Consider the following 144179-nt stretch of genomic DNA (forward strand, 5'->3'; position numbering starts at 1 on the left):
GTCGATTAGAAAGGCCTGCTCGCTGAAGTGTTTCAGGGAGTGTTTGACAGTGATGAGTGGAGGTCGTTTGACCGCTGACCCATTACGGATGCAGGCAGTGAGGCAGTGATCGCTGAGATCTTGGTTGAAAACAGCAGAGGTGTATTTAGAGGGCAAGTTGGTTAGGATGATATCTATGAGGGTGCCCGTGTTTACGGCTTTGGGGTGGTACCTGGTAGGTTCATTGATAATTTGTGTGAGATTGAGGGCATCAAGCTTAGATTGTAGGATTGCTGGGGTGTTAAGCATGTCCCAGTTTAGATCACCTAGCAGCATGAGCTCTGAAGATAGATGGGGGGGCAATCAGTTCACATATGGTGTCCAGAGCACAGCTGGGGGCAGAGGGTGGTCTATAGTAGGCGGCAACGGTGAGAGACTTGTTTTTAGAGAGGTGGATTTTTAAAAGTAGAAGTTCAAATTGTAGCCTTCCCTGTGGCTCAGTTGGTAGAGCATGGTGTGTGCAACGCCAGGGTTGTGGGTTTGATTCCCACGGGGGCCAGTACAACAACAAAAAATAGCATGAAATGATAATGAAATTGATGTATTCACTACTGTAAGTCGCTCTGGATAAGAGCATCTGCTAAATGACTAAAATGTAAGTGGAAAAATGTTTGGGTACAGACCTGGATAGTAGGACAGAACTCTGCAGGCTATCTCTGCAGTAGATTGCAACACTACCCCCTTTGGCCGTTCTATCTTGTCTGAAAATGTTGTCGTTAGGGATGAAGATTTCATAGTTTTTGGTGGTCTTCCTAAGCCAGGATTCAGACACTGCTAGGACATCCGGGTTGGCAGAGTGTGCTAAAGCAGTGAATAAAACAAACTTAGGGAGGAGGCTTCTAATGTTAACATGCATGAAACCAAGGCTATTACGGTTACAGAGGTCATCAAAAGAGAGCGCCTGGGGAATAGGAGTGGAGCTAGGCACTGTAGGGCCTGGATTCACCTCTACATCACCAGAGGAACAGAGGAGTAGTAGGATAAGGGTATGGCTAAAAGCTATGAGAATTGGTCGTCTATGACGTCCGGAATAGAGAGTAAAAGGAGCAGGTTTCTGGGGGCGATAAAATAGCTTCAAGGTATAATGTACAGACAAAGGTATGGTAGGATGTGAATACAGTGGAGGTAAACCTAGGCATTGAGTGATGATGAGAGAGATATTGTCTCTACAAACATTATTGAAACCAGGTGATGTCATAGCATGTGTGGGTGGTGGAACTGAAAGGTTGGATAAGGTATAATGAGCAGGGCTAGAGGCTATACAGTGAAATAAGCCAAAAAACACTAACCAGAACAGCAATGGACAAGGCATATTGACATTAAGGAGAGGCATGCTTAGCCGAGTGATCATAAGGGTCCAGTGAGATTCAGACAGCTAGCCGGGCCATAGGTAGCAAGCTGGCAGAAGATGGAGGGAGGTCTGTTTTTAGCCACCTCGTGCGTTTCCGTCTGTAGATTAGTGGGGTTCCGTGTGGTAGAGGGGACCAATCCAATTGGCAAAATAGTTATAGTTATAGTGGCCCAAGAAAATAGTCCGATAGACCTATTCAGATAGCAGCCAATAAGACAGCTAACGATTAGCTGGCCGCAGATGGGCGTTCAGGTTACGTTGCGACGGAGGGGCCAGTTTGATAACTCCATGAAAGTCTACCAACGGTATCTATTTTCAGTATAAACACTTTAGTAGTGAATTACATTTTCTGTGTGTATGTTGCTAGCAGAGTAGAGGCTCTTCCCTTCTGGCGTATGTAGAGGTGTCAGTGGCATGTGTTCTGGTTACATACTGCTCTTTAAAGGGCTCTGCTTAGCACCACTGATACCCTCTGAGTTACATCCTGACTGGGACAGCCCTCTCTGGGCACCAGCCTCTGGTGTTTGGGAGTTAGCACCTAGGCTTACACTCTGACTAATGCAACACAGAACAGTCCCACTCAAACCCTCACACATTTAGAGTCACTGGCACATCCCTCCTTCAATCTCTCCCTCTCTGTCGCTTCTGGCCAGTGCAGGCAGCCCGGGCAGCTGGCTGGCCATTTGGTGAACACTTGTCCTCTGAATGTGATCTCATCACATCCCTGTAGCTCAGTATGGAGGGGCTTGTCATCTCTCCAGCTGGCAGGGCATCACACACACACACACGCACACACACACACACACACACACACACACACACACACACACACACACACACACACACACACACACACACACACACACACACACACACACACACACAGGGATTGTATTAGTGTTCTGGGTGTTATTAATGGTAACCAATATGTAAGTGACACAAACGTTATTTTTCTGTGTTAATAGAGACTGAATTTGGAAACACATTCTTGATCCCCAGGCTTAGAGGAACACATAGCTCATTCTCTCGCATACACTTACAACGTTTTCCTGTATGAAACCTGCACTATGAAACGAACACTTCTTCATTCAGTGACAGTGACTCTGTGTGAAGTGGGTATAAGTGTGTTAGTGCTAACAACTGTGGAAGACTGCAAACAGGCCCTCAGGTCTGCACTCCCGCTGCTAAGAGAACTCCCAGTGCCCAAATATTTAATGAGTCCTTCAACTCCACTGCTCTCTCTTCTCTTTTCTCTCTCTCTGCTTTGGCAAGGGTGTTTTTCACGTTCCAATTGGATGAGCTGTCTATGTCAGATGGCTTTTGAGCACCATATGTGTCTATTTGTAAAGTTGATGCACATGTGTATTCTCTCTACTTAGAGAAACTGACACTTTAAGAGACTGGAGGTGCACATCTGTTTCAGTTTCTGTCACTATGTCCAGCATAAAATACCCCTCCACCGTGTGTGTGCGCGTACATGTGTCCGTGTGTGACAAAGAGAGTGCTGGGGGGGGGGGGATTAGTGAATGATGGTGTGAAAGAGTGTTGCCCTGTGGGACCAGGAGTCCTCCAGTAAATAATGGAGCGGTTTGTTGAGCCCAGAGGGGGGCTGCTTTCATCTAAAGGTCACAGGAGGACAAAGGTGGGCTTTGTGTTCACCACAGGATGCTATTAAACTAAAGCCAAACAGAGAGCCTTGTGGGTAAAGGTGCTGCTATCATCTGGTCCCCTGGGCCCAGCATTTCTACAGAAATGACCCTGCAACACACGAGGAGAGAGAGCAGAGAAAATGGGACAATAGAATGTTACCTGGCTTATCGCACTACTTCTGCCACTCTCTAGTTTCCATTGTCCAACAAGAAGACTGTTTCAGTGATGTCCAGTGAGGAAGCAGTGTTTGTGGTTATTGACCAGTCAGTTGTTGTTGCAGTGAGGAGAAGTGGCACCGGTACAGGGACTACGGGGAGATGAGACACCGAGAGAAGAAAGACAGAGACAAAGAGGGGAGACATGCAGTCTCACGCAGGTACAACACACACACTCCTACACACATTGTTGAGGTAGACAGTGTAAGCAACCAGTGATTGTCTGCGTCTGTTAACAGTAGCAGCAGGAGGAGGCATGAGAGTAAGGATGGGGACAGCCAACCTATCTGAGCCCACAGTGACTCTCACCAGCCAATAGAGGCCCCGGTGTGACCCTCATGCATTCTGTTTAACCTGTCAGAGACTGGACGGCTTCCCTTGATATTAATATGTTTTAGTTTACATTGAAGGTGAAAAACCAAATAATTGTTTTGTTTACGTTGAATACAACCTGTATATTTTGTCTCACCTGAGAGAGGTTTTGTTTTGTTGTATTTAAGAGATAGGTTTGGATAAAGGAGCTGACTGGACCTCAGCTGAATAGTTAGTATTTCAGTGAGCTGTGCTAAATAATATCTTATCCCAGGTTATTTAATGTGAACCCAAACCCCCAACCCTTGCCAAAGCGCTCAGACAAGTGTCCTTTTCCAATGACTTTATTGATTATTTTACCAAAGGTACCATCAGATATACTACGCAGGCCGAAGCATGTGACAGAACCGCGTTAAATGGCCCTAGACCAGACACATCCACGGAAACACAGAAACCAAGTCAGGTTTTTTTTTCTTTTCAAAAGTAGGAAAATCAGTAAGGCCTCCACGATGTCACCTTAATATTACTTTTAACAGATTATGAACACATTTTTACTTAATTGTTTTTACTATACTTTTGCCAGTGGTTTGATAATTTAGCAACAGCTTCTGAAAACATCTCAACACAAATGACTACTTGGCAATGTGTCTTCAGTCCAACAGATGAAGATGATAACCACTGTTAGTACAAACGTAATAAAGCCTATACTGAAAGGCCATCAAACAAACATTGAAAGAAATAGAAACATAGTACAATTGCTTGAATCAGTATTATTTTAGATAGCCAACATTTACAATAAAGAAATGTGAGTCCAATTAAATGCATACTCTAACATAGAACCAATGGAATTGGCAACTTGTGTCCCCTCCCAACCACCCACCCCCCTCATTGGATGCGTTGTCATCGAACAAGCCTCTCCTCCAATCAGATTGCTCTGAGCATCCCAGGGGTAGGGCCACAGATCCAGCTCCTCCCAGCTCAGTGTCTCTGGGGGGTTTGGTCAAATTCCAGTCACATGGATGGTTGGCCTCCTCTGAACTCCTGGCAAAGTCTCAGCTGTCCATCAGGAGTCCGGGTTCTTAAGGCCCGCCTTCCATAGCTACATCACTAGTGAAAGCCCATCCCATACGGTTGGGCTCAGTGTTGTAATCCAGTTAAAAGCTCCGCCCACATTCCTGGGTCAGTGTTGGCCCCTCCCTGTGGCTGCAGCGGGGCTACAGCAGGCTTCCGGGCCAGGACACGATGGTCAGGGTGATTCTGCCCCGCAGCTCCTTCAGCAGACGCACCAGGGCTGTGTGGGTCATCCCCCACGTACTCTTGCCATTCACCTCCAGCAGAATGTCCCCACATCTACACACACAGAAATGGGGGGGTTAATGCAGGGTTTAACAACCATAGAGATGGACTCAGTATAGTAAAGGAGGCCCATATAGCAATGCTAGCAGTGTGTAAATACAAGACTACTGTAACGATTAGGTAAATACTGGATATAATTTGTCACAGAAAAATAGAAAATTCAGCAGACATGCAGTGATATAGGTCCTCTGGCCAGTGTGTGAGATATAGGTTAGTAGTCTGTACCGTATCCTGCCGTCGTTGTAGGCTGGTGTGCCCTCCACGATGGAACGGATGAAGAAGGACTGATTGCAGTTGACCTCCTCCTGCCCCCCCACGATGCTGAAGCCCAGGCTGCCTGAGGTGCTCCGGCGCAGCACAATGTCTTTGCAGCAGTACAGGTGCCTGCAAGGGACAAAAAGGGGGATTAGGAAATCTCTAGACTGCTGCCAGCATTCAAATGTGTGCCCATCCTGTACTGTTTGCACATATGCAGCAGTGAGATTGCAGAGTCCCGTGGCAGTCTGTCATAAAAAAACAACGGCTTGGCTGTCATTCAATGAGAATGGAGACATGACTTTTCCCCCCAGCTGAGGCAGAGCTGTGAAAATACAGTGCTGAGAAGGGAGGGATTTCAATATCAGTCTCTCACACTGCCCGGGGGTGAGGGAAAATTGCATTCAAATCCTGTTGGAACTGTTGCCCATTTGGACTGAATTCCCATGGTGATTCACTAGTTGGTTTTCACTTTTCTAATCAATTTTGCTGGTTGGGGAGAAATTGAGTTTCTATTTTACTCCAGTAGTTAAATAAATAATTACAGTAAGGGCAGGTTTTTTACCAGCAGTGGCAGATCTATAGAGAAATGGACATACCCAGGGATGCAAACTAAGAATAAAAGTTTGGGGGGGGGGGGGGGGCTTTGGTTCACTCTGGCTGTAAACGAGTGATGCGCATTTGTAAGCGAACGAATGATGCGTGTTTGGTTGTAAGTGAACGAGTGATGCGCGTTTGGAGCAATACTGGCTGTATCCAAGGCTCAGCCAATCGTTCACTTAACAACAGAATGCAGCACGCGACTGAAGAAAGAAGAGACAACCAATTTGCTAGTTACAGAATCTGCGTACGCTCTGGAAAGACAGCAGTAGGGTGCCAAGGCAGTTTGCCAGTTACAGCAGTGCATCCCTGAACAATAACGAAGAGGTAGGTGAGAAGCCTGACCACAGAGACAGGTGAGAAGGTGATGAAGTGTGCTTCATGAGCTGTAACCGAAAAACCACTGGCATTTGAAAAGTTTAAGGTGAGGGAGAAAGTGTGGTGGAACAATTAATGTTAGCATTGTTAAGTATCTTGCTATAGTAGCTGGGTTGAATTCTCTGTTAGCTAGCCAGAGAAATGTTGAGCAACATTAGCCAACTTAGCTGATCAAATAATTGAGTTTATTGTTTGAAAATTAGCTGGCTAATAAAGTCAGACAGCTAGCTAGCTAACGTTACAACATCAGATGAGCTAACGTTAGTAACCCCACCAATACGCTATAATATTAACTGGCATACGACTCCTTGCCGTTCGTAAAGTTATAACACGTTAGTTGCTTACTGGGCCCTGGCAATCTGTGTGAAATGTTAACTAGTTAACTAGCTAACGAATTAACTACCATCTGTGAACTAATGTTTTCCCTCTACAGTATGTGGTTAATTTTCAGAATGAGAGAATTTGGTAAAAATGAGGTGTTGCTTGTTAAACAAGTGGATTCAGGGATCAAGTGTATCTGGAGCTGGGCCTGGCTTATGCTGGATGCCAATAGAGGTGAAAGAAACGCCACACACTTTCCCTCTTTCAATACAGTGGATAAAAAGGGGTATGCCAGGTGTACTCTCTGCCTGAAAGAGATCAATTATGCCAAAAAAAGGTATCATGCTCTGCTGGCACATTGTAGAACAGATGTCCACAGGCATAAAGTGAACAATGTAATAACGTGCAGTGTAGCCCAAAGATATTGCTTTTGTTGTGTTGAACTTGACAGTAACACTTGTGTCAGTGAGGGGGGATTATTACATTTTTTACTCAGTGAACGTTATTTTTGCACACATGTAGCCTTGATCGATGTCTACTGTAGTGGCCACTATAATAGAGCAAAAATAGAATGCCTGTTTATTCTATTCTACTTTTTTCCCAAGTGCAATATTTAGATGTGTGTGGTCACAAGCATTCTATTATAAAGGCTGTCATGGCTAACTGCAATATTAGTGTATTGTTTTTTCTCAAGACTTGAGTGTCATTTGCAGTAAAGTCTTGGCAACAAATAACAGTGGATTGCTTTCTTTACATTTTTTAGCTCTGTTAGGTTCACATTAACCACTTTTTATTTTACACACAGAGACTGATCATGTAGATCATATTCTTTGTTGTTTAATTAGTTAAACCTGCATTTCTCCCTAGCAGGGATTTTTTTGCATGTTTCAGTGCAAAAAAAAGTATCACCTTTTTGGGCCCTCACCAGTTTGCATCCCTGGGCATACCCCTCGCTCTGCCATAATCTGAACTCTATCCAAACGAGAGACATGGAAGGGGTTTAATCCCTCAATCCAACACCTCTGCCACACATCACACCCCAGGAGATGGGAAGACTTGTCTGATGAGCAAATCAACTTTAAAGATGGCAAGGTGAGCCATTTAAAAGAGAGTGATGGAGAGTGTCAGAGCGTGTCCACATGGGATGGAGAGTGTCAGAGTGACCACTTTCTGAGACTGGGATGTGAGGAAGAGGATGAGCAAGAGACTGAAGGCCATGGCGAGAAGGCCAGACGCTGTATACACTAGTCTATTCATCATTATAAACTGGGTGGTTCGAGCTCTGAATGATGATTGGCTGACAGCCGTGTTATATCAGACCGTATACCACGGGTATGACAGAACATTTTATTTTTACTGCTCTAATTACATTGGTAACCAGTTTATAATAGCAATAAGGCACCTCAGGGTTTGTGGTATATGGCCAATATACCACGGCTAAGGGCTGTATCCAGGCACTCCACATTGCATTGTGTGTAAGAAGATCCCTTAGCAGTGGTATACTGGCTATGTACCACACCCCTCGTGCCTTATTGCTTAATCCTGTCATCACCCTCCTTCTCCCCTTCCCTCTGTCCTATAATGGCCTTGTAATGTAGCCTGTTACCTCTTTAGGTCTCTCTGTACCCTCCAATATCTGTTGGCTAGTGCTTTTCATTAAGGGCCTTCACTTCAAGTAGCAAGCCAACACCTAACTATGTTCATCAACTCATTAAGTACATTGTTCTGTCAAAGGGGGCTTAAAAATATGCCAAACAGAGGCTATTGGTGTCTGGGCAACAGTATGGTTAAGACTGCGTCCTAAACGTTGTGAGTGTAGTGTATATAATTATCATTCCTCCTCTCCCATCTGGCCCGGTCAAACACTGAGCTGGTCAGGGCAGAAGAGACTGAGATTGGAGAAGAGAACATTTGTGCATTTGACATTTTAGTCATTTAGCAGACACTCTTATCCAGAGCGACTTACAGTTAGTAGATTCATCTTAAGATAGCTAGATGAGACAACATATCACAGTCATGGTACATTTTTCTTCAATAAAGAAGTTATCAGCAAAGATGGTGCTAGTAGAACAAGACAAGTGCAAGGTTTCTGAGATATAGAATAAGAAGGCTAGCTGAGGGGTACTGCTACTCACCTGGGCAGCTGCAACCATGACACCCACAGTGGGGAGTAGTCATCGGTGTGTGGCAGCGTGGCGAGGCTCTGCTTGGTGCTGTCGGTGGGCGAGGGTGAGAGGCAGGGTGGCGAGGGGAACTCTGGCTGGCTCTCCTCCGGAGGCCTCATCTCCAGGACCTTGAGCACCACGGGGGATGTGGTGTTCTTCAGGTTGGCCACAGCCTCGCCCCGCGTCACCCCCGTCAGGTCCAGCCCGTTAACGTTCAGCAGGATGTCACCTGCAGGCAGAGGGGAGGACAGAACACAGCACCACTCAGCACAGTGTTGTTGCCATGACCACTGTCTGATTCTGATGCCTTTCAAAAGCAAAAGTTCCCAGAGACAAGGACTCGTCTCGTCTGCCTATTGAATATTCAATCTTCTCTCGCAGGAACACAAAGCAGTGGGACCAAATAATTTCCAGATAATCAAAGTGGGCTTAGACAGTGCTGTACACATATCACTGCACCGCAGCACACTGCACAGTCAGCTGGAGTGGAGGCTCGTTCAAAGGACAACATCCACCCCCTTTGATTAGGATGCACTATGCAAATACACACACATGCTAGGGTACAATCTGGTTCATTATTATGTAGACAGCTGTATACACAAACATATGCATGTTACTGATACACACAGGAATACACACTCAGAATTATGCTTTTGATAAAGGCTAGGGGAATAACACTAAATATCATACACACATTCTCTCTCTCTCTCACACACACACACGTAGAGTATTGTGTATTCAGAAGAACAGACAGGTGGTACACCCTGGCCTGGTCTCTCTGTACTGTGGTTATCTGAGGCGGATCCCTAGGATGAGTAGTTCTGGGTTTAAATGCCTCCACTGCCCTTTGATGTCTGGCCCAGCACAGAGAGCTCCCTCAGATGTTCTGACATCCCACACCCAGACACCCAGACACCCACACACCCAGACACCCACACACCCACACACCCACACACACACACACACACACACCCACACACACACACACACAGCAGTATATAGCCGTAACAGGCCTGCCACAAGTGTATCCAATCATTTCGGGAGTCTGTTTGTGTTTGGTCTATTTCAGAGTTGACTGATTTTGTATAATGAGCTGATAAAATGCAGCCTGTCATTTCCTCTGGAACCTACTTAACAAAATCTGAGTTTGGTGTGTGTGTGTGTGTGTGTGTGTGTGTGTGTGTGTGTGTGTGTGTGTGTGTGTGTTATACTTAATTTGGCGAGCCCTGAACAGTAACCACCCTTGCGTTTCCTGTTGAATAAATAAGCTTGGTAATGTTTCTTCTCAATCACCCTGTCTGTTCTACACAAGGGACATGTCACACACACACACACACACATGACGCCTGTCTGCAGTACCAGCTCTGGCATCATGAAGACCAGCAGGGACTGCATGGAACAGAGAAACTATCAAAGTCAATATTGGAGCAAATCAGGTAAATGTTAGCTAAATTCCCTGCCAGAACATTGGATTTGATTTACTGTATGACTGAGTGAGAGTGTAAGAGAGAGAGAGACTGTGCGTGAGTGTTTATAATTATGAGTGTGTGGAACGGTGTGAGTGTGAGACTGTGATGTTTAAGGTTTATCACCAGGCTGGTACCTTTGCGGATGGATCCCTCCTGTCCCACCACTCCGTTGGGGTCCACGTTAGTGACGTAGACAGGGAGGTCCCAGCCGCGGGAGGACATGCCCCCTGCCACTGTCATCCCCAGGGAGTCATGGGGCTCCTTGGCCAGCGTCACCGTCTTCTCATAACATGCCGGCTTCTCACATGAGTCCTGCAGAGGGGACAAGACAGAGGGGAGGGGTGCAATGTGAGAAATGTTAAGGGTTAAACTGTAATAGATGTGTTTATAATAGAGTGCTTCTCGGTGAACTTCTTATGGATCATTGAGACGCTAGCGTCCCACCTCGACAACATCTGGTGAAATTGCAGAAAGCGAAATTCAAATGACAGAAATCGTAATATTAAACGTTCATGAAAATACAAGTGTCATATATCATTTAAAATCTTAACTTCTTGTTAATCCAGCTGTGTTGTCAGATTTCAAAAAGGCTTTACGGCGAAAGCACACTATGCGATTATCTGAGGACAGCGCCCTGCACACAAAAGCATTACATACATTTTCCAACCAAGGAGAGGCTTCACGAAAGTCAGAAATAGCGATAAAATAAATCACTTACCTTTGAAGATCTACATCTGGTTGCAATCACAAGGGTCCCAGCTACATAACAAATGGTCATTTTGTTCGATAAAGTCCTTCTTTATATCCCAAAAAAAGTATGTTTCATTGGCGCGCTAGACTCAGTAATCCACCGGTTTCCCTCGTTCAAAATGCATACAAATTAATCCTGTAAGTTATCAATATTCTTCCAAACATATCAAACAATGTTCCTAATCAATCCTCAGGTACCCTGATATGTAAATAAAGGATACAATTTAAGACGGAGACCATTACCGGAGATAAATAACGAAATACGCGCACTCACCGGAACGCGCAACAAACACTACAGCCAAAATGGGAGCCACTTACTAAAACCACAAATTCTAGCTAATTTTTCAAAAAACAAGCCTGAAACTCTTTCTAAAGACTGTTGACATTTAGTGGATCCCTAGGAACTGCAATCTGGGAGGTATTCCGTTCATATTCCCAATGACAGCCATAGTAATCAAGGGTGAGCTGAAAAAAATAATGTATGGATGGGCCTGAGTAACAGGCAGTTTACTTTGGGCACCTCATGCATCCAAACTTCCGAATACTGCCCCCTAGCTCAAATAAGTTAAGGGTTAAACTGTAATAGATGTGTGTTTACAATAGAGTGTTTATCGGTGTTGTTTGTTTGCGTCCAATGTGTTTTCTTGTGTTGTGTGTGAGAATGAGTGTTTAAGGCTAAGTATGTGATGTTCAGTATGGTTTAGAATGTGCGTGTGTGTGTGTGCGTGCGTGCGTGTGCGTGTGTGTGTGTGTGTATTTTTGTGTCTCTAATTGTATCTCTGTGCCTGTGTTCAAATTAAAGGATTGTACAGTACGGTCCTGTTTTTCTTCCAGTAAAACAAGGATTGCTGACGGCCATGGAGTTCCTTCCAAGGCTTGGCCTGGTTTCCCTCCAACAGACACAAACACAACCACTAGAAGCCAACTTCATTAAGACCAATATTAAAACACAATATGAAGCCAACTTCATTAAGGGGGCAGTGTAGTTAAACACATGATTTCCAGTTTTTCTAATGATATTTCCACATTTTGAGGTCGAAATAACACTCTGAAATTGTGAAAACAATGATAATGACCTTTTTGTGTAAGAGCTGAGGCACGTTCAACAAGGGGAATAGTTTGCAAAAGTTTGCTAATGTTAACTTACGCTCGTGAACATAATAATAAAAAAATAAAAAACAGTTTGTGGCAAGCGTTCGCACACATAAGCTAAAAGCCCGAAGAGGTAGTGTGTGGTGAACAGAAAATTTACTGGGTTTAAGTAAATGTATATTATTTACATACTGTATGTATTGAATAACTACACGTTATAGACATATGAATCATGTATGATTTTTCTTCATTGCTTCTATTTGTTTTCACATTGTTTTTGTTTTGTTTTTCCATCTTATTTGACCCTCTTCTTGGCGAGGCGAGGAGATGCACAACAAGATTGTCGGGCTACTGATTTAAAGGTAGTTAGCCAGCCACGCCAACTTGTACAGTAGCCTAGCTACTATCACAAAATCATTATAGCAAGTGTGTCATTACTTAACTAGATACCCAAATGTTAATTTTCTTGTTGATCAAGAATTGGATATTGATGATGGAGAAAAGCCTAGGTGAGGATTAACGTTAGCTACATTATGCGATCTAACTAAGTTACCTAGCTAACGTAATAGTTTCCCCTTTCATCTGTGGTTAGGTGTTACACAATATTGTTGTCAAGTTATGAAGACTAGTTATCTATATCTGGATTTAACAAAGTAGCTATGAATTAGCTAACTCGATCACCTTGAGGCCCTTTTTATAGCCGCTATGCACTAGCCACATCAGTTTGTACTATGCTTTTGCATCTAAGATGTAACTTGGTCTCACATCTTGCGTGTGTTTTTACCCAGGTATAAGGCTATCCTCGACAGGCATACGAAAACCGCCCAAGGAGGTCTTGTTTCTTTGTTCACTGACACACATCCCAACACCTCCACCTACACACACCGACATATACCTGCAGACCACAAAATTCCTACTTACATCCACAAAAACTGCACACCCAACTCTTACCCTCCTCACACTGACACACACCCCAAAAACTCCACCCACACACAGCCACGGGCACATACAGCACTCAACCTTCACATTCCTCACACTGACACCCACACACAGCCATGAGAACCTAAAAAGGTCAACCAAGAAAAGCGTGACCACAAACATCGAGGCGAAAATGAAGGAAATGCTCAGCCTGCAGACATAGCACCCAGATTCAGCAAGACAGGAACTCTCTTGGAAAAGTTTACTCATGCTTTGCAGCGTATCGCTGAGCAGTGATTGTGAAAATTGAAGTAAATCGTTTTTTGTTGAATGAGCAGTGACAAACAGTTTGAGTGAGCAGTGTTTTTTAATTGAAGTAAATGTTTTTTTCAATGAGCAGTAATTGTTATTGAAGCAAATTAGTTTTGGAGTAAGCAATGAGTATGTTTTAAAGTCTAGCAAATTTTTATGTTTCAAAATTGTATATTCGTGTTATTCATGAATACAATATCATTAAAATAGTATTACGTTTTCTCTGTCAGTTATTTTTTTGTTCTCTATGCAAGTTCATTCTGGAATAAAGTTAGTCTATTACATTTTTATTTATTCCATCTAAACCATTAAAAGTGCCATTTCTTAAAAAAATGGACACCAGAACAATTTTCTACATTGTGCAACAACAATTATTTTATTGTTTAAAGCCGGCCCATTTTGTTGTCCCTCTTCTGGGCAGCCTGGTTACGTAGGGCCACTCTGTTGTCTGCAGGATTAGGGACTGGCTCGATGTTACGTGCCTGTGCCACAACATAGTCTTCATCCAAGTCCTGTGTGATGCCCTCGTGGATGAGGACCATTTTGTGGAGGGCACAAGCACTGGCGAGGACATCTGGAATCTTCTCCAGCAGCAGCATGTCAAGATGTTGGAGCCTCCTCCAAATGCACTTTAAGAGGCCAACGGATCTCTCGATTTGAACTCGGGTGGAGCTGTGGATTGCATTGAATCGCTTGTGCTCGTCCACTGGGTGACCATTGTCCCTGAATGGGACAATAAGATCCAGGCTTAGGGGATAAGAAGGTGGGCATCTAGGTGACGTCGCTGGTCCTGTACACCCTGCATCATGCACAGAACCAGCGTTCCCCCACGAATTCGGCTGTCTCATACAGCTTGCAGCTGGAAGCTGGGCTGGCCTTTTCGGTTAATGTAGGCATCCCGATGTTCGGAGGGCCCCCTGATGGTAATGTGGGTGCCATCTATGCACCCAATCACACCTGGGAACCCTCTGATACCCTGGAACCCAGCCTCCAGAACTGAAAACTGGGTGGGTGTGTAACGCTTGTCGTCTGTAGAAGAAGGGGACCAAAGCGCAGCGTGGTGAGTGTTCATATTAATGATTTAATAATAAGAAACACTTCAAACAAACAAGAAAATGAACGACAGCCAACAGTTCTGTCAGCTCACAAAATGTACAAAACAGAAAATAACTACCCACAAACCCCAAAGGAAAACAGGCTGCCTAAGTATGACTCCCAATCAGCGACAACAATGTACAGCTGTCCCTGATTGAGAGCCATACCAGGCCAAAAACAAAGAAATACAAAGCATAGAAAAAAGGACATAGAATGCCCACCCAAATCACACCCTGACCAAACCTAAATAGAGACATAAAAAAAGGCTCTCTCAGGTCAGGGTGTGACAGGGTGTTGGCCACTTGAGGTAGGTGGGCATCAGCTAGTTCTGGCCATCTACTATTTGGAGCAGTTGGCCAACAGCCACAGAGAGGCCAACACACAATCCTCCAGTCGTTCTCCTCTGTATGGAACCAGAGGGATGAGTTCCTCACACAATATCTGAAAAACAGCAAAATTGGATTTTGTCATCTTAGAGTTTTGTCCTGCCTTTGTTCTGTGTGTAAGACAGAGGCAAATAGCAATGATACAATGATGTATTATTCATTATAGGCTACAATGTACTTTTTTACATTGTACTTAATTCCCCTTTGTGCAACTGTCGATAGATAAGGGGCCGTATAAATAATATGCTTAATGTACAGCCGTCTGGTTGGTTGACTGTACACCCCACCCACACAGCTGTCTGGTTGGTCAATTAACTAAGACTCTGGGATGCATTAGTGCTTATAGATAACATTAGCTAGCTACATCATTGGAGATTTTTATGACACACATTTATTTAGGATAGTTTAATCAAAACACAGAGATCATCTACACATGCAAATTACCTGCAACGTTTCTCGGCTCATCATAAAATGAGATCGAAAGGCAAAGTCGTTGTATTGAGGGATGACTTCCTCCACATAACCCTTGACTCTTCCAATCGGATGCTCACTTTTTCTTATCAATACACACTAAAATAAGTAGCCACTACGTGACATCAGTACCAGGGTCTAAAGTAGAGGTCGACCGATTAATTAGGGCCGATTTCAAGTTTTCATAACATTTACATTTTACATTTACATTTTACATTTAAGTCATTTAGCAGACGCTCTTATCCAGAGCGACTTACAAATTGGTGCATTCACCTTATAATATCCAGTGGAACAACCACTTTACAATAGTGCATCTAAATCTTTTAAGGGGGGGTTAGAAGGATTACTTTATCCTATCCCAGGTATTCCTTAAAGAGGTGGGGTTTCAGGTGTCTCTGGAAGGTGGTGATTGACTCCGCTGTCCTGGCATCGTGAGGGAGCTTGTTCCACCATTGGGGTGCCAGAGCAGCGAACAGTTTTGACTGGGCTGAGCGGGAACTGTGCTTCCTCAGAGGTAGGGAGGCGAGCAGGCCAGAGGTGGATGAACGCAGTGCCCTTGTTTGGGTGTAGGGCCTGATCAGAGCCTGAAGGTACGGAGGTGCCGTTCCCCTCACAGCTCCATAGGCGAGCACCATGGTCTTGTAGCGGATGCGAGCTTCGACTGGAAGCCAGTGGAGAGAGCGGAGGAGCGGGGTGACGTGAGAGAACTTGGGAAGGTTGAACACCAGACGGGCTGCGGCGTTCTGGATGAGTTGTAGGGGTTTAATGGCACAAGCAGGGAGCCCATAACAATCAGTAATCGGTATTTTTGGACACCGATTTGCGGATTTATTTATTTACATTTTTTTACACACCTTTATTTAACTAGGCAAGTCAGTTAAGAACACATTCTTATTTTCAATGACGGCCTAGGAACGGTGGGTTAACTGCCTTGTTCAGGGGCAGAACGACAGATTTTTACCTTGTCAGCTCGGGGATTCAATCTTGCAACCTTACGGTTAACTAGTCCAACGCTCTAACCACCTGTTTTACATTGCACTCCACGAGGAGCCTGCCTGTTACGCGAATGCAGTAGGAAGCCAAGGTAAGTTGCTAGCTAGCATTAGCCTCTATGGGCTAGGCGGGACGAATTTGTCCCACCTACGTAACAGCCACTTGAAGCCTGTGGCGCGATTTTCAAAACCTTAAAAATCCTATTACTTCAATTTCTCAAACATATGACTATTTTACAGCTATTTAAAGACAAGACTCTCGTTAATCTAACCGCACTGTCCGATTTCAAAAAGGCTTTACAACGAAAGCAAAACATTAGATTATGTCAGCAGAGTACCAAGCCAGAAATAATCAGACACCCATTTTTCAAGCTAGCATATAATGTCACATAAACCCAGAAGACAGCTAAATGCAGTACTAACCTTTGATGATCTTCATCAGATGACAACCCTAGGACATTATGTTATACAATACATGCATGTTTTGTTCAATCAAGTTCATATTTATATCAAAAACCAGCTTTTTACATTAGCATGTGACGTTCAGAACTAGCATACCCCCCGCAAACCTCCGGAGGAATTCGCTAACATTTTACTAAATTACTCACGATAAACGTTCACAAAAAGCATAACAATTATTTTAAGAATTATAGGTACAGACCTCCTCTATGCACTCGATATGTCCGATTTTAAAATAGCTTTTTGGTGAAAGCACATTTTGCAATATTCTAAGTACATAGCCCAGGCATCACGGGCTAGCTATTTAGACACCCGGCAAGTTTAGCACTCACCATAATCATATTTACTATTATAAAAGTTTGATTACCTTTTGTTGTCTTCGTTAGAATGTACTCCCAGGACTGCTACTTCAATAACAAATGTTGGTTTGGTCCAAAATAATCCATCGTTATATCCGAATAGCGGCGTTTTGTTCGTGCGTCCCAGACACTATCTGAAATGGTAAATCAGGGTCGTGCGCATGGCGCAATTCGTGACAAAAAAAATCTAAATATTCCATTACCGTACTTCGAGGCATGTCAACCGCTGTTTAAAATCCATTTTTATGCCATTTTTCTCGTAAAAAAGCGATAATATTCCGACCGGGAATGTCCATTTACCTAAACTGAGGAAAGTAAACAAAGCTTTCAGTCGACGCGGGCACGCGCCTGAGTCTCACAGTACTGTAACCAGCCACTACCCAAACGCGCTACTTTGTTTCAGCCAGAGCCTGCAAAGCCACGATTCAGCTTTTTGCCGCCTTCTGAGACCCTATGGCAGCCATAGGAAGTGTCACGGGACAGCTAAGATCCTCACTCTTCAATAAACAGAGACAAGAAGAACGACACTTGTCAGACAGGCCACTTCCTGCCTGAAACCTTGTCAGGTTTTTGCCTGCCAAAGGAGTTCTGTTATACTCACAGACACCATTCAAACAGTTTTAGAAACTTTAGGGTGTTTTCTATCCATATGTAATAAGTATATGCATATTCTAGTTACTGGGTAGGAGTGGTAACCAGATTAAATCGGGTACGTTTTTTATCCAGCCGTGTCAATACTGCCCCCTATCCTAAACAGGTTAAACGTATCTTATAAAAAACAATCAATCAATCATAATCACTAGTTAACTACACATGGTTGATGATATTACTAGTTTATCTAGCCTGTCCTGCTTTGCATATAATCGATGCGGTGCGCATTCACGAAAAAGGACTGTCATTGCTCCAACGTGTACCTAACCATAAACATCAATGTCTTTCATAAAATCAATACACAAGTATATATTTTTAAACCTGCACATTTAGCTAAAAGAAATCCAGGTTAGCAGGCAATATTAACCAGGTGAAATTGTGTCACTTCTCTTGTGTTCATTGCACGCAGAGTCAGGGTATATGCAACAGTTTGAGCCGCCTGGCTCGTTGCGAACTAATTTGCCAGAATTTTACGTAATTATGACATAACATTGAAGGTTGTGCAATGTAACAGGAATATTTAGACTTAGGGATGCCACTCGTTAGATGAAATACGTAACGGTTCCGTATTTCACTGAAAGAAAAAACTTTGTTTTCGAGATGATAGTTTCCAGATTCGACCATATTATTGACCTAAGGCTCGTATTGCTGTGTGTTTATTATATTATAATTAAGTCTATGATTTGATAGAGCAGTCTGACTGAGCAGTGGTAGGCACCAGCAGGCTCATAAGCATTCTTTCAAACAGCACTTTCGTGCGTTTTGCCAGCAGCTCTTCGCAATGCTTCAAGCATTGCGCTGTTTATGACTACAAGCCTATCAACTCCCAAGATTAGGCTGGTGTAACCGATGTGAAATGGCTAGCTAGTTAGCGGGTGCGCGCTAATAGCATTTCAAACGTCACTCGCTCTGAGACTTGGAGTAGTTGTTCCCCTTGCTCTGCATGTGTAACGCTGCTTCGAGGGTGGCTGTTGTCGATGTGTTCCTGGTTCGAGCCCAGGTAGGAGCGAGGAGAGGGACGGAAGCTATACTGTTACACTGGCAATACTAAAGTGCCTATAAGAACATCCAATAGTCAAAGGTATATGAAATACAAATCGTATAGAGAGAAATAGTCCTATAATAATGTCACGGCTGTCGTTGAAGAGAGAAGGGGACCAAGGCGCAGCGGGTTGCGTGCTCATTATTTAATTTAATTTAATTAAAGTGAACACAAAAACAATAAACGACAGCTAACAGTTTTGCAGGCTCAACAAACAGCAGTGCAAATACAACTACCCACAAAGAGACAGGTGAAAACAAGCTCCCTAAGTATGACTCCCAATCAGGAACAACGATGTACAGCTGTTCCTGATTGAGAGCCACACCAGGCCAACAAAGAAATACAAAACCTAGAAAACCTAGAAACCCAAAACAAGAACATACACCAAAACCCCTGGAACACATAAATACAATACCCCTCTACATACACATAACCCCCCGAACCATATAAAACAAATACCCTCTGCCACATCCTGACCAAACTACCATAACCAATAACCCCTATACTGGTCAGGACGTGACAAATAACTACAACCTAAAACTTCTTACCTGGGAATATTGAAGACTCATGTTAAAAGGAACCACCAGCTTTCATATGTTCTCATGTTCTGAGCAAGGCACTTAAACGTTAGCTTTCTTACATGGCACATATTGCACTTTTACTTTCTTCTCCAACACTTTGTTTTTGCATTATTTAAACCAAATTGAACATGTTTCATTATTTATTTGAGGCTAAATTGATTTTATTGATGTATTATATTAAGTTAAAATAAGTGTTCATTCAGTATTGTTGTAATTGTCATTATTACAAATAAATGTAAAAAAAATAATAATACAAAAAAAATATATAATAATAATAATAATAATAAATAAAAAAATTGGACGATTAATCGGCATTGGCTTTTTTGGTCCTCCAATAACCGTTATCGGTATCGGCGTTGAAAAATCATAATCGGTCGACCTCTAGTCTAAAGAGTCATCGATTATTGCAGAAGCTGCAGCTAAAAATCAACATTTTACGTGTTCTATCCATTGTTTTACCAGAAAGAATCTGTTGAAAACAAACATAGTTCGCCATGAGCGTTCACAAACAGAAGTCTTGTTGAATGCACCTCTGTTTGGAAAAAAAATATATCTGGAATTTCAGCCTGTTCAGGTGGGATGGAACTTTTGTCCCACATCATGATGTCACAATGTGATCTGATTATAATAGACCATTGACTGACTGTTCATCTGGGTAAGGGGGTGGGCTCTAGACCATCCTATCGGTCTGAGCATTTCAAGGGCCAAAAAAGAACAATAAATACTGAGTGCACAAAACATTAGGAACACCTTCCTAATATTGAGTTGCACCCCTGTTTTCCCTCAGAACAGCCTCAATTCGCCAGGGCATGGACTCTACAAGGTATTGAAAGCATTCCATGTTGACTCCAATACTTCCCACAGTTGTGTCAAGTTGGCTGGATTTCCTTTGGGTGGTGGACCATTCTTGATACACACAGGGAACTGTTGAGCATGTTCTTGACACACTCAAACTGGTGCCTACTACCATACCCCGTTCAAAGGCACTTACATCTTTTATCTTGCCCATTTACTCTCTGAATTGCACACATACACAATCCATGTCTCAATAGTCTCAATGCTTAAAAATAACGATTTAACCTGTCTCCTCCCCTTTATCTATAGTGATTGAAGTGGATTTAACAGGTGACATCCATAAGGGATCATAGCTTTTACCTGGATTCACCTGGTCAGTCTATGTCATGGAAAGAGCAGGTGTTCCTAATGTTTTTTTCATTAAATAAACACAGACAGTGATTTCTTAGACATACAGTGATGATTTAAAATAAAATTACTAAGACTGCATGGGGGCTTTAAGACCAATATTACAACACAATATAAAGGTCTGGTTAGATTTAGTCTAAATATGATCTATAGTCCTGCTGAAGGTGGCTTAGCTTATCTCAGAACGATAATACCTTGTTATTGTTGCTACCTGCTATCTCTGCAGGGTTCTTTCTATTACAGCCTCATTCTCTCTCAACTGGCTTTGATGCCAAGGACTTTACCTGAAGAATACAGTACCACTCCACTCTGGCGTCACACATTCTAAAGTTTTAACAATGTGTCTGAGAGAATTAGCACCTGAAATAGAGAAAGTGAGAAGAAAGCGAGACGAGAGCTGTGAAGTTGATCATTATCAGAACAACGGAATTCGTCAGCTCCAATAATGAGTTGGAGAAAATCCTGTTTAAATGTGGAGGTGTGTTCATCCTGTCGATGTTTTCTTCATGGATAATAGTCTCAGAGAGAGAGAGGCAGCTGCTCTGGGCCACCGCACATGGCTCTCTGAGAGGAGCGGAACACTTTGGCACTGTCAGGGATGACATGCTCCTCTTTGATGGAGGAATAGTACGGCTCAGGATCATTTTCACATAAAAGGGAATATTTAACATAAGAAGAAGAGGCAGGAATACAAAGAGCTCTTTCAGTCTGTATCTCTGAAGCATTACAGATTGCGCAATATAAATGTTAAGGTAATTTCCGATTGAGCCGACATATGCAGCGTTTCCCGTAAATGCTGTCTCCGCTAATGCAGGAACATTGCCTTTACATTTCAATCACGCTGTAATGCTGAACTTCCGCAATACGGATTGAATAGAGCTCAAAGTCTGGGGTTTTAGTGTGTGTGTAACCTCAAGAAAAGCTCTTCAAACAAACCTGTGTCTGTGTTTTTGTGTTTGTGTGTGTGTGTGCCTATGCTTGTGCGTGCGTCATGCATTTTATGCATTGCTAACCAGTAGCGCAGGCGCCATGTCCACTGGGGAGTATGGAGGGGGGCCGTCCATTCCCCATGGAGCCTCCTGCAGGAGGTCAGGCGTGGGTAAACAGATCTGACGAGACACTATGAAGTGGACCTGCTCCTCACTCGCCTACAGGAGACAAACAGACAAACACAACCAAGCTCAGAACCAGACAGACACACATAGCAATTAAAAAAAGAATGACAAACTAAAAACAGTCACTTTGTAGAAGAATATCATGGTTGAGCCCCATAAATAAACATTGAATACAGCTTCACTGAAGTTGATCCAGATATCCAAACAAGCACTTAATAAAAACAACTTCACTGCCACATAACTAGACTGAGACACAGAAACTATAACAGCTCAAACAGGCCCATCTTGCTCATCCCAGATGCTGTATTGAGGGTAGAGTGTGAGCGGCAATTTCATGGAATTACGCTTTGACTCATTTCTTTCACTTTAAAATGTATGCCAAACAAAAAGCATTAATTTCAAAGTTTAACAAACCATACAACTCCATGCACAAGGACTATTTTTTAACAATTTAGACTAACATTTACAAACATTTATTTTGTGGAAGAACTGTGCAGAAGCAAACTTTGGTAACAGAATTATGGTAAAATCTCCCTTAGGTTTTAATGTGACCACGTCTGCAGAAATAATGTGGTGTAAGCTACTGTATGACATGGCACCTTGAGTTAGAAAAAAATATATTTTTGTTATTTTACGACAGTAAGTGAAGTGGACTTACACCCGGTAATGGATTTACAGAATTAAGGAATTACATCATGAATTGCATTCATTTCTGGTAGATGTTTTCTAAGACCCCGTTTGCATCTGTCTATTCAGAAATCAAAGCCTTTACTTATGCATATTTTTTCAGTTGGAATTTTATGTGTCAATGCCTTAATTTCTCCCTTTGCTTTCACTTGACACCCAATTTGATATAATCCTATGAACTTCACATGTTGGTGCTCATACATAGAAATGCCCTGAGGTAAACCTGTGGACATGTTCCATCTCCTCCTAACAACCCCTTAACACAGCTCAAGGGGAAAAAAAAAAAATCACCCACAGAGCTTGGCCAGGCAGTAAAATATGTAAAACTTTTATTACCCCTGAGAGGTTTACACAAATAATAAACATATGTGGTGTGCAAAACACTCACAAACACACATTTCAATTGCACCCTTTTACTTGCTTCAGGAAGCAGCCTGTTTAGTGTGACTCTCACCCCCATTTTCTCTTCTCTTCTCTCTCATAATACTGCAGTCTTTCTGCTGCCCTCACCCTCTCCCTATGACTTTTCCAACTTCAACTCAAAAACTCACCTTTAAACTTATTTTTCTAACAATCTGTATTTCTCACCTCTCTACAACCTTTCCTCTACCTTTCTTTTTCATGCTCTTTATTACTCTCTTTTGTCTCTTTTTCAGGTTGTATTTCCACCCACTCACACAGCGACTCACTCCCTCGTTCACTCGGATGAACATGCACACTCTCGCACACACACACACTCACTGGCACATGCACACACATTTGTGAGTACACACACACAGCTCTCCCTCCCGTGTTGCTCATTTGAGAGTGCCTGTGCTCTCTGTGCCGCAGAGCTGCCTCCTAAATTACCCAGTCCAGCTCGTTATCGCCTTAATTTGACTAATTTAATCGGTTTCCAGACAGTTCTTAATCTCTGACAACAACAGTCTGCTGTGTGCCATGTTGGGTCCTCAGAGAACCCCAAGAGCAAATCAGTCTCCTCAGACCCGAGAGCACAGCTACAGCTACATCCCACAGTCAACCAGAAACACACCACCGCAATTACCCAGCATCCACCAGGAAGCAGAGCCTCAGCCAAGCAATAGAGCAGCGCCCAGTCGACCACAGACACACGACAATTAACCACAATTAACCTCAATGGACAGGGACAAAGCCAGCCAACAGAGTGCAATGATCCAGAACCACACACCACTACTAGCCATAATATCACAGGACCCAGAGACAAGAAATACATACCATTACTAACCACTGTAAACCACAACCAACCAATGCTCCCTAACCTCTAACCCCTGCAGACTGACCTGGATGAGTAAAGCGGCGTGTTCTGGCGCGCCGTAGCGCAGGTCGTGTCCGTTGATGGCGAGGACGCGGTCGTTGACGCTGAGCTGCCCGTCGTGTGCCGCCAGGCCGCCCTCCAGCAGGTGGAAGATAAAGACTCCATGTTCCTCTGGTCGTCTCACCAGCTTGATGCCCAGCTGCTCCTCTGGGGTGCTCTTAGCCAGGACCACGTGGATGCTGTCATCCCTCAAGGGCTGGCCATGGGGGAGGCCATGAGGCGGATAGCCCCCGGCTGCGTCGTGGGGATGCCCGTGGTGCCCGGAGTGTGAGCGGTAACGGTGGCGCTGCTCTCTCAGCACTGTGAGTCGCAGAAGCTGGCAAGGCTTTTTGAGGGTGGCCAGGGCGTAGCAGTGGGGCACATTGCTGATGTCTATGCCGTTCACCTGAAGATGAGAGGGAGAGGTGGAGTTAAGTCTCAGATTATATGCTGTGATGAGAAATTCAAATACACAACACATACAGGGAAAGGGGATACGTAGTCAGTTGCACAACTGAATGCATTTGACCGAAATATGTCTTCCACATTTAACCCAACCCCTCTGAATCAAAGAGCTGCGGAGGCACCCGGGGAGCGGGGAGAATGGATTCGAACCAGCTACCGGCCCAACATTCTTCACCACTAGGCTACCTGCCGCCCCTCAGTCACATACATGGCGAATAGTACTCCACCTTACTTTGAACAAAAACTGACCTTGAGGATCATGTCTCCGGGCAGCAGGCGTCCGTCCCGGGCGATAACCCCCTCCCTGTAGATGTCCTGGATGAGGATACGCACCAGGGGGGTCTCGTTGCCCCCCACGATGCTGATGGCCAGTGGCTCCGAGGGCTCACGGTTGATCTTAATACTGGTGACCTCACCATCAGGGATCAGGTGATGGAGCTGGGGTAGAGCCAGCACTGAGAGTGAAGGAGGGAAATATACAGTACCAGTCAAAAGTTTGGACACACCCACTCATTCCAGGGTTTTTCTTTATTTGTATTAAATCTATGAAATAACACATATGGAATCATGTAGTAACCAAAAAAGGGTTAAACAAATCAAAATATATTTTAAATTTGAGATTCTTCGTAGTAGCCACCCTTTTCCTTAATGGCAGCTTTGTCTAGTACTGTATAAATAAATGATAAATGATACATACATACATACATACATACATACAGACATACATACATACACACACACATATATGCACACACACACATATATATACACACACACATATATGCACACACACACATATATGCACACACACACATATATGCACACACACACATATATGCACACACACACATATATGCACACACACACATATATGCACACACACACACACACACACACACACACACACACACACACACACACACACACACACACACACACACACACACACACACACACACACATATATATATATATAGAGAGAGAGAGATATGGAGGGAGGGAGTGAGAGAGGAGAGAAAAATAGAGAGTGAGAGAATGAGGGAGGGAGAGAAGTAGTGTGTTACTCTGATTTCAATGATGAAAAGGAACTCTCACAGAGGCAGAATGCAAGGCCAAGGAGAAAGCAAAAGAAACAGAGAGAGAGAGAGCTAGAAATAGACAGAGGGAGGAAGCCAAAGAGGCCGCGTAGAGAGGTTTAGCGTTGAAGCAGCTGTCTCTACTCCCCCAGGTTAGCAAAACAAGCCTAAGGGGAAAATCCACTTGGCTGATCATCCTTCCACATGTTTGTATCATTAGTCACATATATCTATATGTACCAAGTATGCTTGGGAAAACCCTCACATTGACTTTTCCACAAGGTTATTGCTTGGGTGGAGATAAAAATCACACACACACGTTTACACAGATACACACTGACTGTACTGACAGAGAACTGAGATATAAAGTTCTCACAAATACACAACCACATACTGTACACACTACTCCTGTGTTCCAATGGCACGTTGTGTTAGCTAATCCAAGTTTATCATTTTAAAAGGCTAATGTATCATTAGAAAACCCTTTTGCAATTATGTTAGTGTAACCGATGTGAAATGGCCAGTTAGTTAGCGGTGGTGCGCGCTAATAGTGTTTCAATCAGTGACGTCACTTGCTCTGAGACATGAAGTGGTTGTTCCCCTTGCGTTGCAAGGGACGCGGCTTTTGTGGCGCGATGGGTAATGATGCTTCGTGGGTGTCAGTTGTTGATGTGTGCAAGGGTCCCTGGTTCGAGCCCGGGTTGGGGCGAAGAGAGGGACGGAACCTACACTGTTACATTGCGCGCCACAAAAGCCGCGGCCCTTGCAACGCAAGGGGAACAACCACTTCAGGTCTCAGAGCAAGTGACGTCACTGATTGAAACACTATTAGCGCGCACCACCGCTAACTAACTAGCCATTTCACATCGGTTACATTAGCACAGCTGAAAATTGCTGTTCTGATTAAAGAAGCAATAAAACTGGCCTTCTTTAGACAAGTTATGTATCTGGTTATGTATCAGCATTTGTGGGTTCGATTACAGGCTCAAAATGGCCAGATACAATGCACTTTCTTCTGAAACTCGTCAGTCTATTCTTGTTCTGAGAAATGAAGGCTATTCCATGCGAGAAATTGCCAAGAAACTGAAGATCTCGTACAACGCTGTGTACTACTCCCTTCACAGAACAGCGCAAGCTGGCTCTAACCAGAATAGAAAGAGGAGTGGGAGGCCCGGTGCACAACTGAGCAAGAGGACAAGTACAGTAGCGTGTCTAGTTTGAGAAACAGACGCCTCACAAGTCCTCAACTGGCAGCTTCATTAAATAGTACCCACAAAACACCAGTCTCAATGTCAACAGTGAAGAGGCGACTCTGGGATGCTGGCCTTCTAGGCAGAGCTTCTCTGTCCAGTGTCTGTGTTCTTTTGCCCATCTTAATCTTTTCTTTTATTGGCCAGTCTGAGATATGGCTCTTTCTTTGCACCTCAACTCACAGGTGCACCTGTGTAATGATCATGCTGTTTAATCAGCTTCTTGATATACCACACCTGTCAGGTGGATGGATTTTCTTGCCAAAGGAGAAATGCTCACCAACAGGGACGTAAACAAATTTGCGCACAAAATCTGACAGTGTATGGAACATTTATGGGATTTTTATTTCAGCTCATGAAACATGGGACCAACACTTTACATGTTGCGTTCATATTTTTGTTCAGTGTAAATGATCCTAACATCTTCTTTGTGCTATTTTTTAATAATCGCACAAACTCAGTAACGTAATCTGATTACTTTCACTTACTTTCCCTTTAAGAGGCATTAGAACAGGGGTGTCAAACACATTCCATGGAGGGCCTAGTGTCTGCTGGTTTTAGTTTTTTCCTTTAAATTAAGACCTAGACAACCAGGTGACCTTAATTAATCAATCAAGTACAGCGGAGAAGCGAAAACTCGCAGACACAGAAAACTTCCCTCCGTGGAATAAGTTTGACACATGCATTAGAAGAAAGCTTAACCTGGCGTGACATTTTCATAACCGTGTAAATCTCTCAAGGACAAGATGACTTTTATCATTATATTTGCCTGTATTTACCCCCCCAAAATGACATTTTAATTAGCTGCTAATGCGGCTGTCATAAAGAACTACAAATGTCATGATGATCTGGAAGAGACTGCCGAATCCAGGCAAGGTTAGCTACATCTAATGTTAGCTACATCTAATGTTAGCTACATTAGTAATGTATAAATGGGCAAAATGTCTTTAAATTGACAGTTCTGTGAACTGCCTTGTGCTCTGTATCTATCAGCCGTTCTACAGAGCCTTCAGAAATGTCACTGGTTTACAAACAATACCCCATAATGTCAGAGTGGAATTATGATAGGAGAAAAAAATTGTTTAACAAGTCACATAATAAATTGCATGGACTCACACTGTGTGCAATAGTAGTGTTTAACATGATTTTTGAATGACTGCCTCATCTCTGTACCCTACACATAAAATGATCTGTGAGGTCCCCTAGTTCAGCAGTTAATTTCAAACACAGATTCAACCACAAAGACCAAGGAGGTTTTCCAATGCCTTGAGAAGAAGGGCACCTATTGGTAGGTAGGTAAAAATAGCAGGCATTGAATATCCCTTTGAACATGGTGAAGTTATTAATTACAATTTGGAATGTGTATCAATACACCCAGTCGCTACAAAGATACAGGTGTCCTTTCTAACTCAGTTGCTGGAGAAAATCTATGGCAAGACCTGAAACTGGTTGTCTAGCAATGAGAAACAACCAAGTTGACAGAGCTTGAAGAATTTTGAAAAGAATAATGGGCAAATGTTGCACAATCCAGGTGTGAAAAGCTCTTAGAGACATACCCAGAAAAACTCACAGCTTTAATTGCTGCCAAAGGTGCTCCCACAAACTATTGACTCAGTGGTGCGAATACATATGTAAGTTAGATATTTCTGTATTTAATTTTCAATACATTGACAAACATTCCTAAAAACATGTTTTCATGTTGTCATTATGGGATATTGTGGGTAGATGGGTGAGATAAAAACAAATATTTAATACATTTTGAATTCAGGTTGTAACACAACAAAATGTGAATAAGTCAAGTGGTATGAATACTTTCTGAAGGCACTGTATCTCTCAACCTCTCCCTCCCTGCTCATTCTCTCTTTCTTTCTCTCTGGCCCACTCTCCCCCATCTCTCTTGTTCCATAGCCTCAGTCCCTAGTTCTAATCGCGCTGCAGTTTCTCCGTTCCAAAGTCATTATGAGTGAACTAAACACAACCCCCACTGACGTCATAGTGAACTAAACACAACCCCCACTGACGTCATAGTGAACTAAACACAACCCCCACTGATATCATACTGAAATAAACACAAACCCCACTGTCATAATAGTGAACTAAACACAACCCCCACTGATGTCATACTGAAGTAAACACAACCCCCACTGACGTCATAGTGAACTAAAAACAACCCCCACTGACATAATGGTGAACTAAAGACAACCCTCACTGATATCATACTGAACTAAACACAAACCCCACTGACTTCATACTGAACTAAACACAACCCTCACTGACTTCATACTAAACTATACCCAACCCCTTCTGACTTCATCCTGAACTAAACACAACGCCACTGACTTCATACTGAACTAATCACAACCCCCACTGACATCATACTGAACTAAACACAAACCCCAATGACGTCATACTGAACTAAACACAACCCCACTGACGTCTTACTGAACTGAGCACAACCCCCAATGACGTCATACTGAACTGAGAACAACCCCCACTGACATCATGCTGAACTAAACACAACCCCCACGGACGTCATACTAAACTAAACACAACCCCAACCGACATCATACTGAACTAAACACAACCCCCACGGACATTATACTAAACTAAGCACAACCCCCACTGACATCATACTGAACTGAGCACAACCCCCACTGACGTCATACAGAACTAAACACAACCTCCACTGACGTCATACTGACCTAAACACAATCCCCACTGACTTCATACTGAACTAAACACAACCCCCACTGACATCATACTGAACTAAACACAACCCCCACTGATGTCATACTGAACTAAACACAACTCCATTGATTTCGTACTGAACTAAACAAAACCCCCAATGACATTATATTAAACTAAACCCAACCCCCACTGACATTATACTATACTAAACCCAACTCCACTCACTTCATACTGAACTAAACACAACCCCCAATGACATCATACTGAACAAAAAACAACCCCAACCGACGTCATACAGAACTAAACAAACCCCCACTGAAATCATACTGAACTAAACACAACCCCCACTGTCATCAGACTGAACAAAACACAACCCTCACTGACTTCATACAGAACTTAACACAACCCCCACTGACATCATACTGAATTGAACACAACCCCCACTGACATCATACTGAACGAAACACAAGCCCCACTGACTTCGTACTGAACTAAACACAACCCCCAATGACATTATACTAAACTAAACCCAACCCCACTGACTTCATACTGAACTAAACACAACCCTCACTGACTTCATAATAAACTATACCCAACCCCTTCTGACTTCATCCTGAACTAAACACAACGCCACTGACTTCATACTGAACTAAACACAAACCCCAATGACGTCATACTGAACTAAACACAACCCCACTGACGTCTTACTGAACTGAGCACAACCCCCAATGACGTCATACTGAACTGAGAACAACCCCCACTGACATCATGCTGAACTAAACACAACCCCCACGGACGTCATACTAAACTAAACACAACCCCAACCGACATCATACTGAACTAAACACAACCCCCACGGACATTATACTAAACTAAGCACAACCCCCACTGACATCATACTGAACTGAGCACAACCCCCACTGACGTCATACAGAACTAAACACAACCTCCACTGACGTCATACTGACCTAAACACAATCCCCACTGACTTCATACTGAACTAAACACAACCCCCACTGACATCATACTGAACTAAACACAACCCCCACTGATGTCATACTGAACTAAACACAACTCCATTGATTTCGTACTGAACTAAACACAACCCCCAATGACATTATATTAAACTAAACACAACCCCCACTGACATTATACTGAACAAAAAACAACCCCCACTGACATCATACTGAACTAAACACAACCCCCACTGACATCATACTGAACTAAACACAACCCCCACTGACATCATACTGAACAAAAAACAACCCCCACTGACATCATACTGAACAAAAAACAACCCCCACTGACGTCATACTGAACAAAAAACAACCCCCACTGACGTCATACTGAACTAAACACAACCCCCACTGACGTCAATAGTGAACTAAACACAAACCCCACTGACATAACAGTGAACTAAACACAACCCCCACTGACATCATACTGAACTAAACACAAACCCCACTGACATCATTCTGAACTAAACACAACCCCCACTGACATCATACTGAACTAAACACAAACCCCACTGACATCATTCTGAACTAAACACAACCCCCACTGACGTGATTCTGAACTAAACACAACCCCCAATGACTTCATACTGAACTAAACACAACCCCCATTGACGTCATACTGAACTAAACACAACCCTCGCTGACATCATGCTGAACTAAACACAACCCCCGCTGACATCATGCTGAACTAAACAGTACCTCCACTGATGTTATGTTCAACTAAACACAACCCCCACTGACATCAAACAAAACTAAACACAACCCTCTACTGACATCATTCTGAACCAAACACAAACCCCACTGACATCATTCTGAACTAAACACAACCCCCACTGATGTCATACTGAAGTAAACACAACCCCCACTGACGTCATAGTGAACTAAACACAACCCCCACGGACATTATACTAAACTAAGCACAACCCCCACTGACATCATACTGAACTGAGCACAACCCCCACTGACGTCATACAGAACTAAACACAACCTCCACTGACGTCATACTGACCTAAACACAATCCCCACTGACTTCATACTGAACTAAACACAACCCCCACTGACATCATACTGAACTAAACACAACCCCCACTGATGTCATACTGAACTAAACACAACTCCATTGATTTCGTACTGAACTAAACAAAACCCCCAATGACATTATATTAAACTAAACCCAACCCCCACTGACATTATACTATACTAAACCCAACTCCACTCACTTCATACTGAACTAAACACAACCCCCAATGACATCATACTGAACAAAAAACAACCCCAACCGACGTCATACAGAACTAAACAAACCCCCACTGAAATCATACTGAACTAAACACAACCCCCACTGTCATCAGACTGAACAAAACACAACCCTCACTGACTTCATACAGAACTTAACACAACCCCCACTGACATCATACTGAATTGAACACAACCCCCACTGACATCATACTGAACGAAACACAAGCCCCACTGACTTCGTACTGAACTAAACACAACCCCCAATGACATTATACTAAACTAAACCCAACCCCACTGACTTCATACTGAACTAAACACAACCCCCACAGACGTCATACTGAACTAAACACAACCCCCACTGACATCATACCGAACTAAACCCTACCCCACTGACATTATACTAAACTAAACACAACCCCCACTGACATCATACTGAACAATAAACACAACCCCCACTGACATCATACTGAACTAAACACAACCCCCACTGAAATCATACTGAACTAAACACAACCCCCACTGATGTCGTACTGAACTAAACACAACCCCCACTGACATCATACTGAACTAAACACAACCCCCACTGAAATCATACTGAACTAAACACAACCCCCACTGATGTCGTACTGAACTAAACACAACCCCCACTGACGTTGTACTGAACTAATCACAACCCCCACTGACATCATACTGAATTGAACACAACCCCCACTGACTTCATACTGAACTGAACACAACCCCCACTGACGTCAAACACAACCCTCATTGACATCGTACTGAACTAAACACAACTCCAATTGACATCATACTGAACTTTACACAACCCCCACTGACGTCATACTGAACTAAACACAACCCCCACTGACATTATACTAAAATAATCCCAACACAACTGACATCATGCTGAAATAAACACAACCCCCACTGATGTCATAGTGAACTAAAAACAACCCCCACTAACATAATGGTGAACTAAACACAACCCCCACTGATATCATACTGAAATAAACACAAACCCCACTGTCATAATAGTGAACTAAACACAACCCCCACTGACGTCATAGTGAACTAAACACAACCCCCACTGACGTCATAGTGAACTAAACACAACCCCCACTGATATCATACTGAAATAAACACAAACCCCACTGTCATAATAGTGAACTAAACACAACCCCCACTGATGTCATACTGAAGTAAACACAACCCCCACTGACGTCATAGTGAACTAAAAACAACCCCCACTGACATAATGGTGAACTAAAGACAACCCCCACTGATATCATACTGAACTAAACACAAACCCCACTGACTTCATACTGAACTAAACACAACCCTCACTGACTTCATACTGAACTAAACACAACCCCCACTGACATTATACTAAACTATACCCAACCCCTTCTGACTTCATCCTGAACTAAACACAACGCCACTGACTTCATACTGAACTAATCACAACCCCCACTGACATCATACTGAACTAAACACAAACCCCAATGACGTCATACTGAACTAAACACAACCCCACTGACGTCTTACTGAACTGAGCACAACCCCCAATGACGTCATACTGAACTGAGAACAACCCCCACTGACATCATGCTGAACTAAACACAACCCCAACCGACATCATACTGAACTAAACACAACCCCCACTGATGTCATACTGAACTAAACACAACTCCATTGATTTCGTACTGAACTAAACACAACCCCCAATGACATTATATTAAACTAAACACAACCCCCACTGACATTATACTGAACAAAAAACAACCCCCACTGACATCATACTGAACTAAACACAACCCCCACTGACATCATACTGAACTAAACACAACCCCCACTGACATCATACTGAACAAAAAACAACCCCCACTGACATCATACTGAACAAAAAACAACCCCCCACTGACGTCATACTGAACAAAAAACAACCCCCACTGACGTCATACTGAACTAAACACAACCCCCACTGACGTCAATAGTGAACTAAACACAAACCCCACTGACATAACAGTGAACTAAACACAACCCCCACTGACATCATACTGAACTAAACACAAACCCCACTGACATCATTCTGAACTAAACACAACCCCCACTGACATCATACTGAACTAAACACAAACCCCACTGACATCATTCTGAACTAAACACAACCCCCACTGACGTGATTCTGAACTAAACACAACCCCCACTGACGTGATTCTGAACTAAACACAACCCCCACTGACATCATACTGAACTTAACACAACCCCCAATGACTTCATACTGAACTAAACACAACCCCCATTGACGTCATACTGAACTAAACACAACCCTCGCTGACATCATGCTGAACTAAACACAACCCCCGCTGACATCATGCTGAACTAAACAGTACCTCCACTGATGTTATGTTCAACTAAACACAACCCCCACTGACATCAAACAAAACTAAACACAACCCTCTACTGACATCATTCTGAACTAAACACAAACCCCACTGACATCATTCTGAACTAAACACAACCCCCACTGATGTCATACTGAAGTAAACACAACCCCCACTGACGTCATAGTTAACTAAACACAACCCCCACTGACGTCATAGTGAACTAAACACAACCCCCACTGACGTCATAGTGAACTAAACACAACCCCCACTGATATCATACTGAAATAAACACAAACCCCACTGTCATAATAGTGAACTAAACACAACCGCCACTGATGTCATACTGAAGTAAACACAACCCTCACTGACTTCATACTGAACTTAACACAACCCTCACTGACTTCATACTGAACTAAACACAACCCCCACTGACATTATACTAAACTATACCCAACCCCTTCTGACTTCATCCTGAACTAAACACAACCCCCAATGACGTCATACTGAACTGAGAACAACCCCCACTGACATCATGCTGAACTAAACACAACCCCCACGGACGTCATACTAAACTAAACACAACCCCAACCGACATCATACTGAACTAAACACAACCCCCACGGACATTATACTAAACTAAGCACAACCCCCACTGACATCATACTGAACTGAGCACAACCCCCACTGACGTCATACAGAACTAAACACAACCTCCACTGACGTCATACTGACCTAAACACAATCCCCACTGACTTCATACTGAACTAAACACAACCCCCACTGACATCATACTGAACTAAACACAACCCCCACTGATGTCATACTGAACTAAACACAACTCCATTGATTTCGTACTGAACTAAACAAAACCCCCAATGACATTATATTAAACTAAACCCAACCCCCACTGACATTATACTATACTAAACCCAACTCCACTCACTTCATACTGAACTAAACACAACCCCCAATGACATCATACTGAACAAAAAACAACCCCAACCGACGTCATACAGAACTAAACAAACCCCCACTGAAATCATACTGAACTAAACACAACCCCCACTGTCATCAGACTGAACAAAACACAACCCTCACTGACTTCATACAGAACTTAACACAACCCCCACTGAAATCATACTGAACTAAACACAACCCCCACTGTCATCAGACTGAACAAAACACAACCCTCACTGACTTCATACAGAACTTAACACAACCCCCACTGACATCATACTGAATTGAACACAACCCCCACTGACATCATACTGAACGAAACACAAGCCCCACTGACTTCGTACTGAACTAAACACAACCCCCAATGACATTATACTAAACTAAACCCAACCCCACTGACTTCATACTGAACTAAACACAACCCTCACTGACTTCATAATAAACTATACCCAACCCCTTCTGACTTCATCCTGAACTAAACACAACGCCACTGACTTCATACTGAACTAAACACAAACCCCAATGACGTCATACTGAACTAAACACAACCCCACTGACGTCTTACTGAACTGAGCACAACCCCCAATGACGTCATACTGAACTGAGAACAACCCCCACTGACATCATGCTGAACTAAACACAAACCCCACGGACGTCATACTAAACTAAACACAACCCCAACCGACATCATACTGAACTAAACACAACCCCCACGGACATTATACTAAACTAAGCACAACCCCCACTGACATCATACTGAACTGAGCACAACCCCCACTGACGTCATACAGAACTAAACACAACCTCCACTGACGTCATACTGACCTAAACACAATCCCCACTGACTTCATACTGAACTAAACACAACCCCCACTGACATCATACTGAACTAAACACAACCCCCACTGATGTCATACTGAACTAAACACAACTCCATTGATTTCGTACTGAACTAAACACAACCCCCAATGACATTATATTAAACTAAACACAACCCCCACTGACATTATACTGAACAAAAAACAACCCCCACTGACATCATACTGAACTAAACACAACCCCCACTGACATCATACTGAACTAAACACAACCCCCACTGACATCATACTGAACAAAAAACAACCCCCACTGACATCATACTGAACAAAAAACAACCCCCACTGACGTCATACTGAACAAAAAACAACCCCCACTGACGTCATACTGAACTAAACACAACCCCCACTGACGTCAATAGTGAACTAAACACAAACCCCACTGACATAACAGTGAACTAAACACAACCCCCACTGACATCATACTGAACTAAACACAAACCCCACTGACATCATTCTGAACTAAACACAACCCCCACTGACATCATACTGAACTAAACACAAACCCCACTGACATCATTCTGAACTAAACACAACCCCCACTGACGTGATTCTGAACTAAACACAACCCCCACTGACATCATACTGAACTTAACACAACCCCCAATGACTTCATACTGAACTAAACACAACCCCCATTGACGTCATACTGAACTAAACACAACCCTCGCTGACATCATGCTGAACTAAACACAACCCCCGCTGACATCATGCTGAACTAAACAGTACCTCCACTGATGTTATGTTCAACTAAACACAACCCCCACTGACATCAAACAAAACTAAACACAACCCTCTACTGACATCATTCTGAACTAAACACAAACCCCACTGACATCATTCTGAACTAAACACAACCCCCACTGATGTCATACTGAAGTAAACACAACCCCCACTGACGTCATAGTGAACTAAACACAACCCCCACTGACGTCATAGTGAACTAAACACAACCCCCACTGACGTCATAGTGAACTAAACACAACCCCCACTGATATCATACTGAAATAAACACAAACCCCACTGTCATAATAGTGAACTAAACACAACCCCCACTGATGTCATACTGAAGTAAACACAACCCCCACTGACGTCATAGTGAACTAAAAACAACCCCCACTGACATAATGGTGAACTAAACACAACCCTCACTGACTTCATACTGAACTTAACACAACCCTCACTGACTTCATACTGAACTAAACACAAACCCCAATGACGTCATACTGAACAAAACACAACACCCACTGACATCATACTAAACTAAACAGTACCTCCACTGATGTTATGTTCAACTAAACACAACCCTCACTGACATCAAACAAAACTAAACACAACCCTGTACTGACATCATACTGAACTAAACACAACCCCCACTGATGTCGTACTGAACTAAACACAACCCCCACTGACATCATACTGAACTAAACACAACCCCCACTGAAATCATACTGAACTAAACACAACCCCCACTGATAACCCCCACTAACATAATGGTGAACTAAACACAACCCCCACTGATATCATACTGAAATAAACACAAACCCCACTGTCATAATAGTGAACTAAACACAACCCCCACTGACGTCATAGTGAACTAAACACAACCCCCACTGACGTCATAGTGAACTAAACACAACCCCCACTGATATCATACTGAAATAAACACAAACCCCACTGTCATAATAGTGAACTAAACACAACCCCCACTGATGTCATACTGAAGTAAACACAACCCCCACTGACGTCATAGTGAACTAAAAACAACCCCCACTGACATAATGGTGAACTAAAGACAACCCCCACTGATATCATACTGAACTAAACACAAACCCCACTGACTTCATACTGAACTAAACACAACCCTCACTGACTTCATACTGAACTAAACACAACCCCCACTGACATTATACTAAACTATACCCAACCCCTTCTGACTTCATCCTGAACTAAACACAACGCCACTGACTTCATACTGAACTAATCACAACCCCCACTGACATCATACTGAACTAAACACAAACCCCAATGACGTCATACTGAACTAAACACAACCCCACTGACGTCTTACTGAACTGAGCACAACCCCCAATGACGTCATACTGAACTGAGAACAACCCCCACTGACATCATGCTGAACTAAACACAACCCCAACCGACATCATACTGAACTAAACACAACCCCCACGGACATTATACTAAACTAAGCACAACCCCCACTGACATCATACTGAACTGAGCACAACCCCCACTGACTTCATACTGAACTAAACACAACCCCCACTGACATCATACTGAACTAAACACAACCCCCACTGATGTCATACTGAACTAAACACAACTCCATTGATTTCGTACTGAACTAAACACAACCCCCAATGACATTATATTAAACTAAACACAACCCCCACTGACATTATACTGAACAAAAAACAACCCCCACTGACATCATACTGAACTAAACACAACCCCCACTGACATCATACTGAACTAAACACAACCCCCACTGACATCATACTGAACAAAAAACAACCCCCACTGACATCATACTGAACAAAAAACAACCCCCACTGACGTCATACTGAACAAAAAACAACCCCCACTGACGTCATACTGAACTAAACACAACCCCCACTGACGTCAATAGTGAACTAAACACAAACCCCACTGACATAACAGTGAACTAAACACAACCCCCACTGACATCATACTGAACTAAACACAAACCCCACTGACATCATTCTGAACTAAACACAACCCCCACTGACATCATACTGAACTAAACACAAACCCCACTGACATCATTCTGAACTAAACACAACCCCCACTGACGTGATTCTGAACTAAACACAACCCCCACTGACATCATACTGAACTTAACACAACCCCCAATGACTTCATACTGAACTAAACACAACCCCCATTGACGTCATACTGAACTAAACACAACCCTCGCTGACATCATGCTGAACTAAACACAACCCCCGCTGACATCATGCTGAACTAAACAGTACCTCCACTGATGTTATGTTCAACTAAACACAACCCCCACTGACATCAAACAAAACTAAACACAACCCTCTACTGACATCATTCTGAACTAAACACAAACCCCACTGACATCATTCTGAACTAAACACAACCCCCACTGATGTCATACTGAAGTAAACACAACCCCCACTGACGTCATAGTTAACTAAACACAACCCCCACTGACGTCATAGTGAACTAAACACAACCCCCACTGACGTCATAGTGAACTAAACACAACCCCCACTGATATCATACTGAAATAAACACAAACCCCACTGTCATAATAGTGAACTAAACACAACCCCCACTGATGTCATACTGAAGTAAACACAACCCCCACTGACGTCATAGTGAACTAAAAACAACCCCCACTGACATAATGGTGAACTAAACACAACCCTCACTGACATCATACTGAACTTAACACAACCCTCACTGACTTCATACTGAACTAAACACAACCCCCACTGACATTATACTAAACTATACCCAACCCCTTCTGACTTCATCCTGAACTAAACACAAACCCCAATGACGTCATACTGAACAAAACACAACACCCACTGACATCATACTAAACTAAACAGTACCTCCACTGATGTTATGTTCAACTAAACACAACCCTCACTGACATCAAACAAAACTAAACACAACCCTGTACTGACATCATACTGAACTAAACACAACCCCCACTGATGTCATACTGAACTAAACACAACCCCCACTGACATCATAGTGAACTAAAAACAACCCCCACTGACATCACACTGAACTAAACACAACCCCCACTGATGTCATACTGAACTAAACACAACCCCCACTGTCATCATACTGAACTGAACCCAACCCCCACTGACGTCATACTGAACTAAACACAACCCCCACTGAAATCAATCTGAACTGAACACAACCCCCACTGACATCATCCTAAACTAAACACAACCCTCACTGACGTCATAGTGAACTAAACACAACCCTCACTGACGTCATAGTGAACTAAACACAACCCCCACTGACGTCATAGTGAACTAAACACAATTCCACTGACTTCGTACTGAACTAAATACAATCCCCACTGTCATTATACTAAACTAAACACAACCCCCACTGACGTCATACTGAACTAAACACAACCCCCACTGACGTCATACTGAACTAAACACAACCGCCGCTGACATCATACTGAACTAAACACAACCCCCACTGACGTCACACTGAACTAAACACAACCCCCACTGACGTCATACTGAACTAAACACAACCCCCACTGACGTCATACTGAACTAAACACAAACCCCACTGACATAATGGTGAACTAAACACAACCCTCACTGACTTCATACTGAACTAAACACAACCCTCACTGACTTCATACTGAACTAAACACAACCCCCACTGACATTATACTAAACTATACCCAACCCCTTCTGACTTCATCCTGAACTAAACACAAACCCCAATGATGTCATACTGAACAAAACACAACACCCACTGACATCATACTAAACTAAACAGTACCTCCACTGATGTTATGTTCAACTAAACACAACCCCCACTGACATCAAACAAAACTAAACACAACCCTGTACTGACATCATACTGAACTAAACACAACCCACACTGAAGTCATACTGAACTAAACACAACCCCCACTGACATCATACTGAACTAAACACAACCCCCACTGGCATCACACTGAACTAAACACAACCCCCACTGATGTCATACTGAACTAAACACAACCTCCACTGTCATCATACTGAACTGAACCCAACCCCCACTGACGTCATACTGAACTAAACACAACCCCCACTGAAATCAATCTGAACTGAACACAACCCCCACTGACATCATCCTGAACTAAACACAACCCCCACTGACGTCAATAGTGAACTAAACACAAACCCCACTGACATAACAGTGAACTAAACACAACCCCCACTGACATCATACTGAACTAAACACAAACCCCACTGACATCATACTGAACTAAACACAACCCCCACTGACATCATACGGAACTAAACACAAACCCCACTGACATCATTCTGAACTAAACACAACCCCCACTGACATCATACTGAACTTAACACAACCCTCGCTGACATCATGCTGAACTAAACACAACCCCCGCTGACATCATGCTGAACTAAACAGTACCTCCACTGATGTTATGTTCAACTAAACACAACCCCCACTGACATCAAACAAAACTAAACACAACCCTCTACTGACATCATTCTGAACTAAACACAAACCCCACTGACATCATTCTGAACTAAACACAACCCCCACTGATGTCATACTGAAGTAAACACAACCCCCACTGACGTCATAGTGAACTAAACACAATTCCACTGACTTCGTACTGAACTAAATACAATCCCCACTGTCATTATACTAAACTAAACACAACCCCCACTGACGTCATACTGAACTAAACACAACCCCCACTGACGTCATACTGAACTAAACACAACCGCCGCTGACATCATACTGAACTAAACACAACCCCCACTGACGTCACACTGAACTAAACACAACCCCCACTGACATCATACTGAACTAAACACAACCCCCACTGACATCATACTAAACTAAACACAAAAACCACTGACATAATACTAAACTAAAGACAACCCCGTACTGACATCATACTGAACTAAACACAACCCCCACTGACATCATACTAAACTAAACACAAAAACCACTGACATAATACTAAACTAAAGACAACCCCGTACTGACATCATACTGAACTAAACACAACCCCCCTTAAATCATACTGAACTAAACACAACCCCCCTTAAATCATACTGAACTAAACACAACCCCCACTGGCATCATACTGAACTAAACACAACCCCCACTGACATCATACTGAACTAAACACAACCCCCACTGACATCATACTGAACACAACACCCGCTGACATCATACTGAACTAAACACAACACCCACTGACATCATACTGAACTAAACACAACCCCCAATGACATCATACTGAAAGAAACACAACCCCCACTGACATCATACTGAACTAAACACAACCCCACTGACTTAATACTGAACTAAACACAACCCCCACTGACATCATACTGAACTAAACACAACCCCCAACTGACATCATACTGAACGAAACACAACCCCCACTGACATCATACTGAACTAAACACAACCCCCACTGACATCATACTGATCTTAACACAACCCCACTGACTTCATACCGAACTAAACACATACCCCACTGACATTCATACTGAACTAAACACATCCCCCACTGACATCATACTGAACTAAACACAACCCCCACTGACGTCATACTGAACAAAAGACAACTCCACTGACTTCGTACTGAACTAAACACAACCCCCACTGACATCATACTGAACTAAACAGTACCTCCACTTATGTTATGTTGAACTAAACACAACCCCCACTGACATCATACTGAACTAAACACAACCCCCACTGACGTCACACTGAACTAAACACAACCCCGTACTGACTTCATACTGAAATTAACACAACCCCCACTGACGTCACACTTAACTAAACACAACCCCCACTGATGTCATACTTAACTAAACACAACCCCCACTGATGTCATAGTGAACTAAAAACAAACCCCACTGATGTCATAGTGAACTAAACACAACCCCCACTGACATAATAGTGAACTAAACACAACCCAACTGAAATCATACTGAACTAAACACAACCCCCACTGACGTCATACTGAACTAATCACAACCCCCATTGACATCATACTGAACTAAACACAACCCCCACTGACGTCATTGTGAACTAAACACAACCACCTCTGACGTCATAGCGAACTAAACACAACCCTCATTGACATCATACAGAACTTAACACAACCCCAATTGACATCATACTGACCACAACCCCCACTGACGTCATACTGAACTAAACACAACCCCCACTGACATTATACTGTACTAAACCCAACCCCACTGACGTCATACTGAACTTAACCCAACCCCACTGACGTCATACTGAACTTAACCCAACCCCACTGACGTCATAGTGAACTAAACCCAACCCCCAAGGACGTCATACTGAACTGAGCACAACCCCCACTGACGTCATGCTGAATTAATCAAACCCCCCACTGACATCATACTGAACTAAACACAACCCTACTGACGTCTTACTGAACTGAGCACACCCCCAATGACGTCATACTGAACTGAGCACAACCCCCACTGACATCATACTGAACTAAACACAACCCCCACGGACGTCATACTAAACTAAACACAACCCCAACCGACATCATACTGAACTAAACACAACCCCCACGGACATTATACTAAACTAAGCACAACCCCCACTGACATCATACTGAACTAAACACAACCCCCACGGACGTCATACTAAACTAAACACAACCCCAACCGACATCATACTGAACTAAACACAACCCCCACTGACATCATACTGAACTAAACACAACCCCCACTGATTTCGTACTGGACTGAAACACAACCCCCAATGACATTATATTAAACTAAACCCAACACCACTGACATCATGCTGAACTAAACACAACCCCCACTGACATTATACTATACTAAACCCAACCCCACTCACTTCATACTGAACTAAACACAACCCCCAGTGACATCATACTGAACTAAACACAACCCCACTGACTTCGTACTGAACTAAACACAACCCCCAATGACATCATACTAAACTAAACACAACCCCCACTGACATCATACTGAACTAAACACAACCCCCACTGACATCGTACTGAACAAAACACAACCCCCACTGACATCATACTGAACTAAATACAACCCCCACTGATGTCAATAGTGAACTAAACACAACCCCCACTGACATCACAGTGAACTAAACACAACCCACACTGACATCATACTGAACTAAACACAACCCCCACTGACGTCATAGTGAACTAAACACAACCCCCACTGACATCATACTGAACTAAACACAACCCCCACTGACGTGATTCTGAACTAAACACAACCCCCAATGACTTCATACTGAACTAAACACAACCCCCACTGACGTGATTCTGAACTAAACACAACCCCCACTGACATCATACTGAACTAAACACAACCCCCAATGATAAAACACAGCATACACAAGTTTCATATGGTTCAGAAAAAGAACCACACAATCATTCACTCAAACAAACACACTCGTACCTTCCTGGGGCACACTGGCGTTCCTCGCATTGTCTCGTTCCTCTGCGGTCTCATTGGACACGGAGGTGCCGCTCTTGGTCCTCCGCAGGACACTGAATGCACGGTTCAACCGCCTGAAGGAGCGGCTCCTGACCGAGGTGCGGTCATAGTTTCGGACTGAGGGGACAGAGAGACAGGGGCACACTTTATAGAGCAACTCTGTTCTGACTGAACATGCCTGGACAAGTCTCTGAGCCTGCCTCACCACAGCCAATCAGATGCCTGAGATCTCTCGTTCCCTCTGCCTCTAAAAAAGCCATAACAACAGCTTGAACACATCTGTTTTAGAGAATCCAATCAAAATCATTCATGAATTCCCCAAACACTAATTTGTTTGTCATTATGTCAAAGCTGAGAAACAGGATGTAGGGGGCCTATAAACTCTGCAGGGGTGATGAGCTTCGTAAACTGCAGCAGTCATGTTTCATGTAATCAACAGATAAAACTTGGTGCAGTATAAATACACCAGTCTGACCCTACTATAGTCTACCGAGATTCTGACAGGGAGTGTGGCTCTACCAGAGTGGAGCAGGCTGCAGTGGAGTGTGAGCCCCAGCCTGGCTCCCCTGAAAGCGGGGCAGTGAGCCTCTGCAACGCCCCTCGCTCTGCGGGCCTGGAGAGTTGCATAGGCCTCCTGACAGCCACATTATTCTTTAAAAGCACCCAGCTCTTCTGCAGATGACAGCTTGTTCAGCAGCAGTGGCTCTGCATGGCGGTGGGTGCTCTGCTCGGCGGCCCGGGCCAAAAGTGCTGTTGCAGCGTTATTTGGTGTCCCCACCGGCAGCGCGTTCACATTGAGAAGGGGATGTGAGTGAGTACAACAGGTGTGAGTGGCTCCAGGGTTCACAGGTGGGATGAGTGGAGGGTGAGGGCCTATCACGTCATTCAATATTAATGGAACTGGGCTGTGTTAAATTCTCATTCCACCCACTCTCACTTCCTCTCTTTACATTCTTCTCTCTCTCTCTCTCTCTCTCTCTCTCTCTCTCTCTCTGTCTCTCTCTGTCTGTCTGTCTGTCTGTCTGTCTGTCTGTCTCTTCTCTCTCTCTCTCTCTCTCTGCATGCTGGGAGTGTTTGGTGCATGCTGGGAATTGTGTGAGTGGTGTGTAGAGTTAGATATCTTGGTTTTTCTTTTATGTTTCCCTTTCTTGGTGATATATTTTTTTCCCCCTTCCTATGCATGATTAAGGTTATCATTGTTTTTATTTAGTTGTTGTGGTAGAATTAAGTATATTGTTTTTTGTGTCGAAATGACCCTGGTTTTGGCGGGGATGGCGACCCACATGGGGACGCCGTCCCTGTCACTTCGGCACGGCTTTAGGTGTGTTACTGAAGCTACTGTCACTGTGGAGGAGTTTCTGGTCGTCGTAGGAGAGAAGGTAGGATATGAGAATGTTGCTTATGCATCACGGGTGAATAAAGCGGTGGTGGTTTTTCTTAAAGAAGAGCGCCTTGTTGATCGTATGGTTGAGCACGGCGTACTTCTTAAAGGAATGTTTATTCAAGTTACGCCGGGTAACGATTTCCAATGTACCGCCGTTTATTCCCAATGAGCTATTGGAGTGCGAGTTATTGTGATTTGGGAAGTTCGCAAGTTCAATTAAGATTGTCCTGTTGGGTTGCAAACACCCGGCTTTGAAACAGGTTATGTCGTTTCGGCGACAGGTGTTTATGTTTTTGGATTCACCAGAGCAGACTTTGAAGTTATCGTTTAAAGTCAAGTATGATGACAGACTGTATATGGCTTATGCTAGTACGGGTAGTCAATGGTGTTTTGAGTGTGGTGATGTTGGCCATAAGCGACATGCTTGCCCGAAAAGGGAGAAGGCAGAGGGAGGGGCGCAGGTGGTCCTCGTAACGCCTGGGCCCACTGATGTAGGGAGAGGTGGTCCTCGTAACGCCTGGGCCAACTGATGTAGGGAGAGGTGGTCCTCGTAACGCCTGGGCCCACTGATGTAGGGAGAGGTGGGCCTCGTAACGCCTGGGCCCACTGATGTAGGGAGAGGTGGGCCTCGTAACGCCTGGGCCCACTGATGTAGGGAGAGGTGGGCCTCGTAACGCCTGGGCCCACTGATGTAGGGAGAGGTGGTCCTCGTAACGCCTGGGCCCACTGATGTAGGGAGAGGTGGTCCTCGTAACGCCTGGGCCCACTGATGTAGGGAGAGGTGGTCCTCGTAACGCCTGGGCCCACTGATGTAGGGAGAGGTGGGCCGACAACGGTAGAGCAGCCACAAGCACCTGCTGCTGAGGAACAAGTTATCCATGTTGAGGACACGGAGTTGCAACTTGTGTTAGAGGGAAATGTTATGCAGCAGAAAAATATTGTTGTAGAAGGTAAGGATGGATCTGAAGAGCCATTTCCTCAGACTGGTAAGGAGTTGCCCAGTACGAGTGCTGGGGTACAGGAGGGGGTTCATGTGGAGCTAATCTCCCAGGTAGTGGAGGAGATGCCCACTATGAGTAATGATGTACAGGAGGGGGTTCAGGTGGGGCTAGTCTCCCAGGTAGTGGAGGAGATGCCTGGTATGAGTGATGGGGTGCAAGTGGGGAGTGTTGAGAGGGATGTGACAGAAGAGTCAGGGGTCTGTGGCCTCAGTTGAGGAGGATCAGGAGAAGGATATCTCTATTGATAAGAGAGTAGCTGGTGACGACTCAATTTACAGTCTAGAGGAGGTAAATGAGTTCCTGGATCAGACTTTTGGGAAATCTGTCAAATTGGCAGATTTTTTTGATGTTGATAAGTTTGTGAGGTCAGCTGTGATGTTACAGAAGACGGTGGGGTTAGACCAGTTGAGTGAGAAGAAGCGTTTTCGCTTGAGGAAATTTGTTACTGCTGTTACAGCAGCAAAAGGTAGTGGGAAACGTGGTCAGGGTAAGAGAAAATTAAAATAATGATGATGATCATCCCTCATAGGGTGTCTTCTTTTTTCTCTTTGGTTTCTCTGTGGTTTCTTCTGCTTTTCCTTTCTCTTTTCTATATGGAGGTACTAAGGGTAGGTTCTCTTAATATTATTGGGATAAGGGACAGGAATAAGAGGGCTTGGGTATTAGAAGTAATAAAACAGAAAAGACTTAATGTAGTTTTTCTACAGGAGACACATAGTGATGAGGAAAATAAGGTTGACTGGGGTATGTGGTGGGAGGGGCAGCGTATACTCAGTCATGGTACTAATTTCAGCGCTGGGGTGGCAATTTTGTTTTCCTCAGGCTTAGGGGTGACTGTGGTATCTACAACAGAGATTGTCAAGGGACGGGTTTTATTGGTCAAGGTGGATGTTATGTTTTTATTTTATGTTTCTGCTCTTAATGAGGGTACAGAGCGTATTGCTGTATTTGATCAAATAAAGGAAACCTTAAGACAGTGTGACCAAGAGGGGTGTTTGGTTTTTGAGGGGGACTGGAATTGTACAGTAGATTTTACTGTTGACCACACTGCTGAAGAATCTCATCTGCGGTCAGCCACTTGCCTGTCTGGTCTATTAACTGAGTTTGAGCTTTCTGATGTGTGGAGAGTCAGGAATGCAAAAGTTAGGCAGTACACATGGCTAAAAGTTAATGAAGGTGGTGTCAATGCAGCAAGGTTAGACAGGTTGTATGTATCTGATCAATACTGTAGTAGGGTTGGAAGGTTAGACAGGTTGTATGTATCTGATCACTACTGTAGTAGGGTTGGAAGGTTAGACAGGTTGTATGTATCTGATCACTACTGTAGTAGGGTTGGAAGGTTAGACAGGTTGTATGTATCTGATCACAACTGTAGTAGGGTCGGAAGGTTAGACAGGTTGTATGTATCTGATCACTACTGTAGTAGGGTCGGAAGGTTAGACAGGTTGTATGTATCTGATCACTACTGTAGTAGGGTTGGAAGGTTAGACAGGTTGTATGTATCTGATCACTACTGTAGTAGGGTTGGAAGGTGTGATATTACTCCTGTGGGTTTCTCACCATATTGTTACTGTTGATATTCACTTGTCCTGTCCACGAAGGTCATCACCTTACTGGTATTTTAATGTTAACTTGTTACATGATGTCATGTTTTGGGACGGTGTAGTGGAGAAAGGGTGTGCCAGAATGTCAAGGTGGAAATGGGTGATACCCCAGATGTCTTATAGGGGAAGGGTACTGGTAGCTAATAATCTTGCTGCCTCTACCCTGTGGCACAGACTAATGATTTTGCAGCCAATACAAGAGCTTCAGAGGACTGTTGTCAATTTCTTCTGGTCTGGACAACATTGGATTAAAGCTGCGGCCCTGTACCTGCCACTGCATGAGGATGGGCAAGACCTGGTGGACATTTCTTCCAGGATCATGGCTTTCCGGCTTCAAGCAGCCCAGAGACTGTTGTACAGTGACGGTTCTAGCTGGGTCGACACAGCCTACACAGTGATGAGGAGAGCAGGCTGTTTGGGCTTAGACAAATACCTTTTCCTCTTAAAGCTGGAGGGGGGTGATTTGTCTGGCCTGACTCCATTATATGAATCTGTTATGCAGGCTTGGAGAGTTCTTGTCAAGTCCCGTAAGGCCGGCACGCCACCAGGGATGTGGCTTTTTGAAGAGCCTCTTTTTCACAAACTGCCTATTGAAAAGAGGACAGCTGACCTCCAATGGAGGATAATACATGGAGCCATAGACACCAATTTGCATCTGGTACACCTGGATCCGACAGTTGGGGAGGGGTGTCCATTCTGTGCTGAGTCTGAAACTCTGGAACATCTGTTTTTACAGTGTCTCAGGTTGGTCAGGATGATTGACCTGATCACTTCTTGGTTCTCAGCTTTGGGAGAGGTTTTCTCTTCCCAACTGTTTATATTTGGGCTAAAGTACAGGTTATTCGGGGACAGCCTATTACAAACTGGTTAACAATATTGATCTGTTTATGAGTATATGGGGTATTCAAAGTCTGTTGTGTTTAGTTAGTGTGGAGGAGGATTTGGTGTTGTGTTTTTAATTGATGTGTAACTATGGTTTTGTATGAGTTTTTATTGTGTTGTGGGTTCCCAGACCTAATAAAGATGATTTAAAACTCAATCTCTCTCTCTCTGTCTGTCTGTCTGTCTGTCTGTCTGTCTGTCTGTCTGTCTGTCTGTCTGTCTGTCTGTCTGTCTGTCTGTCTGTCTGTCTGTCTGTCTGTCTGTCTGTCTGTCTGTCTGTCTGTCTGTCTGTCTGTCTGTCTGTCTGTCTGTCTGTCTGTCTGTCTGTCTGTCTGTCTGCCTCTCTCTCTCTCCCCCTTTCTCTCTCTCTGTCTCTCTCTCTCTGTCTCTCTCTGTGATAAAAGATTAGTGAAGAAGCAATGCTACAAAAGCTAATTTAAGAATAGGATTTCTGTCAAAAATCTTGAAGTAGTACAGATACTGTGTTTCAGTGAGCATGGGTTCTGGGATGTTTACCTGTGTGTGGGTATGATGTAAAATGTATGTTTAAATAGTGTTTACTGGTGGTATCTATGTGAGTGAGGGACTATGAAACTGTGACTAGAAAGCCTCCACTGGCTCCCTGCTTTCTATTGCTTTTCAATCAGTCACACTGACAAACAGTTCGATACGCACACACACACACTGCTTTATAGATCAGAGAAAGGTTACTTGGTGCAGAACTACACAATCACAAACACATCCGTATGTACGCACACTCACAATCACTTTTTTTGGTACTGCTGCGGGCTGCCAGGCTGGTGGTGCTGCCTGATTGGCTGTTGTCCTCCATGCTGGGGTCAAAGGCGGGGTTGATGAGGCCGGGATCATCTGATAGGAGGGCGACGGCAGCGGAGGTGGGGCCATCGCCGGGCAGGGTGGCAACGGTGAGTTCTGACGTGCTGTCAGTGCAGTCACCCTCCTGGGAACGCCGCTTCCTGTCTGCAGACAGGCCATAGTGAGACGCACCTTTACACCTGCAAATCCACACAGGGAGAGAAGGATGGTCAATCAGGGGGACACACCATAGGCCCAGCTGGATGAGGTGATGCATCAACAACAACATCCCAGCAAGAAAATATGGGATACTGGGACAGTGAGGTGTGTGGAACCTGTGATGGATAGAACCATTATTCTGCTTTCAATGACTCATCACCAATTACCATGTGTCATGAATTATGATGCACTGAACACACAACAGCCACTGAATCACGGAGCAAAATGGAGATAGCCATCAGTCAACAATGGCTGACAACATGTCAACCCGGTCTGAATCCTCCTGTACCCTCGGTGGATCAGTAGTGACAACGGTTAACAACACAGTCCAGTTAGAGACAATATGGACAGGGATTAAACCAGAGGGATAAAGGTTAAAGGTCACCACCATCTCAGGAGCATTAGTTAAAGTGTTGTGACCTCCAACCCATCACCCTCTGGCTGTGTCCATCTCCTCACCTCCACGTCCTGATCCTAGCTGCCCTGAGGCGACATCTATCTGACCTCACGACTGAGGTCATCATCTTGGTAAGTGATTCCTCCTCAGGCAACAACATCACATACCCAATACGCAACCTGCTAGTGTATAATTGCATATTTTCTTTCATACATCCCTGATCATTGTATTTGTATTTAATGGCTGTTCATCTGTAATAAAAAGTGGTTTGATAATGTCATACTGAGCCGCTGAGTCTCTGCTTCTTGTCATCCTTCCTGGCTTCTTTATTTTATTCATTCAGTGTATAATGATATGCATTATGCTGCTCTGTGAGTCGCTGTGGATAAGACCAGCTAACAGATTGAATAATGATGTGAGCAAACAAATGTATAGAACAGGTAACAGAAGAGACATCAGGAATACAAAACAACACGCAGGTCTTAAAGTCATATTCTCCCTCATGAAACTAATCGCATTCTCAAACTATTCTTCTTTCCCGTACCTACACTCAACATGCAACACAAAACATAACACTTGAAAGGCACAAACACACAAACACCCACGTGCACATGCACATACACAGGAACGTACGCACGCAAACACACACACACACACACACACACACACACACACACACACACACACACACACACACACACACACACACACACACACACACACACACACACACACACACACACACACACACACACACACACACACACACACACACACACACACACATACAAACACACACACAAATCCCTACAGTTGAAATCTTCACAAACTGATAATGTTGGGAATGTGTTTGCATATAGACAGCAAATAACGGTCTCTGTGTCTTCCTCTCCCATAGTAAAGGCTTTTGGTTGAAGCTCCAACAACGGAAGCTGAAATAACATTGTCCTGTCTCTGCATCTCTGTGGAGCCATAAAAACAAACTTTTACTGTGTTTTTATGGGCTGGATCAGACCCAGTTAGAGCTTCTACTCACACACAGACATACACAGCAAACTAGATCCATTTCTATATAAATCCTCATTACAGCAGCAGGTATTATTACTGTATATGGAGGACAGGATGCCATTAAGGCAAAATGGAGGACATAAAGCAATAGCTAAAATGGTGGCAGTCAGCCTCATGCTCCATTTGAGAGGATACAAATAGAGGAAATAGCATTAAATGGCGCTGAGTAATGGAAGCCCAGAAACAGGCTGTGTGGTGTCTGAGGGAGAGAGGCCATTGGCTCTCTGGGGGCTCCAGCGTTTTGTCTCAATCAGAGGTTTGTCTGAGCAGGTCATGCTCTGTGTCCATACATCACAGACAGAGACATTTAATCCTGAACTGGCCTCTATGTCTTACTTTTCCAGCCATTGGGCTTGACTCTCGCCAGTCAGCTCTAACACTCGGCTGACAGACACACAGAGAGTTTGGGGAGCAGTCGATTCAGTTTTGGTGTGGTGACTGACATTCAAAGAAGAGGATGAAGTTTCAGACAGTGGAGGCAAGCAGAGGCCCATTGATCATGATTTGTGGCCCAGTCAGAGCTCTGCTATGCAGGGATACTTGTGGTTACTAACTCCCCCTCCTCCACCTGTGTTCCACCAGGCTGTCAGAAGGAGGGAGGCGTGTCTGTGTGTGTGTGTCCGTCCAAGCATGCATGTGTGTGTGCATGTGTGTTTCTCTCTCTGCTGGAAACTCACCTTAATTCAGAGTTACTATATTGATTCGCATCAAGCGTGTCGAGTCAGCAATATACCACTTAAGCAAGGGAAGTGTTTGGATAGAAGAACACTATTTCAGTCAACAACACTGAGCCCTACACCAGTAGAGAGGAGCAGCAGCCTTTCACATGTCACTCAACATCCATTAGTGTAATTAAAGCTACATGCACATCAGACACAAAATACTGCTGTTACACCAGCATGTTACGTGCACGCTCGTATGCGCACACACACACACACACACACACACACACACACACACACACACACACACACACACACACACACACACACACACACACACACACACACACACACACACACACACACAACACACAAACAACACACAAACAACACACAAACAACACACAGACAAACAACACACACACAAACAACACACAGACAAACAACACACACACACACACACACACACACACATACAGACGCTGCGATACACCTACAGATGGCAAAGCCTGTAGTACAGTACATTGGGCCAAGCTGACAGTAAGCAATTAAATCCTTAGACAAAATTCCCATAATATTATTTCAACTTCGGCAGTGGAAAACCACAGTAAACATAGCTGTTCAGAGAGTGATGAAGAAGTTCCATTCAGATATGTAAATCTCAGAGACCACCCAACCAGCAATTTCCTTCTAATCCTGGTGCCATATTTGAATAACCATTAATAAAAACATATGTACCATTTGTTCAGGTCTGTCAAAGGCTACGTCTTATGTCTACCGGTGTCCTTGTCTCCCCGTCTCTTTATCTGTCTGCCTCCCCGTCTGTCTCCTGGTCCGTCTCCCTGTCCGTCTCCCCGTCTCTTTATCTGTCTGCCTCCCCGTCTGTCTCCTGGTCCGTCTCCCTGTCCGTCTCCCCGTCTCTTTATCTGTCTGCCTCCCCGTCTGTCTCCTGGTCCGTCTCCCTGTCCGTCTCCCCGTCTCTTTATCTGTCTGCCTCCCCGTCTGTCTCCTGGTCCGTCTCCCCTTCTGTTTGTCTCCCTGTTCGTTCGTCTCCCCGTCTGTCTCCCGGTCTCCATGTCTGTTTGTCTGTCCATCTCAGAGTCTGTCTCCCGGTCCATCTCCCTGTCTGTCCGTGTCCCTGTCCGTCTCCCCGTCGGTGTGTCTTTCCGTCTGTCTCCCTGTCTGTATAACCGTTTTTCTGTCCGTCTCCCTGTTCTTCTCCCCGTCTGTTTGTCTCACCGTCTGTTCATCTGTCCGTCTCTGAGTTTGTCCCCCAGTCCATCTCCCTGTCTGTCCGTCTCCCTGTCCTTCTCCTCCTCTGTTTGTCTCACCGTCTGTCTGTCTGTCCGTCTCCTGGTCTGTTTGTCTGTCCGTCTGTTCGTCTGTTCGTCTCCCTGTCTGTTCATCTGTGGGTGTACCTGTCTGTCTTCCTGTCTTCATCCTGCAAGTCACCAGACGAACTTGCTGGGTATGAAATAAGCTGTAGCGTCTGTACCATCAAATTGATTGTATATCCAAATATGATCCAAGTAATAAGCTCACACAAGGTGTGTGACCAGTGCATCACCCAGGTGGTTTGAAAATAACTAGAAGGCATTATCTATTCGAGCGGAAACTCACAGCACAATATGGTCTTCCCCTCAGAGATGACATGCTAGTCATTGTCTCGTGTGTGCCTTGTCATTAAGGGCTTTGGCTACCCTTAAATCAAATCCCCTTCCTTCTGGGCATCAGAGGCACAGTTCTGCCGTAGCCACTTAGGCATATCTCCACTGCTGCTAAGAGCTTTAATGGCTGTCTGGAGGAATTAAGGCCACAATCTCTCCAGTCTGAGGCCAGGAACAGGGAACCCAGACAACCGGCCCGAAGTCACAGAGGGACAGACAGGACCCCAGAGAAAGGATCCAATGTGCCTACAAAGTGTCCTATGAGTATACAAGCTAACAAAAAGACAAATCTTTTTGTCTGCCCTCCTATCTAATACACAAACACAACCTCCTCCTGTAGTGGAAGTTGTGTTTTTCTGCCCCCTCCTCTCCACTGTGAGGTTGGTGTATAGCATCCTCTCCTCTCTCAGATGGCTACTGAGTTACTGAGAGTCCTACAGGAACCAACCCAGTCCCCCGCCGGCCCTTCCCCCCTTCGGGCAGTGAAGAATCCAGCAGTGTTAATCCAGACTATAGGAGTACTGCAGTGCAATCCTCTCCCAGCTCACTACATGACAGCTCAGTTCTTAAAACACATTGGAATATAACTCTTGACATAAGAGTGGCTGAGAGAAAATAAACGTATCTATATCACTGTGAATGAGGGGGAATTTTTATGTGAAAGAGAATGTCGTTTGGGACCGACAATAGCTTTGCCCAGGCGGCCTATGTTGGTGTTATCCCATCATTCCTGAGCGTTTGTGTTAATCAACCTTCTTATCTTCTGAACTGAGGGGTATCCTCTTTCTAATCTCTATCTCTGCTTTATCACAAGATCAAACTGAAGCTCAGTGCCTCAGCAACAAAGCCTCTGGATTAAGAAACTCAAAATCTCACTAATCGTGAGAATAGAAGAGGGGAAAAAAACCTCTTCTCCTTCTCTCTCTCTGTGTCTGAGAATGACGGCATTCCTCTGGGCGTCTGCTGCAAAAGTAATTCACTGTCCCAAGGATTAAACTCTTGACAGGAAACTGTCTGCCTGTCTGGGAGAGCTTTTGGCTTGAACACGTCACACAGGAACACTTACTTTAAACTGTTTGAAAAAACAAAACCGTTCCATTCTTTCCCTCAGGAATCTGTGTGAAAGGAGCACCTAGGCCCTAGTTCCTCTCCTAGTGGGTGAGAGAACACAGGAGCACAGGGGAGCACCTGGGGCATGGACACACACACACACACACACACACACACACACACACACACACACACACACACACACACACACACGCGACATGGGGAGGGAGATTGTTCATTAATTAAATCCATAGTGACAAATGCCTGGAGAAAAGGAGAGAACATCTGTGTTCACTGGCTTCTTAATTAGATCAGTTTATCAATTACTAGTAGCTTTCTTTCTTTAGAGTAGACCATATAGAATATACAGAGAGAGGGAGGGAGGGAGATAATTGAAATTTCTTTATTCTTTTGAAACTTTTGTGAGAGTAATGTTTACTGTACATTTTGTTATAGTTTATTATCTATTTCACTTGCTTTGGCAATGTAAACATATGTTCCACAACTCCTACAGATCTGTCGCATGCTGGGTATGTACATAGTCAATGGTAGGCTTCGAGGGAACTCCTATGGTAGGTACACCTATAGATCATCTCTTGGTAGTAGTACTGCAGACTACTTTATCACTGACCTCAGCCCAGAGTCTCTCAGTGTTCACAGTCAGCCCACTGACACCCCTATCAGATTACAGTCTACTTCAAATCAAATCAAAGTTTATTTGTCACGTGCGCTGAATACAACAGGTGTAGACCTTACAGTGAAACGCTTACTTACAGGCTCTAACCAATAGTCCAAAAAAGGTATTAGGTGAACAATAGGTAAGTAAAGAAATAAAACAACAGTAAAAAGACAGACTATATACAGTAGTGAGGCTATAACAGTAGCGAGGCTATATACAGGCACCGGTTAGTCGGGCTGATTGAGGTAGTATGCACATGTAGATATGGTTAAAGTGACTATGCATATATGATGAACAGAGAGTAGCAGTAGCGTAAAAGAGGGGTTGGCGGGTGGTGGGTGGCGGGACACAATGCAGATAGCCCAGTTAGCCAATGTGCGGGAGCACTGGTTGGTTGGCTCAACTGAGGTAGTATGTACATGAATGTATAGTTAAAGTGACTATGCATATATGATAAACAGAGAGTAGCAGTAGCATAAAAGAGGGGTTGGGGGGGGGCACACAATTCAAATCGTCTGGGTAGCCATTTGATTACCTGTTCAGGAGTCTTATGGCTTGGGGGTAAAAACTGTTGGGAAGCCTTTTTGTCCTAGACTTGGCACTCCGGTACCGCTTGCCATGCGGTTGTAGAGAGAACAGTCTATGACTGGGATGGCTGGGGTCTTTGACAATTTTTAGGGCCTTCCTCTGACACCGCCTGGTGTAGATGTCCTGGATGGCAGGCAGCTTAGCCCCTTGCTGTCAGAGGCCGCACAATTGCCGTACCATGCATACAGAGCAATACTCAATCATGGGGCATCAAAGGCAAAGGAACTGAGTAATATTAAGAAATGCTATAGATGGAAGGAATGTAGTGTGGAAATCTACCAAAAAACTATTATGCAACAACAAATTAAATTCAATCCCTTTTAGACAACTTCCTGGACAAAACGTTCCACTGTAATAGTGAAGGTGTAAACGTGGCAGTAGAAAATCTAACAGTATATTTGACCTCCCTACTTCCCTATCACATCTAAAAATGTCAAACAGAAAACCCAAGAAAATGAACAACAATGACAAATGGTTTAACCACTTCTGGGAAAATTGGAAAACACTAAACAAACAACAACACGAAGAGCTATCTATCCAAAATGGAGATGTATAAGTAAACCACTTCTCCAATCATTTTGGCTCTATAACAAAGAACAAACAGCAACAACATATACATGATCAAATACAAATCTTAGAATCAACTATTAAAGACTACCAGAACACACTGGATTCTTCAGTTACATTGAATGAACGACAGGACAAAATACAAACCCTCCAACCCAAAAAGGCCTGTGGTGTTGATGGTATCATCAACGAAATGATAAAATATACAGACAAATTCCAATTGGCTATACTTAAACTCTTTAACATCATCCTTAGCTCTGGCATATTCCCCAATATTTGTAACCAAGGACTGATCACCCCAATCCACAAAAGTGGAGACAAATTTAACTCCAATAACTACTGTGGGATATGCGCCAACAGCAACCTTAGGAAAATCCTCTGCATTATCATTAACAGCAGACTTCTACATTTCCTCAGTGAAAACAATGAACTGTCAAATTGGCTTTTTACCAAATTATCGTACGACAGACTACATATTCACCCTGCACAGCCTAATTGACAACAAACAAACCAAAACAAAGGCAAAGTCTTCTCATGCTTTGATGATATCAAAAAAGCCTTCGACTCAATTTGGTATGAGGGTCTGCTATACAAATTGATGGAAAGTGGTGTTGGGGGGAAAACATACAACAATATATAATCCATGTACACAAACATCAAGTCTGCAGTTAAAATGGACAAAAAAACACATACATTTCTTTCCACAGGGCTGTGGGGTGAGACAGGGATGCAGCTTAAGCCCCACCCTCTTCAACATATATATTAACGAATTGGAGAGGGCACTAGAATGTTATGCAGCACCTGGCCTCTCCCTACTAGAATCTGAAGTCAAATGTCTACTGTTTACTGATGATCTGGTGCTTCTATCACCAACCAAGGAGGGCCTACAGCAGCACCTAGATCTTCTGCACAGATTCTGCCAGACCTGGCTCCTGACAGTAAATATCAGTAAGACCAAAATAATGGTGTTCCAAAAAAGGTCCAGTCACCAGGACCACAAATACAAATTCTATCTAGACACCATTTCCCTAGAGCACACAAAAAATTATACATACCTTGGCCTAAACATCAGCGCCACAGGTAACTTCCACAAAGCTGTGAACGATCTGAGAGACAAGGCAAGAAGGGCATTCTATGCCATCAAAATTAACATAAAATTCAACATACCAATTAGGATCTGGCTAAAAATACTTTAATCAGTTATAGAACCCATTGCCCTTTGTGGTTGTGAGGTCTGGGGTCCACTCACCAACCAAGAATTCACAAAATGGGACAAACATCAAATTGAGACTGCATGCAGAATTCAGCAAAAATATCCTCAGCGAACAACGTAAAACACCAAATAATGCATGCAGAGCAGAATTAGGCTGATACCCAACTAATTATCAAAATACAGAAAAGAGCTGTTAAATTCTACAACCACCTAAAAGAAGGCGATTCCCAAACCTTCCATAACAAAGCCATCACCTATAGAGAGATGGCAGATCTGGCTCTCAAGAGAAGACAGGCTAAGTGCACACTGCCCACAAAATGAGGTGGAAACTGAGCTGCACTTCCTAACCTCCTGCCAAATATATGACCATATTAGAGACACATATTTCCCTAAGATTACACAGATCCACAAAGAATTCGAAAAAACAAACACAATTTTGATAAACTCCCATATCTACTGGGTGAAATACCACAGTGTGCCATCACAGCAGAAAGATGTGTGACCTGTTGCCACAAGAAAAGGGCAACCAGTGGAGAACAAACACCATTGTAAATACAACCCATATTTATGTTTATTTATTTAACCGTTTGCACGTCGTTACAACACTGAATATATATATATATATATATATATTATATGACATTTGAAATGTCTTTATTCTTTTGGAACTTCTGTGAGTGTAATGTTTACTCAAATCAAAATCAAATCAAATGTATTTATATAGCCCTTCGTACATCAGCTGATATCTCAAAGTGCTGTACAGAAACCCAGCCTAAAACCCCAAACAGCAAGCAATGCATGTGAAAGAAGCACGGTGGCTAGGAAAAACTCCCTAGGAAAAACTCCCTAGAAAGGCCAAAAACCTAGGAAGAAACCTAGAGAGGAACCAGGCTATGAGGGGTGGCCAGTCCTCTTCTGGCTGTGCAGGGTGGATATTATAACAGAACATGGTCAAGATGTTAAAATGTTCATAAATGACCAGCATGGTCAAATAATAATAATCATAGTAGTTGTCGAGGGTGCAACAAGCACTGTTCAGTTTTATTGTTTATTTCACTTTTGTTTATTATCTACTGAACTTGCTTTAGCAATGTTAACATATGCTTCCCATGCCAATAAAGCCACTTGAATTGAATTGAGAGAGAGAGGCAGAGAGAGAGAGAGAGAGAGAGAGAGAGAGAGAGAGAGAGAGAGAGAGAGAGAGAGAGAGAGAGAGAGAGGCAGAGAGAGATGGGAGGGAGGGAGGGAAAGACAGAGTGGGAGGGATAGAGGGAGGGAGAGAGGGAGGGAGAGAGGGAGGGAGGGAAGAAAGGGGGAGAGAATTAATGATGAATTGAAAGAGCATTCATCAGTAGGCGTGCTGGTGTGTTGATTGGATTCTGCTGCTTTTGCTCAGAGGAAATGTCAGCTGTATGATGAAGCGTCAGCTGAAATCTTCAATGACTGAATAGGGTTGAATCTCAGCTATATGGTGTGACTTAACAACAAAGCCTGTCAGGCCCGAGACGAACACGTGCAGAGCCCATATCACAGACACCCACAAACACAAAAACAGGTGGCTCCGCTGTGCTGGCAACCATAAGTCTGGCTGATCTCATTTGGCAGGGTTGGTTTACCAACCCTGGGGTGGCAGGTAGCCTAGCAGTTAAGAGCGTTGGGCCAGAAACCAAAAAGTCACTGGTTCGAATCCTCGAGCCAACTATTTGAAAAATCTGTTGACGTGAGCAAGGCACTTAACCCTAATTGCTCCTGTAAATTGCTCTGGATAAGAGCATCCGCTAAAAGATGTAAATGTAACGGTCTAAAATAAAACACCCCATCAGGGACACGGCCCAACCCTGAGTCAATGAGGTCATCAGCCACAGCTTTGAATCAGGATTTTTTTTCAATCAATATCCCATCATCAGCCAAATCCATGACCTCACATGACCAGCCAGGAACGCCGTATATGCACCAGTCATTTTATTAGTGTGGCATTTCAAAAAACAGTTTACCTCTCTGTACTCCTCTGTCCCTCATCTCCTTTTCCTCCATCCTGTGCTCTCTTTTGGACTCTCTCCACCCATCCTTTCTGCTCTCTCCTCCTCTCTCTCCCTCCAACTTGTAACTCTCTTTCTGTCAGAGGAGAACAGCACAGCGAGTACAGAGCTGATTTATTCTCTCCTCAGCTTGGGAGAGTAGCTGGCTCTGAGCTCGCTACAATAACAGTGATGTCTCCGCAATATAACAAAGGCTTTGCTGCAGGAGCACAGCACAATAGTGCATACAGTACCTAATGGTATCTTTCATGCAAATTCTGGAAATTGTCAGTGCTTCAATGTAAGTCTATAAGGCCCAATCCATGGCAGCTAAGAATGACTGCAGTGGGAATTGTGCTTGTATCATTCTTTCCAGCACTGTGAGAGTATTTGATGTGTTTGAGAGACACACTAAGGGTTATTAGGTACAGGATGTGGAGGTTTTTGTAAGTGTGTATGTGTGTGCACGCTTGTGAGCGTGAGCACCTTTCATGTTAAAAGGCAATCAGCCTCCAGAGGACCTGTGTGTGGATGATACAGTATCTTCTATTCACTGTGCCTTTAGAGGCCTGTGTGTGGATGATACAGAATCTTCTATTCACTATGCCTTTAGAGGCCTGTGTGTGGATGATACAGTATCTTCTATTCACTGTGTCTTTAGAGGCCTGTGTGTGGATGATACAGTATCTTCTATTCACTGTGCCTTTAGAGGCCTGTGTGTGGGTGATACAGTATCTTCTATTCACTGTGCCTTTAGAGGCCTGTGTGTGGATGATACAGTATCTTCTATTCACTGTGCCTTTAGAGGCCTGTGTGTGGGTGATACAGTATCTTCTATTCACTGTGCCTTTAGAGGCCTGTGTGTGGGTGATACAGTATCTTCTATTCACTATGCCTTTAGAGGCCTGTGTGTGGGTGATACAGTATCTTCTATTCACTGTGCCTTTAGAGGCCTGTGTGTGGGTGTGGCTGTATAGTTCTATGTACCTGAGTGTGCTAATATATGTATCTCTCTTCTAACCTCCTATTAACTTAGGCTTGTATTGTATTTCATTCAAGTGGTTAGCTTACTTTTCCCTAACATGCTACTCATATAGTGCCAGAGTAGCCGAGAGTGCAAAACATTTCATATATCTGGCATTCTGTCAGAATGTGCAATATTGTGTGTGTATGTGTGTTTGTGTCATGGGTATAGAACAACACTCCAATATCACCCCCTGCCAAAGCATCCCTTTCTGCTAGTATCTCACAGTGCTGGAGGTGCCACTCTGTATGCCTCTGCTCTCTATGGTCTCATTTCTCACATGGTCACATGGTCAGGGAGGGACGGGAGGGCCTTGTTGCCATGGGACACGTGCCTCCACCAGTCTTTCCAGCCCCCGTGGAAACAAGGTCACCACGGAAACTGTCCCTGCAACGCCTTACCATAGTTCCACTCGGCCCCGTTTGTTCCCACTATGTGCCACGGTCTCTAGATGACGTGTGGCCTGGGGTGTGGCCAGGGGCGTGGCACGAGGCAGCCAGGGCATCACATCACTGACATGACAGATTAGACTAGCTTCTGCTTTCCTCTCATCTCCTCTCCTCCCTCTCTCCTCTGTCTCACTCTCTCTCCCTTTCTCTCTCTGTCTCTGAGATAGCTGTGCTCCACTGTCTGTGCTGGCCACTCATAAGGAACGTGACCATTCTGTCGGGATAAGTCAGTCAGCAGAGGAGAGATATCCACCTTGTAGAACAGGCTGCAGCTCAATATACTGTACATACTGATGCAGGCAGACCAAAGGCCAACCTGAGGTTGGTATGAATGTCTTGTCATTCTTCGGTATGTGTAATTATTTTACGATACGGCTAGGAAGTAGAATACTACAGTACCACAGTGGACATGCACAAACAAACATATGTCCTGCAACATTCATACCCACCCAATCAACACAGTATATTTAATAGAACTCTGCCTTGCATACAAATTGCATCTCTCTAACCACCCAATCTTGATCGCCTCCGCTTGTCCTCCAAGCTGACCTAGTGACCTGCAGGCCATGCTCAACATGTCTGCATGAATACAATGACATTAGAGGAGAAGACTACCCCCTGCTCCCTTTCTTTCATGCATTCATTCTTTTCTGTAAATAATTCATCACTGCTTTTTGTGTGTGTGTATATGCATGGTCCATGTGATAATGTGTACCTCTGTGTGTGTGAGTGTGTGTGTATGTGTGTGTGTGTGTGTCTGTGTAAATGCAGTCTCTTTCTCTCTCTCTCTCTCTCTCTCTCTAAGTGTGTCCTAAACCAATCATATTGTTTAAGGCAAGCCAGCCCAGGCCCCAGAAATGAAGACGGATTCATAATTAACGCTCTATAGCACTGCAATGTGATTATCAGGGGAGTAGAGGGCATGTGTGCTGGGGGAGGGGTGAGACGTGTGTGTGTGTGTGTGTGTGTGTGTGGCAGTGCGTGTGTGTGTGTTATTGAAAAAATACAGTAGATTTTGTATATGTTTGCAATCAGTGGCCACTTTAAATAATGCCACTTTAAGTAATGCCAATTTAATAATGTTTACATACTTTACATTACTCATACCATATGTATATACTGTATTTTATACCATCTACTGCACCTTGCCTATGTCGCTCGGCCATCTCTCATCCATATATTTATATGTACATATTCTCATTCACCCCTTTAGATTTGTGTGTATAAGGTAGTTGTTGTGGAATTGTTAGATTACTTGTTAGATATTACCGCACTGTCGGAAATAGAAGCACAAGCATTTCACTACACTCACATTAACATCTGCTAACCATTTATCTGTGACCAATAACATTTGATTTGACTTGATTTTACACTCATGTTTGGGTGGAAGTGATATCACACATCACAGTTGTCTGTTCATCCATACATACTGTATGTTCCTACAGTATGTTAGAGTATAGCTACAGGAAGTGTGTTTTATGTCAGGTGGTCAGAATGGTCTCCAATGAGAACGTCGTTTGCGTGTCCAGTTGGATAAGATTTTGTCTGTTGTCCTGATTTAATCATAACCTCTATACTCTCCTCTGCTCCGCTCCTCTGACTCCAGCCTGACAGATGCGCTGAGACAGGGAGAGCCGCCTGACCGCAGAAAAAGGATTCATATTCAATCCAAACAAAAGTCTAATTAGTGAAGCCAGCCCTCCACCTAGCCGCGAGGCTGAGATGGGCCTGGGTTAGGATGGTAGTCGGGGTACGGTATGTCTTTCACAGCGGATGGGATGGACCTGGAATAAACAAACGCCTCTTATCGTTCAGATCACCTGCTCTGTGGCCGAGAGGCGGGCTAATCCTGTTAGGATGTGTCCATGCGGAAGGCTCTGGGAGCACTGGGAGTACGCCGCAGCTCTCTCCACGTCAGGCTTTAGGGGAGATCAAACACCTTGGAGATTCAGGTTGAAAGGACGGAAGCTAAACCAATCATAGTGTTTAAGGCAAGCCAGCCCAGGCCCCAGAAATGAAGACGGATTCATAATTAACGCTCTATAGCACTGCAATGTGATTATCAGGGGAGTAGAGGGCATGTGTGCTGGGGGAGGGGTGAGATGTGTGTGTGGCAGTGTGTGTGTGTGTTATGGAAAAATAGAGTGGATTATGTATATGTTTGCAAAAGGGGTGGTAAGTGGACGCAGCGCTCATGTCTTTTGTGTGATTGTTTTGTGTTTGTGCGGGTGTGTGTGTATAGTATGTACAGGGACACATGGAGAGAAACGTCATGTACAGTAGGTGCTCTTGTGTGTGTGCCAGTGCTGTGTTTGAATTGGTGCTGACAGAGGGCAATGGTGGTAACTTTATTAAAGATTTCAATACGTACCAAACAACACCTATTCTCTCTCTCTCTCCTCTCTCTCTCTCCTCTCTCTCTCTCTCTCTCTCTCTATCTCTCTCTCTCTACTGTATTCTGTGTGTGTATGTCTGTGCAGATAACATACAATACAATATCATTTCTCTCATAGAATAAAATCACTTTAGTGGTAAGCAGAGAAATGCAGGGCAGACAACTGAGAGAGAGGCAGAGAAAAGCGTAGTGAGAAAAGGAGAGAGCTATGAAATGCTGGAAGACTACTCCTGGCTGTCAGGGCTGTGGATAAAGATTAACGGTGTGCCATTGATCTCCAGCCAGCTCTCCAGCCAGCTCTCCAGCCTGCTTTCCAGCCTGCTTTCCAGCCAGCTTTCCAGCCAGCTCTCCAGCCAGCTTTCCAGCCAGCTTTCCAGCCAGCTTTCCAGACAGCTTTCCAGCCAGCTCTCCAGCAGCTCTCCAGCCAGCTTTCCAGCCAGCTCTCCAGCCAGCTTTCCAGCCAGCTTTCCAGACAGCTTTCCAGCCACCTTTCCAGACAGCTTTCCAGACAGCTTTCCAGCCACCTTTCCAGACAGCTTTCCAGACAGCTTTCCAGCCACCTTTCCAGACAGCTTTCCAGCCAGCTCTCCAGCCAGCTCTCCAGACAGCTTTCCAGCCAGCTCTCCAGCCAGCTTTCCAGCCAGCTTTCCAGCCACCTTTCCAGCCACCTTTCCAGACAGCTTTCCAGACAGCTTTCCAGCCAGCTCTCCAGACAGCTTTCCAGACAGCTTTCCAGCCAGCTCTCCAGCCAGCTTTCCAGCCAGCTTTCCAGCCACCTTTCCAGCCACCTTTCCAGACAGCTTTCCAGACAGCTTTCCAGACAGCTTTCCAGACAGCTTTCCAGCCAGCTCTCCAGCCAGCTTTCCAGCCAGCTTTCCAGCCACCTTTCCAGCCACCTTTCCAGACAGCTTTCCAGACAGCTTTCCAGACAGCTTTCCAGACAGCTTTCCAGACAGCTTTCCAGACAGCTTTCCAGACAGCTTTCCAGACAGCTTTCCAGCCAGCTCTCCAGCAGCTCTCCAGCCAGCCAGAAAAATACTATATCTGCATTTGTCTGCTCCCCTATCTATTGTGTCATAATCAACAAATGTCCCCTGTCACAGAGACAGCGATGCGCACAGACACATGGAAACACACACAGATACACACTCTAACACTCACAGAATTACGCACACACGAGGAGAGAAAGCGCTCATGGTATTTACAAACAATCCCTAATTGGAATGACCCACATGCTGAACGTGCTCCCAACGGGCCCCTCATGGTCCCATTGCTATGGCAGCCGTATGCATGGACAGATGGGATGCAGGGCCAGGAAGTGACCTTATCCTCTCCTGTCTCCTCTCATCTCCCCTTCTCTCTCTCTCTCCTCTCCTCTTTCCTCCTCTATACCCTTCTTTCTATTTCTAATCTATTCTCATTGCACCTCTTCTCTCCTCCTTTAACATCCTCTCCCTCCCCTCTTTCTCCTTTTCCCCTCACCTCCTCTCCCCTTTTGTTACCTCTCCCACCTGTTCTCTCCATTTCTTCCCTTTCTGTTCTTGCCAATACTTTCCCTGGTCTCCTCTCCTCTCCTCTCCTATTCTCTCCTCTCCTATCTCGCTCTTTCCCTCTCCTCTCCCCATCTTTCTAGGATTCATGGCTGTCCAACAGGGGATCTGAGTGTCTGCAGGAGCTAAAGCTCCACTCAATAGAGGATCCCCACAATGGAATTGGAGAATTTTTAAAGCGTTGCATTGTTCCCTGTATTCATGCAGCATAATGGGACATTTCCGTCAGACTGGGGACTGGCGAGGACAGAAGGATCCCAGCTTAGAGATCTGTGAGACCCAGGTTTCACGTGTCTGCTGAATATACCAATATCACTGAGAGAGACAGAAAGAATGCACTGAGGGCCAATATAGACTATTCCCGGAAAGACTCAGTCTATATGCATACAAAGAGAAGGAATGCCCACATGGTCAAGGACGAAGATGTGAATGAGCTGTGTGTGTGTGGATATGTTATGGTTGTTATTGTTGAATCAAACAGACACACTCACACAGGTATGGCCATGTATGTCCTCCACATCCATCTAAATAACTCATGAATAACTCAATAACGCACACATACAGAGACCATCAAAGAGTTTAGCAATAGCCGTACACAGGTTCACATTTTGGTACAAATAAATAGACCGCACGCACACACACAAAACAGGAAACACACACACAGAAACATCCCACAGTCCTGATGAGAGCGCTCCCATGCTGCAGTGCTGCTCTGGAGCATCCAAACAGACCTTGTCTGCACAAAACCCTCTACCTGCCACAGCAACCGCATTCCGCTGCCAAGGCAACCGCATCCCGCTGCCATGGCCACTGCTACAGAAACCATTACCCAAGTCAATAACTGAGCAAATGGCCATAGAGCCATACACTCTCTTTATAGCCAGATTAAAACAAACACACACACGCACAAACGTGCACATACACAGACATACACCCTCGCATTCACAATTGCGTGTGCATGCTCACACAGATACACACACACATACTGCAGGGCTGCATGGGCTGCTGCTGTTGGAGGAGAGTGATGGGGTGAATGGATGCAGCAGGTCTATGCTGAGTGGGACAGTGGTACAGTACTCACAGCTCAGAGTAGAGGATGTGCAGGTTGCCCACATTGTCAGTGTAGTTGGCTGGGCTGAGCCAGGGTAGAACCAGCAGCAGCAGAGCCTTCATGGTCAATACACAGTCAGCTCTCTCTCGCTCTCTTTTTCTCTTTTCTCTTCCCTCTCTCCTTCTGCACTGGAGCTCTCTCCTCCTCTTTCCCTTCCTCCACCTCCTCCTCTCCGAGCCTGACCGTGTTGACTTCTTCCCTTCTTTCTTCGGAGTAGCTCTCAGGTCTAAATTACTCCCTTTCTTTTTTATTTTCCTCTTTCTCCCGTTCTCTCTTTTCTGTCTCCTCCTGTCTCACTCTCTCTCCCTTAGAGAGGCTGCCTGGTCATCTCAGCTGCAGAGGCGAGCAGGCCAGCTGCCAGAGGTTGAAGACAGAGTGGATGATGAAGAGGAAGAAGAAGCAGCAGCAGTAGAAGCAGGTGCAGAGAAGAAGTCCCGTGGAGGTAGATGATGAAGAGGAGGAGGAGGAGGAGGAGGAAGAGGAGGGAGGAGACCCAGGGGAAAGTGGCACATTTGGAATACGATTTGAAATGTGCAGGCTATAATCTGCTCTGGGCACTAGCGAGGTGTAAGAGGATTTGCGCTCGTATGAATGTGTGTGTGTATGTGTGTCAGAGGGAACAGCACAGCCTGTGACTTATACTGCAGCAGGAACCACTGAGAGGGAGAGATGGAGCAGACCAAACAAATGGGGGGGGTTACCTGGGGCTTCTCTGATTGGTCGCAATCCCCCTCCCTCCCTCCCTCCCTCCCTCTCACACACACACACACACACACACACACACACACACACACACACACACACACACACACACACACACACACACACACACACACACACACACACACACACACACACACACACACACAGAGCTACTGCATTAACCTCCCCCTGCCCACACATGAAAAATAATTGACAGTGAGCAGGGGAAAAAACACACTGCACACAATTTTCATTACAAAGATAGAAGCCTGTTTTTCTGAATGGAGTGAAACAGACTGATAGAGAGAACAGGAAATGAGAGTTAACTGTTATAATAATTATTGACTGAACCAAACCAGTGGCCAAATGCCCAGCGATTTACTCAGGGAAAGTGTTGTGGGGGTGTGTGAATTGGAACAGGCGAAGGGGGGGGGGGGGGGGCTGCTAGACCATGTGACAGAGGCAAGATCATGTTTGATAAACCAGCAATCTTAAGGCATCTGCACACTTCCCAGCCGAAACAGTTTGGAAAAGTTTGCGCATATATTATGACAACATTTTGCGACATTTTTGTTTGCTTTGGACTTCGGTGAGTTTTTTTGGGGCTGTTTGGGCAAATAAATAAAAAATCTGAACTTCTGATCCATAGTCTATGCTCCTTCGTCAGTGATTGGTCAACAGTAGGGATTCTTCAATAAAGTCTTTATTGTCATTCATCGAGACACATGCAAATTTTTTCATTGTGAAATACTGCACCAAACATCTTAGTTAAAATTGCATGACCAAGATCTCCTTGGTTAAAACGACAAAATTAATGACAGATTTCTTGCATTATCTTAGATGAATTCTGAATATTTTGAGGAAGTGTATACTATCTACGGCATCTCAAAATGGACAAACCGTACTATTGCAGCTTTTTTCAAAATTTTCAAGCGTCTTTTATTAAGGTAGTATGCGAGCACACTCATTCGGCTAGACCACTTCGGCTAGTCGCCAGCCAAACTGAAGCATGCTAATGCCTAGGCAATATCAAAACAAAAACAACTCCCCCAAATCATCATCTACACTTGATTGGCTAAGCAGGCTTTAGGGGCTGAATTACAGTACACAGTGACTGACATTGGGCTGGGTATGGGTAAGCAGGTTGACATTTACACTACATGGCCAAAAGTCGGATATCTCATTACAAAATCATGGCCTAACATTAAAATGGAGTTGGTCCCCCCTTTGCTGCTAAAACAGCCTCCACTCTTCTGGTGAGGCTTACCACTAGATGTTGGAACATTGCTCCGGAGACTTGCTTCCATTCAGCTACAAGAGCATTAGTGAGGTCGGGCACGGATGTTGGGCGATCAGGTTTGGCTCGCAATCGGCGTTCCAATTCATACCAAAAGTGTTTGATGTGGTTGACAAACCATTTCTGTATGGACCTTGCAATCACACTGCACACTGCCCTAACCCATCTAGACAAGAGGAATACCTATGTAGGAATGCTGTTCATCGACTACAGCTCAGCATTTAACACCATAGTATCCTCCTAACTCGTCATTAAGCTCGAGACCCTGGGTCTCGACCCCGCCCTGTGCAACTGGGTCCTGGACTTTCTGACGGGCCGCCCCCAGGTGGTGAGGGTAGGAAACAACATCTCCACCTCGCTGATCCTCAACACTGGGGCCCCACAAGGGTGCGTTCTCAGCCCTCTCCTGTACTCCCTGTTCTCCCATGACTGCGTGGCCATGCACGCCTCCAACTCAATCATCAAGTCTGCAGACGACACTACAGTGGTAGGCTTGATTACCAACAACGACGAGACGGCCTACAAGGAGGAGGTGAGGGCCCTCGGAGTGTGGTGTCAGGAAAAAAAACTCACACACAATGTCAACAAAACAAAGGAGATGATCGTGGACTTCAGGACACAGCAGAGGGAGCAGCCCCCTATCTACATTGATGGGACAGTAGTGGAGAAGGTGGAACGTTTTAAGTTCTTCTGCGTACACATCACGGACAAACTGAAATGGTCCACCCACACAGACAGTGTGGTGAAGAAGGTGCAACAGCGCCTCTTCAACCTCAGGAGGCTGAAGAAATTTGACTTGTCACCAAAAACACTTACAAACTTTTACAGATGCACAATTGAGAGCATCCTGTCGGGCTGTATCACCGCCTGGTACAGCAACTGCTCCGCCCACAACTGTAAGGCTCTCCAGAGGGTAGTGAGGTCTGCACAATGCATCACCGGGGGCAAACTACCTGCCCTCCAGGACACCTACAACACCCGATGTCACAGGAAGGCCAAAAAGATCATCAAGGACAACAACCACCCGAGCCACTGCCTGTTCACCCTGCTACCATCCAGAAGGCGAGGTCAGTACAGGTGCATCAAAGCTGGAACCGAGAGACTGAAAAACAGCTTCTATCTCAAGGCCATCAGACTGTTAAACAGCCATCACTAACATTGAGTGGCTGCTGCCAACATACTGACTCAGATCTCTAGCCACTTTAATAATAAAAAATTGGATGTAATAAATGTATCACTAGTCACTTTAAACAATGCCACTTTATATAATGTTTACATACCCTACATTACTCATCTCATATGTATATACTGTACTCTATACCATCTACTGCCTCTTGCCTATGCCGTTCGGCCATCGCTCATCCATATATTTATATGTACATATTCTTATTCATTCCTTTACGCTTGTGTGTAAAAGGTAGTTGTTGTAAAATTGTTAGATTACTTGTTAGATATTACTGCATGGTCGGAACTAAAAGCACAAGCATTTCACTACACTCGCATTAAAATCTGCTAACCATGTGAATGTGACCAATAAAATTTGATTTGATTTGATTTGTGCACAGGAGCATTGTCATGCTGAAACAGGAAAGGGCCTTACTAGAATGTCATTGTATTCTGTAGTGTTAAGATTTCCCTTAACTGGAACTAAGGGACCTAGCCCAAACCATGAAAAACAGCCCCAGACCATTATTCCTACTACACCAAACTTTAAAGTTGGCACTATGCATTCGGGCAGGTAGCGTTGTCCGTCGGACTGTCAGATGGTGAAGCGTGATTCATCACTCCACTACTCCAGAGTCCAATGGCAGCGAGCTTTACACCACTCCAGCCGAAGCTTGGCATTGCGCATGGTGATCTTAGGCTTGTGAGCTTCATGAAACCCAGAAGCTCTCGACGAACATTTATTGTGCTGACGTTGCTTCCAGAGGCAGTTTGGAACTCAGTAGTGAGTGTTGCAACTGAGGACAGACGATTGTTAAACGCTATGCGCTTCTGCACTTGGCGGTCCGTTCTGTGAGCTTGTGTGGCCTACTACTTCGCGGCTGACCTGTTGTTGCTCCTAGACATTTCCACTTCACAATAACAGCACTTACAGTTGACCTGGGCATCTCTAGCAGGGCAGCAATTTGGCGAACTGACTTGTTGGATAGGTGGAATTCTATAACAGTGCCACGTTGAAAGTCACTGAGCTCTTCAGTAAGGCCATTCTACTGCCAGTGTTTGCAATATGATTGCATGGCTGTGTGCTCGATTTTATACACCTGTCAGCAACGAGTGTGGCTGAAATAGCAGAATCCACTCATTTGAAGGGGTGTCCACATACTTTTGTATATATAGTGTACCTAATAACCTTTAGTGTGTTTCTCAAATACTTTTGGCCATATAATGTATCGTAAAAATTGTCTATATTGTAAAAGTTACCTAAATTGAAGGATCGGGTTAGGCATTAGGGTTAGCAGTGTGGTAAGGTTAGGGTTAAGGTTAGGGTTAGGTGACAACTCTGCAGAGCTGCCTCCAGAACAAGATTCATGACGGAAAACGCTAACCTGCAGGAGGTCATGGGTGGGGGGCACTGTATTGATGAATAAAGTTGGGCCCCTTAAGGTTGCATAAGAGCTGGTCACAGAGCTAGCAGACAGAGGACATGCAAATGAAGCAGACTGTTTTTGTTTTGAGTGTTTACAGGGCTAGATAGATAGATCTCTCTCTTTTCATCTTGTCCTCTCTTTTCATCTCTCTCATCTCTCCTCTTTCTCTGCCCCTCTCTCTCCTCTCATCTCCCCCTTCTCTGTCATCCCTCTCTTCAGCTGTAAATAGAGAGCCTGATGGAGTTACCGACCGATGGTGGTTAGAGAACTTTGATCTCCACTCATGTTATCACGTAACACTTCAAGCTTGCAGCTTCCCTCATTTATCTCCTTTCTATCTCTCCATCTCTCCCTCCTCTCAATTCCTCTCCCACTATATTTCATTACCACTTTGTCCCACATTGATTCTCTCCTTTAAAGCTATCCTCTAACCTCTCTTGCTCTCCTCTTTTCATCTTAGTTTTTTCTTTCTTGTCCCCATCTCTTTACAGCAGGCCTATCTAACAGCTCCTCTCCGCCCCTCTCTGTGGTAGTGGTTAGTAGTGGTTAGTAGTGGTTAGTAGTGGTTAGTAGTGGTTAGGGACCCTGAAGGACGAGTAAGTCTCAGTGTAGTGCTGTCTTGTCTGGAACTGTGTAAGGCACTTAACTGGTGTAAATACCCCATCCCAATGAATATTTGATGGGTAAATATGAGAGAGATGTGTGGGTGCTGTGTGTTTAGGGGTAGAGTTGTGTGAGCTGGTGTGTGTGTGTTTAGTTGTGTGTGCTGGGCTGCAGTGTGTAAGCAGTGTGTACCACACAAGGCCACAGGCTGGCAGGAAAATGAAGGTAATTGGATTGTCACAGGATGCAGTTTGTGAAAAAGTAAAAACCAGTCTAGCCCAAAGGAGTCATGACACACTCAGAAACGCACACACACACACACACACACAACCACCCAAACACACACTCAGAAACGCACACACACACACACACAACCACCCAAACACACACTCAGAAACACACACACAACCACCCAAACACACACTCAGAAACGCACACACACATGCAACCACCCAAACACACACTCAGAAACACACACACAACCACCCAAACACACACTCAGAAACACACACACACACACACACACACACACACACACACACACACACACACACACACACACACACACACACACACACACACACACACACACACACACACAACCACCCAAACACACACTCAGAAACACACACACACACACACACACACACACACACACACACACACACACACACACACACACACACACACACACACACACACACACACACACACACACACACACACACACACACACACACACACACAACCACCCAAAAACACACTCAGAAACACACACACAACCACCCAAACACACACACTTCACACATTTATATTGTTTCCCTATTTCCATTCCTCTCAAACAGTCTTCCAGAAGCAGAGTAGTTGAGGCTAGAGGAATCAACAGAGCAAAGGTTAGTAAGGTGGCTTCTATGCACCCCTTAAAAAAGGAATGTTCTGGTGTGGATGAGGCATCCATCTGCCATGCAGTAGAACAAGTCAAATTACAGCAGCAGAATGTATGAGAACCTATGACAGGCCATCGTCAGGACATCACGATGTGACATCAGGAAGTGACAGGGCCTACAAGTTCGGTAGGGTCAGGGAAAGGACGGCCACCTGTCACTGTAGAATTCAGAGAGCGGAGATCAGCCCTCTGGCTTATAGCCAGGTGGACTTACCTCACACTCACACATACACAACACAAACACACAGGCCTGCACATTAGCATTCAGTACATACACAACACAAACACACAGGCCTGCACGTTAGCATTCAGTACATATACAACACAAACACACAGGCCTGCACGTTAGCATTCAGTACATACACAACACAAACACACAGGCCTGCACGTAAGCATTCAGCACATACACAACACAAACACACAGGCCTGCACGTAAGCATTCAGTACATACACAACACAAACACACAGGCCTGCACGTAAGCATTCGGTACATATATAGCACAAACACACAGGCCTGCACGTAAGCATTCAGTACATACACAACACAAACACACAGGCCTGCACTTAAGCATTCAGTACATACACAACACAAACACACAGGCCTGCACGTAAGCATTCAGCACATACACAACACAAACACACAGGCCTGCACGTAAGCATTCAGTACATACACAACACAAACACACAGGCCTGCACGTTAGCATTCAGTACATACACAACACAAACACACAGGCCTGCACATAAGCATTCAGTACATACACAACACAAACACACAGGCCTGCACGTTAGCATTCAGTACATACACAACACAAACACACAGGCCTGCACGTTAGCATTCAGTACATACACAACACAAACACACAGGCCTGCACGTAAGTATTCAGCACATACACAGCACAAACACACAGGCCTGCACGTAAGCATTCAGTACATACACAACACAAACACACAGGCCTGCACGTAAGCATTCAGCACATACACAGCACAAACACACAGGCCTGCACGTAAGTATTCAGCACATACACAACACAAACACACAGGCCTGCACTTAAGCATTCAGTACATACACAACACAAACACACAGGCCTGCACGTAAGCATTCGGTACATATATAGCACAAACACACAGGCCTGCACGTAAGCATTCAGTACATACACAACACAAACACACAGGCCTGCACTTAAGCATTCAGTACATACACAACACAAACACACAGGCCTGCACGTAAGCATTCAGTACATACACAACACAAACACACAGGCCTGCACGTAAGTATTCAGCACATACACAACACAAACACACAGGCCTGCACGTAAGCATTCAGTACATATACAACACAAACACACAGGCCTGCACGTTAGCATTCAGTACATACACATGCACACAGACCCAAGCATTCAAGCACACATCCTCTAGAACTGGCTATCCATATTGACAGACAAGAATCAAATCTAATTTCATGTCCACAGGGTCACAGCTGTGTCCCAAATGGCACCCTATTCCCTTTATAGTGCACTACCTTTGACCAGGGCCCATAGTGGACTTCACTATGTACTTTTTGGGATTCTCACCATGTATGAACACAAAACAAATACCTAAATCTCACCAATACTCAACCCACAAAAAGCATCGGCACGCAAAGGGATTTGTAACTTTCTGTTTATCACATGCTTTGACAAAGTTATTTACTTGACTTTTGCAGGGTAATCTGAATTTAGACAGATCCCTCTCCAATCCCACACTACGTAGACAGCACTCCCCGAACAGCGTGTACGTATACTGAGAGGCATGAAACACCAGGCTACAGGCACAGCAACCTCAAACATGGGAAGAATCAATGCACACCTGCCTGGACAAGCTAACAACCTGTCCGAAATATAAACGGACAAATACAATAATCACATCAAATCGAATTTGTCACATGAGCCGAATACAACAGGTGTAGACCTAACAGTGAAATGCTGAATACAACAGGTGTAGACCTAACAGTGAAATGCTGAATACAACAGGTGTAGACCTAACAGTGAAATGCTGAATACAACAGGTGTAGACCTAACAGTGAAATGCTGAATACAACAGGTGTAGACCTAACAGTGAAATGCTGAATACAACAGGTGTAGACCTAACAGTGAAATGCTGAATACAACAGGTGTAGACCTTACGGTGAAATGCTTACTTACAAGCCCTTAACCAACAATGCAGTTTTAAGAAAATATGTAAAAAATACGAAATAAAAGTAACAAATAATTAAAGAGCAGCAGTAAATTAACAATAGCGAGGCTAAATACAAAAGAAAGAGAATAGCAGCAGAATCTAAACATAACATTGCCACTACATACACGCTAAAGTACAAATAATTCACATATTTTCACTGGGAAAGGCACTTTATAAACTTACATGGAAAACTCACTGTAAAATGATGTGTAAGCAAAACACAGGCTATAAACACCTGCCATGAACACACACCTAATGACTTACGACCTTAAGCACTGCATCATAAACATAACACATACTTGCAATCCTGCATGACCACAAGGACACAACCACAATTACTGGACCGCAACCACAAACACAACCACAAACACAAGACCACAAACACTGAACCGAAAACGCACAACCACAACCACAAGCAGACAGGACCAAAGTTCAACTACCAGTATGACCTTATGAAGAGTGTGAATCAGGCTGGATGGGCATCCCCAGTCAAGCCAGAGTGCCTCTTATCTTCCCCCTAGGATGTACTCTGTCCTCCACAGATAGATAACACCTCCTGAATCCTCCTGACTATCCCAGAGAGGAGCTGGTCCCCAGAGAACCCCTGCCCACTCACATCACATCACCTCCACATACCGCAATACAACACTCACACACCATGAAAGAAACGGAGAGGAAACCTGGGAGCCTAGGGAGCGATAGAGAGAGAAAAAGGGAGGAGGGAGAAGTAAGTGGGAGACCCAGGACACCAGAGGATGAATATGGGGGAGGAGAAGGGAAGAGAAAGGTGGTAAACTTTGAGGGGATTGCAGTATCAGGAGATAGAGGTTATGCAATCACTATCAATATTCAGTTCAATGGGAAACACATTGTTGTACAGTAGCAGTGCATAGCTAGGGAGATGCACTTGTAATTATCTCCCAGGCCTCTGGGCTAACAGAGTGTTAACGAGCGCTAATGATGAGAGGAGCCCAGACACTGAACAACGAGCAGTCAAACCTCTGGCTCTTTAATGATATGTAAACAGAGGTTCTAGGTTGGTTCAGATGAAAAAGCCAGGGTGAGGAAGTGTACTCTCTCCCCTTGGGACTGGAGGGGGAGGGGGGGGGGGGGGGGGGGGTCAATAGGGATGTTTGGTGTGTATGTTAACTGGAGGGGGGGGGGGGACAATAGGGATGTTTGGTGTGTATGTTAACTGGAGGGGGGGTGGGGGGACAATAGGGATGTTTGGTGTGTATGTTAACTGGAGGGGGGGGGGGACAATAGGGATGTTTGGTGTGTATGTTAACTGGAGGGGGGGGACAATAGGGATGTTTGGTGTGTATGTTAACTGGAGGGGGGGGGGGACAATAGGGATGTTTGGTGTGTATGTTAACTGGAGGGGGGTAGAGGGGCTGTATGTTAACTGGAGGGGGGGAGGGGGGGTGTATGTTAACTGGAGGGGGGGGTGTATGTTAACTGGGGTGGGGAGGGGGGGTGTATGTTAACTGGAGGGGGGGAGGGGGGGTGTGTATGTTAACTGGAGGGGGGGGGGTGTATGTTAACTGGAGGGGGGTGTGTGTATGTTAACTGGAGGGGGGGTGTATGTTAACTGGAGGGGGGAAGCGGGAGTGTGTATGTTAACTGGAGGGGGGGGGGGTGTATGTTAACTGGAGGGGGGTGTGTGTATGTTAACTGGAGGGGGGGAGGGGGGTGTGTGTATGTTAACTGGAGGGGGGGAGGGGGGTGTGTGTATGTTAACTGGAGGGGGGGTGTATGTTAACTGGAGGGGGGAGGGGGGTGTGTGTATGTTAACTGGAGGGGGGGGGGGGGTGTATGTTAACTGGAGGGGGGGAGGGGTGTGTGTGTGTGTATGTTAACTGGAGGTCAACACAGTTTTATCACAACAACATTATGAGCCCTGAGAGAGAGGAGCAGATGAGGAGAACAGAACACAAAAAAACACATGAAGCAGTTATTATGGGTGCTGCAATATCTAACCATATTTAGGAAAACATACAGTATAGTCACACTGTGTATACAGTGGGTGAGGAAGTCTCTCTGCTCTTACAGTAGATTGTGGGTAAAAGTGTGTAGGGGTAGCCTCCTCTTCAAGTGTGTAAATGCATGTTGGGGTTTTCAGTGTTTCTGCTACCTGTTCTTGATGTGAGCCTCCATCTCTCTTTGAGGCAGGGTGTCAGTGCAGTGGGCTAAGGTGTGTTGGGGTAATATGTTATACAGTAGATAGTGGGCTAAGGTGTGTTAGGGTAATATGTCATACAGTAGATAGTGGGTTAGGGTGTGTTGGGGAAATATGTTATTACAGTAGATATTGTGTTAGGGTGTGTTGGGGTAATATGTTATTACAGTAGATATTGTGTTAGTGTGTGTTGGGGTAATATGTTATTACAGTAGATATTGTGTTAGGGTGTGTTGGGGTAATATGTTATTACAGTAGATATTGTGTTGGGGTAATATGTTATTACAGTAGATATTGTGTTAGGGTGTGTTGGGGTAATATGTTATTACAGTAGATATGTTATACAGTAGATATTGTGTTAGGGTGTGTTGGGGTAATATGTTAATACAGTAGATATGTTATTACAGTAGATATGTTATTACAGTCGATATTGTGTTAGGGTGTGTTGGGGTAATATGTTATTACAGTAGATATTGTGTTAGGGTGTGTTGGGGTAATATGTTATTACAGTAGATATGTTATTACAGTAGATATGTTATAACAGTAGATATTGTGTTAGGGTGTGTTAGGGTAATATGTTATTACAGTAGATATTGTGTTAGGGTGTGTTGGGGTAATATGTTATTACAGTAGATATGTTATTACAGTAGATATTGTGTTAGGGTGTGTTGGGGTAATATGTTATTACAGTAGTTATTGTGTTAGGGTGTGTTTAGGTAATATGTTATTGCAGTAGAAATGTTATTCCAGTACATAGTGGGTTAGGGTGTGTTGGGGTACGGGACCTACCTGTTCTTGATGTGAGCCCCCAACTCTCCCCGGGGCAGTGTATCGGTGCAGTGGTCAGAGAAGGGGCAGGCCACGGCCAGCTTGTCCAGTAGCTTGTGCACCAGCAGGCTGGACTTGCGGCAGTTCTGCAGCATGAGATGGGTGCGGTCCACGGGGCAGAAGTCACTCTCCAGCAGGAAGCTGGTCAGACACTCCTGGCAGTAGGTGTGTCCACAGGGCGTGTCCAGCGGCCTGATGAGTGGCTGCAGACAGATATGACACATGAGGTCATCGTCCACCTCGTCTTGGTACAGGTACTCATGGTTCTCCTCTATCAGGTGTCTCTGGCCGCACGACTGGCACAGGTCAGGGGGAGGTGACTCCAGGCCGCCGTAGCCAATCATGGCAGGTGATGGTGGTCGTGGTGGGGGTGGTCGGGGTGGGGGTGGTTGTGGTGGGGGTGATGATGCCATCGCCATTGCCATGGCAATCTCAGGCACCTCAGGCACCTCCTCCTGGCTACTCATGAAGAGGGCGGGGCTAAGTTTGTCCGAGGGAGGCTTGGTATGGTGCTGTGAGGGATCAGGTGAATTTCACTGAATGTAGAGGTCCATGGAGCTGTTTCGAGAGACAGAGAGCACCATTGATATTGTTTCAAGCTGGAAGCTGTTCAAAATCTTAGTATTCTCTGAGATGAGCTAGAAAACTTGGTGTTGGATATGAACATAGGCAGGCACGCACACACGCATGCACCCACACACCCACACACACACACACACACACACACACACACACACACACACACACACACACACACACACACACACACACACACACACACACACAAAGCAGTGAAATACTGAGCAGAAATCCAGCCACTGTGAGAATAGCATCAGAACTAATGACTCTTTTCTCATTTCACTCCTTTTGATATAGATGTTTCTCTTCTGGCAGAGAAGACTCTCTGGCTACAGAAACATCAATACTCCTTATCCCAACACCAAACACAGAGAGAGAAATAATCTATGGCACACACTTTACTGTCTGCAGCTATTCAGATTCAGTACATGTGTACCGTGTGGGACATACAGACGCAGGATCGTAATTTGGTCACTCATTGCTGAGAATGTTCCTGCACAGCAGGAAATGCAAACTTGTAGTGTATTTGAGCTTTAAAAAGGCTTCTAAAGTTTGTTATTTCCACTTTAAAATGTCCAACATTAAAAATGTATCAACCCTTGAAGAACATTTCCATTCATTATAATCCACATAATAATTCACATTTCCCATTGCTGCAGAATCATTTTCCTGCTGTAGCAAACTGGCTTAAATTAAGATCTCCCCCGGTACTGCTGCTCATTCCGTGCACCGGTCTCGGAGGTCTACGTCACCGGCCTCTAGGCGTCACTGAACTGTCTCATTACGCACACCTGACTCCAATTCCCCTGATTTAATAACTGTATATATGTGCCCTCTGTTCACCATTCCCTTGTCGGTTATTGTTCCCATATCCTTTGGTCTTCTGAGTACCTGTGCTTTGTTGTTTCGGCATTCGTGCTGCATGTATTGTGTACTCGTTATTACGGGTCTCGTCCCGTGTATTGTTATTACGGGTCTCGTCCCGTGTATTGTTATTACGGGTCTCGTCCCGTGTATTGTTATTCCGGGTCTCGTCCCGTGTATTGTTATTACGGGTCTCGTCCCGTGTATTGTTATTACGGGTCTCGTCCCATGTATTGTTATTACTGTTCTCGTCCCGTGTATTGTTATTACGGGTCTCGTCCCGTGTATTGTTATTCCGGGTCTCGTCCCGTGTATTGTTATTACGGGTCTCGTCCCGTGTATTGTTATTACGGGTCTCGTCCCATGTATTGTTATTACTGTTCTCGTCCCGTGTATTGTTATTACGGGTCTCGTCCCGTGTATTGTTATTACGGGTCTCGTCCCGTGTATTGTTATTCCGGGTCTCGTCCCGTGTATTGTTATTACGGGTCTCGTCCCGTGTATTGTTATTACGGGTCTCGTCCCATGTATTGTTATTACTGGTCTCGTCCCGTGTATTGTTATTACGGGTCTCGTCCCGTGTATTGTTATTACGGGTCTCGTCCCGTGTATTGTTATTACTGGTCTCATCCCGTGTATTGTTATTACGGGTCTCGTACCGTGTATTGTTTTTACGGGTCTCGTCCCGTGTATTGTTATTACGGGTCTCGTCCCGTGTATTGTTATTACGGGTCTCGTCCCGTGTATTGTTATTACGGGTCTCGTCCCGTGTATTGTTATTACGGGTCTCGTCCCGTGTATTGTTATTACGGGTCTCGTCCCGTGTATTGTTATTACTGGTCTCGTCCCGTGTATTGTTATTACGGGTCTCGTCCCGTGTATTGTTTTTACGGGTCTCGTCCCGTGTATTGTTATTACGGGTCTCGTCCCGTGTATTGTTATTACGGGTCTCGTCCCGTGTATTGTTATTACGGGTCTCGTCCCGTGTATTGTTATTACGGGTCTCGTCCCGTGTATTGTTATTACGGGTCTCGTCCCGTGTATTGTTATTACTGTTCTCGTCCCATGTATTGTTATTACGGGTCTCGTCCCGTGTATTGTTATTACGGGTCTCGTCCCGTGTATTGTTATTACGGGTCTCGTCCCGTGTATTGTTATTACTGTTCTCGTCCCGTGTATTGTTATTACTGTTCTCGTCCCGTGTATTGTTATTACGGGTCTCGTCCCGTGTATTGTTATTACGGGTCTCGTCCCGTGTATTGTTATTACGGGTCTCGTCCCGTGTATTGTTATTACGGGTCTCGTCCCGTGTATTGTTATTACGGGTCTCGTCCCGTGTATTGTTATTACGGGTCTCGTCCCGTGTATTTCTTAGAGGTTTTACCTCGCTCTTTTGTTTGGGTTACATCCGTGTGGTTTTGTATACATGTTTGTTTTGGGCTTCATCCCCGTGCCTTTTCATGGCATGTTGTATTTTTGGGTGGAATATTAAAAACCCCTAATACGTATTCCTGCGCCTGTTTCCAATCATTTATACAACGTGACAAGATCCTACATCTGAAATATATACAGTTTCAAATATCTCTCAAAATACACTGTGTGTACATTTAAACAGTATGCCGTATTCATGAGAGGTAGGTTGGGACTGTAGTATCACTACGTCAATTCTGAGACAGGCCGTTCCCCTGGCACACCGTCCTGAACAGATGGGCAGAGACGACTGGCATCCAAGGACTACGTCACCCTGGCAACAGCCATCTTTTTGGCACCCTTATGGCCCATTTTTCTGAAGCAACTCCTGATTGGCTATCGCTTTTGCTGATTATGTTATAGATAATCCGACAGGACATTGACTGACATCATCTAACCTTATTGGGTTTCAATTCACTGAGCATCAATGTGGAGTACTGTAATGGACATTGACTAATCAAGCACAAAGTATGTCATATAAGAGAGAACCTTTTGCATAGTGTGTGATGTCCTCTATAACCTATAGTACACCTCTCCATCTGTGTGTGTGGTTGGTGGTCATGTGAGAACCCAGCAGGTACTGAGACAGTTTCCATGACACGCTCCATAGCCTTCCAAAGGGGATATACCTGACTGTCACAGAGGTCATTCACTACCTGAGCTGAAGCACATACACACGCCCACACCAACGACTGTAAATAGTGCACATACTGTACACTAACAGGCATGCCCACAAACATAAACATGGACAGAGTACACATCACCTAGTTGTCACACACACACACACACACACACACACACACACACACACACACACACACACACACACACCACACACACACACACACACACACACACACACACACACACACACACACACACACACACACACACACACACACACACAGGCCTTAGCCTACATAAGAGGGAGAGTTGTGAGTTCTGTCTGTTTGCTGTGTGTGTCTGGGAGGAGGACTGTGGTAATAACAGCAAGCTGAACCAGACTATAACAAAGCTGAAGCTCCCTGCGGTGGGCCGCTGTGATGAAGTGACTATTTTATCCTGCTACTCTCTGGTACCTGCTATGGAGAAGACCAGCCATGTCCAGCTCTTCTTCACTCTCTTGGGAGGGGAAGCTTTCACCTCAAAACAGACAGAGAGAAGGAGAGACAGAGAGAGGGAGAGACAGAGAGAGGGAGAGACAGAGAGAGACAGAGAGTGGGAGAGACAGAGAGAGAGCGAGAGACAAAGAGACGGAGAGACAGAGAGAGAGAGGGAGAGACAGAGAGAGACAAAGAGAGGGAGAGACAGAGAGAGGGAGAGACAGAGAGAGGTAGAGACAGATAGAGCTAAACACAAAGAGCAAAACATCAGCGTCAGGAGCCTGAGGAATGAGAAAAATCCAAACCCTACCCTCTAATCTGTGTGGCTCAGTTGGTAGAGCATGGTGTTTGCATGGTGTTTGCAACACCAGGGTTTGATTCCCATTGGGACCAGTACGGAAAGAAAAAAAAATGTCAATTCACTACTGTAAGTTGCTCTGGATAAGAGTGTCTGCTAAATGGCTTAAATGTAAAATGCAGTGTACAGACAGAAACCTTTAAAGCTGTACATCAGCTTTAGAGAGAGAGAGAAGTACAGCTTTAAAGGTTTCTGTCTGTACACTGCTCCAGTCAAACTCAGATTAGAGGGTAGAGTTTGGACTTTTCTCATTCCTCAGGCTCCTGACGCTGATGTTTTGCTCTTTGGGTTTAGCTCTCTCTGTCTCTCCCTCTATCTGTCTCTACCTCTATCTGTCTCTACCTCTATCTGTCTCTATCCATCTCTACCTCGCTCTGTCTCTCCCTCTCTCTGTCTCTCTCTGTCTCTCCCTTTCTCTCTCGGTCTCTCGCTCTCTCCGTCTCTCTCTGTCTCTCCGTCTCTCCGTCTCTCTCTCTCTCTCTCTCTCTCTGTCTCTCTCTGTCTCTCTCTGTCTCTGTCTCTGTCTCTCCCTCTCTCTGTCTCTGTCTCTGTCTCTCCCTCTCTCTGTCTCTGTCTCTCCCTTTCCCTGTCTCTCCCTCTCCCTCTCCCTGTCTCTCCCTCTCTGTCTCTCCGTCTCTCCGTCTCTCTCTCTCTCTCTCTCTGTCTCTCTCTGTCTCTCTCTCCCTCTCTCTGTCTCTCCCTCTCTCTGTCCCTGTCTCTCCCTATCTCCGTCTCCCTCTCTCCATCTCTCCCTGTCTCTCCCTGTCTCCGTCTCACTGTCTCTTCGTCTCTCCCTGTCTCCGTCTCTCTGTCTCTCCCTGTCGCCGTCTCTCCGTCTCTCCCTGTCTCCATCTCTTCGTCTTTCCGCCTCTCTGTCTCCCTGTCTCCGTCTCTCCGTCTCTCCCTGTCTCCGTCTCTCCCTCTCTCCCTGTCTCTGTCTCTCCCCGTCTCTATCTCTCCCTGTCTCCGTCTCTCCCTCTCTCCCTGTCTCTGTCTCTCCCCGTCTCTGTCTCTCCCTGTCTCCGTCTCTCCGTCTCTCCCTGTCCCTGTCTCTCCCTGTCCCTGTCTCTCCCTGTCTCCGTTTCACTCTCTCCATCTCTCCCTGTCTCGGTCTCCGTCTCTCTGTCTCTCCGTCTCTCCCTGTTTCCGTCTCTTCGTCTCTCCCTGTCTCTGTCTCTCCCTGTCTCCGTCTCTCCGTCTCTCCCTGTTTCCATCTCTCCCTGTCTCTGTCTCTCCCTGTCTCCGTCTCTCCGTCTCTCCCTGTCCCTGTCTCTCCCTGTCCCTGTCTCTCCCTGTCTCCGTTTCCCTCTCTCCATCTCTCCCTGTCTCGGTCTCCGTCTCTCTGTCTCTCCGTCTCTCCGTCTCTCCCTGTTTCCGTCTCTCCGTCTCTCCCTGTTTCCGTCTCTCCGTCTCTCCCTGTTTCCGTCTCTCCCTGTCTCCGTCTCTCCGTCTCTCCCTGTCTCCGTCTCTCCGTCTCTCCCTGTCCCTGTCTCTCCCTGTCTCCGTTTCCCTCTCTCCATCTCTCCCTGTCTCGGTCTCCGTCTCTCTGTCTCTCCGTCTCTCCCTGTTTCCGTCTCTCCCTGTTTCCGTCTCTCCGTCTCTTCGTCTCTCCCTGTTTCCATCTCTCCCTGTCTCTGTCTCTCCCTGTCTCCGTCTCTCCGTCTCTCCCTGTTTCCATCTCTCCCTGTCTCTGTCTCTCCCTGTCTCCGTCTCTCCGTCTCTCCCTGTTTCCATCTCTCCCTGTCTCCGTCTCTCCGTCTCTCCCTGTTTCCATCTCTCCCTGTCTCTGTCTCTCCCTGTCTCCGTCTCTCCGTCTCTCCCTGTTTCCATCTCTCCCTGTCTCTGTCTCTCCCTGTCGCCGTCTCTTCGTCTCTCCCTGTTTCCATCTCTCCCTGTCTCCGTCTCTCCCTGTCTCCGTCTCTCCGTCTCTCCCTGTCTCCGTCTCTCCCCATCTCTTCGTCTCTCCATCTCTCCTTCTCTCCGTCTCTCCATCACTCCCTGTCTCCGTCTCTCTCTGTCTCCCTGTCTCCGTCTCTCCCTGTCTCCGTCTCTCCCTCTCTCCCTGTCGCCGTCTCTCCCTGTCTCCGTCTCTCCCTGTCTCCGTCTCTCCGTCTCTCCCTGTCTCCGTCTCTCCGTCTCTCCCTGTCTCTCCCTGTCTCCGTTTCCCTCTCTCCATCTCTCCCTGTCTCGGTCTCCGTCTCTCTGTCTCTCCGTCTCACCCTGTCTCCCTCTCTCCGTCTCTCCCTGTTTCCGTCTCTCCCTGTCTCTTCGACATTTCAAATGTCATATTATGTACATATACATTGTTGTAATGATGAGCAAATTGTTTAAGTAAAAAAGGGAAAATAAATAAACATAAATAAAGGTTGTATTTACAATGGTGTTTGTTCTTCACTGTTTTCCCTTTTCTTCTGGCAACAGGTCAAACATCTTGCTGCTGTGATGGCAGACTGTGGTATTTCACCCAATAGATATGGGAGTTTATCAAAATTGGATTTGTTTTCAAATTCTTTGTGGCATAGTTCCTTTTGATGGCATAGACGGCCCTTCTTGTCTTTCAGATCGTTCACAGCTTTGTGGAAGTTACCTGTAGCACTGCTTTTAGGCCGAGGTATGTATAGTTTTTGTGTGCTCTAATGCATGGGTGTCTAGATGGAATTTATATTTGTGGTTCTGGCAACGGGACATTTTTTGCAACACCATTATTTTTGTCTTACTGATATTTACTGTCAGGAGCCAGGTCTGGCAGAATCTGTGCAGAAGATCTAGGTGCTGCTGTAGGCCCTCCTTGATTGGTGATAGAAGCACCAGATCATCAGCAAACAGTAGACATTTGACTTCAGATTCTAGTAGGGTGAGGCCGGGTGCTGCAGACTGTTCTAGTGCCCTCGCCAATTCGATGATATATATGTTGAAGAGGGTGGGGCTTAAGCTGCATCTCTGTCTCACACCCCGGCCCTGTGGAATGAAATGTATGAGTTTTTTGCCAATTATAACTGCACACTTGTTGTTTGTGTACATGGATTTTGTAATGTTGTATGTTTTCCCCCCAACACCACTTTCTATCAATTTGTATAGCAGACCCTCATGCCAAACTCTGACAACAGCTCCAGGGCATGCCTTGTGTTTGGGCACCAGAGTTTAGCCACTTTGCTTTTGGGAAAAAGTTTATCCTCTTGAATGTATTTGCCATTTGAGTCAATGAGGAGCACAATCTCTGGCTTTTGTGTGTTCTCAGTGGATCTGTTGGGGTTGTCAAGAGAGCTATCAGTGGAGCTGACAGGGGGGCTGTTAGGAGGGGGTGGGGTCTGTTGGGTTGGTGGGTCCTGTGTTATCTGTTCCGTTGAGGTTGTGGTCCGGGTCTGAGGTGGGCTGTTCTGCTGGCTTCTCTGGGGGAGTGTCCTGCTCTCTGTCACACCACAGCTTAGTCACCTCCTCCTTCAGTGCCATGTGTGCCTATTTAAGTTGTCTCACCTCAGTCCATAGAGCAGCCATCTCTCTCAGGCGGCCATCCAGCTCCACCTTCTGCCCTCCGGGTCTTGTTGGGGGGTGTTGCTGTGCTGGTCTGTTTTGTGGGTTTGTTCTGTTTGGATTGTGTGGACTAACTCTCTGAGCTCCACCATGTCTCTCTCCAGCTCTGTGAATTTATCCCTCTAAATGATGGAGGAGCAGTGCAGTTGTGGGACCTGGGTGGGTTCAGTGCTGGGGGGCGGGGGGGTGACTATCCTTGTTTGCAGGACAGTTTGAAGAGGTGTGATCAGACTCACTCAGGATGGTGAAGTCGTCACAGAGAGAGATCTTTTCCTGCTGTGCTCTCTCTTTGACGACGCCGGGGTTTGCGGCCACAGAAAGCCCAAGGACAACCCCAAGATTTTTTTGGGGGGGGCACAAGGAGTGACCGGTCGAGCCGAGGAGAGTGCCAGAGCCCGAATGGCAAACTCTGGAGGAGCGTGTCGTCAGACCACGGCCACAGAAACCCCAAGATCTTTTTAGGGGGGGGGGGGGGGGGGGGGGGGGGGGGCACATGGAGCAGGCGGCTGAGCAGAGGGAAGAGCCAGAGACCACCTGGGAGGAGATAGAGAGGTGGTCGGTCGACCCAAGGAGAGTACCAGAGCCCGCCTGGGATTCGATGGAACAGTGTGAGGAGGGATACCGGAGAATGTAGTTGGCTAGGAGTATGCGGCATCGCAGGTGTTTGGAGGAATGTGTCATCAGTCCGGTGAAACCTGGGCCGGCTCCACGTATCTGGCCTCCAGTGCGCCTCCCCAGTCCGATACGTCCTGTGCCTGCTCCTCGCACTTGCCCTGAAGTGCGTGTCACCAGTCCGGTGCCACCTGTGCTGGCTCCACGCACTAGACCTCCAGTGCGCCTTCCCAGTCTGTCACGTCCTGTGCCAGCTCCTCGCACTCGCCCTGAAGTGCGTGTCACCAGTCCGGTGCCACCTGTACCGGCTCCACGCACTCGGCCTCCAGTGTGCATTCATAGTCCAGAGCTTCCGGAGATGGTTTGTTTATTTGATTTATTTGTTTTTGCTTGAAGTTTCACTTTGGAATAAAGATGTGGAACTCTACACACGCTGCGCCTTGGTCCCGTTCTTACGACAACCGTGACACCATGAGTTCAGTAGCTCACTACCTCTCTCTCTCTCTCTCTCAGGAAGACGCAGGTTAAGAAGAAAAGTACGATATAGAGGTAAAATGTGAGGATAGAGAGAACAGAATGTATTCATGTTTAATATATGTGTAGTCTATACAGACAACGGCAGCAGAACAATCAGTCACAGAGTCCTCTGCAGTATCTGGAACTCATAAAGCAATGCCTTTGTGTAATAAAACAGTAAAATCTCTGAGGTTTCCATTCACAAACACATACACACACATACGCATGCATGCCGGCACACACACACATGCAACAAAGCACTCAGAGGGGACACACCCGTGCCCGGGAACACCTCATTATCTCAGTGTTAATCCTCAGAGTGACAACATGGTGTCACAGAACCAACCCCGGGGAGCTCCAACCCACCCTGCTCTAACCTGTTCTGGAGGGAATTAGAGTGACACACAGCTGATGGCCATGACAGGCTGAAACGTGACCAGGCTAAAGCCCACCTCACCAGCCATCCAATAACCAGGCCTACATGATTAATAAGAAAGATAAATTAAGCCTCAGCCTTTCTAAAGTAATCTGTTTGATTGGACTTTCTTCATTGGCTTTTGTTCACACCACGTTTAATGAAATCATCCATTTTCTAGAGACAAGTCCTTTGTGTAACCAGGGTAACCTTTGCCCAACATTCAGGGAGGAAAGACGATGAACGATGGCATAAGGAAACCATTAAATGTAGACGGAGGCCAGAACCACTCATACGAGACTTAATCCAATGACTCATGAGTACAAACGGCTCACATACCGTACACATTACACAGACAATCATACAATGCACAAACAGTCTCACACATACACTGGTCAGTGACCGTGTGATACAGTGTGAGTTGATGAGTTAGTAATGATACAACCCAGTGCTTACTCAGCTCTTTTCCTTATGGCTCTGGTTGAAAAACAACCTTTTGACAAGTTAAGTGTGTTACTGTCAGCATTTTAATGTCTGCAGTATATCAGTGTGTAGCTCTATAAATTTGTCCCATACTCCTATGATAATGTAAACTAATGCAGCTAATGCACATCCCGCTAGCCCAACAAAAGGCAGTGACACTAATCCACAAAAACCTGTGTTGACCTGACAAATCTAAACCTTTCAAAAGCACACCAATTACAGTTCCATAAAAAACACATCCTGTCCCTCACCCACGCAGAAACAAACTGTAGGCGTATACAGCATATGGGGGTCAGAGTATCCTTTGACATGTAACTATGTGTATGTCATGTGAAATGGAACAGCATGAGTGCAATGTGCATGCTACAGTGGACATAATGAAGGTCAGATTTACTGTACTGCTTCTCTACTAACCTATGCCTGGTTCTTCAAGAAGTTAACAGCTCACATAGCCAGAGTATGGTATGTTATGCTTCTCTACTAACATAGCCAGAGTATGGTATGTTATGCTTCTCTACTAACATAGCCAGAGTATGGTATGTTATGCTTCTCTACTAACATAGCCAGAGTATGGTATGTTATGCTTCTCTACTAACATAGCCAGAGTATGGTATGTTATGCTTCTCTACTAACATAGCCAGAGTATGGTATGTTATGCTTCTCTACTAACATAGCCAGAGTATGGTATGTTATGCTTCTCTACTAACATAGCCAGAGTATGGTATGTTATGCTTCTCTACTAACATAGCCAGAGTATGGTATGTTATGCTTCTCTACTAACATAGCCAGAGTATGGTAAGTTATGCCTGGCCCTGCAGGTTCCCAGGCCGGTAGGTTCAGTGTGTTGTCTGAGCCAGGCAGGGCTGTTCCGACATGTTCGTCACAGGCATAGCATTCCACAGCCCCGTGTTCCTCCTCCAAACACACACGCTCAGAGCAGCAACAACAGAGACGGGCACCTTGGGTAATAACATAGAAACCCACTTGTGCCCTATCATGAAATCAGGTGATCATAAAGCTGATTTTTAATAAACAGACAAATTAATAATTAATGTGTCACACTGCAGATAATCATGACATGTTGAGGTTAGGGGACACACAAGGAGACTGTAGGTCAAACAAAGCAATTGTACAGAGAGAGAAAATGGGAATAAGATAAGATACAAGGACAAGATCAAATATATTCACACTGAGAACAAGAGACCATGAACACACGAACACACACGCTGTCAACACACCCTGTCAACATACCCTGTCAACATACTCAAGGGGTTCCCAAACTTTTTTAGCCCAGGACGCCATTTTGATATCAGAAAATTCTCGCAAACCCAACCATATAAAAAAAAAAGGTAATTAACAGCCAATGTTGACTTTTTATTTGGGGCTATGGCAGTCACAATTGAAAACATTCTAACAGTATTTGTGATTGTCTGTTAGAAACATGCACAGCTATGGGGGCATAGTTCGCTTTTGAAAGACACTCTCTCCAATAAGAATTATTTCCTCTGAATCCACTGATTCGGTAACTCGTCTGTAGAATGTTTTTGTATTTCCCTTGTATCCTTGCATTCAGTCCGTTCACTTTCCCGAATATATCTATGACATAAGCACAGAAACACATTTTCTTTTCATTACACAGAAAGTCAACCAAGTCAGTTTTTTTACATCCATTGTGAATGACAACAGCTCCTTTCTCAATGCGAAACATCTTTCCAACTCTCCCCCTCGATAACCACCAAGCCTTGGTGTGAAATAGAACATTTTCATGTTCTGATCCCATATCTCCACATAATTTTGCGACCAGGCGTGTGCGCAGTGATGTGGTTTGATGTAGTCTACAATCGAAGTTGCCTGCTGCAGTATATCTCAGAGTTCTGTGCTCAGATATTTTGCCTCCAGTTGCTCTCGGTGTATCATACAATGCGTCCATATGGCAGAGGGAGACACATTCATAACTAGAGTACAGAGTCCTGCCCGCCGTACTACCATAGATGGAGCCTCATCTGTGCAAAAGCCCACCATTCAATCCCATGGAATCTGTTTTTCGTAAATATAGCCACACAGCACACTGAACATCCCCTGTGCTGTTTCATGCTCAGGAATCGAGAAACAGAACAATATGTCCTCCTGAATAGCATCTCCGACATCTATAGCGAACAAAAGTCAATGCATGGGCATCTCGGACCTCACAGCTATTGTTCATTGGAGATCATAAGCTGGGGAGTTGTCGAGTTGTCCAGTCAGTTTCCTCTTGATTGCTAGCTATAGCATGAATATTTTATGGTTAGCCACATTACGATGAGATACAAAGACGATATTATAATACATACATTATTTTGTTTAATATATTTAGTTTTTTCATGATTTTGGAAATTCTCCCTCAATATTCATATCAGGCAACCCAATGTGGGGTCGTGACCCCTAGTTTGGGAACCAGTGACAAATCCTATCTACACAACCTGTCAACACAACCTGTCAACACTTTCTGTCACAACCCTGTCAACACCCTCTGTCAATACACTCTTTCAACATACTCTGTCAACAGCCTGTCAACATACCCAGTCAATACATTGTGAACACCCCTGTCAACACATTCTGTCAACAACCTGTCAACACCCTCTGTCAACACAACCACATACTTCACTAGGGTTGCATAATTCATGGAACTTTCAATAAATTCCCTGTTTTTCCAGAAATCCTGGTTGGAAGATTCCGGATTTCCTGCTTATTCCCTCCTGATTCCAGGAATTCTTTTGGAAAAACAGGGAATTTATTCAAAGTTTTTTTTTGCAACCCTATTCTTCACACATGGTTTGGTTTGATGTGTGTACACAGAACAAGTGTACCAACCTGGACTAACATAGTAAACATACTCTCCATTTGTATGATGTTACGTTTCGTATGGTATGTATTAATTTGTGGATGTCCATCATCCATTTTATATGATATTTTGTTACTAATTACAATTCATTGATATGTTTGATATGTTACAAATTGCAATTTGTACAATATGTTATGAATTTGCAATACGTTGTGGCTAACGTTAGCAAGGTGGCTAGGTGGCTAGGTAGCTAATGCTAGCATTAGCTAGGCAGCTAGCGTTAGCTAGGCTAGGGGTTAGGGTTCGGGGTTAAGGTTAGGGTTAAGGTAAGGGTTAAGGTTAGGAGTTAGGTTACATGTTTAGGGTTAGGGGAAGGGTTAGCTAACATGCTACGTAGCTGCAAATTAGTAAGTAGTTGCAAAGTTTCTAAGTAGCTAAAATGCTAAAGTTGTCCTTGATGAGATTCGAACATGCAACCTTTGTGTTACCCCCCCAACCCACCCCACCAAACCGAACCCAACCAACCAACTAACCAACCAACCAATCACGTAATCTTCATTTTTGCCTTAAGTAACCTTTTGTCTTATGTAACCATACCAAACATAACATATCATGCTAGTTTGAGTGTCCAGGATTTACGTTTACCATGTCTAGTCTATGAGACCAGGCTGAAGTGTAAGCACACAAATATCAAGTGCATGTACACAATGCATGCAAATTACATGACATAACTTAAACATTCATCCCTGTAGAAGTATGTCATTGATATTTTACACTTGTAATATGAGACCTACAGTCAGTTCATGAAGGTTAGACTATTTAACATAATGTGTGTTAGTTATGTAATATGCCTACTGTAGGAAAGTCATTAGTTCATCATTATCCAGCCAGGTGGTTGAGATCTAAGGAGCTCCAGCCTAGAGGGTATTGTGTGTACCGTGACTTCTAATACCACACATAAACAAACAATTAGATATTAGTAAATAAGCTTCCCAGATCCAGAAATCTATCAAACATTATTTAAGATTAAAACACAGACTATGGTAATCAATGCCCTCTCTACACTCTGTCCATCAAGTCTACTGTCTGGAACAGCAGAGCTCAGAGGACAGGGAGAAGCAGGCAGCCAATGAGCTCAATGGAGTGGCTCTAATGGCTCAGTCTGTCTGGATCAGCATAGAGTTACACTCAGAGGCTCAAAACAGATAATATGGATAGGTTACTGTACAGACACTTACAGAGACAGGAAAAATATAGGGAAGAGAACGTGTCTGACATATACACACACACACACACACACACACACACACACACACACGCACACAATGCAAACAGCATTCAAATGACTTTCATGGATGCAAATACACAAACAAAAGTATGAGACAATAGACAAACTGTCAAGTAGACTTCTCCTACTTACTGTTAACCTTCAGAGCTGTGTAGATAGGTAGCAGTCATACATTCTGACCACAGAGTTTGTTGTAGTACGTACAGAACTCACAGAGCAGCATTCACTTCAGGCAAAGCGGCTTCACCTGGTCAGGTAATACTTAGGAAAGGGTGTAACTCTAGATCTGTCAAAGAGCCAGAGAGGGAGAGGGGGGGAAGAGGGAGGGAGAGACTATGAACTGCAGGTGAACACAATACCTGTTGATTGGCTGGTGGAGTTCAGTAAGGAAATGTTCCAGTCACAGAACCTGTTGATTGGCTGGTGGAGTTCAGTAAGGAAATGTTAGGCTGCTGCCGGTCCTGGGGGAATTCTGGGATAGAGAACAGGACAGAACAGAGTCAGAGAGTTGTGGATGTGCTGTGATGACCCAGAGCCGCTGCTAACATCTGGAAGCTGGTCCAGGTGACCAGGAAGTGGCAGAGAAGGGCGGGGCCAGAGCAAAGGTAGACAGAAAAGTGGCTTAACCTGCTCTGGGAGGGAGGGAGACTGGGAGAGGCTTGGACTGTTTCCCATACAGGGATAGACAAATAGCGCTGGAGGGAGGGAGAGGGCGAGAGAGGGGGAGGGGGAGGGGGAGGGAGAGCAAGGAGGAAACAAAACTAAACAACACACAACAAACCAAACATATTTTGTTAATAGTCAGATAATGAGGGATATTCCAGATTGAATATTGTATCTGTATGTATATTACTGTAAATATTGAACACGTTCCCTGTGTATAACCATATATTTTGATACATTGAATGTTAATATTGTGAAACTATGTGATACATGTTTTACCTCCTGTTTCAGGAAGTGATGTCACTGAGTACTGCCCCTATATATAGAACCCCCCCTCCTCACCTGCATGAGCAGCAGTGTGCGGCGTTTTCCTTTCTGTTCCCTATATTACAGATGAATACCAGCTGTAGGCTCAGCAGGACTGTGTACCACCTACACACAACGCTAAAATACACACGCACACTAGACCAGGGATGGGCAACTATGATGGGGTGGGACCCACAAAAAATCTAAACTCATCATGAAGGGCCGCAGTGGCTCACGGGTCTGCATGACCACATCCATACCCACGCATGCAGTCAACTGATTTGTGCAATCAATCTATTTCTGCAGTTAAACTACTTAACTCTCTTAAATGCATTATAGCATTAACCAGGGCTGGCTCTAGCCTTTTGGGGGCCCTAAGTAACATTTGGTTGAGGGACCCCCACACCTTGCGGGCACATTTTTTTACTGGTCCCGTCCTGGCGGTAGAGTTTAATGTTAATTTCCTGCAATTCTACATACAGTGGCAAGGACAAGTATGTGAACCCTTTGGAATTATCTTGATTTCTGCATAAATTGGTCATCACATTTGATCTGATATTTATCTAAGTCACAACAACAGACAAACACAGTCTGCATAAACGAATAACACATAAATTATTGTATTTTTCTTGTCTATATTGAATACAACATTCTAACATACACAGTGTAGGTTGGAAAAAGTATGTGATCCCCCAGGGTAATGACTTCTCCAAAAGCTAATTGGAGTCAAGAGTCAGCTAACCTGGAGTCCAATAAATGAAACAAAATTGGAGATGTTGGTTAGAGCTGCCCTGCCCTATAAAAAACTGTCACAAAATTTGAGTTTGCTATTCACAAGAAGCATTGCCTTGTAAATCATGCCTCGAACAAAAGAGATCTCAGAAGACCCAAGATTAAGAATTTTTGACTTGCATAAAGCTGGAAAGGGTTACAAAAGTATCTCTAAAAGCCTTGATGTTCATCAGTCCATAGTAAGACAAATTGTCTATAAATGGAGAAAGTTCAGCACTGTTGCTACTCTCCCTAGGAGTGGCCGTCCTGCAAAGATGACTGCAAGAGCACAGCGCAGAATACTCAATGAGGTTAAGAAGAATCCTAGAGTGTCAGCTAAAGACTTACAGAAATCTCTGGAACATGCTAACATCTCTGTTGACGAGTCTACGATACGTAAAACACTAAACAAGAATGGTGTTTAAGGGAGGACACCACGGAAGAAGCCACTGTTGTCCAAAAAAAAACATTGCTGCATGTATGAAGTTCGCAAAAGAGCAGCTGGATGTTTCACAGCGCTACTGGCAAAATATTCTGTGGACAGATGAAACTACAGTTGAGTTGTTTGGAAGGAACACAACAACACTATGTGTGGAGAAAAAAAGGCACAGCACACCAACATCAAAACCTCATCCCAACTGTAAAGTATGGTGGAGGGAGCATCATGGTTTGGAGCTGCTTTGCTGCCTCAGGGCCTGGACAGCTTGCTATCATTGACAGAAAAATGAATTCCCAAGTTTATCAAGACATTTTGCAGGAGAAGGTAAGGCTATCTGTCTGCCAATTGAAGCTCAACAGAAGTTGGGTGATGCAACAGGACAACGACCCAAAACACAGAAGTAAATCAACAACAGAATGGCTTCAACAGACAAAAATATGGCTTCTGGAGTGGCCCAGTCAGAGTCCAGACCTCAACCCGATTGAGATGCTGTGGCATGACCTCAAGAGAACAGTTCACACCAGACATCCCAAGAATATTGCTGAACTGAAGCAGTTTTGAAAAGAGGAATGGTCCAAAATTCCTCCTGACCGTTGTGCAGGTCTGATCCGCAACTACAGAAATGTTTGGTTGAGGTTATTGCTGCCAAAGGTTGGGTGATGCAACAGTTATTAAAACCAAGGGTTCACATACTTTTCCCACCCTGCACTACGAATGTTTACACTGTGTGTTCAATAAAGACATGAAAACGTATCATTGTTTGTGTTATTAGTTTAAGCAGACTGTGTTAGTCTATTGTTGTGACTTAGATGAAGATCAGATCAGATTTTATGACCAATTTATGCAGAAGTCCAGGTAATTCCAAAGGGTTCACATACTTTTTCTTGACACTGTATTTTGCCATAGGCTTTGAGAAAATGTTGCCGTTTTAAAGCAAGTTTTCTTCAATTCTACACATTTCGCCATTGGGCGAAGAGAACATATATAAATTTGATGACAAATTTCATCCAATTCAACTAATTATTCAGAGAGAAACATTTTGCAGTTTTGCAGCTAATTTCTTGCAATTTTATAAATTTTGACATCAGGGGAATTTTTGCAATTTTAAAGCAAATTTCCTGCAATTCTGTGCGTTTTGCCGTGCCTTTTGCCATGTTAATTTGATATCTGAGTGAGAGTGACTAACAAAATCAATGGGAGCCACCAGGAGATCAGGGCAAGTGCCCTGCGTGCCCTGTCGGTATTCGGCCGTGATTAATACAAGTTTAGATAGATGGCTAGACTAATTTACCAATCTAAAAATTGTTAGCTGGCATGGGCTAATTGAGTGACTGTCAGTGACTGACAGAACAAAAGAAACTGCTGATGCACAACAACATTTCGAAATTGCACTTTTTGTATTCTAAAATACTAACTCTCAACAGCAAGTTGACAGAGATTTCTCGGAAGTAGATCGGGATGCCTTGTGAGGATTAGGCGAGGAGTGGCTAATCTGCCTTTTCCATCCGTACTGTTAGCCAACATAGAATAGCTGGAAAATAAGTGCGACGAAAAAAAAAGCACATATATCCTACCAACGGGACATTAAAAACTGTAATATCTTATGTTTCACCGAGTCGTGGGTGAACGACGACATTAATAACATACACACTATTGGCAGGATAAAACAGCAGAGGTGGACAAGAGGTGGCAGTCTATGTATATTTGTAAACAACAGCTGGTGCACGTTGATAGCAAGCTCTCCAGGCCCTGAGGCAGCAAAGCATTTCCATCCCCCTCTACGCTGCTGCTACTCTGTGTTATTATCTATGCATAGTCACTTTAATAACTCTACCTACATGTACATTTTACCTCAATTACCTTGAGTAACCGGTGCCCCTGCACATTGACTCTGTACCGGTACCCCCTGTATAAAGTCTCGCTATTGTTATTTTACTGCTGCTCTTTAACTATTTGTTACTTTCATTTCTTCCTTTTTTGTAGGTATTTTCTTAAAACTGAATTGTTGGTTAAGGGCTTGTAAGTAAGCAATTCACTGTAAGGACTACACCTGTTGTATTCAGCATTTCACTGTTGTATTCGACGCATGTGACAAATACAATTTGATTTGATTTGAAGTTGAGACCCCGACTGAGTTCCTTTATTTATTTTTATTGGGGACCTGTTTTTGGAAATTGATCTGAAGCCATCAGTTAGTTGCCCATCCCTGCACTAGACCAACCAGATCACAATCCTATTCTAGGAGAAACATGGTCATATACTACAGAGACAGACTCTGTCCCAGCATGTTCCTGCTCAAGGAAAAACATCACTTCGTAATCTAAAGCTTAATCATCAGAGTATGACACATCTGATGATTGAATCACTATATCTAGATGTGATCCTGCTGATTGCATTTCAGCTGCTAGTCCTGCGTTAAATAAACCCCCACACACTCCTGTATATGCCAGTCAGTGTTTTATTTTATTACAGAAGTTGGAAACGAGCTGACATTGGACAGGCAAAAGTTAATCCTTCAGTCAGACAATTTGCAGTCAGTTTTTTTTGGCATCAACCCGCTCTGGAGTCCCTTAAGTTGATGGAAGTGAGTGTGTGATTCAATAAAAGTATACGTTTGGTGCTTAAATTGACAGTAATGTGTGTATCTCTGTGTGCATGTAGGGTTATCCTGCCACACAGCACCAGTAAGTACTATGGTGGCAAATAGGTAGGACAGAAGTAGTAACCCAATGAAATATATGGCAGCATTGCTAAATCCGCCATTGAAAATCCTCCCCCATCAAAACAGACCTAAACAAAGGAAATCCCCCCCCCCCCACACACACACACACACACACACACACACACACACACACACACACCACACACACACACACACACCACACACACACACACACACACACACACACACACACACACACACACACACACACACACACCATCAAAACAGACACTGTGGCACATAGCCTTAGTGACCCTTTGTCAAACCTCAAATGAATCTTGTCGCCTCGGAAAATCCCAGCAGAAACTCCACAAGTTCATCTGTCAAAAGCATCAAATCCTTTCTAAGTGCTCATGCAGATTTCAGGCCCCTTTACATAACATCTCCAGCCATTCAGTGGACTTTAATGACCCAAACCAATTCTCCAGAATGTGAGAATGGCATCTATATATCTCATTTGATTTTGTAAGGGTCTCTGTGTGTAAATGAGCTGCCATTTCTGCATGGATCGCCATGTGATCATTTGTTCGTTATAATAAATATGTATTTATTTATTTCACCTTTATTTAACCAGGTAGGCTAGTTGAGAACAAGTTCTCATATACAGCTGCGACCTGGCCAAGATAAAGCAAAGCAGTGCGACACAAACAACAACACAGAGTTACACATGGAATAAACAAACATACAGTCAATAATAGTCTATATACAGTGTGTGCAAATGAGGTGAGATATGGGAGGTAAGGCAATAAATAGGCCATAGTGGCGAAATAATTACAATATAGCAATTAACACTGGCGTGATGGATGTGCAGAAGATGAGTGTGCAAGTAGAGATACTGGGGTGCAAAGGAGCAAATAAATAACAAAATGGGGATGAGGTAATTATCACCCAACATCCTTCTGCTGTCTTTTCCCTGAAGCAAAGTTGTTTTAGGCCTGGTCAGTAGTACCTGGATGGGGGAGCGGATGCTGCGGTGGAAATGGTGTTGTAGGGCCAATACAGCAGACTGCTTCCTCTAATAGTCAACAGGAGCCATATGACCCCTGGTAGGTTAAACCAAAGACCTGACTTTCAGAGGTCATTAAATAACCCACAGCACTTGTTACAGCATCTCTTCATCACATAATGGTTGGGAATGTGTTCCCAATCTTCCTACCTGGTAATATAAAGTTCAACACCAGAGATAAATGTGCTTTTTGCATGGGTTTAGATTGCCTCTTCATCAATGATGTACATGCTTGGGTTGTACTTTTTCACTTTCTACCACTTGTCTGTTTTTAGTTGGCAATCACTCAACTTCTGCCACCTCTGGTCTCTTCGCCCTCCCACCCCTACGGGAAGGCAGCTCCTGCTCAGCCCAGGCAAAGGTCTTCTCCGTCCTGGAACCTCAACGGTGGAACAAACTTCCCCTTAAAGTCAGGACCGCTGAGTCCCTGCTCATCTTCCGGAAACGTCTGAAACCCTACCTCTTTGATCAGTATCTTAAATAACTCTCACAGCGACCCCCCCCCCCCCCCCCTCTATGTCATGTAAAATGTTATAAAGGGTCTATATAGTACATGTAAAGGCTTCATAAGCACTACATAAATGCTTCACAAATCATCCATAAACGTATCTCATACTCTATTAATGGTGTATAAAGAGTGACATAACAATTCTCACTGTAAGGTATATTGCCAAATTTGAGATAACTCACTATGTATGATTAATGTTTATACACAATTTATAGAGTATGACATACGCTTATAGATGATTTGTGAAGCATTCATGCATTTCTTATGAAGCCTTTATGTATGCTATATAAAGCTTTTATAAGTTGTACTACGTTTCAAGTGGGACCCAACTCGGTCGCACTCACATCCCCTCTCTCTCTCTCTCTCTCTCTCTCTCTCTCTCTCTCTCTCTCTCTCTCTCTCTCTCTCTCTCTCTCTCCCCACATCATCCCAACCACCACTCTTCCCCTCAACCCCCCCTCTCTCTCTCACTCTCTCTGTCTCCCTCTCTTTATCTCTCTACCCCTCTCATCAGTCTGTGATTGGGAGTGGGGTATTTGTCACAGTGCTATCTCCGGCCGGGTTTTTGAGCCCACCCAGCAGCCAATCAGGCTGACGAGGGTCTTTGTGAGTGAGTAAGGGTTGATGAACTAACAGCTCTGTTTCGCTGAGTGACCTTTATTGCTGTCATCTATCACTTGGTCCATCCAGACCCTCCTCCCCTCCTCTCCTCTGCTCTCCTCTACAGGGCCAGGGATGCTTACTGATTATGTGTTTACAGGTTTGGTAAAATACAACGGCTATTGAGGTATTAGGTCCCTACTAGGCTTGGTTCTATATTTGCAGCCCCAAAGAATGTGCAATACATGCAAGATTCTGTTCAGTATTTGTTGTAACGTAGCTTGGTGATACAGTAAATGGTATTCCACACTATTCAGGCCCATCTCAGGTGTAGCTGTGGCTACTGTCACTGCAGATGCTCCTCTGAGCCCTTGCAGTGTCTTCTATCTGCTGGTGTGAAATGAGACTTCATAGTGATGAAGTTACTACTGTCTGACAGGGCCCTGGGGCTTTGACTTGACAGTGATGTGAACTGGTCGATTGAGACACCACTGCTCTCCATGACTCCCCCCCCACTGACCCACTGTCACCCCCATCAACACACCTGCTGGGACCCAGACAGGAGTCACCCCTCTGCTCTCTCCCTGTCGTTCTCTAGCTCTAACACACTATCTCCCTCACCCTCTCCATATTCCCCCTCTGTGGCTCAGAAGTAATTACACTGTAGTCACTACAGAGCATCACTATCTTTGTCCATGCAGACTGTCCAGGGACGGTTCAGAATGGGCGTGAAGATTAATCTTATTCAGGGAAGTATTGGGCTATGCGAAAGGGAGCTATACTACTGTGGGATTAACCTGTCTCTTTCACACTATCTGTAACTCTGGGAGCAGTGCAGCTAAACTTCCTACAGATGGATTACATAGAGTGAAAACTCTCCCGTTTCATTTCTGCTGAGTCTCCTACTGCACAGTAGGAGTCTATAAAACACTGGGATGCAGGTGAAACCAATCTCCCTCTCTCTAGGACACTTTCTCTTTCACTTTCCTCTCTCTCTCTCTCTCTCTCTCTCTCTCTCTCTCTCTCTTTTTCTAGGACAGTCTCTTTCTCCCTCTCTTTCAATTGAACTTTGTCCTCTCTCCCTCGTCCCAGTCTCATTTTCCCCTGCCCCTCTCATTTTCTCTCGGCCTCTGCATTTAATTACATTCAGGTTGCATGACGAAACTACAACCTTTTATAAAACCAGGTATGAAATATAAACACTAAATAAAACAAATACAGAACATACATTTGTCTATTTTCTATGCATTTTAATCCCTCTCACCTGCATCCAAGATCCCTCTCTATCCCTGTTGCCCATCTCTCTAGTGACTAGGAAAGGCTCGCTCTTCCACATACGTCATCAATTTTTCATGGTAACAATGCCAATGTTCCCCTTAGCATGAATATTGAAGAGGAAGACTGCAGGAGGAAGGTCACCATGAAGAACTAGGTCCCGCTCGATCACCACGGAGATGCCACAGACCTCTGTCTTGCAGAACTAATGTGATAACTTACTGAAGAGAGAGAGAGGGAGGGGTGGGGGGTGGTTGTGAGGGGGAGGGGGAGGGTGAGGAGGGCGTCTCAATTAGAGAAGCATGAAGACCTGATATATGACAAGGAGGAGGCTGAACATGGGATATGTCTGTAAGAGAAACCAGTTCCATTGGCTGTACTAACCCTTAGCCCATCTCAAACGTTAACCCCCATCCCCATGCCTTTACACAACTATTAGCATGTAGTTTGACGTGTATATCAGTATGGTTGGTGTGTATTGGTAAGTGTGTAGGTAGTACAGTATGTACAATAGTTATTTTTTGTGATCATGTGTGCTGTTATTTGTAATGACACTGACTGAGTAATGTGTCGTGCGTTACGGTATGTGCTGTTTTTAGACAAGCATGTTAAGCTGTTTTATGCTTTCATAGCTAAACTAAGGCAACGCTTCTAGACCTGGCCTCTGTTTTGTCACCTGGGTAATTATTTATGGAAGTGCACAACACAAGAAATGCTCTCTCTCTCTCTCTCTCTCTCTCTCTCTCCTCTCTCCTCTCTCTCTCTCTGCTGTGCAGCCAACTGACGTATGGACGCAGAAAATAGAAACAACTCTGATCTCAGTATTCTCTTATTCCTGTCCATTTGGTTTTACTCCACACCACTACCCTCCTCTCTTTTCCTCTGTCCTGGTTTCAAATGCACTTTCTCTCTCGTCCCTTATTTCCTTCTACCGTACACAAAGTTGAAAGGAACCAGACTGAGTATTTTGGAGTTAGGTGTTTTTTTTTGCTTTGTTCGAGTTTTGGTCAAACACAGTTTTTCAGTGCTGCAAAAATGCACTTACCATTGTATGTTCTACATCACTGATGCAAGGTGGAATTTGCAATGCACTGGCGCTCCCATCTCATCTTGTTTCCCCTACTCTCCTCTTACACAAGTAATGGAGTGTGCTTTTTCTCCATCACTCTGGCCCAGACAGGCACTAAAGAACAAACCGTTTCACATATTTAAGCACACAAATACCCTGAGTCAGAGAGGAGCACATCTATTACATCTGTCTGTCCCTCCCCATCCTGAGCTCCCTCCCCTGGCCTGGCCGCTTGCCGAACGTCCCTCCCCATCCTGAGCTCCCTCCCCTGGCCTGGCCGCTTGCCGAATGTCCCTCTCCACCCTGAGCTCCCTCCCCTGGCCTGGCCGCTTGCCGAACGTCCCTCCCCATCCTGAGCTCCCTCCCTGGCCTGGCCGCTTGCCGAACGTCCCTCCCCACCCTGAGCTCCCTACCCTGGCCTGGCCGCTTGCCGAACGTCCCTCCCCACCCTGAGCTCCCTCCCCTGGCCTGGCCGCTTGCCAATGTCCCCTGGCTAGCTCTTATCAGCTCCAGGTGCCCAAGTACTTTACCTCAGTAAAACCATCTGGGTGCCAAAAAAACATTACATCAGTACAGTGAGTGTCAGTGTGGATCAGGAGGTGATGAGGTAGCTGGAAGCAGGCATCACTGCCTGAGTTGTGGTGGCATAAGTGCCCCCTTCCTCTTTCTTGTTGATTGTGTCATGTGCTCAAAAACAACCAAGTAATGATAAAGGAGGACAGTCTATTTACAGTTTCTCTGCTCTGACAAATTAATATGGGAAAATAATGGTGTGTCTGATGTTAAAGGGTTGTTCCGTTGTCCTGTCAGTCTGATCACAGTGTCTGTTCTGCTCCTCAGTCTGGCCCATGCAGCTACACACAGACCTGACAACAAACGTTTGCATGAGCAGTAAACAATAGCTTCAAAAGCAGCCTTTTAAAACATATGGGATTGATAGTATTATCTGTCACAGTGACAAAGAGAGCGAGAGGAAAACATGAGCACAAGACATACCGTGTGTGTCGAAAGAGAGGGACATGATCATAGAGAGAAAAAGAGAGGGAGACAGAATGATGGAGAGAAAGAAAGAGAGATTTTGAGTGTGCCTCAACAGTGAGGTGTCCCAGCCCCAGGACTAACTCCAGCCCCAGCTCCAGCCCCATTCCCAGCCCCAGCCCCAGCTGCAGCCCCACCCCAGCCCCATCCCCAGCCCCAGCTCCAGCTCCAGCCCCATCCCCAGCCCCAGCCCCAGCTCCAGCCCCATTCCCAGCTCCAGCTCCAGGCTCAGTAAGTGGTGTCCCGGTGGTCTGGGTCTCACAGTTACCAGAGCGTTTCTGTTCCACCAGATAACACTGCTCCTGCTCACGCCAGCCACCAAATGAAGATGAATACACTTAATCTCCTCCGCCAAAACTCTACCACTAAGTATTGACATCTCACTAAATCTGATTCCAACCAGTCCAATGGTAGCAGCACTTTCACCCAACAATTAATACAGTTCAATTACTGGTGGTGTTCTCCTGGAACATATTAACACAATGACAGATGTGGGCCTCAAACCAGTTCTATTGCACTCAGTTATCCAAGAGATTCCTATGTATGTTCCTTGCCTACAAAAATTGGCAGTATGTGACTCACCAGGTGTGTGTCTGTGTGTGTGTGTGCAGGGTGTCTAAAGAGCCATATGAGTGTATGGGACAGTCTCATTGTCATTCTCCACTGTTGACCCCTGCCTGCCCTAGCCTGGCTGACACGCGACCCACGTGACTACACAGCAAGGCAAGAAGACTTCGAGAGAAGGGCTGCAGTCCAAATAAGTTCATTTGACCCCCTCAGTCCTCGCACTAGCCACTTTCCCTCGGGGAATCCCAGTCGCAACCGGATGCAGTTTGATTGCCATCTTAAGCGGAGGTCCAATTCACAAACATTGCCCCCGTCGGCCCTCGATTTAGCTTTGAGGGAGCGAGTGAAGAACTTGGATCACTTGTGGGGTTGATATGTGTAAGGGGTGTTGAACTGGCGGCAGAGAAGTCAGACGCAGGAGAGAAATAACTGTGTTTCCAACGGTGCAGTTTATTACAAAAAAAACACCGGAAAACATAATAATAAAAATCAAAGGGTAACATAACCCAACGCACACCAGTACAGACGTTCAGAAACACTTACAATAAACAATCTCCGACAAGGACATGAGGGGAAACAGAGGGTTAAATACACAACAGGTAATTGATGGGATTGGAACCAGGTATGAAGGGAGACAAGACAAAACCAATGGAAAATGAAAAATGTATCAGTGATGGCTAGAAGTTCGGTGACGTCGACCGCCGAACACCGCCCGAACAAGGAGAGGGACCGACTTCGGTGGAAGTCGTGACAATATGACTTGCCTGACTAAATAAATTGGATGCATGCATGGTGATTTTTCTGTATTTTTCTATGTGGCTGATGCAGGCACACATAATAAAGCCATGAATAGCGGTAGCATTAATCTCACTATTTGAATCTTACAATCTGTGTTTTTATAATGAGAAAAAGACCAAAAACCAGGTTTATTTTGTAATGGAAGGATTTTTATGGAAAGCCGAGTTGAAGCCAGCGTTAGATGTTGTCGAATCATCATAACTGCATGTGGTTTTACTGCAACAGAGTAGCACAACATCCTTCAATTGAAACAGTGGGAAACAAACTAAGGTGGCCACATCTCTCACAAAACTGATCAAAATGAAATCACTGATAATTGTAAGGGAGCAGGAGAACTTATAAATTGGCTACAATAACCACCAAATTGAATTTGAATTTTTCAACCACCAGTATTTGAATTTCTGAGCGTCAAATTCAAGTTCAAGTAGGTTACTTCAAGCCCCTTGAATTGTTTAACATTGCAGGTTTACCATGGAAACTTAAATGTACTTGTCATGATATTTCATTACCAGATCATAGTGTGAAGTCCACTAGGCTATGTCATTTGTTGAACCAGGTTAAAATTAAAGGCAGTATTGATTTAGGTTTTAAGTGTCAAGGTAAGGCTACTCTTTCAGTTAGAAGCATTCGATTTCGCAATTGCATACATTTTGGGGGATTCGTGTGCCCATGAAAACTGTTTTCACCCTGTAACATAAAGAGGCACACACTTTTAAGTAGTTACACTGCATTTACTAAAAACTGTCCGACAGCTCTTACAGGGTTCAAGTTCAATGTCTAATTTAACTGATTAATGCTTAATATATGATATAACAACAACTTACACTGCCATAAATGGAAGGACAGAAAGTAATATTTTATGTCACACGATTTTTGACAAATCCGTCAACCATGAGAAAGGTTTATACAGGTTTTAAAGCAACTCGTGAATTGTATTCAATATAGCTACAGTATGTTTCCCCCTATATTTTAATGTAATGACATGAAAGAAATTGGCAGATTATTAGTAATTATTTATCAACCGATGTAACATGTTGTCCTGCAGTAAATCCTTACTGGTAGCCTAGTTTATAGAAAGACCCATGTATGTGTGTGTGTGTGTGTGTGTGTGTGTGTGTGTGTGTGTGTGTGTGTGTGTGTGTGTGTGTGTGTGTGTGTGTGTGTGTGTGTGTGTGTGTGTGTGTGTGTGTGTGTGTGCCTGCTTATATCATTCCACTGCAGTTCTGTATGAGCCGAACAGACAGACATCCCAGAATCCAGTGTGTCTCAGGGGGAGGTCTCTACTCAAACTACTGACATCTATCTCCCCAAATCCCAGCCTTAAACAATCACTGTCCCTCACAGCAGCAGGACTTAATGCCACTCAAGAGAACTGAGCACACAGATAGAGAGACAGAGATCATACAGACAGCCAGGAGAGGAAATAATACTATATAACATTTGCATCAGGTTCATGCAGTAGAGATGGGAGGAAGGGCTCTCCAATCTCCATGCATCATCTCAGCCACTCCTCTGAGGAGTTGAAACCCTCCCCTCTCTTTTCTTCTGTCACAGCACAGCATCATGATGATGGAACTTCACACCTGTCTGCTAGGGATGTTATAAGGTGTAGGTAGATATGTACTGTCGATGTTTGAATGGAGCCTCTGTCTGTGAGCAGTATAGTGGTGGGTCATTGCTCTCCTCAGATCCTTTGGGAGGGAGGGTTAACTCCATGGGGGAGAAATGATTCAATTGGGCTTTATGATGCAACAGTCCAGATGAGCAGGACTTACGGTATGTGAACAGACGGATTCATTCATTATAGACTGAATCCTCTCATCCTTTTGTTAGACATAATTGCACACAATGCCATGCAACTCTCTCACACACACACACACACACACATACAGGTAGCTATAGGAGGACATGCTCACTGTAATGGCTGGAATGGAATAAATGTACTGTAGTCAAATATGTGGTTTCCATATCGTTGATGTGTTTGATACCATTCAATTTATTCCATTCTAGCCATTACAATGAGCCCGTCCTCCTATAGCCCCTCCCACCGGCCTCCTCTGGAATACATGTACCATGTGTTTATACACAATGGGACAAGTTGCACACTCACCAACTAGCTCTCTGTCTCGTGTCAGAGTTAGATGTTCATCCATGTTTCTCAAACATCAAATTTCAACGTTGTTCCAAACATCAGGCTTAAAACAAAAATAAAAAAAAACTACTTTCTATCGTTGGATTAGAACTTGCAACATCATCTCCCAACGTCCTCAGACATGGATGGATGTCGATTACTGACTTGTATCCCGGGTGACCTGGCTGGCAATCACAAAGGGGGCCATCCTGCCTACATCGTCACATAATCACATAATCACACACACACACACACACACACACACACACACACACACACACACACACACACACACACACACACACACACACACACACACACACACACACACACACACACACACACACACACACACACACACACGCTACAGAGAGTTGAGATTCTCCCGGGAGCAAGAGCTGGGAGCTGTGCTCCTGTTTAGTGTTTCTGAGAGCATCATTTTGGGGAGGTCTGTCGAGCGTTGGATGAATTAAGATCTATAAATATTCATGAGTCTCTCCTCCTCTCTCTACCCTCCTGTGAACGCTTAGCCGCCCGTTCAAAAAGCCTTAGATCTCTCCATGAGCTAAGTTCCTCAGGGACGCTGGGTAATATTTACTGGGAAGGAATTTTGACATGTTTATAAGTATTTTCTTCCAGTATGATATTCACATAGAGACTAGGGCATGGCTGCCTCTGGTTAGTGTGGGTGGAGAAGTGGGAGGCTAGAATACAGTCAAACTTTGCACTAGCTCCAATTGAATGGTTTATTATCTTAATCTGTATTGAGATATTGTAGTTTGTTTGAACCCACGACCCTGGCATTGCAAGCACCACACTCTATCAACTGGGGACACTGCTTTGCTATGTTACCTTTCATTGTTACCTCACTCTGCTTGTTCTGTTATCTTCCATTGTGCCATCACTGCTTGTTCTGTTATCTTCCATTGTGCCATCACTGCTTGTTCTGTTACCTTCCATTGTGCCATCACTGCTTGTTCTGTTACCTTCCATTGTGCCATCACTGCTTGTTCTGTTACCTTCCATTGTGCCATCACTGCTTGTTCTATGTTACCTTCCATTGTGACATCACTCTGCTGGTTCTATTTTAACTTCCATTGTGACATAACAATACTGCTTGTTCTGTGTTACCTTCCATTGTGACATCACTCTGCTGGTTCTATTTTAACTTCCATTGTGACATAACAATACTGCTTGTTCTGTGTTACCTTCCATTGTGACATCACTCTGCTGGTTCTATTTTAACTTCCATTGTGACATAACAATACTGCTTGTTCTGTGTTACCTTCCATTGTGACATTACTGCTTGTTCTATGTGACCTTATATTGTGACACAGCCCTGCTTGTTCTATGTTACCTTCCATTGTGACATTACTCTGATAGTTCCATCAGTGCTACCATCTATATTGACATAATACTACTGTCTTTCTCATGTTATTACTATTTGTGTTTCCATCAACTGTGACATCTTTATGCTCCAGTTTGGTTCTAGAACAACTGTTCCACACAAATGCCAGTGTCAATCTGCTTGAGGTCACATATCCTCCTGATCCATCTGACCTTCCAGTTATGTGTTTACAGCATCACAGCACATTGACCCAGAAAACAGGCACGTAAAAGAATGAATAGCATATGACATCATATGTACCAGAGATTAGTCAGAAGATAATGATGTACAAGGACGTACTAAAATGGCTATTGACGAGTCTTCCCTGTGGCTCAGTTGGTAGAGCATGGTGTTTGCAACACCAGTATGGTGTGTGCAACGCCAGGGTTGTGGGTTTGATTCCCAAAGGGGGCCAGTACAAAAAATAATACAAATGAAAACAAATGTATGAAATGTATGCATTCACTACTGTAAGTCGCTCTGGATAAGAGCGTCTGCTAAAATGACTAAAATGTAAAAAATAGAAATGTAAAAATAAAAGCACTAGTTTATACATATAACCATGTGGAGGATGCTATCGAGCTCTGAAATAGATGACTAGCAGAAGGCTTATCCGGCCAGTGCATGATGTCTTGGTTATTCTCCAGGACTATTGGACAATGTATATTTGTCATGCTGGGGGGTCCATATTGTGAGCAGTACTGTTAATATCTCTTGCACAAGCACAGAACGTACCATTACTGCACCAGGTGTTAAGATAAAATAAAACACCAAAGTAACACTGTCCGATCATGTGGGAAATGTTTGGAAGAATCCGTGTATCACTGAAATGGCCTAGCGCATCGCTGGAATGGCCCAGCGCATCGCTAGAAAGGCCCAGCTCATCACTGGAACGGCCCAGCTCATAGCTGGGGGTGAGCTCCCAGCCATCCAGGACGTACATGCCAGGCGGTGTCTGAGAAAGGCCAGAAGAATTTCCAAATGGGAGCATGGACTGTTCTCCATGCTCCCATCCGGCAAGGCTCAGATCAAAAGACTCCGAAACAGCTTTTATCCCCTGGCCATAACACTGTTTAAATTAAATCACATCAAATGGCTAACAACTACTGCTCCCTCTCACACCTATGCTGCTGCTAAAATGATATTTGACTAGATTTATTACCACAACTACACTGCTGTTCATTGATTATTGATTGTCATTACCATTAGTATGTATCTATTTATCCTGCTACTGGTCACTATTACTACTGTTTACATGTATACTGTATATTACCATTAGTATATTACCATAAGCATTTATATATTCCTGCTACCACACTCACACACTCATGCTAGCACCTACATGCTTACACATACATACACACACTCCACACCATGCACACACCCACCTGCCGCTTATGCTGCTTCATATATGCCTCTCCCCTATGTTACCTAGATATTGTGTGTATGTATTGATACAGTATGTATGCTGTGTGCCGTTTTTACATTTATGTAGTTCTGTCCTTGAGCTGTTCTTGTCTATTAACCTGTTGGGGGTAGGGGGCGTGTTGACACAGCCGGATAAAAACGTACCCGATTTAATCTGGTTACTACTCCTGCCCAGTAACTAGAATATGCATATAATTATTGGCTTTGGATAGAAAACACCCTAAAGTTTCTAAAACTGTTTGAATGGTGTCTGTGTGTATAACAGAACTCATATGGCAGGCAAAACCCTGAGAGGATTCTATATGGGAAGTGGCCTGTCTGACAAGTTGTTGTTCATCTTGGCTCTTTTTATTGAAGACTGAGGATCTTTGCTGTAACGTGACACTTCCTACGGCTCCCATAGGCTCTCAGAGCCCGGGAAAAAGCTGAATGATATCGAGGCAGCCTCTGGCTGAAACACATTATCGCTTTTGGCAAGTGGCCGATCAGAGGGCAATGGGCTTAGGCGCGTGCCCGAGTCGACCCCATGCTTTATTTTCTTTCATCTGTTTACCTAAATGCAGATTCCCGGTCGGAATATTATCGCTTTTTTACGAGAAAAATGGCATAAAAATTGATTTTAAACAGCGGTTGACATGCTTCGAAGTACGGTAATGGAATATTTAAAAAAAAATTGTCACGAAATGCCCCATGCTCGTCACCCTTCTTTACCCTTTCGGATAGTGTCTTGAACGCACGAACAAAACGCCGCTATTTGGATATAACAATGGATTATTTGGGACCAAACCAACATTTGTTATTGAAGTAGAAGTCCTGGGAGTGCATTCTGACGAAGAACACCAAAGGTAATAACATTTTTCTTATAGTAAATCTGACTTTGGTGAGTGCTGAACTTGCTGGGTGTCTAAATAGCTAGCCCTGTGATGCCGGGCTATCTACTCAGAATATTGCAAAATGTGCTTTCACCGAAAAGCTATTTTAAAATCGGACATATCGAGTGCATAGAGGAGTTCTGTATCTATAATTCTTAAAATAATTGTTATGCTTTTTGTGAATGTTTATCGTGAGTAATTTAATAAATTCACCGGAAGTTTGCTAGTTCTGAACGCCACATGCTAATGTAAAAAGCTGTTTTTTGATATAAATATGAACTTGATTGAACAAAACATGCATGTATTGTATAACATAATGTCCTAGGTGTGTCATCTGATGAAGATCATCGAAGGTTAGTGCTGCATTTAGCTGTCTTCTGGGTTTTTGTGACATTATATGCTAGCTTGAAAAATGGGTGTCTGATTATTTCTGGCTGGGTACTCTGCTGACATAATCTAATGTTTTGCTTTCGTTGTAAAGCCTTTTTGAAATCGGACAGTGTGGTTAGATTAACGAGAGTCTTGTCTTTAAAATGGTGTGAAATAGTCATATGTTTGAGAAATTGAAGTAATAGCATTTCTAAGGTATTTGAATAACGCGCCACAGGATTCCACTGGCTGTTACGTAGGTGGGACGATTTCGTCCCGCCGGCCCTAGAGAAGTTAATGTTCTGTATTATGTCATGTTTCATGTTCTGTGTGGACCCCAGGAAGAGTAACTGCTGCTTTCGCAACAGCTAATGGGGATCCTAATAAAACACCAAAATACCAGAAACGGTTTACTATTAATATTATTATTATTATTATTTTTATCCTCCTAATACCTGCCTACCTCAAATTCTCCAGTATCCCTGCACATTGTAAATGTGATAGTGAAACTGACCCTGTATATAACTTCCTCTCCTACTTATTTTCTTTTTTTTCTTATTAGTTATACTATTTGGATATTTATTTATTATTATTATAATTTTTTTTAAATATACCCCTTTTTCTTCCCAATTGGAAGTTACAGTCTTGTCTCATTGCTGCAACTCCCGTACGGACTCGGGAGAGGCGAAGGTCGAGAGCCGTGCGTCCTCCGAAACACAACCCAACCAAGCCGCACTGCTTCTTGACACAATGCCCACTTAACCCGGAAGCCAGCCACACCAGTGTGTTGGAGGAAAAACCACACACCTGGCAACCGTGTCAGCATGCACTGCACCCGGCCACCACAGAAGTCACTAGTGCACAATGGGACAAGGACATCGCTGCCAGCCAAACCCTCCCCTAACCCAGACAACGCTGGGCCAACTCTGCGCCGCCCCATGGGTGTCCCGGTCACGGCTGGCTGCAACAGAGCTTGGACTCAAACCCAGAATCTCTAATGGCACAGCTAGCACTGCGATGCAGTTCCTTAAACCACTGCACCACTCGGGAGGCCTACTATTTTGATATTGAATACTGCACTGTTGGGTAGGGCTTGCAAGTTAAAACGTCTTAAGGATCGTACCCAAAATCTAACTGCCTGTAGCTCACGCAATGAAGCAAGGATATGCATATTCTTGATACCATTTGAAAGGAAACACTGACGTTTTTGGAAATGTGAATGGAATGTAGAATATAACACAGCAAAAAAATTTACGATCGTCTTTGAAATGCAAGAGAAAGGCCATAATGTATTATTCCAGCCCAGGCGCAATTTAGATTTTGGCCACTAGATGGCAGCAGTGTATGTGCAACATTTTAGACTGATCCAATGAACCATTGCATTTCGGTTCAAAATGTTGTATCAAGACTGCCCAAATGTGCCTAATTGGTTTATTCATAACTTTTCATGTTCAAAACTGTGCACTCTCCTCAAACAATAGCATGGTATTCTTTCACTGTAATAGCTACTGTAAATTGGACAGTGCAGTTAGATTAACAAGAATTTAAGCTTTCTGCCAATATCAGATATGTCTATGTCCTGGGAAATGTTCTCATTACTTACAACTTCATGCCAATCGCATTAGCCTACGTTAGCTCAACCGTCCCGCAGGGGACCCACCGACCCTGCATTTCACTCTACTTGTGTATGTGACAGATAATAACAAGGCCAAGCCAGATAAATAGTGTCAGTATTAGAAAGATGAGAGGAGGCAGGATAAGGAAGAGAATGAAGGGGAGAGAGACACTGTGGTAAAGCAATATGAAACTGTCTGTGTGAGTCAGAGAAGAAAAGGAATGAACAAGTGAGAGAGGGAGAAGGGAAAGAATGTGCAGAAAGTAGAGCCTTTAAAGCTTCCTTGGTCAGGGAGGAGAGGAAGGGGAGGATGAATAAGGGGGTATGAGAAGCAAGTAGAGAGATTGTGGGATGATGGGGAGAATTGAGCCTGGGATTAATGGATGTGTGTAAAATGAGACCAATGAGGCCAAGAGTGACACTTGGAGCTCTGCCCCCTCACCCTTCCCTTCCTCCCCCCTCCCCCAGTCCACCTCTGTCTGACATTGAGCAGATGTGGAGGTTAACATCACTAAAAGCGGGGGGGGGATGGGGGAGAGGGGGTTTAGGCCAGACACTAACAGAAACAGACCAGTCATACATAAACAGCACACACAAACACTGACAGAACGACAAACAGATGCGAAAATACGCATGTAAACAAAGGTCACAGGGCTATAAATACTGAAACGTAATCCCCCGCTTTATGCTAAATCATGGTCATGGAAATTCAGAATATCATATAAACCTAGTTTTTCAGATTTGATATAATCCAGTTTTCTGTGTAAAATGATAGATGAGACAGTGTGTCTGGCTGATGATTCAGAGAGATGATGTCATGTTCGGGTTGTTGTCTCTCCCTAGCCTGAGCTTGGCTCTACAGTAGAGGTATGCCAGACTGTTCAGTTGGAAACAGCAAGGCATTGGGGTGGCAGGTAGCCTAGTGGTTAGAGCATTGGGCCGGTAACCAAAAGGTTTCTAGATAAAATCCCTGAGTTGAGGGGTCTCCTGACCCCTCCTGTCTCAGCATCCAATATTTCTGCTGCAGTAGTTTATGTGTCGGGGGGCTAGGGTCAGTCTGTTATATCTGGAGTATTTCTCCTGTCTTATCCGGTGTCCTGTGTGAACTTAAGTATGCTCTCTCTAATTCTTTCTCTCTCTCGGAAGACCTGAGCCCTAGGACCATGCCTCAGGACTACCTGGCCTTGCTGTCCCCAGTCCACCTGGCCGTGCTGCTGCTCCAGTTTCAACTGTTCTGCCTGCGGCTATGGAAACCTGACCTGTTCACCGGACGTGCTACCTGTCCCAGACCTGCTGTTTTCAACTCTCTAGAGACAGCAGGAGCGGTAGAGATACTCTGAATGATCGGCTATGAAAAGACAACTGACATTTACTCCTGAGGTGCTGACCTTTTGCACCCTCGACAACCACTGTGATTATTATTTGACCCTGTTGGTCATCTATGAACATTTGAACATCTTGGCCATGTTCTGTTAAAATCTCCACCCGGCACAGCCAGAAGAGGACTGGTCAACCCTCATAGCCTGGTTCCTCTCTAGGTTTCTTCCTAGGTTCTGGCCTTTATAGGGAGTTTTTCCTAGCCACCGTGCTTCTACACCTGCATTGCTTGCTGTTTTGGGTTTTAGGCTGGGTTTCTGTACAGCACTTTGAGATATCAGCTGATGTAAGAAGGGCTTTATAAATAAATTTGATTTGAGCTGAAAAGGTAAAAAATCTGTTGTTCTGAACAAGGAAGTTAACCCACTGTTTCTAGGCTATCATTGTAAATAAGATTTTTTCTTAACTGATGTGCCTAGTTAAATAAAGGTTAATTATAAAAAATAAAAGTGTCTCTATGCTCTATCTACCAGCATCCTGGATCCACTGTAAGGCACACACACACAGCGAGAGGCAGATAATGAACATCACATTTTAAATTCAACAGTCTGCCAAAACAGAGACCAGACACAAAGAGAGAGAGGGAGATATACAAAGTAGAGCCAAAGAAAAATAAACTAAAGTAAAACTTTAACCAATATACGCCAGTCTGGGAACATGCAGGAAATGTCAGGCTTGTACTCTATTTAAGGTTTAAAAAGGCTTCTGAAGTTTGTAATTTCCACACATTCCCTTATGAAAAATGTATCACTCCCTACAAAATATGTCATTAATTATAATCCACATAATAATTCACATTTCCTGTTTTTGCTGCAGGATCATTTTCTTGTTGTAACAAACTGGCTTTTATCTGTAGAACTCTGGCACTTAGCGATAACAAATTGGAACCAAACTTCAACATTTCACATCGCAATATTAAGACTGCAAAACAATTGAGGAAAGTTTGACGTGTAAAAGGGGCATAACTACAAGAGGTTAACATGTAGCTAGTAAGTATCCATCTAAGATGGCTGTCTGTTTGTTATTCTGTCTAATTTGGAACAAGCCCTAAGAGAGACCATGTACAGTAGCCATTGGGAGATGAGGGGGGTGGGTGAGGGAGAGAGAGAGAGCGAGTCAATGACACTGGGTCCTTGGCCTGGTCCTAATCCCACCTCTACTAGCTAATTCTGGGGAATGGATGGATAGATGGATAGACTGCATGGACTGTATATGACGCTAATGGAAAAAGTCCATTGATTGTGGTGAGGGTCTATTTTAAAACTGAAATGATAACATAATTCAGAGAGTAACAATAAGTCGATGGAAGGAGAGACAACCAGTGGCATACCCGTCCTTTAAACATGTCAACAATTACCCAGGGAGCTGTGTGTGTGTGTGTGTGTGTGTGTGTGTGTGTGTGTGTGTGTGTGTGTGTGTGTGTGTGTGTGTGTGTGTGTGTGTGTGTGTGTGTGTGTGTGTGTGTGTGTGAAAGTGCATGTCTCCTTTTGTCATGTGGGTGCTGTGTATTGCATTGAAAGATGGAAAACAAGAGCTAGCTAACAGCCACATACAATAAAAACATGGGCATGGAACTGCTGGAGCAGGAAATTATTTACAGACCAAATTCAATCCATTATCTTTTGTAATTTTTACTACCAGAATGATTAAACTCTGTGGTCATTAGGCATATGCTGAATCTCTTTAATTAAACCATGAGCACCTCCACAGAACACGGTAACATATTTTCCTTCTCACAAGACGGAAAATCTTGAGACAGTTATTTTGATGAAGAATACAGTGATTATAAAGGTAATTGCCAGAATAATGGAAACACTTGAGTAAATCAGGTATACAAAGTATATTGTAAGCAGGTGATTCCACACAGGTGTGGTTCCTGAGTTAATTAAGCAATTAACATTCCATCGTTCTTAGGGTGATGTATAAAAATACTGGGCAGGCCATTATTTTGGCTACCTTGGCTATGCCCCCATAGTATGACAATGCCTCCATTCACAGGGTACGAATGGTCACTGAATGGTTTCATGAGAATGAAAACAATGTAAACCATATGCCATGGCCGTCTCAGTCACCAGATCTCAACCCAATTGAACACCAGAGAGCGTGTTCCACCACCATCAACAGAACACGAAATTATAGAATTTCTCGTGGAAGAAGGGTGTCGCATCCCTCCAATAGAGTTACAGACACTTGTAGAATCTATGCCAAGGTGCATTAAAGCTGTTCTGGCTCGTGGTGGCCCAAACCCTATTAATACACTTTATGTTGGTGTTTCCTTTATTTTGGCTGTTACATGTAAAGGGACAGTTAGAGCAAGCAGGGAATAGCGTGTCTCTGACCACACAGCCAAACAGACTCTGTTTCCTTTACTATTGATCTTATCCCTCTGTTGTAAACACAGATTTGTTCAAGTCTCCAGTGTCCCTACATGTTTTATGTATGCAGTAAAAGTTCCTCTACTGTTGGTGTAATGATGCAGTCTGGCTGGTTCAGTGAAGGTATCATTTAATATATCCCCCACGCACGCCCCCACACACACACACACACACACACACGCGCGCCCCCCACACACACACACACACACACCACACACACACACACACACACACACACACACACACACACACACACACACACACACACACACACACACACACACACACACACACACACAGTTGTGTAACATTCAACATCCCAAACTGAGATTGCACAGCCCCAACATACTGTAGCATTGAACCCCCAGAGCTCTGGGGCTACTCTCATTAAGCCACCAATCATAAAGCACAGCCCAGCAGACAGCATGCTATTGAAGATAGGCAGAGTTGGGTTTAGCTGGGAGACTACCTGAAAACATCTTGTATCAGTATTGAATCATCCTTGTTTATTTCATAGGCCAATGAGGAGGTAAAATTCCCCTTGATCAAGGTTGCATTTTTTCTGTATTTCAAGGTGTCACTGGCACTGCACCCTAACCCAAGCTGTATGTCTGCAGCTGTTCATGTGCAAATAGGTAGACCTACACACTGTACATGTGTATGAGTGTATTTCATATGTCCCACTCCAGCAAACACTAACTAACAGGCCTACAGTAACAGTGGACATAAACTCTGAGTCGAGCAGACCAGTCCACATCATTACACAGTGGTCAGCCGAGCCAGTGCTGGAGTCATCAGGATGCTGCTTGCTTGGTGCTTGCCAGAGGAGCTGCTGCGGGTGCTGAGATTTAGTGTTTCTCTCTAATGAGCCTCTGACTTTGAGACACATCAATGAGGAGCCTCATTCCTAATGAAGACCCACAATCCCATGGGTTGAGGGCTAAATTAACTGGGATTAAATGCAGCCAAACAATTTACTCTCTCTCTCTCTCTCTCTCTCTCTCTCTCTCTCTCTCTCTCTCTCTCTCTCGCTCTCTTTCTCTCTCTCTCTCTCTCTCTCTCTCTCTCTCTCTCTCTCTCTGTCTCTCAGAGAAAGCTAAGATAATTAGTGAAGCAGCTAAAGACTACAGATTCCTGTCAAGGTTACTAATGTTAGTGTTTGGCTGGCAGAGCACATACCACTAGAAGGCCATGGGGTGGCTAGGCATGTGAGCACTGCACACAATATGTGAAACAGGACAACTCATCATACGCTAGCCCAATTCAATATTTACATAAGGCCGTGCAATAAGTCAAATCAGGTTACATATGGTACAACCTAGGCAGAAATGCAGACATGCACCATATACACAATAAAACAAACTAAGACACATGCAACAGTCCAAAACCGAAAAAAGGAACCAAAGATTAAATGCCAATAAAAACAAATCAAGGATACTACCATTCATTCCTAGTAATAACTATTGAAATGGGAAAGAGACATCTGGGGATATAGGGGTCAGGGTGAGATACATTTTAGAGGAAGAAAAAAAAGTAATCTAACAAAAGAAAATACAAAGAAACAAGAGCCATGTTGTGCCAGCCTGTGGATCCACAAATAAACTCCCCACTTTGCAGCATGCGCTTCATAAATCCCTGGACAACTGATCAATGGAAAGGGCACAGATGATAATACCCGCCACAAAGAGCACAGGGATTAGTAATGTTTATCATCATTATTCTAATAGTCCCCTATCCAAATGAAATGAATTCTGGGAACTCATTTGCACTTCAAAACCCTTGAGTGTCAGAGAGGGCGTGCGGCAGCGGCATTTATGAACCCCATCGTGCACCTCAGCAAAAGGAAGTCATGATGGATAGCAGCCATGCAGGTCAGCTCTGACTGTGATTCATCAGCCTGGAAGGCCAGCGAGCCGAGGGACACAGCCCAATGTGACAGAATTGAGAGGAGATAGGAGGTGGCAAAGAGGGGCATGACAGAGTATTCATCACACGTCTGTATGTCACATGTTAGACTGAAGGACGCTTCCTCAACTCACATACTGTAACATACCATCACCTGTACTAACATACCTCACTTGCACTAACATACCATCTCCTGTACTAAAATACCTCACCTGTACTAACATACCTCACCTGCACTAACATACCATCTCCTGTACTAAAATACCTCACCTGTACTAACATAGCTCAGCTGCACTAATGGACATTTGAAATTCAATTATTTGTGGAAAAACTACGCAAGCATACACATGCAGACACACTACTATGTTGCCTAAAATCAAGGTAAATATACTCAAACTCCAAATTAGCACACATTCTTACCTTTGAAATCAGTCTTAAAATTGAGACTTTGCTAACAGCGCTTCACTTGTCTTCTTCTAAGTTTGAATATATCACTGATTTTGACATTAAGACACTAAAAGTTACAAAGTTACATAAAAAGCGAAGGCTGAACTCCACTGGAGTTGCTGTGGGGAGGACGGCTCATAATAAAGGCTGGAACGGAGCAAATGGAATGGCATCAAACACATTAGAAACCATGTGTTTGATTTATTGGATACCATTCCACCTTTTCCGCTCCAGCCATTACCACGAGCCCGTCCTCCCCTATTAATGTGCCACCAACCTCCTGTGCTGAACTCACACATCAAATCAAACATTATTTGTCACATGCGCCGAATACAACAGGTGTAGACCTTACAGTAAAATGCTGAATACAACAGTGAAATGCTTACACATAAACTTGTCCTCCTAAATAATACAGAAAGGTGTAAAATGGTGCAGTGACAGGAGAGTGTGAACACTGTGATCATGGCATTGCCCTTGACCCTAAGCCAACACTAGTCTAGAAGAATGGACTGTTTCATTGTTCACAGATTATAAAGGGTAGAATGTACCAACACGTGCAGTACAATGAGGTCAAATTGAAACATTTCAAACACACACTTAATTTTAACATGTATGGACTTTGAACAGTTCTTACTCAACTATGTATAGTAAAACCATAAACAAATTGATTCTGTCTTCATTACACGGTGCACTATTCTAACAGCATATGCAGTATTCTAGCAGCACATGCACTATTCTAGCAGCACATGCACTATTCTAGCAGCACATGCACTATTCTAGCAGCACATGCACTATTCTAGCAGCACATGCACTATTCTAACAGCACATGCACTACTCTAACAGCATGTATACTATTCTAACAGCACATAGACTATTCTAACAGCACGTGCACTATTGTAACAGCACATGCACTATTCTAACAACATGTGCACTATTCTAACAGCACATGCACTATTCTAACAGCATGTGTACTATTCTAACAGCACATGCACTATTCTAACAGCACATGCACTACTCTAACAGCACGTGCGCTATTCTAACAGCACATGCACTATTCTAACAACATGTGCACTATTCTAACAGCACATGCACTATTCTAACAGCACATGAACTATTCTAACAGCACGTGCGCTATTCTAACAGCACATGCACTATTCTAACAACATGTGCACTATTCTAACAGCACATGCACTATTCTAACAACATGTGCACTATTCTAACAGCACATACACTATTCTAACAGCACATGCACTATTCTAACAGCATGTGTACTATTCTAACAGCACATGCACTATTCTAACAACATGTGTACTATTCTAACAGCACTTGATCTATTCTTACAGCACGTGCACTGCTGTGTGTATAAGCAAAAGTACAACAAAGGTACGCTGCTAATTGAACAATGATCTGCCTCTATATACAAGCAGTTGAGCTATTCTTAATGCTTAATGAGACAGAGCGATAGAGCAAGAGAGATTAGGTGAGGGAATAGATTTCTGCCAGTTCAAAGTTGCACTGAGTTGCCATCAGTCTCTTTGGTCTGACGTAGGTCTGTCAGTTGTCCATACATTTAATGGAAGTTAAATGTCTTGCTATTTATATATTTTTCCCAGTATACCTTTGTCATGGTTACTAAGAGACTGCATCTCTCTCTTTTTGCTCAAACTGCCACTCTACTTAAATTCATTGGAGGTTTTTGGACGGAAGTGAGATGAAATTGCTTCGGTAACAGCTTTGAAAATGGCAACCCTGGAGTGGCCACTGGCCTTTCCAGTCCTGAATCGACTGCAATCTTGTGGAATTATGGGTATTAAAAAGGTATTTCACAGTGTGGTGGAGCGTGAGTAGTAATCAAGAGTGAGACATCGGCACAGTCATCCATTGTGACTCTAATGCTAAATTGCATGTGCAACATAAAGACAGACATGCCTACCATGGTAACAACTTCTCTGAAACAAATAGAGGCAGGAAGCAATGGAGCTCCTCGACATATCCTTTACATGTGTGCACTCACAAAAACACATATGGACGCACTGATACAGAACACATCGTTTTCATGTATGAGAGATATACATCAAACATTTGCCACAAGCAATACAATAACCACATCTACACAAATACTACACACATTTGCACAAATACTACACACATCCGCAAACAGCATTGTAAATGTATGGTATTTCCTTTCTATGCAAATGAGCGAACTTACCCTGTTGGTGGGACTCCTTCTCTCTCTGTTTGACAAGGCTTTTCATAGCTCAGTCCTACATACTGACAGACACGCAGGCACACACACACACACACACACACACACACACACACACACACACACACACGCACACGCACACGCACACGCACACGCACACACACACACACGCCACACACACACACACACACACACACACACACACACACGCACACACACACACGCACACACACACGCACACGCACACACACACACACACACACGCACACACACGCACACACACGCACACACGCACGCACACACACACACAAAAACGACTCAGAACTTTGGATTGTTCTCGGGTTGTAAACTTCCTTCCCAACCAGGATGAGATGGGAACATTTGGGACACAACTGTTTTTTATCCAGACATAGAGGTCAAGTCTACAACAAACAAGACTTCGGGCCAGATCAGGGCTGTATCACTTGGGCCCAATTAGATGTGCTTTCTAGGAACTTAGGGGTGGATAGGAACACTGATGATTGGCAGAACTTTGACCTCAGTTGCTCGTACTGTGTATTCTTAAACGCTCAAGTATAACTGATCTCTAGGAACATCTTTTCCAGGTACCCTATTGGGATACAATTTATTTTATGCAAATAGCAGCACCTTGAACATAGATATAGTAAAAGTTGAGCAAAGCTCATACAGTACCCACATATACCACAAAATGTATATGACATACACATACACTACAGTGAAGGCTGGTAAGGGGAGGACGGCTCATATTAATGGCTGAAACGGAGCCAATGGAATGGCATCAAACAGATGGAAACCATATGTTTGATGTTTTTGATACCATTCCACCAATTCCGCTCCAGTCATTACCACAAGCCCATCCTCCCCAATTAAGGTGCCACCAACCTCCTGTGATTCACTATATATACAAAAGTACTTGAACACCCCTTCATTAGTGGATTCGACTATTTCAGCCACACCAGTTGCTGACAGGTGGATAAAATCGAGCACATGACCATGCAATCTCCATAGACAAACATTGGCAGTAGAATGGCCTTACTGAATTGCTCAGTGACTTTCAACGTAGCACTGTCACAGGATGCCACCTTTCCAACAAGTCAGTTCGTCAAATTTCTGCCCTGCTAAAATCGTCTGTCCTCGGTTGCGACACTCACTACCGAGTTCCAAAATGCCTCTGGAAGCAAAGTCAGCACAAGAACTGTTCATCGGGAGCATCATGACATGGGTTTCCATGGCCGAGCAGCCGCACACGAGCCTAAGATCACCATGCACAATGCCAAGCGTTAGCTGGAGTGGTGTGAAGCTCATCGACATTGGACTCTGGAGCAGTGGAAACGCGTTCTTTGGAGTGATGAATCACGCTTCACCATCTGGCAGTCCGACAGACGAATCTGGGTTTGGCAGATAACAAGAGAACGCTACCTGCCCCAATGCATAGTGTCAACTGTTAAGTTTGGTGGTGAGGAATAATGGTCTGGGGCTATTTTTCATGGCTCGAACTGGACCCCTTAGTTCCAGTGAAGGGAAATCTTAACGCAACAGCATACAATGACATTCTAGATGATTCTTTGCTTCCAACTTTGTGGCACCATTTTGGGGAAGGCCCTTTCCTGTTTCAGCATGACAATGCCCCAGTGCACAAAGTGAAGTCCTTACAGAAATGGTTTGTCGGGATCGTGTTGAAGAACTTGGACTTGCCTGCACAGAACCCTGACCTCAACCCCATCTAAAAACTTTGGGATGAATTGGAACGCCGACTGTGAGGCAGGCCTAATCGCCCAATATTAGTGCCCAACCCCACTAATGGTCTTGTGGTTGAATGGAAGTCCCCCCAACAGTGTTCCAACATCTAGTGGAAACCCTTCACAGAAGAGTGGAGGCTGTTCTAGCAGCAAAGGGGGGACCAACTCCATATTAATGCCTATGATTTTGGAATGAGATGTTCGATGAGGTGTCCACATACTTTTGGTCATGTAGTGTATCATTACCCCTCCCACTCACTGCTCTCCTCTTGGCTGTGCTCCACCAGTGATCCATCATAGTGCAATCATGGTGACATTTAGTTTAGCTCGTAAGCTAAAGCACAAGGAGCTCTCCTGCAGGCGGGAGTACCATAAATAACATGGTAATGTGTTAAAGTAACAGTCCAGTGAAAATCTCCCTTTTAAAAGTTCATACCCAAATAATGTTGACGACCTGTCCTATAATCGTATCTGTGGCCAAAGAATAAATTGGAGAAAAAACACTTTAGAAACCACACTTCAAACTTGTGTCTAAAAAAGACCATTTCAAAAATGTTTACAATTTCCTCATAGCGAATTATGTTATCCTTCCTCAATGACTGAGCTGGCCAATCAGCGGTCTACTCGGATGTCTATTTTTAATGACCGGTATACTCCCACATGATTCTGCTGTTGGGGAATGCCCACAAAATTCCAACATAGAAAACCTGCTTTTTAACATTCTTAATTACAATTTCTTTGGAAGGAAAATTATTTCACTCCTATTGTAATTCATTTTAGGTCATTGTTCATAGAAATCTGGAAACACTGGACAGCTACTTTAATATCTTTATGAATGTGATCTTTACGTAATACACAGAAAGAGAGATAGTGAAACATTCCCTGTGTTTGTTATTTCACTATTTCACAATCCCTTCCTCTCCATCCATCCAATCCATCTCTCCTCTCTTCCATTTTCTCATTCATCCCTTCATTTTTCTTTCACTCCCTCTCTCTGTTTCTCTTTCCGCCTCTCCCTCCATCTCTCTCTCTCATCATCCTTCCATTGTATCATTCTGGACTGGTTTCTGTACGTTTCCACTTGAATAACCCTGAGGGGAGGACACCATGTCTTCACTACCAGATATATGTATACAACTAATGACTGAACACAATTACAGTCAGGCCTCTGTGAACACTTAGGCCGGAAACAGCCTGAAAGAGCCAGAGCGTGCCAGGTGAGAGATTTATGAAGCCCAGAGCCAATCACCTTCCTCCAGGCTGGAGGCACAAAGGCATCATGGGTACAGTGACTGTGGCTTTTGCTCAGATGATGCCCACTCGGCTCAGGCCCAGGGGTGCCTGATGCATCAACCGTTTACACTCAGTGGGGATATGGCTGTAGCAGGCTAGGGATTATGCCATAATGGTTACACCATAATATCACATGTAGGCTCAGTTCTTGTGGTGACGTCATCTCGGTAGTCACCCACGGCAACACTGTGAGAGGAGCCTTGTGGGCTCTGCCAAGCTTCTGATGGGCTTTTTTTTATGACTTTACAAAGAGTCACTCTGGTGTCAATCAATCCCATGTAAGCAGAGTAGGTGTTTGATTCCCTTGTCGTTTCTTCCTTCATTCAATTTTCCAGATCTGATGATACCACAATATAAATAATTATATTTCTATTTGATATTTTAGATTTTATCTCAATAAGACGCATGACTCACACAGAGCAAGTGTTCCCAAGCGAGTGGGTTTTTATCAATCCCTCCTTTTCCCCTTTTCCTGTCTCTCCATCTCTTCTTGCTATCACGTTTTGTCATTTTCCACCACACTAACATTCCTACATCTCTCTCTCTCCTCCTTCAGGCCCTCCAGGCTGTGGCTGGCAGCATTACTGTAGCAGACGTTTGTAAGGCTGGTGCAGTGTCACCCTCCTTCTCCAAATGTCATGATGTCACGTGGCATTTGGGACGAGTCCCCTGAGTTTGAAGTATTGATTGAAGTCAGGGAGGGGGAGAGAGCGAGAGAGAGAGAGAGAGAGAATGAGAGAGAGAGTGAGAAATGTAAGAGTAAGAGAGAGAGACACAGAGAGCATGGGCACCTGAGTTCTTCTGCAAAGATATAGAATTAGAGTTAGATAAATGTAGATGACCTTGAATTTTCACAAGTAATTTATACAGGAAACTAACCTCAACATCAAAACATTCAATCCAAATCACAATTCCATACTTAAAACCTTGATATTGGACAAAATTACCTGAATGGTGTCACGACTTCCGTCGGAGTCGGTCCCTATCCTTGTTCGAGCGGCGTTCGGCGGTCGACGTCACCGGCCTTCTAGCAATCATGATCTACTTTTCATTTTCCATTTGTTTTGTCTTAGTTTTTTACACACCTGGTTTAAATTCCCCCATTACATGTTGATTATTTAACCCTCTGGTTTCCCCCATGTTTGTGTGCGTGTTTGTTTTATTGTAAGGCTGTATCTGACGGCTGGTATTATTGTTACCGGGTTTTGTTTTTACGCCCGTTTATTTCGTGGTACTGGTGTTTTTCCAGTGTCACGACTCCCACTGAAGGTGGCGCCCCCTCCTGCTGGTCGTCGTCACCGGCCTACTAGCTGCCACTGATTCCTTTTGTTTTCCCCCCCCTTTCTGTTATTGTTTGCACCTGTCCTCAGTTGAGTTGATTAGCGGGGCTATATTAGCTAGTTGGCCCGCCTGCTCTTTGTGCGGGATTGTTTCTCATTTGTATTGCTTGTGTATACGCTGTTGGTGTTTTGCGCTAGTGCGTGTTTTTGCGCCGACTGTGTTTGTCCCCTGTGTTTGGGGCACTTTGTTTTGTGTGCGCTCATATTGCTATTTGGGGTGGCTTGTGTTTTCGCCGTTGGGCTAATTAAAAGCCATTACCCGATATCGCTGCTTCCTGCGTCTGATTCCTCTCCCACAATGCTCAAGCCTTGCATCCAGCACCATTGTATTGTGTTTAAACTGGTGTCTTCTTGAATTAAATGCCTTGTCCACACATCTCAGCTCTCCTGCGCCTGACCCCTTTCACCAGTTACCCACAGCCTTGACAAATGGACTATTACTACCAAGGACTATCAAGAAAAAAACTAACAAACCAGAAACTGCAGAAACTGCAGAAGAAACACAGCGGAACCTGGAAATACCATCCAACACAAAACTGAGTGAGTAATGTTCAGCCTGAACCAACATCTGAAGGAGAAAAAGTAAAAGACAATCTCTTGGTAATTCTGTTATATAAAGCTTAATAAATATTTTTTTATTTTTTTATTTCATCTTTGTTTAACCAGGTAGGCCAGTTGAGAACAAGTTCTCATTTACAACTGCGACCTGGCCAAGATAAAGCAAAGCAGTGCGACACAAACAACACAGAGTTACACATAAACAAACGATCAGTCAATAACACAAAATAAAAGAAAAATAGAAAAATCTATGTACAGTGTGTGCAAATGTAGAAGAGTAGGGAGGTAGGCAATAAATAGGCCATTGAGGCGAAAATAATTACAATTTAGCATTAATACTGGAGTGATAGATGTGCAGATGATGTTGTGCAAGTAGAGATACTGGGTTGCAAGAGGGTAAGTATTAATATGGGGATGAGGAAGTCGGGTGTGCTATTTACAGATTGGCTGTGTACAAGTACAGTGATCGGTAAGCTGCTCTGACAGCTGATGCTTAAAGTTAGAGAGGGAGATATAAGACTCCAGCTTCAGAGATTTTTGCAATTCGTTCCAGTCATTGGCAGCAGAGAACTGGAAGGAAAGGTGGCCAAAAGAAGTGTTGGCTTTGGGGATGACCGGTGCAATATACCTGCTGGAGTGCGTGCTACGGGTCGGTGTTGCTGTGGTGACCAGTGAGCTGACATAAGGCGGGGCTTTACCTAGCATAGACTTATAGATGACCTGGAGCCAGTGGATTTGGCAATGGATATGTAGTGAGGGCCAGCCAACGAGAGCGTACAGGTCGTAGTGGTGGGTTGTATATGGGGCTTTGGTGACAAAACGGATGGCACTGTGATAGACTGCATCCAGTTTGCTGTGTAGAGTGTTGGGGGCTATTTCGTAAATGACATCGCTGAAGTCAAGGATAGATAGGATAGTCAGTTTTACGAGGGTGTGTTTGGCGGCATGAGTGAAGGAGGCTTTGTTGCGAAATAGGAAGCAGATTCTAGATTTAATTTTGGATTTGAGATCCTTAATGTGAGTCTGGAAGGAGAGTTTACAGTCCAACCAGACACCTACGTATATGCAGTTGTCCACATATTCTAGGTCAGAACCGTCATGAGTAGTGATGCCAGTCGGGCGGGAGGGTGCGGGCAGCAATCGGTTGAAGAGCATGTATTTCGTTTAACTAGCATTTAAAAGCAGTTGGAGGCCACCGAAGAAGTGTTGCATGGCGTTGGAGCTCGTTTGAAGGTTTGTTAGCACAGTGTCCAAAGAAGGGCCAGATGTATACAGAATGATGTCGTCTGCGTAGAGCTGGATCAGATAATCACCAGCAGCAAGAGTGACATCGTTGATATATACAGAGTAAAGAGTCGGCCTGAGAATTGAACCCCGTGGCAACCCTTAGAGACTGCCAGAGGTCCGGACAACAGGCCCTCCGATTTCACACACTGAACTCTATCTAAGAAGTAGTTGGTGAATCAGGCGAGGCAGTCATTTGAGAAGCCAAGGCTTTTGAGTCTGCCGATAGAATGCGGTGATTGACAGAGTCAAAAGCCTTGGCCAGGTCGATGAAGACGGCTGCACAGTACTGTCTTTTATCGATGGCGGTTATGATATCGTTTAGGACCTTGAGCGTGGCTGAGGTGCACCCATGACCAGTTCAGAAACCAGATTGCATAGTAGAGAAGGTACGGTGGGATTCGAAATGATCGGTGATCTGTTTATTAACTTGGCTTTTGAAGATTTTAGAAAGGCAGGGCAGGATGGATATAGGTCTGTAACAGTTTGGGTCTAGAGTGTCTCCCCCTTTGAAGAGGTGCTCTTATTCTCCATGGACTTTACAGTGTCCCAAAACTTTTTGGAATTAGTGCTACAGGAAGCACATTCCTGTTTGAAAAAGCTAGCCTTAACGTTCCTAACTGACTGAGTATTTTGGTTCCTGACTTCCCCGAAAAGTTGCATATCGCGTTGGTTATTCGATGCTAATTCAGAAAGCCACAGGATGTTTTTGTGCTGGTCAAGGGCAGTCAAGTCTGGGGTGATCCAAGGGCTATATCTGTTCTTAGTTCTACATTTTATTGAATGGGGCATGCTTATTTAAGATGGAGAGGAAAGCACTTTTGAAGAGCAACCAGGCATTCTCTACTGACGGGATGAGGTCAATATCCTTCCAGGATACCCGAGCCAGGTCAATTAGAAAGGCCTACTCACTGAAGTGTTTTAGGGAGCGTTTGACAGTGATGAGGGGTGGTCGTTTGAACGCGGACCCATTACGCATGTAGGCAATGAGGCAGTGATCGCTGAGATCCTGGTTGAAGACAGAAGAGGTGTATTTAGAGGGCAAGTTGGTCAGGATGATATCTAAGAGGGTGACCATGGTTACGGATTTAGGGTTGTACCTGGTAGGTTCCTTGATAATTTGTGTGAGTTTGAGGGTATCTAGCTTAGATTGTAGGAATGCCGTGGTGTTAAGCATGTCCCAGTTTAGGTCACCTAACAGTACAAACTGTGAAGATAGATGGGGGGGCGATCAATTCACATATGGTGTCCAGGACACAGCTGCGGGCTGAAGATGGTCTATAACAAGCGACAATGGTGATAGACTTGTTTCTGGAAAGGTGGATTTTTAAAAGTAGAAGCTCGAATTGTTTGGGCACAGCCCTGGATAGTATAACAGAACTCTGCAGTCTATCTCTGCAGTAGATTGCAACTCCTCCCCCTTTGGCAGTTCTATCTTGTCGGAAATGTCAGGATTTTTGGTGGCCTTCCTAAGCAAGGATTCAGACATGGCTAGGACATCCCAGTTGGCGAGTGTGCTAAAGCTGTGAATAAAACAAACTTAGGGAGGAGGCTTCTAATGTTAACATGCATGAAACCAATGCTTTTACGCTTACAGAAGTCAACAAATGAGAGCGCAAGGGGAATGGAAGTGATGCTGGGGGCTGCAGGGCCTGGGTTAACCTCTACATCACCAGAGGAACAGAGGAGGGGTAGGCTAAGAGTAGGGCTAAAGGCTAAAAGAACTGGTCATCTAGTGTGTTCGGAACAGAGAGAGTAAAAAGAGCAGGTTTCTGGGCGGGGAAGAATAGATTCAAGGCATAATGTGCAGACAAGGGTATGGTAGGATGTGAGTACAGTGGAGGTAAGCCTAGGGATTGAGTGACGATGAGAGAGGTTTTGTCTCTAGAGGCACCATTTAAGCCATTTGCGTCACCGCATGTGCGGGAGGTTGAACATAAGGGCTAGCTAAGACATATTGATCAGTGCTGGAGGCTCTACAGTGAAATAAGACAAAAATGACTAACCAAAACAGCAATAGACAAGGCATATTGACATTAGGGAGAGGCATGTGTAGCCGAGTGATCATAGGGTCCAGTGAGTAGCTAGGCGAGCTGGAGGCACGGCGATTCAGACAGCTAGCGGGCCGGGGCTAGCAGCAGGCTAACAGATGGGCCTTGGGCGGACATCGCAATGGGAGAGCCTGTTGAAACCCCCTCGGATGGTTACGTCGGCAGACCAGTCATGGTGGCTAGATAACAAGGAACAAACAGAAAAAACATATACATGATCAAATATAAATCTTAGAATGAACTATTAAAGACTACCGGAACCCACTCGATTCTCCAATTACATTGAATAAACAACAGGACAAAATACAAACCCTCCAACCCAAAAAGGCCTGTGGGGTTGATGGTATCCTACATGAAATGATAAAATATGTAGACCACAAATTCCAGTTGGCTATACTTACACTCTTTAACATCATCCTCAGCTCTGGCATCTTCCTAAATATTTGGAACCAAGGACTAATTGGGATATGCGTCAACAGCAACCTTGGGAAAATCCTCTGCATTATCATTAACAGCAGACTCATACATTTCCTCAGCAAAAACAATGTACTGAGCAAATGTCAAATTGGCTTTTTACAAAATTAACGTACGACAGACCACGTATTCTCCCTGCACACCCTAATTGACAAACAAACAAACCAAAACAAAGGCAAAGTCTTCTCATTCTTAGTTGATTTCAAAAAAGCTTTCCACTCAATTTGGCACAAGGGCCTGCTATACAAATTGATGGAAAGTGGTGTTGGGGGAAAAACATACATTATTATAAAATCCATGTACACAAACAACAAGTGTGCAGTTAAAATGGGCAAAAAACACACACTTTTCTTTCCACAGGGCTGGGGGGTGAGAGGGGGATGCAGCTTAAGCCCCACCCTCTTCAACATATGTATCAACGAATGGGCGAGGGCACAGTCTGCAGCATCCGGCCTCACGCTACAATCTGAAGTCAAATGTCTACTGTTTGCTGATGATCTGGTGCTTCTGTCCCCAACCAAGGAGAACCTACAGCAGCACCTAGATCTTTTGCAAAATTGAATGATGTTCCAATAAAGGTCCAGTCGCCAGGACCACAAATACAAATTCCATCTAGACACCGTTGCCAAGGAGCACACAAAAAAGTATACATACCTCGGCCTAAACATCAGAGCCATAGGTAACTTCCACAAAGCTGTGAACGATTTGAGAGACAAGGCTAGAAGGGCCTTCTATGCCATCAAAAGGAACATAAAATTCGACAAACCAATTAGGATCTGGCTAAAAATACTTGAATCAGTTATAAAACCCATTGCCCTTTATGCTTGTGAGGTCTGGGGTCCGCTCACCAACCAAGAATTCACAAAATGGGACAAACACCAAATTGAGACTCTGCGTGCAGAATTCTGCAAAAATATCCTCTGTGTACAACGTAAAACACCACATAATGCATGCAGAGCAGAATTAGGCCAATACCCGCTAATGATCAAAATCCAGAAAAGAGCTGTTAAATTTTACAACCACCTAAAATAATATGTGCTCACTTCCCACAAAGTGAGGTGTAAACTGAGCTGCACTTCCTAACCTCCTGCCAAATGTATGACCATATTAGAGACACATATTTCCCTCAAATTACATAGATACACAAAGAATTCGAAAACAAATCAAATTAGGATAAACTCCCATATCTATTGGGTGAAATACCACAGTGTGCCATCACAGCAGAAAGATGTGTGACCTGTTGCCACAAGAAAAGAGTAACCAGTGATGAACATACACCATTTTAAATACAACCTATATTTATGTTTATTTATTTTCCCTTTTGTACTTTAACTATTTGTACATCATTACAACACTGTATATACATAATAGGACATTTGAAATGTCTTTATTCTTTTGGAACTTTTGTGAGTGTAATATTTACTGTTAACTTTTTTTGGTTAATTTCACTTTTGTTTATTATCTTTTTCACTTGCTTTGGCAATGTAAACATACATTTCCCATGCCAATAAAACCCTTAAATTTAAATTGAATTGAGAGAGATAGAGAGAGAAAGGGAAGGAGGAGGAGAGAGGGCGAGGAAGAACATTAAGATAGGAAGAGAAAAAGAGAGAGGAATGGACTGAGCAAATGATGGAAAAAGAGAAAGTAGAGAGCGAGGCAGTTAACCATGTATTTGAGAGGAGGATGGCCAACCCTGTCCTCTATCTGCATCACAACAATCAAAGCATGGTTCCTTCCTGAGGAATTACAGCTGTGTGTCATAGAGCACCCCATGTTACAAGCTGAAAATAGATCTATGAATAACGTTAGTATTACTTCATCTTCTGTAATGCCCCTATTAAACAGACACTCTAGGGTAAGATAGGATCAGGTAAGGGGAGTATACAGCACACAGGAATAGTTCAGTTAGACAACCAATGTGTGGAATGATTGTAAAAAATCGGAGAAGCATGGAAACTTTGGCATGAGGCTCAAAGTTAAGGTCTGAATATGATACAGAGGAAGACTCAAGGATTTAATAAACAAAAGAAGAGAAAGTTTTGACAGCTGTCAGAGTTGTGCGCTCAATAAAAGGGAAATAAGAGATTTGTTTCCAAAACAAAATGATGAGAGACAATCTGGAGGGAAAATGTGCACTTTCAAACAACGTTCTGTGACAGCTGTGCAGTTCAAGCTCCATTTGAGATTGTCAGGTATAACAGTTTCTCAAAAACAAAACTTATCCCAAAACATAGTAAAAAAACACGTTACATTCCTGTCTTTTAATCTCTCGAACAAATTAAGCACATAGACATGCTCGCGTTAAAGCACACACACACACACACACACACACACACACACACACACACACACACACACACACACACACACACACACACACACACACACACACACACACACACACACACACACACACACACACACAGGAATGATGGCCCTGGGTAAGGTAACACAAGGTCTTTGTTTGACATGGAGGGAGGGACTCCCCATGATATACGATCTCTCTTCAAAGATGTCAGAGATGGACGTCTGCTGAGGACAGGTCTGCTGAGGACAGGTCTGCTGAGGACAGGTCTGCTGAGGACAGGTCTGCTGAGGACAGGTCTGCTGAGGACAGGTCTGCTGAGGACAGGTCTGCTGAGGACAGGCTCAGTATGTGACCTCTGATCTAGCCCCTGGACCACCACACAGCCCTGGTGCTCAGCCAATATATCCCTGTAGGGGGCTGTATGTGCACAGCACATTAGAAATCACAGCTAAAGATTATACTACCTGGCTCTGTCTGGGGGTGTGTGTGTGTGTGTGTGTGTGTGTGTGTGTGTGTGTGTGTGTGTGTGTGTGTGTGTGTGTGTGTGTGTGTGTGTGTGTGTGTGTGTGTGTGTGTGTGTGTGTGTGTGTGTGTGTGTGTGTGTATTGGGGAGCGTGTATACCGTACATGCTGATATATCATTTGATCTCCCTGAATCACTGGTATCAGCATAGAATTAAATATATTTCGATTTAATGTATCTGTCACGCCTGCTCCCGCTCTTCCCCGCCCTGCATTATGCACTCCGCACCACCATCATTTATGCACACCTGCCTTCCCTCGTCACGCGCTTCAGCGATATTGGACTCACCTGGACTCACTCAATCACATGTTTATTACCTCCCCTATATTTGTCAGTTGCCCAGCTCTGTTCCCCGCTGCTGCATTGTTTGTTGTCTGTCTTTGTGTTTCCCAGTTCTGACGCTGTTCCTGTCCTGTTGCATGTCCGTTCCTAATTAAATGTCAACTCCCCATACCTGCTTCTCTTCTCCAGCGTCATTCCTTACAGTATCTCTATGGGTACCAGCTTCTGCTGATTCTGAGGAGTGTTTGAGACTTATCTGCAATGCTTCAGCACTGTGTGTGTGCGTGTGTTCATGCATGTGTGTGTGCCTACACACACAGATTCTCTGATACTCTGATATGAAACGCTTCAGAGAGCTTGTTTCCCTCGCAGGACTCTCCTGTGTCACCCCAGTTTAACTTTAGGAATTTTTCGTCCTCTACAGACTGTCTGTCTGTCTGTCTGTCTGTCTGTCTGTCTGTCTGTCTGTCTGTCTGTCTGTCTGTCTGTCTGTCTGTCTGTCTGTCTGTCTGTCTGTCTGTCTGTCTGTCTGTCTGTCTGTCTGTCTGTCTGTCTGTCTGTCTGTCTGTCTGTCTGTCTGTCTGTATGTATCGACTAACTGTGTCTGTGTGCCTGGGGGTGTCCGGCCACTCAATCTCTAGGATCTTCCTTAAGTGTCTTAAAGTACAGTGAGGGAAAAAAGTATTTGATCCTGTAACGATCGTCGTAAGGAGGAGACCAAGGTGCAGCATGGTAAGTGCTCATGTTTACTTTTATTTAACTCAGAACACTAAACAAAATAACGAAAACGAAAACGAACGTTACATTCCGCAGGCTTACACAGAGCTGTACAAAAATAAGATCCCACAACTGAAGGTGGGAAAAAGGGCTGCCTAAGTATGATTCCCAATCAGAGACAACGATAGACAGCTGCCTCTGATTAGGAACCATACTCGGCCAAACACAAAGAAATATATGACATAGAATGCCCACCCCATATCACACCCTGACCTAACCAAACAGAGAAAAACGGCTCTCTCAGGTCAGGGCTTGACAGATCTCCTGCTGATTTTGTACATTTTCCCACTGACAAAGAAATGATCAGTCTATAATTTTAATGGTAGGTTTATTTGAACAGTGAGAGACAGAATAACAACAAAAAAATCCAGAAAAACGCATATAAAAAATGTTAGAAATTGATTTGCATTTTAATGAGGGAAATAAGTATTTGACCCCTCTGCAAAACATGACTTAGGTCTTGGTGGCAAAACCCTTGTTGGCAATCACAGAGGTCAGACGTTTCTTGTAGTTAGCCACCAGGTTTGCACACATCTCAAGAGGGATTTTGTCCCACTCCTCTTTGCAGATCTTCTCCAAGTCATTAAGGTTTCGAGGCTGACGTTTGGCAACTCGAACCTTCAGCTCCCTCCACAGATTTTCTATGGGATTAAGGTCTGGAGACTGGCTAGGCCACTCCAGGACCTTAATGTGCTTCTTCTTGAGCCATTCCTTTGTTGCCTTGGCCGTGTGTTTTGGGTCATTGTCATGCTGGAATACCCATCCACGATCCATTTTCAATGCCCTGGCTGAGGGAAGGAGGTTCTCACCCAAGATTTGACGGTACATGGCCCCGTCCATCGTCCCTTTGATGCGGTGAAGTTGTCCTGTCCCCTTAGCAGAAAAACACCCCCAAAGCATAATGTTTCCACCTCCATGTTTGACGGTGGGGATGGTCTTCTTGGGGTCATAGGCAGCATTCCTCCTCCTCCAAACACGGCGAGTTGAGTTGATGCCAAAGAGCTCAATTTTGGTCTCATCTGACCACAACACTTTCACCCAGTTGTCCTCTGAATCATTCAGATGTTCATTGGCAAACTTTAGACAGGCATGTATATGTGCTTTCTTGAGCAGGGGGACCTTGTGGGCGCTGCAGGATTTCAGTCCTTCACGGCGGAGTGTGTTACCAATTGTTTTCTTGGTGACTATGGTCCCAGCTGCTTTGAGATCATTGACAAGATCCTCCCGTGTAGTTCTGGGCTGATTCCTCACCGTTCTCATGATCATTGCAACTCCACGAGGTGAGATCTTGCATGGAGCCCCAGGCCGAGGGAGATTGACAGTTATTTTGTGTTTCTTCCATTTGCGAATAATCGCACTGTTGTCACCTTCTCACCAAGCTGCTTGGCGATGGTCTTGTAGCCCATTCCAGCATTGTGTAGGTCTACAATCTTGTCCCTGACATCCTTGGAGAGCTCTTTGGTCTTGGCCATGGTGGACAGTTTGGCATCTGATTGATTGCTTCTGTGGACAGGTGTCTTTTATACAGGTAACAAACTGAGATTAGGAGCACTCCCTTTAAGAGTGTGCTTCTAATCTCAGCTCGTTACCTGGGAGCCAGAAATCTTTCTGATTGAGAGGGGGTCAAATACTTATTTCCCTCATTAATATGCAAATCAATTTATAACATTTTTGACCTGCGTTTTTTCAGGATTTTTTTGTTGTTATTCTGTCTCTCACTGTTCAAATAAACCTACCATTAAAAATATAGACTGATCATTTCTTTGTCAGTGGGCAAATGTACAAAATCAGCAGGGGATCAAATATTTTTTTCCCTCACTGTACATACTGCTGCTGAAAGTAAATTCCCCAAACTGGGATTCTAAACTAAATTGGATTCTGTCTGCATGCTGATCAGTCATTAATCCAACTACAGGGGTTAGTGATAGTGGATTGGATTCTGTCTGCATGCTGATCAGTCATTAATCAAACTACAGGAGTTAGTGATAGTGGATTGGATTCTGTCTGCATGCTGATCAGTCATTAATCAAACTACAGGAGTTAGTGATAGTGGATTGGATTCTGTCTGCATGCTGATCAGTCATTAATCAAACTACAGGAGTTAGTGATAGTGGATATTCTATTTCTTCTTCTGCTGAGACTTAGATGATTAGCATCTGTATGACATGATTTAACACACACACACACACACACACACACACACACACACACACACACACACACACACACACACACACACACACACACACACACACACACACACACACACACACACACACACACACACACACACACACACACACACACACACACACACACACACACACACACACACACAGAGATACCCCCAGGTAGTGTAATCTGTATCTGTGATGGCCTGTTCAGAATTATGATGTGCTGCAGTCTTTTCTTCTGTTCTGTCCGTTTCTCTTCTGGTGTACTCTCTGAACTCTTCTTCTCTCTAACCTATAGGGTTCTCACCCCCACTGTTACCTCCCTTTCTGTTTCTCTCCTCAGATCTGCCTTGTTATTGCGTCTCCATCTCCACATGAATTTGAAGTCCTGGCACCACAAAGTCTTTCTGATGCCTCTGGTATCCTGTAGCCTAAAGAAACCTCTCTGTCTCTCTCTATTCCTTTCTCTCTCACTCTTCCTCTCTCTCTGGACTTTTCTCTCTCTCTCTCTCTCTCTGAGAATAATGTGGAGATGGGGCTGATGTTGTTTTTTTAGCATAATGAGAATGTCTCATTAAAGTAAGACAAAAGTCACTCTCCCCACGTCTCTCTTTGGCAAAATAAAGTCTCGTTCTGACCCCGCCCCCAGTCTTTCATCTGCTTTACGAGGCCTTCCATGCTGTCTCCACTACCAAATGTGAAACAGACCCCCTCCTAATTAACTCCAGTGACTTTCGCCTTCCTTTCCCAGAATCACAAATCTCAGCCTATGTATCCTAGACACACAGACATGTACACTAGCTACACAAAGAGACCAGCGGTTACTTTGACTCTCTGTTGTTGTTATTTTACAAAGCCAGTATAGTACTCCGGAATGCATTTGTAAGATAAAATAAAAACAGAATCATCTGCTCAGATGACTGGGAGTAAATATCATGTGAATGGGATTCTATTTAAAGGCAGACCGCATCACTGGAATCCATCAGTGTGAGTTTGTCAAAGAGCCTTTAAAAAACTCTCCACACAGGCAGTAAAAACACCCTCACTGGGTCTGTCTGTCTGTCTGTTTCTCTCTCTCTCTCTCTGTTTCTCTCTCGACTGAAAGGGTGGGATGGCTCGTTTAGCGTGCTGCTGCTTCACTAATTTCCTCTCCTTTCCTCTCATTTCTCCGATCCTCCCATATCCTATCTCCATTACCCAGCATTCCTAGCAGCAGCAACCAACAGGTTAAAGTGACACCAGCCAACAAGCTGTTTACAGCTCTTGAAGAGCAGCCATCTTAAAAAGGTCACCCACCGCAGGGCCTGGAGGGTTGTTGGAGACCATTTTGACAAGGCACATCATAGGAGTGCCACACATACACACATCTCCACTCTCCACCGTCCACACCTGTCCCCCTCACTGTGACCTGGTAATTAAAGGCCCATATGTGAGAGTCTCACACCTCTGTCACGTGTGGCATCCTGCAATCTACAGCTGTGCAGTAGGAGCTGCTGGCTTATCCCTGTCCCTCAGACTAACTGTGAAATCCCAGTCCCTCAGACTAACTGTGAAATCCCAGTCCCTCAGACTAACTGTGAAATCCCAGTCCCTCAGACTAACTGTGAAATCCTTGTCCCTCAGACTAACTGTGAAACCCCTGCCCCTCAGACTAACTGTGAAACCCCTGCCCCTCAGACTAACTGTGAAATCCTTGTCCCTCAGACTAACTGTGAAATCCTTGTCCCTCAGACTAACTGTGAAATCCTTGTCCCTCAGACTAACTGTGAAACCCTTGCCCCTCAGACTAACTGTGAAATCCCTGTCCCTCAGACTAACTGTGAAATCTCTATCCCTCAATCTAACTGTGAAATCCCTGTCACACAGACTAACTATGAAATCACAGGCTAGATCATTGGGAGACAAGGCAGATGCCGGGAGACATCATTTACAAGGTGTCCCTCTTTATAATGTAATCCTCAGTGATAACCATCCACGTGTGGCTCTGCCTCTTTGAACTACTCCTCATGCTTATCAGCTCTGCATCATGGGAGCATCTTTAAGCATCTCTACCCCCTGCTTATCAAAGAGATAAGATGTACTAGCTAGCTAGTGTAGCACTCTCCTCCATCACACTTCGCTTATGTAACATACCGCCACGCACGCCGCCGTGCAGGAGCTCCGCCTTGTGTCTGACAGAGAGGAGGAACTCAAAGCGGGGGGCATTTCCTGAGTGTCAGGACTCACTTTGAAGATTAAGAGGAGCGATATCACCCAGGCATGCGTAGAGGAGAGAGGAGCGAGAGGACAGAGGACAGAGGACAGAGGACAGAGGACAGAGGACAGAGGAGAGAGGAGCTACTGCAGTGCGACTCTGCAGGCTGAAGAAAACACAAGCCCACTGAACACTCATGCAATACACAGGCATGCATGAACTCACTCAACGCACACACACACACACACACACACACACACAACAGAAGTATATGTCATTATGTATGATGATAACAGACTTCCTATCATCCTTTCATTCTCATCTAGGTGGAATAAAAGCAGAAACCTCTTCATTGTTGTTGTGTTCTACCTCTACTTGTTGCTAAGCAATGCCTTTCCTTAAGCCAGGGGACTTGTGCTCTGAATCCTGCAAGTCCAGTGTGACCGATACTGTATGTCATTTCATCTGGCCAAACAGGCACACATTACACACAAGCGCATACACACATTTGCTTTTACACACATTACACACAGATAAACAGGGTCACACACACACACACACACACACACACACACACACACACACACACACACACACACACACACACACACACACACACACACACACACACACACACACACACACACACACACACACACTGCTGAGAATTGAGATTCTCCCAATGTAAGCGGCGAGAGAGCTGGGAGCTGTCTTCCTGCCTGTTTGGTGTTTCTGAGAGCATCATTTTGGGGAGGTCTGTCGAGTTTTGGGTGAATCAAGAGCCATACATATTCATATTCATTCATGATTCTCTCCTCCTCTCTCTACCCTCCTGTGATCCAACACCCACACAGTTATCTGGGGTCTGTCCTGTGACTTCCTCCTGTCAGTGGTTGAGTTGTCTGACCTCGTCCTCACAGAGTCCCATCCATCACAGCCTATCAGGCCCAAGGTGAGTGTTTGTGATCAGGCGACACAGAGATACAGAGACAGTCAACCACAGAGGGCCTTACTGCCAGGGTCAGCGGTCAGGCCTGTTCCCACAGTAGCTGGAGGGGGCGTTGTCTCTGTTCACTGTCACCTCATTATCATACTCATGACCTCTAACCCCAGGTCTGCTTTAATAAACGTCCCAGCAAACTCTACTAGATTATCTAGACTCAATCATGAAGGTGAGATGTTCTATATGTCAAAATTAAGCCACAAGAGAGGAACATTTAGAGTGTTACAATTCTAGGTATGTTCTTATAGATACATGTACGTTATAATTGGCCTCTAAGCTGGCCATTATCTGGTGGATGCAGACAGATAGAACTGTATCTGTGATGACTCAACCCCCTCATGTTCCATTACGTTTCTGACATGGCTGATTGGCTACTTAATGAGACTTACAGAAGCACATAGTGACACCCACCATGAGTAAGAATCAATGACAAAGAAAACTCTAGAGGACTGATCCTGTTTGAACTCTCTATCTGCAGTCTTTTAGGATGGGAAGGTGCATCAGGGAGGCTGTGTGAAGGTGATGGGGCTTGACACATGTTTGTAGGCAGCCTGAACCCCTGTAAATGTTGTATACACTGCAGTGTAGTGCAGTCCAGTGCAGGGGGAGCTGCTACAGAGCATGCTGCTACACAGCAGTTAAGCAGTTACAGTCCCATGGGGAGTTAGAGCACCGTGGGATTGAATGTGTCAGGTCTAATGCTGTAGAAACTACTCCACACCAATACACAGTGTGGTCTGGACTCAGACCAATGAGCATTGACTACTTTACTGTAATGACTAGCCTACAACATCATCTTCTTCATCATCATCATCATTACTGGAATACTCTACACAACATGAATGTTTTGACCCATTTGTCTCTAGCTCACTTTTCTCCTCTATTTTCCCCTTCTCCCCTTCTCTGTCTCTCTTGGCTCAAAATGGGTGCCATCAGGGGCAGAGCATCTATCATCCCCATCAGTTGAGAGAACTCCAGAAGTGTTATTACTTTGAGGCAGGCCATTAAGCTTTTTCCCTGAGGCGATAGATGGCAGGAGGGGCTGTTTGTCTTTTGTCTTCTTATCAGAGAGGCAGAGGACAGAGGGAGGGAGAGAGTGGGAAAGAGAGGAAGAGAGAGAGAGGGAGGGAGAGAGTGGGAAAGAGAGGAAGAGAGAGGGAGGGAGAGATGGACAGGCTGTTCCAGAGACAGTGACAACCCAGAACTCCACTATAAGCCCTGTTGATGAGTTATCATTCATTGAGCATGCCGCCATGTGATTGGACAGAATCCCTGATCAACGAAAGGACTCTGATCAAAGGAGATCAGTGATTGGACTGTGCCTGCACTTCCCTGTCACTGGCCCACATGATTGGTTGACTGGTTTGTTGGGTTGTATAATGATCCATTCTCTGTGTCAGCCCAGGCTAGGAATATCTATCATCTGAGCTCGTTGGAAGGTGATGGGCACAGAGATCTTTAATGAGAGGCGGGCATGCGTGGCGACAAAAATAGCTTTTCCAAACTTTGAAACGTGTGACGAATCCTAATGAAATGCTGCACGAGTCTGGCTAATGGGACGTGTCAGACGCACGGGGCGTGAAGCAGAACGATGAGAAACAGCTGTCTATCGGCGACGCAGCGGCATGCTTTCTCTCTCTCTCTCCCTCCCTCGCTCTTTCTCCATCTCTGTCCCTCTCTCTCTCCTCTCTCTTTCATCCTTAATAAGTTCAAAGCCCTCTTGTCAGAATTTGTCATATATTCTCCTCATAGATCAAGTAAACCAATGTCTGCTCCACAGCGACGTTGAATGAATCTTCATATTCCCACCTGCTCTTTCCCTCTCTCCCTTTCCCTCTCTCCCTTTCCCTCTCCCTTTCCCTCTCTCCCTCTCCCTTTCCCTCTCTCCCTCTCCCTTTCCCTCTCTCCCTTTCCCTCTCTCCCTTTCCCTCTCTCCCTTTCCCTCTCCCTTTCCCTCTCTCCCTTTCCCTCTCCCTTTCCCTCTCTCCCTCTCCCTTTCCCTCTCTCCCTTTCCCTCTCCCTTTCCCTCTCTCCCTCTCCCTTTCCCTCTCTCCCTCTCCCTTTCCCTCTCTCCCTTTCCCTCTCCCTTTCCCTCTCTCCCTCTCCCTTTCCCTCTCTCCCTCTCCCTTTCCCTCTCTCCCTTTCCCTCTCCCTTTCCCTCTCTCCCTCTCCCTTTCACTCTCTCCCTCTCCCTTTCCCTCTCTCCCTCTCCCTTTCCCTCTCTCCCTCTCCCTTTCCCTCTCTCCCTCTCCCTTTCCCTCTCCCTTTCCCTCTCTCCCTCTCCCTTTCCCTCTCTCCCTCTCCCTTTCCCTCCACCTTTCCCTCTCTCCCTCTCCCTTTCCCTTGTCCCTCTTCTCTCAATCGCCATCCATCCACCTCTCCCTCTCACTGTCCTACCCTCTCTCTCTACACCTTTGCTGTCCCTCTCTATTACTAGGAGCGGTAAGGGCTCCTCCAACTTCAGCCCTGAAGCCCAAATACCAGTACAGTACACCGCCTTCTCCAGAGAGACTGACTACACCTGATCAGACCATATTAAACCCTGACAGATTATAGTAATACATTGATTCTCACATTAAACTGTCAAATAGAGCAGTGGCTTTCCAACATGCCCGAGAGTGTGTATGTGTTTGACAGTGTGCCTAGGAATGTGTATTTGATTGTGTGTATGTGTTATGTGTGTGTGTGCAGCAGTGGTGTGTGTTTGTGTTTGCACTGTAGGCGTGAATCACTTTCTGTTTACCTCGTCCAGAACAGGCACAGTGTGTTCCTGCTAAAAGGGCCCATTGATAGGCCTGAAGCCTGGGCATTTCCTGTGGGGCTGCTGCTGACAGCTCTGACAGGGCCCAGGGGAGCTCCTGTCATCAGCCCCCCCATCACCCACACTACCAGCAGCTCTCTCTGTGTCTACTGTCTACAGGCCAAGGGAGGTTAAGGGGCACTGTGGAGCAGAGTCCAGAACAACTTCTTGACCTCTGTCATTAACATACAGTATGAACTGGAACTGACACATTCCTATCAACAGTCAGAGGTCAATAGAAACAAGGTTCACCTAATGCGATTCAGACCAGCTTGGATGGAAAATGAGGAGAAAATACCATATCTTTCTGGGATAGTCATAGGTCAAAGTCATAAGTTCACATTCTGAAAGGAATAGCGAAGGAAGACAAATCATAATTAACAATATGTGTCTATTGGGAATTACATGTGTGTGTATGAAGGCGCGCGCTCACACACACACACACACACACACACACACACACACACACACACACACACACACACACACACACACACACACACACACACACACACACACACACACACACATTAAAAGCCCCACTATGCTGGCCAGCTAGATTTGGCAAGCCGTATAATCTGTCATTGGCGGTGGAATGAAGGAAGTGAGGAGAAGGTCTGGGAGAAGATAACGATAAGAAGGGACACAGGAGAAATGAAAGGGAGAGAGATTCCAGGGCTTTGAGTTTGGCACTGTGTTGCTACTATAGATGACAGGGGCCTGTGGAAGGACTGTTCTGGTGATTAGCATGAACATGTACCTCAGCTAGCTACCTGAGCCTGAGTCACACTGCACTGCATTGGAACCCACACAGGGGAGAGAGCAGTCTGCAGAGAGCAGCCCTTAGGCAGGGGACTGGAGAGAGGGCAGTCTGAGGAGAGCAGCCCTTAGGCAGGGGACTGGAGAGAGGGCAGTCTGCAGAGAGCAGCTCTTGGGCAGGGGACTGGGGAGAGAGCAGTCTACAGAGAGCAGCCCTTGGGCAGGGGACTGCGGAGAGAGCAGTCTGGAGAGAGCAGCCCTTGGGCAGGGGACTGGGGAAAGGGCAGTCTACAGAGAGCAGCCCTTGGGCAGGGGACTGGGGAGAGGGCAGTCCCCTGCCCAAGAGTTGCTCTCTGCAGACTGTCATCCACTTTGAAAAGAAGGTTGATGAAATACGCTCCTCATTCACTGAGCCTTATGAGTCCACAGGTCCCACTCACACAGAACTACCCTACACTTTCACCTCTTTCTCCCTTCTTTCTCCAGATGAAATCCTGCGACTAGTGAGGGACGGCCACCCGACAACCTACCCGCTCAACTGCATTTCCTTCTCCAGACCATCTCTGGAGACCTTCTCCCATTCCTGTGCCATCAAACCCCTGCAACTTATTCAGAACGCTGCTGCCCGCCTGGTATTCAACCTTCCCAAATTCTCCCATGTCACCCCGCTCCTTCCTCACACTCCACTGGCTTCCATTCAAAGCTCACACCCACTACAAGATCATGGTACTTACCTATGGAGCAGCAAGAGGAACTGCACCTCCCTACCTTCAGGCTCTGCTCAAAACCTACACCCCAACCCGAGCACTCCATTCTGCCACCTCTGGTCTCTTGGCCCTCCACCCAATGGTGGAACCGGCTTCCCCCTGAAGCTTGGACAGCAGAGTCCCTGCCCATCTTCCCATAACATCTAAAACCCTACTTCTTCAAAGAGTATCTTAAATAATCCCACAACACCCCCCCCCCCCCCCCCCCCCCCCCCCCAACTGACACTCATACTTGACTCTTTTCCTCTTTACTAGCTCTGACTGCTGATAGCTACTTTATTGAAGAAAAATGTATTTACTATAACTGTGATATATGGTTGTCCCACCTAGCTATTTTAAGATGAATGCTCTAAGTCGCTCTGGATAAGAGAGTCAGCTTATTAATGAAAAAATTTAAATGTTAAGGTGCAGGGCAGAGAACATTCCACAGGAGTGAGCCCTCATGGCAGGGGAGAGGGGTCAGGGAGGAGGAGAAAAGATCAGTTCAATAGAGAGTGTTCCAGCTGATGATGACCTGTCTGATTCCCTCGGTGGAGATGATCAAGACCGGATTTAAACACCGACTGGCACACTGAGCTAGAAATTATACACACATGCACATGTGAGCGTGTCTTTGTGAATGTAGCCTGTGGGTTATTGCTAGTCTGGTTACTATTTTGCCCAATCCTGCGTGTTGGGTTGAGGAGCAGGTCGGGAGTCAGAGAGAGTCATACACTCAAAGCAGGGCAAAAATAGACTGGAACAGGCCACCTCCCAGATGACATACTGTGCCAAGTGACGTCATTTCAGCTAAACCTTGGATAAGGCAGAGTGACGTCCTTGTTGGTCTAGAGCTAGGGCGTGGCAACTGCTATAGGCTGCCATATCCAATATTGCCCCTGCCACCACCCTGCTCACTGCCCATCCCTGTCCAACTACCATGGAAACAGGACTGATAGCATACAGGTCAAGGGGGCACCAGATTAAAGAGGCAGAACTGATGACTCTGTGGGTCTACCAGTCTGCCACCTTGCCATGCCCTCATTCGGCTGCCCACGCCTGCACCCTCTGAGGGATTGCTTTCCCTCTATAGCACTTTAATTCCCTGTCAGATTACCCAATGTTTACCCTGTATGGGCCTGGTCTGGGCGCTGACAGGATACACTGACAAGCTTTCACTGGCTCCCCGCCCGTCACTCACACTGGCCCTTTATCTCTGATAGGGTGGCTTTCATTCGTCTAGCCCTGGACATCACAAACCCTGGACAACTCCTAAAATAACTGCACCGTGTATTTTCAACATCCAATCTGTGGTCTTGTTCCGCACATGCTTTCCTAAAATCACCCCATACTGTGGTCTAAGTATAGCTATAATAATGTGTATAATATTTACACTTGTCGCTGTTAGATGGAACGATACACAAAATACATTATACTTCCTGTTCAAAACAGGGTGTTGCTATGAATTGTTTTAGATTCTAATGAGGTGAGGTTGTGATGCATATCCATGAAAGCATTGCTGATGTGTGAATTAGCACCTGAAAACATTGCAGTGATATACTCTAATATGGGGTCGGTACTCTGCATGGCTCAGAGCTCTGCTAATGGGAGACCTGCATTCTGTGTGCCTCTTACCTGGAGAGAATATCTCCTCCACTGTCAGATGACTCAGCCTCCCTGATCCCCACACACTCATTTGCTCATTACACCACGACCACCAGGAAGGGGCGGCGGCTAGCCTCCTCTCATACACATTGGGGACACATTCACAGCGTTGGTTGGCTTAAGGGGGATAATGAGAACTGTAATTAAACAGTGTACTCCAGCAGCCTACCGTCAGAGAGAGACGCCACTTAGATGCAGGTAATTACCACAGCTCACAGACCCTGTCACCCCCACCATGAGTGACTCTCTCTCTCTCTCTTTCTGAGTGTGTGTGTGTGTGTGTGTGTGTGTGTGTGTGTGTGTGTGTGTGTGTGTGTGTGTGTGTGTGTGTGTGTGTGTGTGTGTGTGTGTGTGTGTGTGTGTGTGTGTGTGTGTGTGTGTGTGTGTGTGTGTGTGTGTGTGTGTGTGTGTGTGTGTGTGTGTGTGTGTGTGACAGACAGAAGCCACCACACTAGGTGGGCATGGCTCAGTAATTTTAGTATGTAGCTGAGGGCGAGGGAGAGTGGGTGATAGGAATTATAAAGGAATTATAATATTGGTTGAAGTAAATTACTAGCAAATACTGCTTCAGGTAACTGCCACACTGACACTGGCTCATATACTGGCACTGATATAAGCTCACTGGCAAACTAAAAAACACACAAAAATACAAACTTAAAAACTACAATTGACTGATAAATGTACAGTGTTAGATAAGGCTGACAGATGTGTAGTTTTAGATAAAACCAGTAAGTTAGTCAACCTTTTGTTGTCATGCTCAGTCCTGACCATGGCTAGGAACCCAGCAGCTATTATTCCC

General features: G+C 44.6%; 1 protein-coding gene across 5 annotated transcripts; it reads right to left on the minus strand.

Moving 5' to 3' along the window:
* Window positions 1–3895: 3895 nt before the first annotated feature.
* On the minus strand, window positions 3896–92064 carry LOC106560268 (E3 ubiquitin-protein ligase LNX). Of its 5 annotated transcripts, none has more exons than XM_014122978.3 (11): window positions 91872–92064; window positions 77434–78030; window positions 49396–49655; window positions 43730–43885; window positions 24254–24459; window positions 23526–23945; window positions 21436–21570; window positions 10246–10423; window positions 8613–8871; window positions 5149–5307; window positions 3896–4917 (listed from the first exon to the last, which is right to left on the minus strand). In XM_014122978.3, the coding sequence occupies exons 2-11, from the start codon at window positions 77937–77939 to the stop codon at window positions 4782–4784; spliced, it is 2415 nt and encodes an 804-aa protein (XP_013978453.3). In that variant the 5' UTR covers window positions 77940–78030; window positions 91872–92064; the 3' UTR covers window positions 3896–4781. The 5 variants fall into 5 exon arrangements, with proteins under 5 accessions (XP_013978453.3, XP_013978452.3, XP_013978456.3 ...); XM_014122977.3 differs by lacking the exon at window positions 91872–92064 and adding an exon at window positions 91645–91809; XM_014122981.3 differs by lacking the exon at window positions 91872–92064 and adding an exon at window positions 91645–91808 and having other exon boundaries at window positions 49402–49655.
* Window positions 92065–144179: the final 52115 nt, after the last annotated feature.

This window comes from Salmo salar, chromosome 10 (assembly GCF_965601325.2).
Source record: "Salmo salar chromosome 10, fSalSal1, whole genome shotgun sequence".
Taxonomy (NCBI): Eukaryota; Metazoa; Chordata; class Actinopteri; order Salmoniformes; family Salmonidae; genus Salmo; species Salmo salar.

Bases quoted from the DNA above. Each gene is read 5' to 3' on its own strand.
- LOC106560268 (XM_014122978.3), bottom strand. From the start codon at position 77,939: ATGAGTAGCCAGGAGGAGGTGCCTGAGGTGCCTGAGATTGCCATGGCA. The intron at 49,656-77,433 runs GTAGGTCCCGTA...GTGGATTTGCAG, and splicing joins GGGGCTCACATCAAGAACAG to GTGTAAAGGTGCGTCTCACT. The intron at 5,308-8,612 runs GTGAGTAGCAGT...TGTCCCTTGCAG, and splicing joins TCATGGTTGCAGCTGCCCAG to GCACCTGTACTGCTGCAAAG.